At 36.2% G+C, this 116,356-nt stretch overlaps 9 protein-coding genes, 1 long non-coding RNA gene and 3 pseudogenes across 15 annotated transcripts; 6 read left to right on the forward strand and 7 right to left on the reverse strand.

The window, feature by feature from the left end:
* Nucleotides 1-7,295: 7,295 nt before the first annotated feature.
* Nucleotides 7,296-11,606, forward strand: LOC103938307 (tetraspanin-3). The gene is made up of 2 exons (XM_018645223.2): nucleotides 7,296-7,970; nucleotides 11,038-11,606. The coding sequence occupies exons 1-2, from the start codon at nucleotides 7,455-7,457 to the stop codon at nucleotides 11,380-11,382; spliced, it is 861 nt and encodes a 286-aa protein (XP_018500739.2). The 5' UTR covers nucleotides 7,296-7,454; the 3' UTR covers nucleotides 11,383-11,606.
* Nucleotides 11,607-11,752: 146 nt separating this feature from the next.
* On the reverse strand, nucleotides 11,753-13,606 carry LOC103938294 (tRNA-splicing endonuclease subunit Sen2-1-like). Its single transcript, XM_048588777.1, has 2 exons — nucleotides 13,184-13,606; nucleotides 11,753-12,687 (listed from the first exon to the last, which is right to left on the reverse strand). Exon 2 carries the CDS (start codon nucleotides 12,679-12,681, stop codon nucleotides 11,941-11,943), a length of 741 nt encoding a protein of 246 aa, XP_048444734.1. The 5' UTR covers nucleotides 12,682-12,687; nucleotides 13,184-13,606; the 3' UTR covers nucleotides 11,753-11,940.
* Nucleotides 13,607-13,862: 256 nt separating this feature from the next.
* On the reverse strand, nucleotides 13,863-15,540 carry LOC103938291 (F-box protein At1g30790-like). Its single transcript, XM_009348298.2, is given in 2 exon segments — nucleotides 13,863-14,885; nucleotides 14,888-15,540. Coding segments are annotated over 2 exon segments (1,212 nt in total). The 5' UTR covers nucleotides 15,483-15,540; the 3' UTR covers nucleotides 13,863-14,268.
* Nucleotides 15,541-16,999: 1,459 nt separating this feature from the next.
* On the reverse strand, nucleotides 17,000-18,791 carry LOC103938292 (putative F-box protein At5g62660). Of its 2 annotated transcripts, none has more exons than XM_048588943.1 (2): nucleotides 18,576-18,791; nucleotides 17,000-18,422 (listed from the first exon to the last, which is right to left on the reverse strand). In XM_048588943.1, the coding sequence occupies exon 2, from the start codon at nucleotides 18,391-18,393 to the stop codon at nucleotides 17,185-17,187; it is 1,209 nt and encodes a 402-aa protein (XP_048444900.1). In that variant the 5' UTR covers nucleotides 18,394-18,422; nucleotides 18,576-18,791; the 3' UTR covers nucleotides 17,000-17,184. The 2 variants fall into 2 exon arrangements, with proteins under 2 accessions (XP_048444900.1, XP_009346574.1); XM_009348299.3 differs by having other exon boundaries at nucleotides 17,000-18,426.
* A 4,776-nt stretch (nucleotides 18,792-23,567) lies between these two features.
* LOC103938293 lies at nucleotides 23,568-26,366 on the forward strand (annotated as a pseudogene).
* A 195-nt stretch (nucleotides 26,367-26,561) lies between these two features.
* On the reverse strand, nucleotides 26,562-41,868 carry LOC103938305 (annotated as a pseudogene).
* Nucleotides 41,869-43,073: 1,205 nt separating this feature from the next.
* On the reverse strand, nucleotides 43,074-44,422 carry LOC103938303 (annotated as a pseudogene).
* A 2,446-nt stretch (nucleotides 44,423-46,868) lies between these two features.
* LOC103938290 (ABC transporter A family member 2) lies at nucleotides 46,869-52,922 on the reverse strand. Its single transcript, XM_009348296.3, has 16 exons — nucleotides 52,222-52,922; nucleotides 51,140-51,371; nucleotides 50,872-51,041; nucleotides 50,555-50,740; nucleotides 50,344-50,439; nucleotides 50,067-50,267; nucleotides 49,808-49,967; nucleotides 49,497-49,723; nucleotides 49,133-49,250; nucleotides 48,967-49,043; nucleotides 48,702-48,791; nucleotides 48,448-48,591; nucleotides 47,897-48,202; nucleotides 47,737-47,817; nucleotides 47,414-47,590; nucleotides 46,869-47,292 (listed from the first exon to the last, which is right to left on the reverse strand). The coding sequence occupies exons 1-16, from the start codon at nucleotides 52,588-52,590 to the stop codon at nucleotides 47,026-47,028; spliced, it is 2,901 nt and encodes a 966-aa protein (XP_009346571.2). The 5' UTR covers nucleotides 52,591-52,922; the 3' UTR covers nucleotides 46,869-47,025.
* A 29,042-nt stretch (nucleotides 52,923-81,964) lies between these two features.
* LOC108865819 lies at nucleotides 81,965-83,584 on the forward strand. The gene has a single exon (XM_018643339.2). The coding sequence runs from the start codon at nucleotides 81,965-81,967 to the stop codon at nucleotides 83,582-83,584; it is 1,620 nt and encodes a 539-aa protein (XP_018498855.2).
* A 370-nt stretch (nucleotides 83,585-83,954) lies between these two features.
* LOC125479517 (phosphatidylinositol transfer protein 2-like) lies at nucleotides 83,955-88,169 on the reverse strand. Its single transcript, XM_048588964.1, has 10 exons — nucleotides 87,894-88,169; nucleotides 87,357-87,387; nucleotides 87,078-87,226; nucleotides 86,708-86,799; nucleotides 86,589-86,596; nucleotides 86,420-86,491; nucleotides 86,175-86,342; nucleotides 85,920-86,015; nucleotides 85,089-85,202; nucleotides 83,955-84,459 (listed from the first exon to the last, which is right to left on the reverse strand). The coding sequence occupies exons 1-10, from the start codon at nucleotides 87,911-87,913 to the stop codon at nucleotides 84,346-84,348; spliced, it is 864 nt and encodes a 287-aa protein (XP_048444921.1). The 5' UTR covers nucleotides 87,914-88,169; the 3' UTR covers nucleotides 83,955-84,345.
* Nucleotides 88,170-92,234: 4,065 nt separating this feature from the next.
* On the forward strand, nucleotides 92,235-97,078 carry LOC125479523. Its single transcript, XR_007260081.1, has 4 exons — nucleotides 92,235-92,696; nucleotides 96,117-96,245; nucleotides 96,334-96,466; nucleotides 96,570-97,078. It is a non-coding gene; the product is annotated as an uncharacterized LOC125479523 (long non-coding RNA).
* Nucleotides 97,079-98,608: 1,530 nt separating this feature from the next.
* On the forward strand, nucleotides 98,609-104,299 carry LOC103948891 (carbamoyl-phosphate synthase large chain, chloroplastic-like). Of its 5 annotated transcripts, XR_007260007.1 has the most exons (5): nucleotides 98,609-100,235; nucleotides 100,577-101,269; nucleotides 101,891-103,459; nucleotides 103,716-103,813; nucleotides 103,915-104,299. XR_007260007.1 is itself a non-coding variant. In XM_048588687.1 (4 exons), exons 1-3 carry the CDS (start codon nucleotides 98,883-98,885, stop codon nucleotides 103,439-103,441), a joined length of 3,597 nt encoding a protein of 1,198 aa, XP_048444644.1. In that variant the 5' UTR covers nucleotides 98,609-98,882; the 3' UTR covers nucleotides 103,442-103,459; nucleotides 103,908-104,299. The 5 variants fall into 5 exon arrangements, 4 of the variants coding, with proteins under 4 accessions (XP_048444644.1, XP_048444643.1, XP_048444645.1 ...); XM_048588687.1 differs by lacking the exon at nucleotides 103,716-103,813 and having other exon boundaries at nucleotides 103,908-104,299; XM_048588686.1 differs by lacking the exon at nucleotides 103,716-103,813.
* Nucleotides 104,300-113,062: 8,763 nt separating this feature from the next.
* On the forward strand, nucleotides 113,063-114,878 carry LOC125479431 (LOB domain-containing protein 1-like). The gene is made up of 2 exons (XM_048588703.1): nucleotides 113,063-113,434; nucleotides 114,115-114,878. The coding sequence occupies exons 1-2, from the start codon at nucleotides 113,156-113,158 to the stop codon at nucleotides 114,478-114,480; spliced, it is 645 nt and encodes a 214-aa protein (XP_048444660.1). The 5' UTR covers nucleotides 113,063-113,155; the 3' UTR covers nucleotides 114,481-114,878.
* Nucleotides 114,879-116,356: the final 1,478 nt, after the last annotated feature.

Consider the following 116,356-nt stretch of genomic DNA (forward strand, 5'->3'; position numbering starts at 1 on the left):
GTCTTTTGAGTCACCAGACCACCAAGAAAGCGCCAAACAAGCTCTTCAAAATTAAGGTTGTGAGGATGTTGATATCCTAAATGTTAACGGTGATGACTGGGATCGGATGTGATTGCAGGACTGGGTTTTTAGGTTCATAACCTTTTATTAACTATTAAATTATTAAACCTATTTGTAATTTTTTTTAATTTAATTAGACTTGTGTGATCCATTTATGTGTTACTTCAGCACACAACATAATTTTTGACAGAATTATGACGGAAGAACTACAATGATTTTGGACACTTACTTGTGGGACTACATTGATCGATTTTCAATTTCAGGGACTATTTTGATGTCGCATGTCAATTTCAAAGACCATTTTGATGTCACGAGTCAATTTCAATGACTATTTATAAGAAGAAAAAAGAATGACTTTTGAGACCCATTTATGTGCTACATCAGCACTTAACAGAATTTTTAATAGAATTGTGACGGAAATACCACATTGATTTGCGACACCTATTTTCAGAGATTACATTGATTGATTTTAAATTTCATGGACCATCTTGATGGTGATGGTCAATTTCAGGAACCACTTGTGATAAAAACCCTTGAAAATTTATTGATTATCTATTTAAAGAATGTGTTGTTCTTCACAATGTGATGAAGATTTGATTCATTATTCAGGTTGGTTAGGTGTGTGGTTGGTGGCCACCGACTCAATCTCTCAAGGTCTCCATATCTCCAATCTCTATGCCAAGTTCTTACTAGAGTCTAGTCCCAATGTCCCAACAGTATTTTTTTTTTCTCTTTGCATTTATGAAAAGCATTGCAATCCATGCCTTCCTATTCAGAAAATCACGTTTTGGTCCTTGTGGAATCACTATCACCAATATTGGTTTGGGCATTAAGATTGCATTTATCTGAATTTAAAATTACTTGGAACCCTCTAGGATAGTTTTTTTTTTTTTTTAATCTGGAAATGGAAATGGATATCTACAAAAACGAATTTACCATTGTCATACTTTTTCAGATAATATAAAATCATGTACTATATTAATTGACACATCCCGGCCCGAACTCCCATCACATCCTGGGCTTGACCCCATCGTAGCACGATATTGCCCGCTTTGAGCCCCGACCACGCCCTCACGGTTTTGTTTCTGGGAACTCACATGAGAACTTCCCAATGGATCACCCATCTTGGGATTACTCTCGCCCGAACTCCCTTAACTTTGGAGTTCTAATGAACTTCGAAGCCAGTGAGCTTCCAAAATGCCTCGTGTTAGGTAGAAATGAGAATATACATATAAGGCTTACATGATCCACTCTTCTGGGCGATGTGGGATGTTACAATCCACCCTCCCTTAGGGGGCCGACGTCCTCGTCGCCATATATCCAGCCAGGGATCGTCTCTGATACCAAATTGACACATCCAAGACTCGACTCCACCGTAGCACGATATTGTCCGCTTTGGGCCCCGATCACGCCCTCACGGTTTTGTTTATGGGAGCTCACATGAGAACTTCCCAATGGATCACCCATCTTGGGATTACTCTCGCCCGAACTCGCTTAACTTCGGAGTTCCAATGAACTTCGAAAGCCAGTGAGCTCCCAAAAGGCCTCGTGCTAGGTAAAGTTGAGAATATACATATAAGGCTTACATGATCCACTCCCCTAGACGATGTGGGATGTTACATTAATTGTTCCGAACGACATTGACATTAAATATGTTTCATAAATCATTTTCCTGCAAGAGGGGTTTTAGTAAATAACCAAGTATATCTTGTGTGGTCAAAGTTTGTAATCTTTTCAGCTTGTTTTATTAAAATGTAGGCTTGGCTCTTTAAAATTGAGGAGGAGTTCCTCTTTAAAATCTTCACAAAATAGTTTTTAATATGAATAATTTTGATCATACGCACGAAAATTCGTGAATCGATTACATAATAAATTGGGGAAGAACTCCTCTTCATTTGTTAAGGAACCAAGTAAATTCCATTTATTATTTGCGATTCTGATGGTTACCACAATATTGGTAAAGAAACATTTGATACCTAATTTTGTATCAGTTGTTAAAGACTACAATTCAGCATGTTGTTCAATATTTTAGTGGATAAAGTTTTGGATTTCTACATGCGCCTTGTGTCACATCCCAACCTGAGGTGCACCACATCTTAGGCTCGCTCCACCACCGTAGCACGATATTGTCTGCTTTAGGCCCCGACCACGCCCTCCCGGTTTTTGTTTTTGGGAACTCACAGAAGAACTTCCTAGTGGGTCACTCATCATGGGATTTCTGTCGCACGCTACTCACTTAACTTCGGAGTTCCAATAAAACCCGAAACCAGTGAACTCCCAAAAAGCCTCGTGCTAGGTAAAGATGAGAATATACATATAAGGCTTACAGGATCCACACATCTGGGCGATGTGGGATCTTACAATCCACTCCCTTAAGGCCCCGACGTCCTCGTCGGCACACATCCGATCAGGGATTGGCTCCACCGTAGCATGATATTGTCCGTTTTGGGCCCCGACCATGCCCTCACGGTTTTTGTTTCTGGGAACTCATACAAGAACTTCCTAGTGGGTCACCCATCATAGGATTTCTGTCGCGCGCTACTCGCTTAACTTCGGAGTTCCAATAGAACCCGAAACCAGTGAACTCCCAAAAAGCCTCGTGTTAGGTAAAGATCGGAATATACATATAAGGCTTACAGGATCCACACCTCTGGGCGATCTGGGATCTTACAATCCACCCCCTTAAGAGCCCGACGTCCTCGTCGGCACACATCCAGCCAGGGATTGGCTCCACCGTATCACGATATTGTCCGTTTTGGGCCTCGACCACGCCCTCACGATTTTTGTTTCTGGGAACTCACACGAAAACTTCCCAGTGGGTCACCCATCATGGGATTGCTCTCACGCGCTACTCGCTTAACTTCAGAGTTCTAATGGAACCCGAAGCCAATGAGCTTCCAAAATGTCTCGTGCTGGATAGAGATTGAAATATACATATAAGGCTTACAGGATCCACACCCTTGGGCGATGTGGGATCTTATATCCAGGGCTTGAAACACCCCCTCTTCTAAATTAATGTAATAATTTTGAACTCTTCTTCAAACCCTTAATAATGGTCAAACTTTAAAAAAAATCTATATATATATATATATATATATATATTGTAGCATGGTTATTGTCTAATTCAAATTGAATGGGATTCTATTACTGAAATAATAATAATAAATATGATTCCAGTGGGGATTGTTGCCAATTGGTGCTGGTCGTCATGACATTTTTTTCCCTTTTAAATTCGACAATGGTAATTTAGAGAGAATATGTCTTGTATTTGGGTGTATATACTTTTATATTTGTGATTAAATCATCCTAATGTGATAGAAACAATGAGGTAATACCAAAAACATTTTATCATGATATATTTTATTATTTAAAATTAGAAAAGTCGTGAATCAAAATGATACTTGATTTAAGATAAATCATTGATGAATTGATACCTAATTATTTGTGGATAACTGATCGTCTTGCTTTATTTTTTAATTTTTTTTATTATTTACATGTTAGTTAATAAATGATATTTCATGAATTGAAATGATGGGTTAAATATGGATGACTACTCAACCTTTAGAGGTGATTTCAAATTAGTTTGAACCTTTTAAAAAATTTCACTTATAAGTAAAAGGTCTTAGGTTTAATTCTCGCCAAAGGCAAATTTGAATCATATTATTACTAGCCCATTGTGAGGCTAAACCCACCAATCCTTTTTAGTGTAGATAATATTGTTTGTTAAAAAAAAAAAATATTCAACGAAATACCTAACGTTTTAAAAATTAGACGGTTGTTAGGTCACCAGTTTTAAGTAATGACTTTACCAACATTAAATGCTGATGTTTCTAGCATTAAATGATGAGGTGGACAAATACTAAAGTTGGTCTCTACTAATTGTCGTTTTTGGAGCTTTAATTCCCTAAATCGGCTTAGCCAAACCACGTCGATTTGGAGATTCAAAACTTCATAGATGACTTGAAAAAAAACAAAAAACGGTTCTAAAATTGTTCCCATCATGAATTAACGTTGGTGAACTATATGTTCAGTTTTCAAAACGTTTGCTACTTATTAAGAATGTTTTAAAAGATTAGGATTGATTTGGAATCACTCTAAAAAAAATTAGGTGGTCATCTGGAATTAACCCTAAAATGACATTCATTCCTTGCATATCCATTCCTAATTAGAAGGAAAACGAAAATTTTAGACATTTTTTTTTCTCTTTTTCCACACATTTCTTTTTATTTTGGTTTTTTAGCCAAAATGATCTCTGAGATTGGTATAACTCTTCACGTTGATCTATGAGATTTGAAATCGATCGAAATAGTCCTTGAGTTTGTCCATTATTAATTATTTTTATTATCAAATTAAATGAATCAAAACAAAGTGACAAACATATTATATACTCGTTTTACAAAGAACAAAATAGTCTAATTATTATTTGGTTTGATAGGTAAACATGCTATTATTGGTTTGGGTCTAATTGAGAATGGGAATCAGTGGGCTGTAACCAACACGAAAATCACATATTTTTCTTTGTGGGCTTCGGCTTCCATTTCTCTTGTAGGCTTTTCTTTGGGTGGAGTGCTCTCTTACTGCGGCTGCTTATTGGTGTGTCTTTGTAGCGGACCTTTTTATGATAAATTAATATCGAATTTGTTATTTATAAAATTCAATTAAAACCTATTCATGTACAGGTATAAAAAGAAAAAAAGAAGAAAAAAAAGAGCTATTAGTATAGTTTCTAATAGAGCTTGTTAGGGTAAGTCTTCAATTTGAACTACTAGTCCAGCTTTGTATTAGATTGACAAGTAAGTAAAATTAATATTTTTTTGGTACAATTATGATCTTTACTTCCCGTACTAATTGTATAGTCCGAGTTATTAAAAAGAAATAAAGCTTATAGACATCCTTTTGTTACTTGGGCATCTGTGCCTTGTCCTCTTTTACTTGGCTCTTCAATAATGTAGAATTTCCGCCAACTTTCGTAAGAGTTTCCAAATTGTCACATTTATCAAACATCCCTTTGATTGATAAAGAGATAAGTATGGAGCGTTTGACCACAAGGTCACATGAGAACGTTATCATGAATAAGCAACACTGCCGACCTCTTTCTACTTTTCTCGGCAGTTTCTTTTCCCTTGCATATTCCAAAAGTAACGTTTCATCATGGACCCTCCTCCTTTGCATATTCCATCATCAGCCACTCCTACTCTCATGCTACTTGTTCTCTACGTTATCACTCTCGCTCATGCAAAATTTCCAGGATTTTCATCCCAAAATACGGATCAATATTCAGTAGTTATGTCATTTGCTGACGTTTTCTAGTTGTTGATATAGTAATGATCGCTTGACCTAGTGACATTCTTATGCCTCTTTGTCAACAAAAAGAATAAAAAAAAGGAAGGTATGTTTACCTTGCGGATTATTAGTGTATAATGAGAATGTGTACGAGATCTTTTCATTCATGTGTGGAGCAAAATTCTTGCTGAGATTACGTGACACAAGTGTTCAACTTCGATCAAAGGATGGATTTGGTACTCTTGGGTCCCAGTATATTGTTTTTCAGCATCACATAAGAATTTTTTTTGAGCAATAATTTTGTAATATAATCTCATCTTCGCGTAACAACCTATTTTGTTATAGAATTTATGTTTACACTGTCGACATAATATCATTGTCGTAATAGTAACCTATGTTGTTATAGAATTTACGTTTACACTGTCGACGAGATAGCATTGTCACAATGAAAAACTATTTTGTTACAGAATTTGTATTTATACTGTTGATCATAGTTGCAAAGAGTCGGTTTGCAATTCAAAAAATGCATAATAAAAATAGAGTTTTGACCAAAAGTTCACGGTATTGTTCACTTTAACGAAAAAACACATTTTCACACTAAAAAATAAAATCTAGTACTATTTACTTTACCCTTTATTTTATCATCATCGTTAAAATTCAAAGTTTTCAAATTTTTTTCATTAATTTCCCTTAATAAAAATCTAGAGATCAATACTTATGGAATGAACTTTTATCTCCATGAACAGAAACATGCCCAAAATATCTTCCAGGTTTATATGATTAATTACGTAAAATGTCATCCTTGTGTAATATATTGCAAATAAATATCTTCACACACAACTGGATCCAGTTAGGTCAAACAGTAGATCATATACTAAGCAAAACTAAACATAATAACAACCACTTCCACGACTATCACACGTTGGGTTTCCCATTTTGCCCCCAAACACCATCATTTTTGTGTTGTAATGAGTTCCACAGGTGTATACGAGTCCCAATCACGCACCGATATTGTTACACTTTAATCACTTATATTTGATACACTGAGTTGAATTGTGCTTTGTTGATGAAAGAAGAGCAGTAAGTATTGGACATTTGTCCATTTGTGATTTGAGTTCAGTGGCACTTACTGCTCTTCTTTCAACAGCGAAACATTGTTTTATTGAGTTAAAGGAGGTCCAATGAATTTTAGGTGAAGAGTTTTATCTTAAAGGATTTCGGTGCAATTAGTAGTGAAATATATATACTTTTATGACATGTTTAATAAGATGAATATGGAAGAGGATGAGAGGAAATAAGCACAGGATAAAAGGAAAGCCCAATAGTTATTTCATACCTTCATTTTTAGGTTTGCCATACTCAAAATCAATGAGAATCACATACATTTCCATTTCATTAACTGTTAATAAACACATAAATATGAACAATACATGTATTTGCAAATCTATTATCTTTAAGTAAAGATGCTTTTAAAATGTATTTGAAATCGACCATTGACCAAGAGCCAACAAAATCCTCTTTGGATTGTTTTGGTGAGGATCCTAGAGGTCTGTAGATCGTATCCGTTTATCGTATATCGTGTGATCAGTTTTTGTCAGGTTCTATTTGCATTTAATTTTAAATAAAAATATTTAAAATAATTTTTTACCATACGGATGAACGTATATAATTAACGGATCTTTAAAATCCTTACAAAAAGATTTGGTGAGGATCCGGATTCGACCAAGAGAAGAGAAACACATTTTTCTTTATTTACGTACTCTTATTTAACCATGTATGATGCTTTGTCTAAGTTCTTAATTTTATGAACAAAAAACGTGTGAAAACTCGAAAGAGTGAAAATCAGCTGCCATGAACACTTTGGGACAAATTCAAAACACAAGGGTAGTCAGGTCATTGCATCGAGAGAGTACGGATCACACTTCACCCCTTATAAAATAAGGACACCTGCATCTCACACTACTCATCAAAATCCGGACTTTAAGTATCTTCAAAGCAGAGCAGCAGCAGAAACAGAAGAAACCAAATCTCCAAACCTTCCAAAATACAAAACCCAGAAAGAAAAAAAGGCAGACAAAAAGAAAAACCCAGAAAAAAAGAGAGATTCCACAATGGTGAGGACCAGCAACCACTTGATTGGACTACTAAATTTCGTAACTTTCCTCCTCTCGATCCCCATACTGGGCGGAGGAATCTGGCTGAGCAGCCGCGCCAACAACACCGACTGCCTCAAGTTCCTCCAATGGCCGCTCATCGTCATAGGGGCCGCAATCATGGTGGTTTCTCTTGCTGGGTTCGCGGGTGCGTGCTACAGGAACACCTTCCTCATGTGGGTGTACCTGTTCGTCATGTTCTTCGTCATCGCCGCCCTCATCGGCTTCATCATCTTCGCCTACGCCGTCACTGACAAGGGCTCCGGGAGGTCGTTGACGAATAAGGCTTACAAGGACTACTACCTGCAGGACTATTCCGGCTGGCTGAAGGACCGCGTGGCGGATAATGGCTACTGGAGGAAGATTGCGTCTTGTGTGAGGGACTCAAAAACTTGTCAAAAGATTGGGAGGAGTGTGAATGGTGTGCCTGAGACTGCTGACATGTTTTACAGCAGAAGGCTCAACTCTATCCAGGTATGTGAATAATTAAATTCTTATTCACGTTTTCGCATCTGAATTTATTTAAAAAAAAAAAAAATTGTATGGGATTTAGAAACTTTATTTTTTGATAAGGGCCTTTATCACAGTAGTGAAAATATCTTGAGCTCTTGTATAACAACATAAGTTTAAATCTCGTGGGTAACTAATCTAACAAAATTTATTGAAAAAGAAAAAGAAAACTTTATTATTTGGTTTTGTTCATATTCGTTGGAGGTTTATTTATTTATTTACAAAAAAAAAGGATAATCTACATTAAATTTGTTTTTAAGGATAATTTCGGTTCTCATTCTTCATTTTTGTTTTCATTATTAATTTTTTTTTTTCAATTTTTTGTTCAAGATTCTTAGACTTTTGTCCATGTCATTATTTGAATATTAAATTATTTACATATTATAATATGTCAAATTTAAAGATAAATACTTTATTAATTATTTACAAATATTTTTCATATATAATTTATACTCATTTTTAAAATTTGCACCAATATTCTGTCTAGTTTTATTTTGTACCTATAATTTAAAATTTTAATATGTATCCATATTTTTTAATTTAATTTAATTTGTACCCATAATTTTTTTGGTAAATGTATTGACGTTAATTGCATGTATTTACTTTATGTTTTAAAATATATCAAATATTTTTTTTAATATAGGTTGATAATTACGTGGGTGCATTTTTTTGTGTGCTAGAAATAGGTGAAAAACAATTTTACTCGATTATTGATTTTTAAGTAATTATTATATTGTGCAAAAACTACTTGAATTGGTTTAAATTTCATAATTTGTGTGACATTAAATACACAAATACAGAAGTTTAATCCCTTGAAACTTCGATCAAACTATTTAAACAAACAATGTTTTATTTTAACAATGAGATTGATTAGAGATCAGAACTAAAATGATCCTTTATTTAAATTATGGAAAGGAGTTCGATTTGGGTCCAAAAGGGAGCAAATAAGCAACTTGATTAAGCCAAAGTTCGTAATAGTTGAAGTTTTAGTATTGAGCGAAGGATCAATTTCAGGGACACTTAGTCTCGAATTTTGACGGAGGAAAGTAGTTGAAATAAAAATAATTTAGGGTTCCACTTCATGGGACAAGATTATTTCACTTAGTGTTTAATGGTTTTTTATTCAAGTTAAAGTTGACATGATTAATTTGTGGGTTAGTGGTAGTAGATCTGGTTTTGGATTTTAATGGATTGATGAGATCCTTCAAATTTGCTAGGGAAGATACAATCTGACAAACCAGGGGTGGGGTTTGAGGTTAAGTCCACCTTTTAATTGGTTCTTGTATTGTACCAATAAGTTTGCCTTTTGTAAAAAAATCTTGCTCTAAATTTATCAGTTATTTCTTTAAACAAACAAAATTATTTACATTAAGAGCTTAAATTCATCAATTATTCATACGACACATTTTTTTTTTTATAACTTTTTAATTTTGACAAAAAAAAGGAATAACATTGTGTCTCCTAGCCCAAACCATCAATTAAATTTAAGGAAAATTAATGAAAAGGATAAAATGAATAGTACCAGATTTGACTTTTTAATGTAAAAATGTAATTCTTTGTTAAAATGAACAGTATCGCGGACTTTTCGTTAAAATTCTTTTAAATTTATAGGCTCATGTAAAAGTTAAAATAATATAAAATTCTTCATGTAAGTCCAAGTTAAAACATAATACTTTTAGTACTGTTATTTACAGTTTAAAATTTTCTTTGTATTCTTAAAAGTAAATGAACTTATTAGAAACATACTATAAGATTTTTAGACCGTCAATATCAATTCTAAGTTTTTCAACAATGATATAATGGCACAATGGACTGGGCGGGGAGCTTAACCGATAAAATCGCTAATTCCAATAATTGTGTCTGCATTTCATCAGTGGAAGTGATGTTAACAAGATACCACTTAAAGTTAAACCCCCCTGCGCATAAAAACAGAAAAGCCCACTTGTAGCCTTGTTACACTTTCTCTGAAGATACTTAATTAACACTCATTAAAAAATACAAAGTAATTTACCGATAACGGATATTCGAGAAAAATATCATTAAACAAAGAGCTAATTCGTAAAAACCCAACCGATCTAAAACTCGAGCCAACTCTTAGAAGTCAAGAGAGTCCTATAAAATGTTTTAAGAAGGAAGGTTCACATGTCATCTTTATGGTAACAGAATTTCTTTTTAGGTTAAACATCCTTTTCTCATATTTTGTCTGGTACTTGTTTTAGAGGTAGGAAATAATAATGGTACACCTTGGAACAAACTTGGATTTGACATAAAGTTTTCCCATATCTTTTTTGGGCGCACTTTCCGTTTTATTTTATTTTTATTTTTTTGTATATTTTTCTTTGTCCATTAAAAAATTAAGTCCACGCATTATTGGTGTAACCAAGAAAAAGTGTCTTTAACTTCTTGGTGGAAAAATGCAACGTTCCATATATTATGCAACAGGATCCTCACCGGTTCCTTTTGATGAGGATTCTGAAAATTTGTGAATCGTGTTTTTTTATTGTACATCGTGTAGTTATTTTTTATCAAGTGTTGTTTATGTTTAATTTTAAATAAAAATATTTAAAATAATTTCTGATCGTACGATGTACGATAAACGAACAAGATTGACGGATCACTGGAATCCTCGTAAAGAGGTTCCCGGTTCAGATATTATTGAGCATGTTCCATACCTCACATGTTGGAACGTCCAATTTTAAAATCACTAGAGAAGAAAGAAATAATTTCAAAGAACTATAACTTTATTTATGGCATCAACCAAAACTATAAGGACCGAAATCATTCTTTGGCCTATTTATATACCGTAAGTATGGTATATGGCATTACTTAAGGGTGATCTGTTTCACTTGCTCAAGTTAGAATCTGTAGCTATTAGGAAAACATAGCAAAATATGTAGGAAAAGTAATTGAAAATCACAGAAAAAGGAAACGTTTCTTTCGTAAGGACGGTATATGTGTGTGCGTGCGAGCGAGCGTGTATTTGTATTGATATGATGACTGAAGTACCATTTCCCCCTCATTTGTTCTACAGTCTGGCTGCTGCAAGCCCCCTACAGAATGTGGATATAGCTATGTGAACGAGACCGTCTGGACCACCGGAGCAGGTTTTTCCGGGACCAGTAAGGACTGCACACTGTGGAGCAATGACCAACAGCAACTCTGCTATTCCTGCAATTCTTGCAGAGCCGGTCTCTTGGCCAGCATCAGGAAGAGCTGGAGGAAGGTCTCTGTGGTCAACATTGTTGTGTTGATCATCCTAGTTATCTTCTATGTGATCGGTTGTGCAGCATTCCGCAACAACCGCCGGATTGACAACGACGAACCCTATGGCGAGGCTCGGATGACAAAATCACACCCAAGTGCTTTCCAACTCTAATTTTAGTGGTAGAGAATTTAATACGTGAAAAAACTATGTGAAAAATCTATGTTAAGTTTTTCGGGGTTGCACTTATAGGACTTACTTGTCTTAGTCAAGTGAGCATTATGAATTTGGTTTGAATTTCGATAATTTGGCTGTATATGTGAATTATTGGTACTCTATAGCCTTGTAGACTCTATTGACCATCTGCTGGAGAGGAAAAAGGATGCCAATTTGCTTGATTTTTCTTCGGCATCTGTTTACACTAACTGCAATCACGACGTGGAAAGCGGTAGTGTAGGTGCTTGATGTGGTGGCGTTGTGTTGTGTTGGGGTGTGATGTACCTCGACGATGTGCAAAAGTGTCCACACTTTGTACATATACGTCTGAAGGAAAACGTAGTTTGCATTACTCTTTTTATGTAAGTTGCACAGATGACATTGAAATGCAGAAAATCAACTCTAAATTGAATTCCCCAGATGTGAAACACATTCATTTAACTTGCAACATGAACATGGAAATTGTAAAATTAGAAAAACGATTATATTCGACCACTGACCTCGTTCCATTTTCGACTACTCTCTTGCTTGTGATTTCACATCATCTGATGTATCTTCCTCGCGGCTTTGTTCCGGACTCCATCTTGTAACTGTGCGCTCGTCAACCGTGTAGTTTGCCAAACATGACGGAGAATCATCATCGTCACCATTTTTACTAATAGTCAGAACTAGCAATGTCTTTACAACACCTAAACAAAGCCTTAAGGTGCAATGAACATCAGACCACACCTTCAATCGCCCATTTGCTTCAGCATCTCCTTCTGATGACACAAGCACAGCATATTCAGAATGGACCAAACTCGGATGGTGACGGTAAGCAACAAAGTCCGCACCATATTGAAGTCCGGGTCTCACAACCCAATTTTTGGTTCGAAGGTGAGAATACGCCTTGTAAAATACAGGAAATCCAGCTTTTTTGGACTTCATGCACTGCCAAAGCTCTTGATCGTCCTTCAGGCGTTTATCTTCGCCTGCTATCCTGAGGCACTTTAAAGAATAGCACAGGAAAAATGCCTCTTCCATGCCCAACTGAAACCACTGCCTATCCTTATCGGCATTAACAATCGGGTGGCCAAAGTAGGCACGACCAAAGAGAAGGGCTTGTTCTTCTTCTGCAGCAAGAAGTACGCTGCTCCCGCATAAGATTCCTCGGGCATCTGATTGGATAAGAGAAGACTGAAGCTTCAATACTATCTTTGACATTGGATCTGCAAGTGCTTTAGCTTCCGCACCTTTTCCTTTCCATCTAGGCCCCATTCGATCCTACAACAAGATCAAACACAATACAACAAACAAATTATCGCCCTGAAATTCAGCTTACAAGCATTGCTCCATGCACCCAACAATCAACTTATCGCCCCGAAAACCAACTTATTGCTGCTGCCAGCATTGGAAATCTCTGTTCTTAATTTGCTATAATCAAAAAATAAAAAAAATTCAAAACACAAACTGATTCAAAATTAGCGATACTCTACATTAATGATTAATCTACGCTAAACGGAAGGGGAAGGATTTGAATACGCTGAAGAGGAAGGTCCTAACCAACAATCCACCACTTAGCAAAGTTACAAATTTTAATTGATTCAAAGAGTATTAGAAACCCACTATTTAAGTTAGAGGTGTTAGGTTGAATTCTCGTTAAATACGAATTTGAACCAAATGATTGCTAACCCATATTGTAAGGCACTGAGGCTTAACCTACTCTTTCACCCATAATATCTTTTGTTAAAACATAAAAATGAAAATTCGGGAAGCAAACCTTTTCGTAGACGAAGAAGAAGCTCTCTTGTGGATGTGATTGTTCAAATAATCACACACTTGGGAAGTTTGTCCTCGAGCTTCTGCACTACGCTCCTTCAAAGTTTTATGCGGCGCCGTTTTGCTAATCGGCTTTCCTTGTACAGAATTGAGAATCTGCAACACAAGTAGAAGGGAGGACTGTTACCCAATTCGCGCAAACCCTTGGAGATTTCCGATTTGGTCGATTAATCCTATTCGTGAATCGTCTGCGACCCAATTTGCTAAAACCTTGGAGTTGGAGAGATGGTGGATGTTTGGCCGGGGCTGCTCGCGGTGGCGCCAAAATTGCAGCGGCTCGGGGGAGGAGACCTATTTTCTCACGGAGGAAGACCTATTTTTGTTTTAAATTTTCATTTCTGTAATTTCACGAAACGGTGAGTTTTACGTGAGAGTCTCGTTTCTACTTTTTATACACGTTCATTAATTTTTTGTATTTAATATTTTTTATTTTATCTGAATTGATGATTGAAAATTAAAAAAAAAAACAAATAAAAAATAAAAATAAATGCGTTAATAGCATTACTTTTTTTCATTATTTTCGAAGGAGCCAATTTTGGTGAGATTATTGATTCAAAATTTATATTTCTTGTAAGAATTTTTTTTCTACAATTAACATTCTAAAACGAATTTTGGCAGGAAACGGCATACCCAGTGGGTGTTACCCACCACTTTGCCTACCTAGTAACTAGCGAACTTATGAGTAGGCTTGTGATACTAATATATTGAAATCGTGTAAGAATCACGTTAATAATAGGCGGTAAAATTTGAGTATGATACTAATTTATTAAAATTATGAGTGCAATATATTAAAATATGCGTGATAAACATATTGAATACATCCTAGTGTAGTATAAGGTTATAAGTATCAAACTCAACTGTCTGATTCTTATATGTAGATATTACACTCACTCAAACTAATGGAAGACATAACAAAAACCACATGGTTAAGCTTTACAAAACTTAAAAAAAACGTAAAAAAAGAAAAAAATGATAAATTTCTCCAAAAAAAAAAAGAAAAAAAATCGAGTTGGATAATTGAAAGCTTCAAGTTTCGATCCGAACCGTTGAACTAAAACTTGATGAACAAATAGGCCATTTCATAATGCTATCTTCAAAGCGAGCAAGTAAAGTCAATCGAGTATCATACTGGAATCCCCATTCGGAGGGCAAAACAATTTCACTTTCCCTAAAACTTTTACTCTTCATATTGTAGAGATGCAGTCTCACATGATTCGGGTGTTGTCTGCTTAACTTCGAAGATTGGAGGACGAGCTCACCTGTGTGAATGGAACAGAAAGGGACGGGGTAACCTAATTCATTCCAAACAAAGGGAAATCTGAAAGTCTCCTTAATCCACACTTGATTTTCGTAGTCCCTCAAAATCCATAACCCCATCGTATTTTGTTGTGCCAACTGCTCGTCGCCAATTAGCGCCAAACATCCAAACACTTCAACTATATTCCCATGTGCAAAGTTAAATTTATGTATAGCGCAATTATAATCACGAGGAAGTGGGATTGTTCTGAATTTCTCGTCTCCAATGTCGAAAACCACTAGGATATTTTGTGTGTCATGCATCCAATGTATGGCGCCATTGACACTCACATTTCTCCTATGAAACGGGCACTTGAAAGGATCAAAAGGTAGGTCATTAAGGTCCGTATGCACCTCCATAAACTTGTGCCTAATTTGAATATCTTGAACATAAAAGTCATACCCCTTGTCATAGAATCACGAGGCTGAAACCTTTGTACTTGGAGAACTTTATACTCATTTGTAAGAGGACTAAACCCCAAGTGATGTGGAGAATGGGCACTACGGCAGCACCTGGGAAATGCATGTGGAAGAACAATAAACTCCCGTGTTGAGGGATTGAACATGCGAAGAAGATTATCACGATTGGCTTGATTGTGATGGGGGAACATGGCTTGATTGTAGAGACGTTCATTGAAGGACAATGTTGGAAGGTTTAGAAGGTGCGTGGCAGCTGTTGGAATTCCTTCTTGGTTGATTTGCACAGACAGGAAGTGTTGTTGCCTTGTGGATTTGTCCCAAGTAGTGAGGAGGAGGTGATTGAGCTTGTTACGGTGGAAGGTTTGATGGGCGTCGACAAAGGAAGGGCTGCGGACGAGAGAGGACCAAGACTTGCCTACGCATCTGAATCGCATGAGGGACTTGGACGGCAGCCTTGGTAGTATCTGAGAGCATATAATTTCGCTTGGGAGCTCGGAGCCAGCTGATTCCATGTCTTGATCCATACTCTAGATTTCCTTCTTTAAGGGGTAAGTTACCTTACAAGTAATGAGTCACAACTAGTTTTGTAGTGGCCGATGGAGAAATTGGGAAATCTAAAGTTCATATTTTGTATCCGAATAATTGACAAGTTCTAAGTTTGAACGTATTTCTATATGTGTATGCTAACTATGCAGTTTATTTGTCTCACTTTACAAGGTTCAAATCCTTTAACAACTCCGTTGAAATTCGTGTAGAGCATGAAAGAGACCTTTTTTTTTAATTTTTCTGAAATGTATGTCAATTGAGATTTTTATAAACACCTAAACCCAAATAAAATTACAAAGAACATTACATGGCCGACTTTTTAGTCAAAGTAGTCCTTGATTAGCACAACTCCTCAATTGACACAATACAAAGCTAATAAGGATTACCAGCGTAAGTCCTTAAAGAACAAGTTCTGCAGTCCACCAGAATTTGAGAGAAATCCAAAGGTTTTGTTTGATTAATATTGATGAAAGTTGAGTTTACATTGGAAGTCAACGCTTCTAAAGACATAAAATCAGAGCTCAAGAGTCTTTGGATCAAACAATGACAATAATCGGATGTGAAATGAAAAGTCCAATTTTTATTAACATAATTTAAAATGCGGCTGGAAGCCTAAACATCCTCAAATGGCTAAAATCCCCTGTACATATAAAAAAAATTGTGTGTTTGAACCGGCGCGTCGTTCTCTTTCCAGGAATGTATCACGAACTCAAATCGAAGCTCAGACGCTAAACTTGAAAATTCCCGCTGAATCTCTTTGTCTTCTTCACTCCATTTCATCTTCAATCAATTCGGCTCAGTGGCGAAGCCACTTGAGGACAAGGAGAGGCCCATGCCTATCCTAAAGTTTCTTCACCTTGTAGCTTTTGTTTGTGTGCTTTTGGTTGGATACTCTGCATTTTTCGACTTGTGTGCTTTTACTCTTAGCTAGCTTTATTATGTTTTCTAATCGACAAGAAAATGTGTTTTACAATAGTATTGTTGTGAAACCAAAGCCTTATATCAACTAGCATTCTTCAATTAGTTCACTATTTTGCATGATAGATTAATGTCTTAAAGTGAAACCACGCATACTTAGAAAAGAGGAAGACTTTATATTGAGAGACAATTTTCATAGCTAGTTTTGTAGTGGCCGATGAAGTATGGGAATTATTGGGAAATCCAAAGTTCATAGTTTATATCTGAAGAATAGACAAGTTCTAAGTTTGAATGCATTTCTATATGCGCATGCTGACCATGCAGTTTAGCTGCTTTGGTGAACTCGCTTGAAAACTCCAAAAAAATACAAAAATAACTTATTTTAAAATTCAAAAAATGAAAGTAATATTAATTGCAGGTTCATGACCTTCCACTAGGTTACTATTTCTCACACTTTTTCCGATTCAAAGTTTGAACATTTGACTATGCAGTTTATACGTCTCACTTTACAAGGTTCAAATTCGTTAATAATTCTGTCAAAATTCGTGTAGCATGAAAAAGATCTACTTTTTTTTTTCTTCTGAAATATATGTCACTTGAGATTTTTGTAACAACCAACCCAAATAAAATTACAGAGAACATTACATGGCCATATCAAGACCAATCAAAATTACAAGGTTCGATAAGATTAAACAGCAGGCAAAACAGAATACATACCAATGTATGGCATTTGATTCAGACGATCCAATAGGCCATCGCATCTCATTGTAAGGGCACAATGTTATCATCATAACTCACAACTAACTTCAATCGAGCATCGTTAAGAAATGTCCAGGGCAGGCCAATTTCACTTCCCCTAAAGCTTTTACTCTCCATATTGTACACATGCACTCTCACATGGTCCGGCGGTTCATGCACATGTAATTCTGTAGATTGGAGGAGGAGCTCACCATTGTGAATGGTACGCAATGGAACGGGGCATCCTAACGCCCTCCAACGAAGGGGAAACGTGATAGCCTCCCTAATCCACACTTGATTTTCGTAGTCCTTCAAAATCCATAACGCCATCATATTCTGTGATCTCACCAATGTCTTGTCACCAATTAGAGCCAAACATCCGCCCACCTCAACCACATTTCTCATTGATTCTCCCATGGGGTAACCAATACGATGTATAAAACAGACATAATCTTGAGGAAGTGGGATCACTCTGAATTTCTCGTCTCCAATGTCAAAAACCACTACAACCTTTTCTTTCAAATGCATCCAATGCATGGCCCCACTGATGCACACACTTTGCACTTCAAACGGACACTGGAGAGGTTCAAAGGGGAGATCGTTACGGTCTACCTCTAGGCGCCTCCATAAACTAGTACCTAATTTTAAAATCTTGAACATGAAGGTCATATCCGTTGGAATTGAATGGTGAGGCCGGAAAGTTTGCACTTGAAGAACCTTATACTCATTTGTAAGAGGACTATATCCAAAGTGATAGGTAACGTGGGATGTACAGTACGTAGGTGAAGCATGTGGTAGAATAATAGACTCTCGGGTGCAAGGGTTGAATATGAAATTGGGAGGATCAAGATATGCTAGGGTATGATGACGAGATGAGGTGTTTGAAAGGTAAAGGCAGACCAAGCCATTGGTGCTTTGCGCATTGTAGAGACGATGATCACTGGCCATTGGAAGGTTTAGAAGGTGGATGGCGGGTGTTGGAGTTCCGTCTTGGTTGATTTGTGCAGAGAGGAAGTGTTGTTGCCTTGTGGCTTTGTTCCAAGTGGTGAGGAGGAGGTGAGTGAGCTTGTTCCGGTGGAAGCTTTGATGAGCATCGACAAAGGAAGGGTTGCGGACGAGAGAGGACCAAGACTTGCATACGCATTTGAAGCGCATCAGGGATTTGGACGGTACCCTTGGGAGTATCTGACAGCATATAATTTCGTTTGGGAGGTCGGAGCCAGCTGATTCCATGTTTCTCTTCTACTTTCTTGGGCGATATCCTTACTAGTCACAAATAATTTTATACAGGTAGAATGTGAATGGAAGAACTTAAGTTCATAGCATAATTGCCGGATTCAGTCAAATTCAAATTAGACAAAAATTGAAGAAACAACTGAAAAACGCTCTTGGCTAATCTACAGCGAGAGACTTACAAGTACGATCATCTCTTCAAGAACAGAAGTGAATTGCTCGTCCCCTTTGAGAAGAGCTTAACACTGGGGAGGTTCCAATTTTGAGCTGGCCTTGCTTTCGGGACTTTGATTATCTGACATGATTGAGATGAGGGAGAAAGAGGAGGGAAAGTGAGAGTGAAGTTCGTCCTTGTGTTCGTCGGCGAAGGAGAAGAAAGGAGAGGTGGGGGAGAGTCGGAGAGGAGAAGAAAATAATGATTAACAAGGGAAGGGAAAGGTTAATAAGAAAATTCATTATTTTATTAGTAAGAATATTTTAATAAGAGAGCTATTAGATTCACCACATTGTCTTATTTTCCATCCACGTTATAATCCCACCCACCTTAAAAAGTTAAAAAATTAAAATGCTATTTTCCCACCGACTATTAATCTCAAAATAACCATTAATATTGTTGATCCTCAAACTACCAAGCATACGTGGCGCGCAGGTCGAGTAATTAATAATCTAACTACGTCATTCGATTGTGTGCGGGGTGTACCAACTCTTCGGCCGAGCTCGGCCGAGAGTAAAATGTGTTGATGTCGTGTTGGGTGCGCTGCTAACTTCTTGATCTTGCGACTGTGACTGAGGAAGGAACACGTTTTGGCATTCGGGTTCTAGAGCCTAAAGACAAGGCTGCTAGTTTTGCGAAGTTTAATATCAAATTTGGATTTCAATGTGCCGAATGTAGTAACCTGTAACACCTCACTTCGCCGAGAAGGCTAATGAGATGATCTCTGCCAATAAGGATTTGAAAATCCTTCTCGACTGAGACTTGGATAAATAACTAGTCGGCTGAAAAGCAGTGCTGTTTATCTAAACTGAAGGTGTTCCTTGATCAGCTGATTCTACGGCTCCAGTACTGTTTATCCAAACTAAAGATGTCACAGGTTGCCTTCACAGTGCTGTTTATCCAAACTAAAGATGAGCCGACGAAAAAGGAAAATAAAAATCTCAAGGTTGTTGAGAGGTTTCGCGTTGAGCGAGAGTTTGTGCATGGCAATTTGTATATTAAATTAAAGGGCTCTTCTTGTTGCCGCTACCTCTGTATTTATAGGTTTCAATTCTTGCTTGGCACGACCCAGACGATAAGCAGAGCATTTCAATTACACCCAAAGACTTCGTAATGGAATATTCTGAGAAGTAGAATGATGACCACATGCGAATCTAGACGACAAATAGGGACTCTGTATGCTAACCCTATTTTATTCCAACTTTGACTTATTTTTATCCCATCAGAACTTATTTCATCATAGCCTAGCCTACCTAGGCTTCTTTCCTCACCATCATAGCCTAGCCAAAAAGTAATCATTATCCTCCGTCATAATTAAACGCCTCATGCATGCATCCTGATCAAATGAATTTCAAATTCATTTTTAGCTTTCAAGTGTCGTCAGACATTCCAAATCAAATCGAATTGTACTACTTGTTTGGGATATAATTCTCATTCTATTTATCTGGTTTAAGAAGATGTAGATATTAAAAAAATAATTATTATGATAAAACCATAATATTATCTTTTAACAATAATAAAAGTATCTTCTTCCATCTGACGGTTAGGAGCTATGCCTACTTAACGGCCTTGATTGCATGGGCCGATGATGTAATTTTGGATCCAAACAAATATATAGATACATATGGAATTATAAAATTGTCTCTTAAAAAATTTAAACAAATAAAAAGGTTTGCAAATTCAAATGGAAACGACAGAGATATCCAAATTCAAAAGAATTCGACAACCCAAATTCAAAAATACAATGGACAAATTTAAATGACCCACATACAAATTATTCTTCTACCTTTTGAATGGAAACATAATCTTCTACCTCTTTCGTAGAAACGTCATTTTCCACCTCTTCAATGAAAAAGTCATCTTCTAAGTCCATTGATATTTTTTATGAGTAAATATCAGATTACTACCTTCATGTTTTATGGTTTTCAACATTTAGTACATCAAGTTTTTTCGTCCCAGAGTCATACGTAAAGTGTAAATTTTAGGACAATCTTATACATCTGTTAGTCAAATTGTTAAGTCTTTCGTTAACTGATGACGTAGCGCTTACGTGAACAATGCTTGGACGCCACGTGTCAATAAGAATCCCATGTGGATATTAAAAATTACAAAATTACAAAAAACAAAAACAAAAGGTTGTTCTTCCTCAACCTCGATCGTCCCTCCCTTCTCGACTTCCACCCATATGTGCAAATCTAACCCTCTCCCCCCCTCAACCCCCAACCCACTCAATTTAAAAAAAAAAAAAAAAAAAAAAAAGTTCCTCTGCAACTCATACCTTCCCCCAACCCCCTCCCTCCCTTCTTTCCTTTGTAACTCATACGCACCGAGAGAAGCGGGGAGATAAAACAACGAATCATCTCAAAAAATGATCTTCCATCCTTTGATCCTATGAAATTAACCGCCGCCGATGCTTCTGAAATCAGTTTCGGTTGAAAGCAAATACAGGAAAAGTCTGAGAGAAGGAGAAAAGGAGCCAAGTTTATAAACCTAATCCGAATCCCATCTCTCGCAACCATTTTCAATTTCTTTTCCTTTTCTCAGCTGTAATTTTCAAAATCCCTCAATTAATATTTAGAAGAATTTTTGGGGCTGACCTAAAAACCTTTAAGATTTAGGTTTCAAAGAGTCCATGGTTTCTCAGAAGGGCCAAAACAGAGTCTTCATTTTGTTAGAAACAATCAAATGTTAAGTATATATATTATACAACAATTGCACAGTTTATTTCGAATAATAATTTCACAAGGAAACAATATATATATATATATCTATATATCTCACAATATAAACAATTACAAAACTGAATTAATGAATCACAAAACACTGACTTGGTTAGGAAGATAGAGGCTTGCAGTAGCAATCTCCTAAGACAGAAATACGCCCCTACACCAGTGCAGTAGTTCAAATGGACGTCTATCTTGCAGGATACAACTATCTAATCCAAGTTCTTGCACTCGAACTTGGATTCTTGGCGAATTGATTGTGTGGTTCTCAGCGAAATATGGAGGAATGAATCTGGAAAAATTGATTCTTGTTTCTGATTTTATTGCCCTATATATAATGGCATGATGTGAACTTATCCAACCATTCATGCTTATCAGTTTTTTAAAAAGAAAACCGAATGCAACTGTTAAAAACTGAACGTAACTGTTCAGACAGTTTTATCCTTTCGGAAAAAACTGAATCCAAAAAATCAAAAACGTAACTTGTGTCTTTCGTCCATCCGAGCCCAAGAGCCCCAAGGCCCAAGGTCCATCTTTGACATTTAATATATACACCCAAACTCTCCAATTCTAAGGCCCAAGGTCCATGGCTTTGGCCCAAATCAATTCAAACTATAAGTGAGTCCATTTACTTATAAAGGTGATGTTCAAGGAGTGTTTGGGCGATGTGGGACTCCAAGCCCCACATAAAACACAGTTCCAACACATTTTCTGGAGATCGCAACTTGAAGATCTTGGATGCCGAGATTGCACCTTCTGAGGACAACCCACATGAGTTTATGAGGTAATTGACTGTGAAATGGTGTTAGGTTTCTGAGATTTTTGATGTGAAGGGTCTGTAAAGCAACTGATTTCGAAGAGAAAGGGAGGGGGTTGAGAGAGGTAGAAGACGGATGGTTTTTGGGTTGACCCGCACCAGATCGGCGGCGAGTTCGGGGTTCCGACTCAGTAACTCTTTGGCAAAGCAGAGTGGCCCAAAAGCTGTGAAGTGGAGATGGTGTGCCGAGGAGGAGAGAGAGGAGGGTTAAAGAAGGGAGGGAGAACAAGAAGATGTTCGAAGGAGAAGAGCAGTTTTTTTTTTTATTTTTTTTATTTGTTGTCGTTGTAATTTTGTAATTAAAAAAAAAATTTAATATATAATATATAATATTTTTAATATCCACTTGGGACCCTTATTGACATGTGGGCGCCATGTCATTAGTTAACAGAAGACCAACGGATGTGTGAAACTGTCCCAAAATTTACATTTTAGATATGACTCTAGGACGAAAAAAACTTGATGTACTAAATGTTGAAAACCTCGAAACATGAGGGTAGTAAACTGATATTTACCTTTTTTTTTTAATTTTCTTTGAATGTAAGGAGATGAAAATATAAGTTAGGGTTTAACGTAAACAAATCTTCTCCCACGCCCAACTTTTTTTTATTTTTAATCTTTTAAATTAAGCAAAACAAGATAATTAATGTCCTTATCAGTCTTTTTGCATACTGACATTTGTAATTAAAATTTTTATTAAAAAATGGGTAAGAAGATAAGACATTGGAATAAGAATAATATCGTTCTTAATCATAATTTATACCATTTGACTAAACCCAACTACCTAATATTTTAATTAACAAAAAATAAAGTAAAATTTGATTCACTTTATTACTAAACAATTTTAGCACCGAAGATTTAGTGGATGCAAAAAATACAAGATCAATTTTAAGTTATTTGTTTCTTAAAATACTAATATGTCTGAAGGACATTGGAGGTTATTGAATTGTTTGTATGTGGCAAATTTTGATTTTTAAACTTTAAAATTATACCACAGTAAACTGGGGTTTTTTTTTCAAAGAGGATGAGAATTTCAAACTTGCGCAAGAGTATTTTCCTCCAAATAATCCAAAAGTAAACAAAAAGTAGAGCTTACTTTTTGCACTTTTATATTTATGTTCAATTACAACCTCTTTCAATATATAAATATATTGATTCCATATATTTATTTGTCGCCTTATTTTAATATTCATTAAATGATCTGTTAATTCAATTATTAAATGATGACATAATAAATATGAAATTCACATTTTTAATGACGTAGCACACAAACCTAACCGCTTAATTAGAAATCAAAATTTGATTCTATCATTATATTGGTAGTAGAAGCCGCACCCTAATTAAATACAATAACATTCAACAGCTGACGTCATATGATACCTCATTACCCAGCTTCACTTTCCCTATTTATACCCTCACTTTGTGCTTCAAGCAAGCCCCGCCCCACCTCACCTCAGCTCAGGTTAGCTCTCTCTCTCTCTGTCTCTCTCTCTCTCAGCATATACCAAGTCCAAACCAAAGCTTCAAGCTTGAGCTGCAATGGAGTGCAGTACTGAAACAATGAACACAAATTACACAACCACTTCATCAACTATGTCTCAATCTCCTCCTTCATCTTCACCATCGTCTCCGCCAACCCCAACTCCCACTCCAAGTCCACCAGTTGTTATAAGACCTTGTGCTGCATGCAAGATCTTGAGGAGAAGATGTGCAGAGAAGTGCGTTTTGGCCCCTTACTTTCCTCCCTCTGAGCCAGTCAAGTTTACTATAGCTCATCGTGTCTTTGGGGCAAACAATATCATCAAGTTCTTGCAGGTACTTTTCTTCATCATGTTCAAAAACAAGAGCACCGGTCAAAGTAGGTCTAAGACCTTGGGATTTGAAATATTTTCAAAATACGGAAGAGGTCAAACGATCGTTTTACTATTAGACTGTAAATTTAGAGGTAAAATTATGATGAAATTAGGTTCTCGTCCTTCCTTTTACTACTTCATTAATTAAAATTCTATTCATTTTTAATTTTTGATCAAGGTCTTTAGGTATTAATAACATTATTAATTATTTCAATAATAAAATATTTTTTTATTTCTAAATATATTTATTTAATGTTAAAAATATTACAATTAGTCTATTTACATTTATGACTAAATTTTTTATCTTATATTTTTAGTTTTAGTTTGTACCCATTTTTAATTGTAATTCTTTTTTAATTTGTACTCATTTTCTATTCAATTTTAATTTGTACCCATATTTAATTTCTTTTTGTGCCCATATTTTTTAAAGTTTATTTATATTTGTACTCATGTATTTTTTTTATTTGTACTTTTTATTTTTGCTAAATGTACCCATGCTAATTATATGTACCCATTCATGTAAAACTTTTTAATATTAAAATGTACTCATTCTTAAATATACCAATTTGTTATATGTAAAATGTACAATTTTTTTTATATAAAATATATTCAAATTTTTTCTAATCCATTTTTAAACTTATATGGGTACATTCTTTTTTCTTTGATTTTAAAATGTATCAATGTCAAGTTTAATCGAAGAAATTTACTAATGTTATTAAGCCCAATATCTTTTTTTTTTTTTTTTTTTTTTTGTGATTTTGAAGAATGTACCCATGTTTTGATACAATTAATTTCTTGGTTAATTTTGATGAATGTACCCATGTTTACACACACACATACACACACACACACACAATAGTATATTTATATTTTAATATTTTTAATCCCACAAACTATGGTTTTTTTAATTTAAAATCTCATTTATATAAATAACTAAGATTTCTAATTTTTAATTTAAAAAATATAGCAATGTACATAGAAATAAATTATCATATTAATTTTATGGACCTTGATAAAAAATTAAAAACCAACAAGGTTTAAATAAAAAAATATTCATAACTAAAGACCGTATCCAAAGTCTCCCTAAAATTATTCTTATTTAGGTGTGTAATTTATATTTACAATCTGAGAACATAAACATATTCTATGTACATTTTTCATGAAATACTATTATGTTAGTTTGCATCCATATTTGAAAAGTCTTGGGGTTGTTCACACACATACGTAGACACTAGAAATAAATACGCAGACGTACCAAATCTTTAGGCCTAATAGTGCTTTATCAGGGAAATCAACTACTCTGACTAAATTATTCTGATAGCAACCTAACAAGGAAGAAAAAACTGCCAAAAGTGAGAATTTCACAATTAACAACAAATCAATATTCTATATCTCGCTATTCTTTTAACGTTTTGAGGTGTAGGAAATCTTTAGCATATGACAACTAAATCCAAGAGGTTGTGTTTTTAATTATGAGAGCAGTCGGATAGTATACGTGATCCAGCTGCTCTTATACAAGTTTTTCTTTATGAGGTGGATCATGTATTGTCCCACATTATCATGAATCTCACCTCATAAAAGAGAGTTGAGAAAAAAGTTTTTTATTTATTAAATTTGTGGATACCCCATTTTTAATTGTAAACATATGTATAAACTAAAAGGAGCATGCAATTTTTTTAACAGGAACTTCCAGAATCTCAAAGAGCCGATGCAGTGAGCAGCATGCTTTATGAGGCAAGTGCAAGAATTAGAGACCCAGTTTATGGGTGTGCTGGAGCAATCTGCCACCTGCAGAAGCAAGTGAATGAGCTGCAGGCACAACTGGCCAAGGCACAGGCTGAGCTTGTCAACATGCAACGCCAGCAAGCCAACCATGTGGCTCTGATCCCCTCCACAATCACTTGATCACAACTTCTTCGCCACCAATCCCCACGGGGGCAGCCAGACCAACTTAGGCTTCCTTGATGATTCCACCACTCTAGGCTCATTATGGGAACCACTTTGGACATGAATATTTAGAGAAAAAAAAAAAATATTAATAATTATATATCCATAGCAACAAAAAAAAAAAAAAAAAAAAGTGTTTCTATGAATCTAATGAAATTCTCCCAAATTCTTCCAAGGAGAAGTTGAAGGATAGTAATAATTAATTAGTTGGGTAAAAAACTTTATAATATTTTGTTGTTTTTTGAACAAAAAAAAAAAAAAAAAAATTTGTGTGAGGTCATTGTTGTTGTAGCTGCTGATCATGCCCTTCACACACTCGTTTCTTGCAATGTAAATTCTCACTATACCTTTTATCGGGGAAAAAAAACTTCAGTCGAGCATCATAATTAATAATTTTTGTCAAAAGAATTGACAAGCTCTAAGTTTACATTCATCTCTATATGCCAATTATGCAGCTATTTAAGCTGCTTTGGTTAACTTGCTTGAAAAGTCCTAAAAATACCAGAAAAGCCTAAGTTCTCCAGCCAAATTGCAAAACTATGCGTGCACAAATGCATAAGACGTGAATAATCATAAAATTAAAACTTGATGATGAAATAGGCATGTCTCGTGACTCATCTTATCAAGGGTTCAATGCTTTCCTCGTAACTAGTAAGCAACTTGAATCGAGTCCGAGTCAAATAAGCCCATTTGTCGGGGAAAACAATATCACTTCTCCTCAAACTTTCATTCTTCATGTTGTATAGAATCACCTTCATGTAGGCAGGGTTCTGTCTGCTCAACCCTGAAGACTGGAGGAGGAGCTCATCTGTGTGAATGGTACAAAAAGGAACAGCGTACCCTGACTCTGCCCAACGAGGAAAAACGATGTTCTCCTTAACCCAGTTCAGATTTTCGTAGTCCTTTAAAATCCATAACCCCATCGCTTCATTTTTGTTCATACTCCTGTCACCTATTAGACCCAAATATCCACCCACACCAACTATATTTCCCACGGGATAACTAACAAGATGCGTGAAACAAGTATAATCTTCAGGAAGTGGGATCACTCTGAATTTCTCGTCTTCATTGTCGAAAACCACAATGGGGTTGTGTGTCCCATGCATCCAATGTATGGCCCCATTTACGCACACACTTCGCCTGTGAAAGGGGTGTTAGAACCAATCAAAAGTCTAGTGTATAATATATAACAATTGCATAGTTTTTATTTCAAATGGAAAAAACTCAACGACAAATACAATATATCAAAACATAAACACTTAATGAAATTGTATATAAAATCACAAATCACTGACTTGTTTCTTGAAGATAGAGGCTTGCAGAAGCAATCTCCTAAGACAGAAATTCGTCCCTACACCAGTGCAGCAATTCAATGGACGTCTATCTTGCAGGATACAACTATCTAATCCAAGTTCTTGCACTCGAACTTGGATTCTTGGCGAATTGGTTGTGGTGTTTCTCTAAGAAGTATGAAGAATTCGATGGAAATTGTTATCTTTGTTTCTGGTCCGACAGCCATATATATAATGGCGTAAATGAGCAGTTGAAACCGTTCATATTTATCTTTAAGAACGGTTGTAACCGTTTATGTGATCAGTTTTATCCTTTCGGAAAAAACTGAATGCAAAAATCAAAAACGTAAAAATGATACTTGGGTTTTTCGTCCATCCGAGCCCCAAGGCCTAAGGCCCATCTTTGACATTTAATATATGCACCCAAACCCTCCAAGTCTAAGGCCCAAGGTCCATGGCTTTGGCCCAATTCATTTCAAACTATAAGTGAGTGAACTCACTTATAAAGATGTAGTGTTAAAGTTGTTTGGACGATGTGGGACTGGCAGTCCCACATAACACAAGTTCCAACAATACCCCACATTTTCTATTCAAACTCTAGCAATACCTCACATTTGAATAGAAAATAAGATACTAGCTAAATTAGTAACGTCTTTTCAGGGAACTTAAATATGATATGCATCGGGATAGGTGTCTTTTGGCCTTGAACCTTCTCTAGTGAGTACTTATCGGATTTACCTAATGAAGCAGTGAATTTACTATCTTGAACTGATCATTTTTTAGTAGGAAAATCGAAACAATAAGTATCACACATATCACATCTTGACACACTTCAATTCATACGGTTGTGTTCACCTGAACATATCCTGATTTCATGAGACCTTCAGAGAATTGTAGCCATACCAATTCTCAAAGATGTGACCCCACATCAATCTCATATAGGTAATACTAATAAAGAATATCTTGTTCTATTCATCTTAACCATAAGATATTAGCATTATTAAGAATAGTTATTCACCCTCTTCGTCTTACAGGCAACACACTGTTTTCCATCATAAAAATGAGTAAAGATATTGTGTTGTTTACTTTGAGTTTTCCTCAACTAGTTTGCCTATTGAACCTAGACCATAGGATCTGCAATTAGCTAGGTTAGGTTTCCGTCAAGTTATAACTCATTGAGTTGGCTTTAAACCCATTCCACTCGATGTAAATGCCACTTGATCCTTGGATAGGCCTTTTGTCAAAGGATCGGCAATATTCTCCTTAGATGTGGATGTAAATGCCATTTGATCCCTAAACGCGATCTCGATGTATAGATCCGGAGAGGATCTCTTCCCCTTTACAAGGCTCTCCAATTTCGGTTAGTACATCCTCCTTTTCTCTTTCAAGAAATTGATGTCAGTATTAAACTTTACTCAAGTAAAAGCTCTCATGATTTCTTCTTTTCAAAATGCGTAATAGGTAGAAGTCATAAGCTACTCTTCAGTTCTAGTGATTCTACTGTATTTGATGTCTAGGATTGATTCATTTTTTTTAAGTTTGGGGACCAATCCATGTCAGTTATGTTAGTGGTTTTCGATTTAAAGTGTTGTTTGTGGATGAATTACAAAGTAAAGTTGGTTCTATGAGGGCTAAATCTAGAGTGTATTATTTTTGTTCACTTCAAGGGTTATATTGAAAACGTAATCAATTAAGATTTTAAGATCAGATTTAGGGATCAATTTTACTAGGTGTGTGTTGCAAGTCTCATAGTATTCATCAATAATTTTGTTGTCCATGCACACCCGGCTGTGTCGAAATGAAGCAGGTGTGTAGTAGAGACCACCATATTACTTCTCTCTAAGTTTCATCATCAATATTGGGTTGAGGTATTTTTCACTGCATCTAATCGATTAACAGACTAACTATATATATGGCTTAAGACTTTAAAATACAAAATCAATTCTTATTTTTATAGCATGATAATCAACACTAAAACTCTAAAACCACTAACATTAATAGTACATTCGGCTCAAAGCATCTATAAAGTTCTTGCAAATTGAACACATTATGCATGTACATGATTTCACGATTGTGAGTTTGGGTCAAATCTTCCACGGATGCACTTATTAGTTGTTTGAGCCGGATGCACTACTTACTTGATTGGGAAAGCATACACCACTTAGTGAATCCGACATGGATGTACTCTATGGTGGTTGTGGAAAACTTTTTTAAGTAGCACACACTACAAATTGGATCAATGGAAAAACTTAGAAGGGCCACAATTCGCACCATGAATATCAAAGTGTGCGATGAGTAAGACTACAAAATAATAAGAATATTATTAAACAAACGAGAATGTTGAAACGGCTACAAAATCCCAATAGACTACATCGTGACTAACTTGTTTTCATAACAAACTATAAGCTATATTTATAGAGAAAAAAAAAACCTAGAAACCCTAATTCGGATGGGTTAAGCCCATATACTAAACTAACAAGCAAACCCAAATAATCATAAAATACTAATATTTTCCAACACCCCCGTCAAACTCATAGTGGTATATGACATGGGTTTGCAAACAAGCAAACGTGGACTGGCTCTGTTAGGCAGACTGGTAGACATGCAAACGTGACTTGACTTGGCTTAACTGGCAAACTGATTCCGACTGACTGATGTTAAGAGTATGGAAAGAAAACATATTATTGCTCCTTGTCATTAAATGGATGAGATTTCCATATTCCAATTACAACAACAAACGGAGAGAACCAAGAAACTACTATCACTCGAGTGTCCAAGCACTCGAGTGACAAACCAAAAATGCCAATCTTTTCCCAGTCAATTATTTCGCATTGCCCGTGTGGGCCTTATAAAAACCAAACAATTTTTTGTCTTTTTTTATCAACACTTCTGATCAAAGTATTGATCAAAGTAAAGGTCCATCTGATCAAAATAAAGGGCCATCATTATACAATACTCCGGTTCATCAGAATTGAAGACAGGGGCCAACAGACCAGCCTCGAACAACAGCAGTTCCAAAGACCGACAACCTGGATTCGATTTGGTAGCAGCAACGACGGTTAACAAACAAGAAGTGCAAACGTGAGCAGCAAGTGAGTGGCTCTCAGGCAGCGGGTACTGCAGTGCCAAACCATGAATGGGTCGGGTGCGGGTTGATTAGCTAGGTCTGGCAACGGGTGGTGCACAACGTAGTGCTAATTGATGCGGGACGGATCTGGGTGCGACGGCGGTGAGTCATGTAGGCGATGGTGGGGTGGTCATGGATGTTGGTGGTTTCGGCTAAACAAAATATTAAGAAATTATTCCGTCGAAATCGTACCAGTCTGCTAATTTATTCAATTCACTAAAAGCATGAATGTGAAACAAAATTATAAGAAAAACAGGATTAAACTTATGAATCATAACCAACGTTCATCAAAATGAAAATAGAATAAATAAGAAATTCCATTGAAAATCCACAATGTAAAATTGACATTAAAACTTTAAAATAGAATCGAAATAATAAAACTACATACTCGTAATATAGGTTTCCCCCCTTGCTTTAGCTAGGGAGATTAGTTCTCCATAAACTAAATAGAAAAAGAAAAGTTTAAAATTATGAAAGAGCCGGGCCCTTTGGAAACAATCAAATGGAGATTATTTGAGATGTTGCCGCAGCCAATCTCCCTTCATATTCTTCTTGAATAATGGTCATTGATCAACCCATTATTAATATGTTAATGCCAATTCCCATAACCCTTTGAATAATGATCATTGATAAGCCTTAATGCCATATTGAAATGGTAATGGCTGGCCGTTTCTTTTTCTTCTTCTTTGCTTTCTCCTTTCTTCATTTCTTTTCGGTAACCGACATAGAGTTAATCACCAATTTATTGTCCTGTGCCTCACCCTTTAATTGCCTTGCAACATTCTCATAGTCTTGCACATTAACATTAATATAACATCAGTAAAAAATTAAAACAAATTAGATATAAAACCTATTTGACCTGTTATACATGATAAAGCACAAATTTGATAAATTACTAGAAAAAAAACTTGTAACGGGTATAATCAAAGCGCATTAGACATGCACTTTTGAGCAATTATCACACCCCACAACTAGCTTATTGCTAGTCTCTAGCAATTCAAGCAACTGAAAACATACTCTAGCACCAAACCAAAAACAAAAAGTCACATGGAAAAATCAGTTCCCCTACATAACCATCAAAGCATTTTATTCAAGTGTACATAATAATCAAGAGCCTTAATAAGATAAATCAAGCGAATCCACAATATTCTAGTATTAGTAATAATTTCTCAAATATCTTTGGAGTGTAGTGTGTGAAATAGCCATAACAATGTGATCCTAAGTTTCTTTAAATCTCAATATGAAAACAAGTAAGTCTCTCATAGGATTTAGACTCATGCACTCAATATTTCTGCGTTAATGTGTCTCATTCAAGTGATCTCATAAAAACATACCACCATATGCTTGCTTATCCACCTACTCGCTGTCAATATCATGTGACTACTTGAATCAAAGGTCTTTATTAAGGTTGTAATGGGGCTTGTGGTTAAGGTTAAAAAAAAAAGAAAAAGGAATGGGAAAACAAAGAGCCTATGAAAATTAGTAGAGCACATGATGAAAATAATTGACTGCAAAAGTCACTTGAATCCTCGGTGGCTCTATCAATATTTTGAACATATTAACACTTTTCGCTATTAGAGACCACATTTCATTGTGTTGGGTCTCAGACTTCATTTCAGCAAGATTGTGTTTTTTTTTTTTTCTTTTTATTTTATTTTATATAAATATATAAACAAGAGTCAGTTTAGATACCAAACACATATACTCCTTTCCTTTCAAGACTTTTCGGCTCTACAAACTTTCATAGACTGAGGTAGGATATAGTATTTAAGCTTTATGGGTAAGGAGAACATGGGTCATGAAAGAACATGCTTATTTAGGCTTAAATGGTTATCTAAGGGATAATGTATCAGGGACACTAGCTTGTTTGGCCATGGTGGATATCCTAAATGCCTTATTCATTTTTCAATTTATCACATGAATTGAAATATGTTCGATAGGTTTAAAGCAAGTTCTAGAGACACATGTGATTGTGAGATCATACGCACAAGAATAAAAAGCGATTGATGTATGGTGTTTCAATCATATAGGCTCACAAACTCACAAGGCTACACAAGATCACCAGATTCACATATTAATCTTTAAATCATGCATTAGTTTCACATCAAGATGGCTATGTGCATTGCTTTTCCAAGAATAATAAAAAAGGTAGGGAGCTAATAAGAGAATAAAGCATCTCAATTAAAACATGCTCACTATTTCCTTAATTAACATGTATGAAATTCAATTCAATCTGATCATTGGGTTGAGAAACTAACAAAAATCTAATTAAAAACAGTAAGAAAAATGCAAATTTCCTTTTTTTTTTCTTTTTCTTTTTTTAAATTGGACTTTTTCTTTTTTTACTTTTTTTTTTTTCAAATAAAAGGGACGAAAATTACATAAAATAAAAATAAAATGAAAAACAACTCAACATGTCGCCAAAAGCAAGTAAAACATACTTCTACTCCCCCCAACTTAAAACTGACATTGTCCTCAATGTTAATATTCATAAGAATAATAAGCAAGAAAGACACGCAATTTAAATTGAGACAAAGATTCAGGAAAGAATACACCTGAAGGTCTAAGAAGGCTTCGAAATTCTTCCAGCAACTTGTTGGCGACACATTGATAAACTGAAAAAGAAACAAAACAAACAAAAGAGAAAAATAAAAGAAAATATGGGCTAGAGTAAACAAATCAGTCCTGATAAACAGGATCCTCCAAACCAATGGTCTCATCCTGCAAAGCAATACTTTCCAAAAAGGGCTTAAGCTGCTGACCATTAACTTTAAATACATTACCATTCGTTGTATCCTCGACCTCCACAACTCCAAAAGGAAAAACTCTTTTCACCACATAAGGACCTGTCCATCTAGAACGAAGTTTACCAGGAAACAAATGCAATCTCGAATTGTACAAGAGTACTTTCTGCAAAGGCTCAAAAGTTTTTCTCAAAATATTTCTATCATGGAAAACTTTCATTCGTTCCTTGTAAATTTTAGAACTTTCATAGGCCTCATTCCTAATTTCTGCCAATTCATTCAATTGAAGTTTTCCATTCAAACTGGCAGCATCCAAGTTAAAATTGAACATCTTAATAGCCCAGTAGGCTTTGTGTTCCAGTTCCACAGGCAAGCGACAAGCTTTCCCATAAACTAGTCTATAGGAAGACATACCAAGCAGGGTTTTAAAAGTTGTACGATAAGCCCATAATGCATCGGTTAGTCGGATAGACCAATCTTTACGATTTGGGCTAACCGTTTTTTCTAAAATTTGTTTTATCTCCTGATTGGCAAGCTCAACTTGGCCACTAGTTTGGGGATGATAAGGGGTAGCCACTTTGTGAGTAATACCATATTTTTTCATCAAAGCTTCAAATGGTTTATTACAAAAATGTTTACCCCCATCACTGATAATAGCTCTAGGTGTTCCAAATTGGGAAAATATATTTTCTTTTTAAAGCACAAATTTGATAAATTACTAGAGAAAAACATGTAACAGGTATAATCAAAGCACATTAGACATCACTTTTGAGCAATTATCAGGTTACAGACCTTACGTTTCAGATTGGCTCTGGTGTGGCGCGGCTCCGGCGGTCAACACGATGCCAATTTTTCTCTTCCAAATTTTTTTGTTTTTCAAACTACACCAAGACAATCTAAACTGGAAATAAACAATGAATAACATAAACAGACATATTGATTCAAATCAAGAACAAATTAAATCTCAAATGATCAAACCTACTCTGATACCAAGTTGAATATCAAAGTATGCAACGAGCAAGACTACAAAATAATAAAGAATATTATTAAACAAACGAGAATGCCGAAACGACTATAAAATCCTAAGAGACTACATCGTAACTAACTTATCTTTATACTAAACTATAAGCTAGAGCTGCAACTTGGGCAGGTTTGAAGGTCAACCCAATCCTAACCCAACTTTTACAATTCGGGTTCGGGTTTGGGTTGGGTTTCATTCGGGTTCATTTGGACTCGGGTTTAATTGGGTTAGGGTTTACTTGGGTTGTGTTCGGGTTGCCCAACTTTTTCAAGTTTAATCTTGTAACAACTTAGTTTTCAAGAATTCCTAAAAAAATTAAGCCAAGTAGCATCAAAGCTAGCTAACTTTAATTTCATAAATCTACTATAAAGCTTTAGGATTTAGAAACTACAAATATAGGCTGACTAATCAAAGCCTCTTATTCCCTAAAAGCTTAGGTAATTATAAAGGGTAATTTATTAAAAAAATATTAGAAAGCGTGTTGGTTTGGACTTGGTTCACTTGGGTGTAGTTTGAGCATTAATTAATATGGGTTACAATCTGGTTAGATTGAGTTTGGTTAGTCGGGTTGGGTTGGGTTGGGAATGGATGGGCAAATGATCAACCCAACTCAACCTAATCAATGAACAGGTTGAAATTGGGTTGGGTTCGGGTGGGTTATAACTAAATAAAAACCCACTTGTTCAAGTTTAAAGTCAGGTTGGACATGGACGAGTTCGGATTGGCCCAACTCAAGTTGTACCCGTAAAGAGAAAAACCTAGAAACCCTAATTTGGATGAGCTAAGCCCATATACTAAACTAACAAGCAAACCCAAATAATCATAAAATACTAATATTTTCCAACATTAATAATATTCTACTTGGACATTGCTTAAACTAGCTCCAAACAACAACTCAGTGTTTTTTCACAGGAAAATTTGGTTTCCTCCAACATTTTATGTGTTTTTTTTGTTTGTAATTATTTTGGATAAAAATTGAAATCTTTTGTGATCATAAGAATCTCAATAGAGTACGAAACGGAATTCATTCAAACCTACTTCTATAAATCTCAATTTACTGCCCTTAAATTTCGTAGTTTTCAACATTTTGTACATGAATTTTTTTTTGTCCCAGAGTTATACCTAAAGTGTTAATTTTGGGACAGTCTCATACATCCGTTAGTCTGGCTGTTAAGTCTCCCGTTAACTGGTGATGTGGCGTCCAAGTGAACAATGATTAGACGCCACGTATCAATATGAGTCCCACATGGATATTTAAAAAAATAATTTAAATTTTGAAGGAAAAAAAAAAGGTGTATTCTTCCTCAACACCCCTCGGACCCTCCCTCCCTTCTCTCATTTGCACATCTACATCCATCCAACCTCCGCACATCCATCATTCCCTCACCACCCCCCCCCCCCCCCCCCCGACACGACTCCACTTCCAACCCGAGCTCGAACCTAGCCAACATTACCCTTGCTTCGATGGTCGTCGACTGCATCATTTTTAGCATCAATTTCGAGGGGCGGAATCATCATGCCGTCATTTTGGGTGGGCGAGGTGGATGTGCAGAGGTTGGATAGGTGCAGAGGAGAGAAGGGAGAGAGGTTCATGGCTCCCTTTACGCACGCCACGGCTCGAAAACTGAGTGAACCCCAACCTCAACTCAATCTTTATATCGTACAGATGCACCCTCACACGCGCAAGGTCGACCTGGTCCGTACTTAATCTTGGAAATTGGACGCGGAGCTCACCAGTGTGAATGGTATAGAAATGTAAAAGGTATGCCAACTCCCTCCACTGAATGGCAAAAGTGAAAGACTCCTTAACCCACACTTGATTTTCGTAGTCGTTCAAAATCCATAACCGCATTATATTTTGCCCCGTCAACTGCACCCTGTCGCCTAGAGCCAAACGTCCACACACTTCAACCATAAACGGATCAACCCTAAAAAGATTATAATCTTTAGGAAGTTGGATCACTCTGCTAAATTTTTCATCTTCAATGTCGAAACCCACAATCATATTTTGTGCCCCATTGACGCACACGCTTCCTTCATAAAACAGGCATCTATGTGGATCAAAAGGGAGATTATTAAGGTCTACCTCTATGCATTTCCACAAATTTATCCCCAGTGTGATTATATTGAACATAAAATGTATACTCCCAGTATTGAAGTATCTATTATTATTGGTGGTAGGGTTGTCTAGTTGTCATTGTACTCATTGTCATCTTACTTTCTTACTTTCGGCTAGGTTCCCTCATCATGTAAAGCTAGGTATTAGTTTAAGTTAGAGATAGTGCTTCAATTATGCTTGCTGAGCTGCCATCTCAATGCTTGCTGAGCTGCCATCTCAGTCCGCACCTTTCCTCTACTTTCTGTCTAGTATTCCACTTCTATTTATGGTTGATCTTGTAAACCATTTTCATACATGAAATATACATCAGATTTTCCACATGGTATCAGAGCAGTGATTCCACTTGGACCTGCTTCTGTGTTCCTCCGAAAATCCCACCAAACCAGTTGAGTCATTATGGCCATACCAGCAGAAAAAACTTCAAAAAACGAAACCATGGATACCAATCCAATTCAACGTTTGAGCTCAGTGCTTCTAAACGAATTCAACTACCTGCCCTGGTCACGAGCCATTTCTCTCGCTCTTGGAGGACGTGGAAAGCTTCCATTCATTCAAAGGGATGACATCATCCCCGAAACAACTGCACCAGATTATGCAGCATGGGTATCCCAAGATCAACTTATCATGTCTTGGCTGTTAAACTCTATGGAACCAAAGATGGCTGAGATTTTCAGCTACTCAGTATCATCTCACCAACTTTGGAACTCCGTACGAGACATGTATGGAGATCTAAACAATGCTGCGAGAGTCTTTCAGCTGAAGAAAGATCTTACGGAATTACAACAGGGAAATCTCTCTTTTGTTCAACATCTTGGCAACTTGAAGGCAAAATGGAATGAATTGGATCTCTACAGACCTCACACCACGGACACAATCATTCTTTTAAAGCGTGCAGAAGAAGACAAAGTGTTCCAGTTGCTTGCCAGCATTGGACCAGATTATGAAGATCTTAGAAGCCATCTCTTAATGACACCTGAACTTCCCACTTTACAGATGGTCTGCAACGTTATTCAACGTGAAGAAGTAAGAAAGAAGGTCATGAACGCAGACATGGTCGTTGGAGAATCAACTTTTAGGCCATCAGAAGCAAGAGCCTTCACCTTCTCCAGACCATACAAGGGGAAACGACCAGACTTAAAATGTTCTCACTGTGTGAAGATCGGTCGTACAGGTATTGGACACATAAAAGAGAAGTGCTGGATTCTTTATCCAGAACTTAAACCTAAGTTCAATGACGATGGAAGAGCACCAAGAAACCAAATGAAGCCTGCCTACACCCCTAGAGGAAATCTTGTTTGCGAGAATGTCTCCAATAATGTGATAAACTCTTCCTCTAGTCCCATTGCTCTCATAAATGAATTCGCTAACTTCTTGCAACAGAAACAAGGAGCAACAAATCATGAAACTCCTTCAGCCATGCTCGGCAAGTTTGCTGGCTTCCTCGAACAATCAAACTCAGTGTCACAAAATGACATGCCAGGTATTATTGCAACTATCTCCACTGCTTTGGATCTTAGTAGTAGTTGTGATTTTTGGATAGTTGACTCAGGAGCTACAGATCACATGACTAACGATGCATCTTTACTAAATGATTTTCAAAAATTTTCCACCCCTTCTTTTGTCTCCGTAGCTAATGGCACCAAAGTTCATATAGTAGGCAGAGGGAAACTCAAAATCTTCTCAAGTCAAAAAGAGTCCCTTGTCATGCATGTCCCGTCTTTTCCTTTCAAACTATTGTCAGTAGGAAAAATAACACATTCGCTAAATTGTCTTGCAATATTTTCAACTCACTCTGTGATTTTCCAGGACCAAGTTTCGAAGGAAACGATTGGTAAAGGGTTCTTCCTCAATGGACTGTACTATGTCAAATTCTCTTCAAGTTTCCCAAAAAGTTTCTACGTAAACTCAAGCACTGTAAACAAGGAGCAGCTGTGGCACATGAGATTAGCTCACCCTTCTTCACATGTTATGTCTTTTCTTTTTCCTAGTTTCTGTAAAATGATTCCAGATTGTGAAGTTTGTCAAAAATCTAAGTTCACCAGGTTACCCTTTCCTCACTCTCTCTCTAGAGCTACCAAAGCTTTTGAAATAATCCATTCTGACATTTGGGGACCTGCCACCTTAGAGTCCTTTGATGGTTACAGATTTTACATATCGTTCATTGATGATTTCTCTAGAACTACTTTTGTGTATTTACTTAAATTCAAGCATGAAGCTTTCCAGTGTTTCAAAAGTTTTCATAAGTTAATTCAAAATCATTTTAACTCTAAAATTGGCATCTTAAGGTCTGATAATGGGTCTGAGTACACTTCCAAAATCATGACAACTTACTTAAGTGAGCATGGAATTTTGCAACAAACAAGTTGTGTAGGAACGCCACAACAGAATGGCATTTCAGAAAGAAAGAACCGAGATTTGCTTGAAAAAACACGATCACTAATGTTACAAGCAAAAGTTCCAAAGAAGTTCTGGTCTCAAGCTGTACAAACCGCTGCATACATCATCAATCGCCTTCCTAGCAGAATCTTGAAGTTCAAATCTCCCTATCAAATTCTCAAGGGGAGAGAAATTGACATAAGTCATCTCCGTGTGTTTGGATGTGTATGCTATGTGCACATTCAAACCATTCACCGAGATAAACTTGATCCAAGGGCTATCAAATGTGCATTCATAGGTTACTCAACGTCCCAAAAAGGATACAAATGCTACGATCCTAAGACCAGAAAGGTATGTGTATCCAGGGATGTGCGTTTTGATGAAACTCACTCTTTTTTTCAAATGCATGATGATGAATCTCAGGGGGAGTCCTCATATGAAGTGTTTCCTACTCCTCTCTTCCTTGGTGATACAAGGCTGTCAACACCACAAAATGAAGATGTTGAAGTAGAGCCAGCTTCTGAAAATATAGAAGCAGATAATGAAGAAGTCATTCTCGAAAGGAGCGAGCCTCAACTTGAACAACCTCCTCCTCCACGAAGGAATCCTTCTCGAAACAGACAACCTCCAGCCAGGCTTGATGATTTTGAAATCTACACGCCTAGACATCCTATTGGACAAATGGTTTTTCATAGCAAGAGCTCTTCATCTCATGCTGCCTTTGTGACCAGGTTGTCCCAAAATTCTGAGCCTCGATCCTTCGAAGAGGCACACCAATCTCCTGTATGGAGGCAAGCCATGCTTGAAGAACTGAAGGCACTTGATGAAAATCAAACTTGGAGCATTGTTTCTCTGCCAAAAGGTCAACATGTGGTTGGGGCAAGATGGATTTATAAGACCAAATTTCACTCAGATGGAAACATAGAGCGGCACAAGGCAAGGTTAGTTGCAAGGGGCTTCACACAAACCTTCGGAGTAGATTACAAAGAAACCTTTGCACCTGTGGCAAAGATGAACACAGTTAGAGTGCTTCTTTCGGTGGCTATCAATTCAAACTGGTCTCTACATCAAATGGATGTAAAAAATGCCTTCCTACATGGAGAGTTAGAAGAAGAGGTATACATGCGACTACCACCTGGTCATGAACGAGAAAAGGAACAAGGAATAGCCTGCAAGCTTCACAAGGCTATTTATGGTCTCAAGCAATCTCCAAGGGCTTGGTACTCAAAACTCAGTTCTGTTCTTATGTCATCTGGCTTTAAACGAAGCAATGCAGATTCTTCAATGTTCACTAGGATTGGTATGCATGGAAGATTGGTGGTACTTGTTTATGTGGATGATCTTATTGTCACGGGAGATAATCCAGAAGAAATAACTGCCCTCAAAGCCACACTACATTCAACATTCAAAATCAAAGATCTTGGCAGACTTCGATACTTTCTTGGAATCGAAATGGATCAATCTCCAACTGGTTTGTTTCTAAATCAACAAAAGTACGTTCTAGATCTTTTAGAAGAAGCAAATATGTTGCATTGCAAGCCTGCCAAAACACCACTACCAACAAATTTCAAGGATGAAACCTCAGGCATCCAGTTTGAAAATGTATCGGAGTATCAAAGGTTGGTAGGAAAACTTATATATTTGACTATAACCCGACCTGACATTGCTTATGCTGTTAGCTTTGTCAGCCAGTTCATGCATTCTCCCTCATCTCATCATTTGCAACTAGTTAAAAGGATCCTTCGATACTTGAAAAGCTCAATATCTACTGGGATTTTCATGCAAAACAACGGACACTTCACCATTGAAGGATACACAGACTCTGATTGGGCAGGCAATGTTCTTGATCGCAAATCCACAACTGGTTACTGCACTCTTGTTGGTGGTAATCTCGTTACGTGGAAAAGCAAAAAGCAATCTGTTGTAGCTCGGTCAAGCGCAGAAGCTGAGTACCGTGCAATGGCATCGACTGCATGCGAACTTATTTGGCTAAAGAGGTTGCTACGTGATCTTGAAATCATCTCCTCCAAACCAATTCTTCTTCACTGTGACAATCAGGCAGCAATGCATATTGCTGCCAACCCCGTCTTCCATGAACGCACAAAGCACATCGAGGTTGACTGTCATTTCGTTCGCAACCAAGTTCAGTCCAAGCTATTACAAACTGTATTTGTTCGCTCCAGTGATCAACTTGCCGATGTGTTCACCAAGCTTCTGCCTTCTGCACAACTTGATCGTCTTCTCTTCAAGCTTGGATCCAGAAGAACTCTCGATCCAGCTTGAGGGGGAGTATTGAAGTATCTATTATTATTGGTGGTAGGGTTGTCTAGTTGTCATTGTACTCATTGTCATCTTACTTTCTTACTTTCGGCTAGGTTCCCTCATCATGTAAAGCTAGGTATTAGTTTAAGTTAGAGATAGTGCTTCAATTATGCTTGCTGAGCTGCCATCTCAATGCTTGCTGAGCTGCCATCTCAGTCCGCACCTTTCCTCTACTTTCTGTCTAGTATTCCACTTCTATTTATGGTTGATCTTGTAAACCATTTTCATACATGAAATATACATCAGATTTTCCACACCCAGCACGGACAAACTTTTGCACTTGGAGGACCTTGTACTCGTTTGCAAGAGGACTAAACCCAACATGATGCGTAACATAGATTGTGCTAGATGCGGATGAAGTGTGGGGAAGAGCAATAGACTCTCGTGTGCAAGGGTTAAATATGCGAACTGGGTTTCCATGATCAATTTGATTGGGAATTCAAGTATTGTGAACGGACCTTACTTGAAGGTACAGACATACCAAGCCATTGATACTTTATGCAGTATAGGGACATCCATTGGTTCGCAGCGCTGGAAGGGTTAGAACATGTGTGGCGGGTGTAAGACTTCCTTGTTGGTCGATTTCTGAGGAGAAGAAGTGTTGCTGGCTTGTGACTTGGTCCCAAGTGGTGAGGAGGTAAGCGTACTTGTTGCATCCTAAGTGGTGATGGGCCTCAACAAATGAAGGGCTGTGGGTGAGAGAGGACCAAGACTTGCATACGCATTTGAAGCTCTTTTACAAAAAAGTTTACTAAGCATTCTGCTGCTTTATTTCACAGCTGCTTATTTTCACAGCACAATAAAAGCAGCTTTTTTTTTCAAAGCACAGCAATACTAAACTAGCCCTTAGACGGTAGCCTTGGGAGTATCTCGAAGCATGTAATTTGGCTGGGGAGCTCTGGACCAGTTGATCATTCCATGTATATTGATCTATATTCTGTACTACTTTCTTAGGATGCAAGTTATCGGCTGATCGATGCAGCTCCTGGTTCGTATCAGAAGAAGAGTAAGAGGATATAAAGAAATGACAAAATCTAGTTGGGAATACAGGCCATACAGTAAGCTGCTTTGGTCCGTCCGCTTGTATCATTAAAAAAGACAACAAAATGTCACTTCAGCTATGTTTTCATTTTTTGTTGAATTGTTTAAAACCTTTGGAGGGTAAAACAACGACAGATAAAACTACTTCTGATTTAATATTTGATGTCAATTTGTCAAGATATATATATATATTTTTCCTTTTCTTTCTGTTATATAAAGAAAAAGTAAAATGTTCATTAACGTAGTATATGAAGTTAAGTACTCAGGAAGATATGGAGCCTTCATAGTTTATGGGGCTCGATAAAAACTTTGTTGGAAATGCATTTAAAAAAAAGGGATAAAGATACTGTTTAGGATATTCTCGTTATTTCTTGTGACTAGTTAGGGTATAAGAAGCCATTTACTCCCCAGTACTCATTGTGAGTCGAAACAAGAACAAAATTTGAGACCCCAAAAGCAGCCAAATGTACCCACCAAAGAATTTCGTGGACGTTATGAGTGAGAACATAAGAACAAAATTTGTAACCGAAAAGCAGTAAAATGCACTCATTGATTGACATAAAACAAAAAAAAAAATTACCCACCACAACATTGCATCAAACAATCCAAGTGCAAACAGAGAACAAGTTCATCATTCTAATTTTTTGTTGTTGTGATGAACACACATAGACAGAAGGTACCCACCACAAAATTTTGATGAATTCCTCTTACACTACCATCTGTATTACGTTTGACCCAAAATTTAATCAGTTAGCATGGCAAATTAGGGGCATTATTTTTTACAACATTGGAAAAATAAGTTGATGGATACAAATGAAACCAAAACAAGAGCCAAAAGCAGACAGTTATTCATATAGTATCCAAAGTATTTATCCAAGTTTTTCATGTAGAAGAATTTTCAAAATACAGTATAAATGATGACAAATAAAGTCTTAAGAAAAGCGAAATCATTACGTAACTTGAAGCAAAATTCATTCTAGCCAGAACCCTCAGGGCCTCAAACACTATTTTTTCAAACATTTCACTTGTCAGGGACCGATTCCATAATGTTCTTTGATTATACTTTGGACTTGGTTACTCTCAATTTTCGGCTTTTGGTCTAATTGCCAAGTGGACGAATATAATTGGACACCAAAAGCCTCCACTTGGTCGGGAAGTTCTATGATCATATTTCATAGACGATAATTGTTGAATAAATGTTAAAAAAAAAAACATTTAGCAAATGAACCAAATTGCAACATTCAACAAAAAAAACATTGAATTGAAGCTTGAAAATGAAATAAGTCATCTCACCTTAAGGGGACGATGTTGTCATCATAATTAGCAAGAAAATTCAGCCGAATGTCATTCGGAAGTATCGATTCTGGAAAAAAAAAAAAAAAACTTTCACTTCTAAAACTCATAATCTCGAAGATTGGAGGAGGTGGAGCTCGCCGTTGTGAGTAGTATAGAAAGGAATATGGTATCCTAACTCCCTCCAGCTAAAGGGAAGGGTGATAGTTTTCTTAATCCACACCTGATTTTGGTAGTCATTTCAAAATGCATAATTCCATTGTATTCATCTGATTCAATTGCCTGTCACTTATTAGAGGCAAACACCCTTCCGTTTCAAATATATTACCTTGCTTATCGTTAATACCATGAATTCCGTAATCATAATCTTTTGGGAATGGGATGACTCTGAATCTCTTGTCTTCAGGGTCGAAAACCGCGATAATATTTTGTGTTGAGTCATGCATCCAATGTATGGCTCCATGGAGAACACGGTTCTCCTGCCAAATTGGCACTTCAGCGGATCGAATCGGAGATCGTTAATATCTACCTCTATTCGCCTCCATGAACTTGTACCTAGTTTGAAAAACATAAAGCTCATTCCCCCTCTCGATTTTAGAGGCTGGAACCTTTTTATTTGAAGGACCTTACACTCGTTCGTGAGGGGAGTGAACCCAAAGTGGTGCGTAACATGGATGGTGCGGTACGCAGGTGAATCATGAGGAAAAACTATACACTCTTGAGTGCAAGGATTGAATATTCGAACAGGATGGTTGTGATCCGTTTGAATGGTGTACAAGGTGTCAGAAAGGTAAAGGCAGACTAAGCCACTGATGCTCAGCGCTCCGTAGAGACGTTCAACATTCTTGCTTGGCGGTATTGGAAGTTTTAGAAGGTGGGTGACAAGAGTTGGACTTCCTTCTTGGTTGATTTTTATGGAGAAGTGTTGTTGTCTCGTAGGTTCGTCCCAGGTGGTGAGGAGGAGGTGACTCTGCTTGTCGCAGTAGAATTTTCGATGGGCATTTACAAAGGAAGGGTTGCGGGTGAGAAATGACCAAGACTTGCATACACATTTGAAGCGCTTCAGAGACTTCGCGGATATCCTCGAAAGTATCTCTGAAAGCTAATAACTGCGTTTGGGAGCTCCGAACCAGATGCCATGAATATCTACTAGATTCATGGGAGATTATCCTTACTACTCACAACTAGTTTTGCAGAGGTTTCAAATTCTTTGGGGTGGCAGAAACACGCGTGACTTTCTGGCACCCCAAGAATTTCAATCATTTTGTACATTTTTGTATTTTTTTTGTAACTACAATAAACTATTATATTCATATTCTTCAAAATATATTTTTCCTCAAATTATAATTCGTATTTAAACACTTATAATCAAGGGTTTAAAACCTAAATTTAAAGATATTTGAATGGAAGAGTATATTAATAAAACTCTCTTTGTCAACCAAAAGAGGGTGAAAGACTATTTAACAAAACAAAATTTTTCTATTTACATGTGATTTTAACATCTCTAATTTTTACACAAAAATTTAAAAAAATATTTCGAGGAAATAAAAAATTTGCATTTTTTTACAAAGGAACGTGGATAACTCACGGTTTTCTGTCGATTTTGCAAATTCGTACATAAATTACTGTTCAATTTGTTTATTTTCACCTTTGCCTCATTGTGAAGTTTTGAAAACTAAGGTGAGACTTTTTGTTGAGATTCTTGAGCATCGAACCCGATTTGACAATTATATGGGTCTCACTACTATATTTTTCACTTATTTTTTTAGTTTTTGACTCAAATATTTTACTAAATATATATTTTGTTGGTCCATGAACTGTAAAACAACTTCCAAATTCCTTATAAAGTTTAATTTAATGCTCAGGAAAAATATTTTGCAAAAATAAAAAATTTGCATTTTTTGTCAAAAGACATGGGTGCTAGGTGGGCTTGACATGCAAAATTAGGCGAATCATGACATGCAAAACAAGGTGGGCTCTGATCACAAAAAATAGGGCGAGCGTCTGACAAGCAAAAACAAGGCGAGCTTGCGCACAGAAAAAGAGGCATGATACATCGCACAAATTGAGGTCAGCCTTGCGCATGGAAAACGAGGCTGGCTCAGTGCACGCCATAAGGATGAGGGCTCTGTGGACGTAAAAAGATGCGGGTTTCTAGCATGCAAAACAATGTGGACACCTCACATGCAGAACGAGATGAACATGGGCACACATGACGAGGCAGGCTCTGCGCACGCTGAACGATGCGAACTCTTGGGTGCTTAGAAGACGAGTTGGGCCATGCACGGAAAAATATATTTTGAAGAAAATGAATATGATAGTTTGTTGTAGTGGTAAGAGAAATGAAATAAAAATTAATAAAAATGATTCAAATTCTTGGGGGTGCCAGAAAAGTCATGCGATGACTTTCTGCCACCCTCAAGAATTTGAATCATTTTGTGCTTTTTTGTTACTTTTTCTTACCACTACAACAAACTATCATATTCATGCTTTTCAAAATATACTTTTTCATGTAAAATGAGGCTGGCTTCGTGCACACTAAAACGATGCGAGCTCTGTGAACGCAAAATGAGGCGGGTTTCTAGCATGCAAAACAATGCGAACACCTCACGTGTAGAATGAGAAGAACACATGCACACATGATGAGGCGGGCTACGCGCTCGCAGAATGAGGTGAACTCTCGTGTGCTTAGAAAACGAGTCGAGCTTCACACATTGAAAAATATATTTTGAAGAACATGAAAATAATAGTTTATTGTAGTGGTAAGAGAAATTTATAAAAATTAACAAAAATGTACCAAAATGGTTCAAATTCTTGGGGTGCCACAAACTCACGAATTACTTTCTGCACCCCAATAATTTGAATCATTTTGTACAATTTTGTTAATTTTTTTTGCGACTACAACAAACTATCGTATTCATACTCTTCAAAATATACTTTTCCCTAGAAAATCTATTATAATTCATATTTAAACACTTGTAATCAACGATTTAAAACCTAAATTTAAAGATATTTGAACGGAAAAGTATATTAATAGAACCAACCAAAAGAGTGTGAAAGCCTACTTAACAAAACAAATTTTTGCTATTTTTTGTATAAGCCTCACCTACAGGTGATTTTAACATCTTTAATATTTTCCAAAAATAAAAAATAAAAATATACACTACATATACATTTTAACATCTCTATACTATTCTTATTTTTTTTTTTACTTTTCAGCTTAAATATTCTACTAAATATACATTTATTGCTTAATAAATTGTAAATTCTCTTCTAAATACATTATAAAAAAAAAAAATTAATGCTTACGAAAAATATTTTGAAAAAAATAAAACATTTGTATTTTTTACAAAAAAACGTGAATTAATGGGCATTGTTTAGTCAGCAAGCAACCAAAAGGTCAAGGGTCTCTAAACAATCGACAAATTCTAAGTTTGAATTCATCGTCATACGTTAAATAATCTGCTCTGGCTTTTCTTGCAGGCAACATCCTACAAGTTTCTCCTCTGTTTTCTAAGAAAAAGAAAACGATGGCCAACCTTCCACCTAACCGAATCAAAATTAAAGGCTGTTTCTGAACTTCGAATATTTGAAAGACAGTAGTATATAATAAGATTCTCGACAAATTGTAATTTACGTGTAATTTCTCAATCATTTATTTAAAAATAACTGTAAAATGTCTATGTGCTTCCACTGATGGTACTTTGTAAATGTCTAAAAGAAAATGTACCTCTAGTAACTTGTTAACTAACAGTAGGACTAGTGTTACTGATTTGGTCCGGGTGAATCACAATTCCACGAACTTGTCGTGACCGGCTGCTTCTGCGTGAAGTTGGAGCCAAGGAAGACATTGGTTCGACATTAGGTGGTATTGCAGCTTCAGGTGAGTGGCCAGATATGCAGAGGGCACCGGAATCATCTTGCTCCCAGTAAACTTCTACCATAGTCCCTCTTGGATTTTCAGCGGAAGCTGTCCCTGGAATCCCCACAAACCTAGCTCCTACAGGTATCTGCCAAATCATTGAAATAAGTTAGCGTAAAGGAGGAAGACATGAACTTATGCCAGCTTTTATTGTCGTTGCCAGTGTATCTTGCTACGGAGTACTACAAAGGGAGTGAAATTGTGCTTACCTCGACATAGGCTCCGGATGTTAAAGTGAGAGGGACCAACCTCCCCTCGGCTGTGGCAGTTTCTAGCTCTGCCTGCCTCGCAATATTCAAGAAAACTTCTTCAAGAGTTGTAAGACCAAGTTGGATGTCTGATATACCGAATTCACTTTCTCTGTCTTGTAGCTCCGCAAAAAAATTCTGCAGAAGATTATAAAATCCAAAGGAATAAGAACAGTGGCAAAACTGCAGACTCCGTAACTGAGACTCTTCTGTTAAGAACAAGTCATTCATAGTAGTTTCATTTAATCGAGTATATACAAGAAAGTAGAAAGTGAAATGATTACCTTCAAAAGCCCCTCTTTGTCATGAGGAATAACAAAAGTCAGAAAGGCCTTGTTCTCTTCTTTCGGTAAAACATCCAAATGCTGTCGAAACTTTTCCCTTGTTAGAAATTAACCCTTCTGTGTAAAAAAAGTTTTAAATCATTTTCACAAATTAACATACATCTTTAAAGAACTGCTTCACAGCCTCATGGTGAGGTGTAGTAACTGCATCCCTGTTTGGAGAACTTTGTCCATTGGTGCTTCCAGTGAAGCTCACATTAGCAATAAAACCAGTCCCAAACCGGGACTTAAGCCTGATTGAAGTTCCAATACAACGGAGCCTACCCTTTGCCATTATTCCTATACGGTCACTTAAAATGTCAGCTTCTTCCATCGAGTGAGTGGTAAGGACAATTGCACGCCCTTTTTTCGCATCCTCTATGATGTCCCACACATGCCTTCTTGTTATTGGATCCATACCAGTTGTCTGCAGATCATAAACTAAATCATATAAATGTCGAGTGTCTAGATAAACTTTTTCTCGTTGGTATAGGCTGATAGTTGTCATTTAGTATAAGGGTTGATTCTAGGCATGCAGCTTAAATAAAGGTCTGATTATTATATCAGTTAATTCAGGGCTAATCTTCAGAGCAGATTTATGTCCTGATGTCCTATGTAATCTCTGAACTTTATTTTCAAATATAATGGGGAAAAAAATTCTAATTTCCATACCGGTTCATCTAAAATGACTAACTTTGGATCACCAATGAGGGCTATCGCAAAGCTCAGGCGACGTTTCATTCCTCCACTGTAACTCCCAGCTCTCATTTTGGCTGACTCAGTGAGCCTCACCTCTGCCAATGACTTCTTAGCAACCTACATATCAGAAGAGGATTCATCTTTAGTATACCAAGAATTCAAACACTATCGAAGAAGGCATGTGAAATACTGGGAAGAATTACTCCTTTAATTAGCATAGCACATACCGATTTGATTGAAGATGGGGGCAAGCCTTTGATACTAGCAAACAGGTGGAGGTGCTCTTTGCCAGATAATGCATCCCACAGAATATCGAACTACGACCAAAGACAACATAAGGATTCTAAGTCTAAATATTTCACTGATGGATTTTAAGTCTAAATATTTCATTGAGTTGCTGCAACACGACGAAAACTATGTAATTTGCATATTTTTTTAATATTTGTGTGCGCGCGTTTATGTGTGTTTGTGTAAGGAGGGAGAGCAGTTCACCTGCGGACAAACTCCTATCATTTTTCTAATTTTTGCCATGCCGACCGAGCTTCGAGCAGAATATCCATAAATCAATGCTGTTAACAATATAGTTTATAATTTTATCAATGATTTCATCCCAGAATTGCTTTATCAATAAACTAAAAAAACGAAGGAATAGTATTACCATCTCCGCCTGTCACTGGTGTGATTCCAGTTAGACAATTGATTGCCGTGGTTTTTCCAGCTCCATTTGGTCCAAGTAAACAAAATAACTGATCCTTGGAAAAGTTCACCCATAAACCCTGAAGGTTATTCAAAAGATATCCATTGTTACTACATTATTTAATTGAAGAAAACTGATCAGATACGCTGTGTCTACGTTATATTCTTTGTCTCAAGCATTACAATATGAATGATGGCTGATGAAAATCATGAAATATCCATAAGTTTAGCTCAGAAGGCAATTCCTCTACGCAGCTAAGTGATACAAGATGTCCTTTCAGTCTCAACTTTTTTCTAAATACAAAAAGTCAGAAAAGGTTCTTTACCTTGAGGGCATGGTAAGATGAAGTCCTCTTGCAACTACAGCAACCAATTTTGGTGGTTCCTGGATATGTCTTGACAAGGCCACGTATCTGAACAGCAACGTTTGAATCTACTATGCCCTCCCTAGTTTGCTGTTTTACAATGTTCTCCTCTTCAAGGACATCTTCATCATCTGCAGTAAGTTGCTCCTGTGATGGAATTGAACCTATGCAACTGCAAATGCCGCCCTCTATGAAAAAGAGGAAAAACATCGCCATAAATATCATCTAACAACACAAACTCAAGCACAACCTGAATTTCCAGTGTTATTTACCTTTCACTTTGTTTCCACCTTTCCCAAACCAGTACCAAGGATTTAAAAAGTAAAACACCGATTTTCTCACACCAGAAATGTTAGGGATGATATTATCGAAGTAGATAGCCAGTACAAACCAGAGGAAGAACGTGACCACCAGCCATACATATATGTCATTCTATCAAAGTTTAAATGAAAGTATTAATTATTAGAAACAATCAAAAGACTTATAAACTATTGTATGTGTTGGAGTTTGAGGATCAATGTGTTTACATACAATTGTTATAACACATTCATCATCATTTGGTGCACACTTTGTTCTTCTACTCCAGCTAATCCCAATATCTTGAGGAGTGGATGTTGCACCAGCTAGTAACTGTAGAGCTTTGGCAAGAAGATTAGGTGGAAAAAATGACCAGATGATTCGGTAGGTCTTGGAGATACTATTAGAATACGGAAATCCGAACGCTGTAACAAGCTGCAAGGAAAAAATTCGCTATGAATACCATTAAACTAACAACCCGTAATACAAAATGTTGAACTGACAATCTTACCTGGGTCATAAAACCAACAATAAATATAGAGAACCCCACAGTTGTTGATGATGATGATTTGCTTATGAAGGCTGACAACATAAAGGCGAAACCAAGCTGCATGAAATGTTAGAATGGATGGATTAGAGGTTATTATAAGGATTGCTTCTTAAAAACATTTCAGCAAGTACAATAATGAATCAAAACAAGTATTTACAAAAAACAGTCTTACCATATTGAGTTGGAAAAGAAAGAAGACAAGGAACAAGACCAGAAAACTGTTGTTAAGGAAAAAATCAAACTGAAACATCATTCCAAAGAGAACGATGAAAAGTGATGAAAGAAGCGTAATAATTCCCTCCCATGTGAGCCATGAGAACCAGTATGCAGTATCATAGAGACCCATCATTGTCATTGCCTGTTGGCCAAAACAAGATAAAACATTATAACTAATTGATAATGCAAAAGAACAACACTGCAGTAATACTTAAACCCATTTAACTGGACAGAATCACACGCATTAACATAAAGCTGCTTTAGATCCATCACCTGTCTAAGCTTTAGTTCTTTCTCTGTGATCAAAGAAGTCATTTGAAACACAAAACCAAACATGGCAGTTGCAAGAAAAAAGGTCGGTCCTACTGTGTCCAACGCAGAGAAAAGCTCCATTGCAGGGTGTGCAAATTCCGTGAATGCAACGAACCAGCTAAAATTTGGATCTGACAAGTCATTATGTGAGAGCCAAGGTCAAGCTTAAAATCATGTAAGTAAGGCTTTTTGCAAACAATAAAGAACTATGAGAAACAAAACCTATTACCTCCAATCAGAGACCGTGCAATTTCACGCTCAGCAGCAATCTGGAGCGGAATTTGAAATTTGAAAGTGGGATCTTCATATTGCCCTCGTTTTGCAACAGGAGTAGAATTAGTCTGTATGCCATAGCTGATAACAGTGGCGTTTCTTTCCACAAAATGCAAAGCTCCTGGGCAGTGCATAGGATTACTATACAGCCATGCATCCACTTCAGCTGGTGTCCTAAATGATTTGACCTTCACAAATAAACAGCACGACAAGAGTTACTATCCGATATTTTGATATTCAGACTTTCTTATGCTAAATTTGGATTTTCAAGGATCCTGCAACGAAAACAACATACTAACACCATACCAATCATCACTTTGTTTAGACAACAAACGATGCACATGAACAAAACATAACACAAACTCTCTGAACCCACCTACAAAGATAAGCAAAAAGGATTAAGATTCCAATTTTTTTCCCCTCCATTTAGCCTAAATTTATCAACCACCAAACCTAATTTTTTTTTTTTTTTTTTCATATTACAATTTTGAAAAGTTTCTTTGCAGTACATATAACCCAAGGAAAAAAAAAGGTTCCACTGAACTCATACATTTCAGAAATGAATACTTCAGCATCATCATATAATTTCATACAATTTTCACATTCAATGAAAAAAAATATAAAATGCGCACGAATAAGCAAAAACAATAACGCTACTAAAATTTTTATTTGTCAAAAGTTTGATCCTTTTAAGTGTTTCTCACTAACGTTATCAGTTGTCTTGGCGCTACATAGATAACTTTGAATCTCATTTATTTGTAAATCTGGTATGTGCACTCATAAATCAAACAAGCAACTCCATTAAATTAAACAAATTAATATGCCCATAGTCAAAATCTCAAGCAAGACCCAATTAAACTCTCGCACAGCTGACGTGGCCAAGAAATATCAAATTTTTATCATTTCCACAATTAAAATTTAGAAAAATTTAGAAACTAAAAAAAGAAAAGCAAAAATAGCTGCAACATTTTTCTCTCCCATTTTCTCGCTAGCCAAACACGAGACAAGGCAACGAAAATTCAAACTCCTACTCCTTACCTTACCCGAAGGAATCGGCCTACCGGGATTATTATCCCTAATAGCGCCGACGATTCTCTGAATTCTCGCGCTGTCGCTTCCGCTCCAGACGAAGTCAAAACACGGCATCTTAATGTAGTACTTGTCCTCGCACGGCGGGATCGGCGGGGCGGCCAGGGCTGGAGGATTGGCGACGCTCTCGAACGCCGTGGAGGAGGCGTTGCGCGCGTCGATCGCCTTCTGGATGCAGAAGATGAGGAAGATGAAGAAGAAGGAGGAGAAGAGCTGGAGAAATGTGGCCCTCTTGTTCCGCCATGAGAGGAGGAGGTTCTTGCTGAACAGCGCCTTGAATTGCTGGTGCAGCAGCGGAAACCCGCTCCGCAAATTCATGGTTTCCTGAGAGCTTTTGCGGTGGATATTTTGAATTTTGAGAGTTTCGTGAGCTGGGGGGTTTTATAGTGCTTTTCCAGTGGACTCGCGGCCTTTTGTTTGGGAAGGCGCGGTCACGCGTCGAGTACCGGGAGGTGTAGGTAGAAATGGAATACCTGAATTGCCCTTTGGTTTTTGTTTGATTCGACGGATTCGCCACTGGATTTTGAGCTTCTTTTCGGACAAGAACGAGATTTCCTGCCCAATTTTTAATTTTTTATGTGAGATTTATTTGGTGTTTTGTAAAAGAAGCCTGAGATTTTTTATTTTTATTTTTTAATTTTTAGAGGAAAGCCGGAGAAATGTTGGTGATATTTCCTGGTATTTATTCAACTTTGAAAAGTTGACCTTTTTTGTTTTTTTTTGCTTTAATTTTTTAATTAGTAGGGTCGTTATTTACTTGGGTAATCAAATAATTAGGCGTTCACTATCTTATATTGCACCCTGATTTCTCCATTTGCAAGTTACACGCTGTTTGAGTGAGAAAATTTAAGATTACTACAAATTTTTAAAATGATGAGATTTATTTTGTAGAATCTGTGAATTTTCTTGTTTGATTAACTTAAAAGAACAATATAATTTGAATACAGAATTTGCTATTTTTAAACCCTCACCCATAAAAATTTGGAAGTGACAGTTATTTACATGAAATTTAATTAAACTTCATAATTAGGTTCCAAATTTCAAGTTTTTATTTTCCACGGAAATTTTAAATTTCTATATTTATGAATCCGAACAAGTTGATTGGTGCATGATAATGTATAAATTTTGACTTTTGTCAAAATTTCAATTTTATCTTCTTCATCCAAATGTGTTACTGTTTTTAAGTTTGTCTCTCGTAAATGCGAGTGATAGCAAATATTATGGTTGAGCCATTATTGATTTAAACCAAATATTTCAATTTTGTTTTAATTATATTGTTGTATTAACAAAATAATAATACTTGGGAGTAAGAAAAATTATCGTCACAAAAAAAAAAAGAACAAATCATTAAATTATTATTGGGACCTTTTTCATTCATTTTAGACTGTATCACCAACAAATACTCTTCTGTTTTTCGCTCATGGTTCGTTGTTTTTTTGTTACGTAAATAAAGTAATCCTTTCGTTTGAATTTCAATGTCTGATTAAAATACCATAGATGATTTTTCCTTTTTAGAAAATAATGATTAAATTCGTATCAAAATCTCGCCCATGAGATAGCAATAGCATTGGCATAGGATCTCGTTTTGCTAAAGAACAATGTTCTTTTACCATATTGTGTTGCCAAATGAATACTTATTGGGAATTTTTTTTTAAATGTTATATGAACTTGTATGTATTTTTTAATTTGTTATATAAACTAAAATTTTAAGCAATTTGTCATACCAACGTTTTGAAATAATTAATTTGTTATCTTCTTCTAACTCCGTTAAGTTTTCCATCCAATATAAGCCATGTGCATCGCACATGATTTGTGTTTAGGGTTGTTTCGGTGATTTTAATACCTCACTTCCCTTTTATTAAGTTGTATTCGACAAAAAACTGTAGAGTTTCTCAGGCAATGGAACAATATTTTTGATATGATAGGAATGAAATGATCATGCAATGCACTCTCTTCTGGTTATTCCAAATATGTAATGATACACAAGTGGGAGTTTACATTTTAGCATGTCACATGCTTTATAAATGAGAAACTAGTTGACGTTTTTGTGCCATAAATTGAGTTGTAGATGCATATGTGCTAAAGAAAAGTAAAAAGTGTAAGTGTTTGTACTAAAGAAAAGTTAAAAACTTGTGAAAATATGTTAAAATATCCTAAATAACCCCAAGCACAAGTCATATGCTCGCACATGACTTATACTGGATGTAAAATTTAACAGAATTAGGGTGAGAAAACAAATTAATGATTTTGTAAAGTTGGTTTGACAAATTGCTTAAAATTTTAGTTTATATAACAAATTGAAAAATATGAACAAGTTCATATCTGAACAACACTCTCTAACTCGAGTAAACTTGTTAAATGATATTCTCGTTTCATAGTTTAATTGTATAACTAGTTAAAACACATTCTAAGGGAAAATGCTAGGAAGATTAATGTTTTAGACCATTTTTTGTGGATCACATGATATGGCAGTTGATAGTTAAACTTCTTTTTAATTGATATAAAGGAGTCCAAAAATCAAATTTTCTGTGTTCAAAATGGATGTGGTCTTAATCATGAATGATATATTTATGATAATAAAGGTAAGAAAAATTAAGTTTATAAAAACATGTCAATCAATGGTTAGACCACAGAGAGGCCACCTATTTGGCTTCTCTAATGAGATTAAACCTTTTGCACCCCAAATAGTTATAGTTTTTCTGTGACCATTGACTAACATGTGTTTAATAAACTTAACGTTTCTTAATTTTATTATCATTAATTTAATACATTTATATATATATATCAGTCATAATTAAGATAGAGAGACAGTGATCTGATCTCTCTAATGTCAACCTATTTTAAGTGGTGCTAAGATAGTCAAAACCCATTGATAATGTAACAAAAAAGGGGCGACGTGTAGGTTGGTAGTACGTTTCCCAAAACAATATAGAATCGCACTTGGTTATCAATTCACATGATATGGCACTATGGTAGCCACTCATTCGATATAAAAATGTGCAAAAGTGTTACGTCCCATTGATTCCATAATCTGTAGGAAATTTACTTTTCGGTTGCTTGCACTTTAAGTAACAAAGGATATCAGCATATATTATATGCCAAATGGCATCCACTAAGCATACTCAAATTTTATTTCGGAATGATTGTTTAGTCCCTGCCATTCAAAATTATAGTTAAGCCCATTCAACGGTCGTGAAAAATGTCTAACATAGTAGAAATTTTCATGATATCACCATCATTGATTATTCAACTTTTCACTTAACTATATTATCTGCATACAAGATTTGTTCAGATGCATATTGATCAGTGTTAGAAACTTAGAGGTTAAGCTGTTTCGAGTCGATAACGAAAATTAAATGGTTAATAAAAAAACTCATCTCCTCTAAGTTTTGTCGCGATCGTTGGATCTATCTATAATGATTTAGTATATGTTCTTATATTTGAGTCCAAAAATGATAAATGGTTAACGTTTGAGTATATGTGTGTTTTGAAAGAAAAAACATCGGGATCAAACTTAAAATGTTATTATTCTTGTTGGAATACAATATCTTCTTGTTGTTGGAGCGAGCTTCACTTTTACACTCAAATGTTATATTGAAGCCAAAATATTTTTCAACTTGACTCAAAGTATATATGTGTTTTAACTTCTTGATGCATTTAAGCCAATCGTTATGCCAAACACAATCAACACATAATTGTTTTTCTTTAACAATTTATCTTTTTCGCCAAATAATTTAAACAAAATTTCCAAAAAGGACTTACATACATATATGACGTCATTTATGCAAGCATAGCATGAATAATGGTTGTCATTTGTTGCAATTACAAGTAAACAAAATGAACCTCAACATAATTACGTTTAAAACAATCCCAAATTAAGGCCCAAACAAAAGAGGCATGAAAGTGACCACAATCTTGATAAAAGATGAATTGAAATCAACCAAAAGAAAAATGAGAATAAAATAAATATTCAAAAGTAGATGAAATCATATATCTTGTCCCGATGAGGGTTACAAACATACAACACAACACGTACTCAATCCAATTAAGATGGTATATGTCAAGAAGAAAAATACCAGATGCACCTCTTTTAATCTTTGCCTATTCAAGTACCGGATGACATCTTCCAAAATTTGCCTAGCCATGAGTATCTAGGCAGACACAACGAAAGAGCTAGAGAAGAATAACTTAATTCTTCAAACCTATAAAATTTTGTACTCAAATCTCAAATTAAAGTGATTTGTGGAGTCAAAAGTTTGCCAGGTTCGTAAATCTGCCAATTGTGTGGCGCATAAAGTAGCCAAGTTGGCTATAATGTCGAATTTTCCTAATTATTGGTATGAGGAGCACCCGGATTTAATCTGTGACACTCCTTGATGATTGTATGCTTTTCTAAGTCTTTGAATAAATCCGCTACCGTTTCTTCTTCTTAAAAAGAAAAAAAAGAAAAAAAAAAGAAAAAAAGAAGAAGAAGAGAGGATATTAGGGATATGGAACAACAATAAAATCCCTTACATATAAATTAACTATCCTAAACAGAATCAAGAACAAAAACGGAAATGAATAAATGTGTTTCTTGAGTTAAAGAAAGAAAATCTGACCTAGAAATTGATTAAACTTAAAAATTTGACATATACAAAAGTCAAAAGACTTCAACAGAAAATTTAAAACTATTAATGTTTCAGTAAAAAAACATTTATGGATAAGGACCAAATCCTAATTTTTTCTAAAAGGAAATATAATAAGACGTGTGGTTGTATCCACTACTATTCATACATACAAATAAAATCATACTATTTGAACCATATTATTATTAAATACTTTACTATCACATTCTTAATAAATAATTATAACTTGTTATTATTAGTACTCCAAAAAAATCTTATTTGACTCTCCAGACTTTCTATAATTAGAAACAAAAATATACTTATAAAGAATGTAGAATAAAATTTTTGAAATACTAATAACAATTTTATTTAATTATATCTTATATATCTTGCTTCCAACCTCATTTACTTTTAGCAAATAAGACACTTTGATGCTAGCTCGGCCTCTGAATATATCGATATGTGCGATAGGACATTGGAATATTACCTGACCCAAAAAGAACAAAACTGACAAGTTTTGGAGATGGAACAACAAACTTCAAGAACTGCTAAATACAATAGTTCGTACCTGTATTTCTACAAACTCAAGCGGCACCAACTCCGTTTTGAGTATGTTCGATGTTTTGGTTGTGTACGTGCAATACAATTAACCTTAAGTTTATACTACATTTATCCTTCTATTATGTAGAAATTATATTTTCTACAATTAAAATACTTTTTTTTCGTTTAAAAAAAAACTTTTTTATTTACAAGATGTTATTCTTTTTTGTCTATTGATATAAAGATGATGACGAAGGGGATCTGGGCCGAACACTCAATTAATCAATCATAATTAGGTACTGAACTTAATATTTATGAGAGTCAAACTTGTGACCTTACACCTATAAATTACAAGTAGAGGTGAATATTACTAGATTGTAGTTTTATTGGAAGATGAGTCTTTCAGATCAATATCGGTATAATTTGGGACTTAAATGAGAAAAATAATAATTAGAGATAACGCTTCATGACAACAAAACCATACAGTTAAAGCAATCAACTAGCTCTGTGCTTTGACCTGAAAGATTCCCATGTAAAATGGCCCTATATAGCAGCCTTGAGTTTAAACAACCTTTACAATTTCGGATAACACTCCCAAGCATCCATTCATCTACTGGCATCTGGTACTCGATGGAAATTCAGCTCAAAAGGCGCCACCGTACGCGTAATGTGACAAAAGGCTGCTAGGGTACTGGAACATTACCCTCCCAAGTTTCACTATGCTCTGCGGAGATTCAAACTTGACATCCTTTTGACATTGAAAAAGAAAGTACCCGTTTTTTTTTTCCATTTTGCTGGGGCTCAGGCTTGCCATTTCAACCAAAAAATAAAGCAAGTACCAGTAAACGAGAGCTAGTTAGTTGTTTTTCTAGAACCCGGATCTTCTTCGGATCCCAATAATATGAGCTCAAGGATCATTTAATTCAAGTCGTTGAAATTTGATCTAACGGTTACAATTATTATAACTTTTAGAGGAACCCCCTATTTGTAGCCATTAGATCAAATTTTAACAACTCGGATCGTTTGATTCTTAGACTTAGATTATTAGGATCCGGAGAGGATCGGGGTTCGTATTTCTAAACTAAATCTTTAGGTTGCAAAATGCCATTTTTGGTTTCTCCAAAACTGCATAGCACTATGAATGCGATTGATGGGATGTGATATACATGACTCTGCACTACCACAAGATTGCTCCAATTTATATGACCATGTACGACAACTGTATTGCTTCTCAAGCCATCATCATAAACTTCAAAATAAACGCAAATATGGATAGGCCAATTGTTCAGGTACAGTGAGTGTGCCATTTTGCGCACAAGTTTGAATTTTTTATAAGAAAAACTAATAAAAAGGATTTGAAAATTTTGAGTTTTAACGATAAGGATAAAATAAAGGGTAAAGTAAATAGTACCAGAATTGATTTTTTAGTGTTAAAATGTGGATTTTCATTAAAGTGAACAATATCTGGAGCTTTTCGTTAAAATTCTATTTTTCATATTGGAAATTAAAGATATCACATATTGTCAAAATAATAAAGGCTTTTTATATATATCAACACTCCACATATTATTGAATACATTCGACATTTGTTTTTACAATTAAAATTTTATTTTAATACACCCACATATTTTCTCATAATACTCTCACAATCCACACTCTCAACATACACCTTACATTTTTTATACACCCATATTTTCTACATACACCTCACACTCTTCACATCATATGTGCAAATACATAAAGTCATTCAAGGCACCTTCGATGTGAAGCTGAAGGCCGGTGTGATGCCGGAATTTTTCTAATTTCTCTATTGAAGCGATTCCAATACACATTTGGTCTGATGTCAAAGCCCGGTGTGAGTCCAGATCTCTTCTATTTCTCTATCGCTTCATTGTCCTAAACACACTATCGTCATACATCAACTTAATAGTATCTAGACAATGTGATGCCAACAATTGTTTGATCCTATTTGCATGTGTTTCTGCACTCTCTGCATTTATACAGCAAGCAATTGAATAAATAATCCTATTAACAGATGTTCTTTTTTTCTGTAGGGGTTGCCCCATGTTTTGTTATGCAGGGTGCATTTTCGTAAAGAAGTATTACTTCTGCTAGCTCATAGTAATGGCGCTGAGAAAGTAGTAGGTGCTCTAGCTTGCTTATCATCAAAAATAATTTTTTTAATCAACGTGTTTGTAGTTTTATGGTTATGTTTTTGTTCTACAATGAAACGTGAGAGTGGTTTGGAGAGTTGAAAAAGATAAAGAATCTCAGAATATACATATTAAAAGTGACTTGTGTGTATTCAATTTTTTTTTTTTTTTGGAAACCTTATGAGATTTATATAAGTCATTATCATTAAATTTTAAGCTTGGTGTATTCAACATTATGTGAAATGCTAATAAAAAAAAAAACCAATAATAAAAACACCAATGTTAAACACGTAACATTATTTTTCTCACATACACAGTTATTTAATCCTGATCATTGTTTTCATTTAATTTATTTAATCTTATGGTTAATAGCATAAAATAGTGTAAAGAGAAAAATTATGCGTTTTTGGTCAAATGGTGTATGATTATTACTTTTCTAATAAAAAAATTTCTAAATAATAACCAATCATTAAGGGTAGAGTTCCAACATATTAATTATAAAGGAGGAGGATTCTCTTCCCTTCTAATCTATATTTCTTTCTATTTGAACGGTTATGATTTAATATGTTAACATCTTATATTGATTTTTTTATAGAGACAATAAGACAAAAAAATAATATGTGAGAAGAAGGGATAGAAGGAGATAAGAATAGAAGGGGAGAGAATTCTACTTCAATTATAAAAAGAGTAATGTTATTCATATCATGTTTTTATACCACATTTCTATCATCTTAGGTGGCATCTGATGTGGACGGTCACATCATTTGAAAAATTTGCAAAACCCAAAGAAGGAATAAGAAAGACTCCTCGTATACTACAATCATCATTTAATTAACTAGTTTTTCTTAATTATTAGTTTATTAAATAATGAACTAAATTTAAAAATCTGATTAAATTCAAGGGATGACTGGATATAAATCCAATTTTGTGAGCCATTAGTAGGATGAGTCCACTCCATTGAAATAGGTCCAATAATTGAGATTCCACGTATGCTTATTTGTGGTTTATACCATATTTACCCCTTAGACTTATGAATTATAGTAAATACACAAAATTTCTTAATTATGGGATTATTTGTGGTTTAACTAATTCCTTAATTGTAGGATTAGCTATAGGCATATAATCACCTCAACCCCCAGTCCGTTTCATCCCCCCTCCTTCCCTTCTTCCAAACAATTCTCTCTGTTAGATCATGGAATCAATCCTCCTCTTTTTTGTCTCTTTTTTTCATGGGTGATATTTTTGTGTTCTTCTCTCTAAATTCGTTCCTTTAATGGAGATACATCATATCATATTTATATTTCTATGTTCCGTCATGTAGGTTCCCATCATTTTTCTTCCAATACAATAGGTAGTTTATTTTTGTTTTGCAGGTAGATTATATCTGCTTTGTAGGTATAAAGCATTTTTCTTCCTATACAATAGGTAGTTACTAGATTATATCGGTTTTGTTTTCTTCATAAATCGTAGGTAGTTACTAGATAATATTTTAGTTTAAGTATTTAAACATTCAAAATTTTAAAACTGAATAAATGATAAAAAAAAATTTTAAGAAATTAAATATATTTATCTGAAGGGGCAAAATTGATATCAAAATATGTAATTAGATAACTGGACTTAGTCCTAAAAACTACCTATGTTTTTAGACCTAGATACAAAAACCCCTTAATTCAAATGATGTGGCTGTTCACATCAAATGTCACCTAAGGTGATATGAAAATGTTGTACAAAAACATAGTATGAATAAGATTACTCTTGTAAAAAAACAAGACACATTGCATAACCGCTCTGCCACGTCATCAGACACCCCAACAAAATTAAATGAAATCCTAATTAATATCCCAATTCCCCCAAATTCCTACCACAGCAGAAAACGGAATTCTCTCTCTCTCTCCTTCTCCGGTGGATTTTCATTTTCCTCATGAAGAACTGCCATGCGAGAAACAAGTCCCTCCAATTGAATGAACGCGTTCATGACTCCAGCAGCGGGGACGAAAACAATGGCGTACCTTCAGAAGAAAATGATCACTCTCGCCAACCTCTTCTTCCCATCAACAACAACAACAGAAAAAGGTACAAGTTTAAGCACCCTAATAAGTACTGTTCCGTGAACGAAATCATGCAGCGTACTTGTCCACCACCACCACCACAACCTCTTCCTCATCCTCCTTCTTCTTCATTTGAATGGACAAATGATGATGATAATGGTGTTGGTTTAGCCAAAGACACGATGAGACTGAAGCCATCAGGTACAATTAATGCAGAAACTTTCTCGTTCAAGTGGGTAAAGACTGACAAAAGAGGGAGAGAAAGTCGAGTTCGTGATCGTTCACCAGAGATTAGTGAGCCAGTAGTGAGCCAGTCTGCGGTCGGGTACAAATGCGGAATTTCGCTAAAGAAACTTTTATATGAAAGGTATAAAGCGGAAATGGCTTCCATGGAAAAAGAGCGTGAGCGTTCTGATGCGACTATTCCTCCTCAGGTGAACAAGCCTAAGGAGACTAATTAGGTTTCAGGAAGGTGAGTTGCTCCGACTCCAGTTTAATTGGATATTAATCCATATGCTTTTATCTTTAATTAATCTAATTTCAGGAGGCAATGAATTATACAGAAAAAAAAAAAATTGAAATTTTGAAATTTCAGACCTGTTTGGTGAGCTTGTTAAGTTTTTGCGTTAGTTTTCATGTCATTTTTGTTAGAGTAGTTCTAGTGTGGGAACCCTCCGGATCCCCCAGGCAATACACTATGCTATCCACCCAATAAACAGTAACTACCCTTAATGAACAGTAATCGCATTTTGCATCTCCACCGTTGCACTTCAATAGCCCTGATGATAGGCAATAAAATATTAGTATTTTTTTTATTTATAAAATAATTTTATTTGTAATTTCGGATTTTTAATTGTTCTCGTTGCGCCACGTGTCATTATCCGAAAAGTTATAAAATAATACAAAATAATTTTATTTGTAATTTCGGATAAGATTTTTAAAAAAATTTCAAATTTTTTTTCTGATTTTTATTCATTTTTTTAATTTTTAAATTTTTTTTATTCAAACTAATTAATCTCTACCGTTGGATTTAAAAAAAAATTGAATTCCAACACTCCAGATTGTGCCATGTGGCACAACTGTAACATTTTTGAATTTTAAAACTATTTTTTTTATTTATAAAGGAGAATAATATCAACCGTTGATCTTAGATCCAACGGTTGATATTAAATAAGATTTTTTTATTTTTTCTACTGTAGCAAATCTGACGGTCCACATTTTCTTGCCTTGAGATCCAACGGACCATGGGAAGCCGTGGCTTCCCATACAGTAACAATTTGAAATTGCGTCGTGGGCCCCATTCGCTGAAAACATGTTTGGTGACGTGCCCCCACGCGGGTGCAGTGCATGTGCCTGACAGAAAAAAATAAAAAAAGGGGCTAACGTTAGCCTTGCGTCAGATAGCCTTTGGGCTCGCGGGCTGGCAATTCGTGACAGGCCTGGTGCTCGGGCCTGCCCTGGCCCTCGGGCTCCCACACATTGGAGTCAATAGGCCGAGCTATCGGACCCTGTTTGCTGGCCTGTCCCCCGAGCTCCAGCCAATGCTGGAAGTGGTCTTAAAGGAGAGGAAAGAGAAGCGAATGCGAATGTATGGGGAAAGAGTAATACTAGGAAGACTAAATTTATAGACTATATTTGCAAATTAAATAATGTGTCACCAATAGGAAATGAGCACGTTTATTAACATTTAAGTAATAATCTACTCATCAACTTTCATGTTATTTAATTTATAAATTTAGTCTTCCTAACATTACTCATGGGAAAAACTTCGAAAACAAATCGAGTTGCAACTACTTTTACATAGGACTATTCCTAGTTGTCCTAGGAGTGCCCTATAATTTTGATTGTATTGGACTTGGTTGTGCTTGTTCTCTGTTAGTTAATATTAATTTTTTCCTATGAGAAACTGTTTTTATTTTTTCTTCCCATTTTATCCTCATTTCTTTTATTTATCTTCACTTTATATATGTCTACTGTTACAAAATGAAAGCTAAAAATAAAAAACGAAAAGATTATTAACGGGACCGAAATTCGTACCTTCTTGTTAGATTAAGAATGGAACATCTGCTGAAAGACTAGCTGTGTAAACAAACCCTACATTGTTATTATAACAGTGTATCAAGGCTAATTATCATACCTTAGCTTTAATTTTGCTCACTTATTATAAGACTATAAGTCTGTTTGATAATATTCAACATGATTGGCAGTACTTAACTTGTTTTTCATCTTTTTTTCAATAATTCTATGTTTAGGTTGTGATATTTCCAGTTGGTTTTACAATCTGAGTTTCCTTATGTATAGCTTGTGCGTGGGCAAGGAAGAGATGATGGAGTGAGTGGCCAAAAATATACCAACTTTGAGTGATTCTTGAAGTTGTATATTAAATCAAGGACCCCATAATTTGCTAAAACTGTAGTATTAAGCAGTCTCTTTTATCTTTTAACTGCGTTGGCCAAGTGCAATGTTCATATCCTGTGTATATATAGAACATGTAGGCATGGTTTCCTATATATGTATGGATTAATGAGAATAGAAGGGGAATGTGTTCATACATTCATCATCATCACAGTAGATAATACCTACACGTCGTATTTATTAATTTGTAATACACACAATCGATGAAAATAAGTAGACAACAAAAGGTAATACTATATATTATTTAGGGTTATCATATTATTTAATGTGATAATTGGCCATACGAGCAATTCACTTTCCCCACTAGCTACTAAATTGTAAGAGGCTCACACCCTAATAGATTTTCTGTTCACTAGATTGTGATTTTGGAGGTGGAACACCAAAGTGATACTTCGAGAAGTGCTAAATAATGTTTTACACTTGGGTTATGTATTTAGCTTCAAGATGTACCAACTATTCTAATTAATTGTAGGAAAAATTGCACTTTGCACTTTAAAGGTTTGATGTTTGAAATACATTAATTCCTGTAGTTTTAAGAATAGAAAAATAAGACTATTAAGTTACGAATCGTTACACCATTAACTCTTCCGTTAGGTTAACGTAAAGAATTATTTTCTGATGTCCAGGTTTCCACATGTTTAGAATAAATCAGATCTAAACAGACAGGGTATTTTTGATGTTCCAATTTTCCAACAAAAGTGTGCTCCAATTCGTACAGTCCTACTCTCAGTCGAGGAATGGCTGCAGCCTTAAAAGAAGATGTGCAAGTGAGCATATTGTTCATTTATTCATAATAAATAAGCTTTTGGGATCCCTCGAAACAGAAACCAAATTTTTGTGATGAGTTCCTCCAACTGTACCGATTTCACCTTTGATTTCCCTCGCTTTTTCGAAACAACTTTCTCTTGTCTCTTAACCGTAACAAAACACAATTTCTTTGTAAACAGCTCCAAAACTGCCACTTTCGAACTCATCCTTTTAGTGTTGCACTTCAAGCTGAGTGTATGAAAATGACTGTAACTCTTCAGCCAATCCCACTTTGCTATACCCAAACAGCTTATTGTACCTTTTTTTCGGAAGGGAGCTTACTGTAGCTAAAATTAAAATTAAAATTTTTAATTTTGAAATGATTTCTGATCGCACGATGAACGGTTACGATCACGTGATCTCTAAGATCCCTAGGAAAAGGATCATTGGATCCTTTTCCCTTTTTTTCGATGCACATATGCAATAGTGGCCAACAGGATCCTCTCCGGATCGTTTTGGTGAGGATCCTATCCTGGAGATCTGTGAATCGTGTCCGTTCGTCATACATCGTGTAGTCAATTTTTGTTAAGTACTATTTATGTTTATTTTTAAATAATAATATTTAAAATAATTTCTGACCGTACGATATACGATGAATGGACATGATTTACCGATCCTGGGATCCTCACAAAGAGGATCCAGCGAGAATCCGAACTCAAATAGTGGGGTCTCCTAAATTTCCTTGGCAATATTGGAGCACATTATTCTTGAAACAAACAATATCCTTGATGAGTCGATTTCATGTTATATATTTTACCTTATTCTTAGTATATTTTGGTAATTATATTGGTAGAATTTTGATACTTTGTTATGTATTTTCAATGTAGGACATTCGACTTTCTCTGAAGCAAAACGTGATCAAACAGATGAATTTTGGAGTGATTCCAATTGGAGGATGTTCGTGTGCCTTTCAAGATGATTGTTCAAAATTCCAGATTTTCTACTAGGCCGTTTGATCGTGGCAATGAAATTAAGGCCCAGCGCGCAGCTTTCTCAGATTGACATTTCTGGACGTTTTGAGTAGTTTGTAGGTCAAGATAGTATATTTTGATGAAGATTCCTTTTGAGAACTTGTAGGGGACGTCTTCGGCTTTAAAAAGAGACCTTTTGGGACCAAATCGGAGTTGATTTAGTCAGTCAAAAGTGTGATTTTCTAAGAACTCCGAATTCTAGTTCAAATAGGAAACCTTTTATTTTCTGTTTTATCATTTATGTTTCCTAGTTTTATTCTAAGACCTTTTGCTAGGAGGATTTTAATTAGAGTAGTATAAATAAGGCTTGTTAGCCATTAGGGTTCTCAACACAACAAAAGGGGGGGGAGAACGCAATACTTTGGCTTTAGAGAGCCTTGACGATTCAAGTTTATTTTCAGGTGTTTTCTATCCATATTCTTAATAATATCTTGTTTTATGGTTGTTAGTAACTAGTTTCGTTTGCTAGGGCGATGCCTTAAGCCTTAGCATGAATATGTAGTTTTTATTTAATTGCTTATGAATTTATGCATGCAAGTTTTGAATTATTAATCACTGTGCTTTAAACTATCTATTTGTCTTAGTGATTCGTGACCATTAGGATATTTAGAAAAGTAATTTGATGAAATTTTGGCACAGGGCTATCCCTAAAATTGGCGTTGGCTTCTTGTGGTTAATATGTGTAACTACTTAGGATGGACGACACGTCTTAGGAGTTATATGGTTTTTCAAAAGGTTTTCACAAAACTTAATGAGTCTTGCATGTTCACATTCGATCTGGACGCCATGGACGGGTTGCATGTTAGATATAAGTTCTATGTTGGAGGTTCTAAGTAGGGCATACTTTAGGAAAACCTAACCTTCAAAATATGCATGTGTAATTCATAAGGAATTAGAAGAACTACGTAGGATTGTTAGGGTGATGGCTGAAACCTAGGTTTTATAAATTGACTTTCTTTAAATTGTTCTCTAGTTAATTTCTTTAATCATTTTATTTTAAAATTCGTTTTTATTATATTAAATTCTAGAATCAACATTTTCCAAACTTTGTTTTCAATAATTGAATTAAGAGTTGGTTTTAAACATAAATTATTCATTCAATTCTTGTAGAGAACGACCTTGCTTGAGTCGGTATCTACGACAATCTTGTACTCTTGCAAGTATTTTTAAGTGTTTTTATCCCCACTTTTGCAGGTGGTAAAATCCCTATCAACCCTCACTAGTTCTGATTTGTCTTCACTAATATCCCTCAATTTTTTTCACGTCAGCATATAACCAAACAGCCCAACATAATTAAGGGTCGATGCTGCAACAATTTGTAATTTTTTGGGGGTTTCATTTTGCTATTTTTAAACTGCGGAAACCAGTATGTGCTAATTAAACATTGAGGGTACAAAGTGTAAATAGCTAGGCCTTGCTAAAAATAAACTTTGAGATGTAATCAAATTTCATCCTATGATATGAAAATATAATACAAAATTGTGGTCGTTCTAGCATATTCTGTAGATGTACATATTGCGGATGCAATGTACAGTATGAACAGTATTAGGGTCTAATATTATATACTTGTATTCATTAAAGAAAAGGCAAGAAGCTCCCTTCTAATTGAGTTTAATTCTAGCTAAGGTTGCTTTGGCTTTGTTAAATGAGTCTAGCTATATATTGCTCTTCATCCTCTATCTGGTATATATTATTAGATGCTAGCAGTTTTGCTCAATCAGTCTAGCTATGATGTTCTTCATCCTTTAAGCTTCTAATGAACGGGGTACTTTTAGGCCTCATTTGATAGGGAGGACTAACTTGGATGGGACTATTCATTACATTGAAGTCATTTTAAATGAAGAAATGGATGAGAACTTCCGTATTGTCTAGGTTGAAGGTTGCTCATGGAGAAAAGATATCCCTCCTAGTTCCCATAAAAATGGTAGGTTAATTAAAAGGACAACTTTTCTTCATGAGTAATCTTCAACTTGGACAAAATAAGAAACATGTCATCCATTTCTCGCTTCAAAATGCCTTCAATATAATGAATAGTGTTATCCAAGTTAATCATTTCTATCCAACGAGGCCTTAGAGCTCAACACAAAGAAGGGCAATTTTGTTGATTGCATTGCATCACTTGGTTTGCTTATGTATTTGGGCTGCCATGTCCTTCACCTCCAAGTCATGAAATAAGTAGACTTTGATTAGTTCCTTGTTAGTTGTTCATGTTGGCCCTCTCTTTTTTTGATCGAAAAAAAGAAGAGGTAGGGTCACGTTCGACAAATCTTTTTGACGTTGAGGGCGATACTAGTGCACAGTACTATAGTTTGGAGGACAATTGATGCGTTTTCAGGCCAGGAAATACGTTAAATCTGGGGTGTAGCTGCATTTCTGCTAGTAGGTTAGAAAAATATGGTCAAGTTTGTTAAGTGGGAGTTATTTTGTTAATTAATCACAGATTCACAAATTATATGTGTTAGAGAGAATATATTGTTTAGAGTGAGCATCATCACACCCCTCTCCTATTCTTCACCCGCATTATTTTATCTTCTACTAGAAATTTTAAAGGACATTGATTCATATACAGATTCATCTGCATTATTTTCCCTTTGTTCCTTGTTCCCAGTTTAAACCCTAACCCTAGGTTACTACCCTAGCCCCGTAGAAGGATTTCTTTGCCGCCGAGCCCAATACTGGCGAAATGACCAATTGCACTGCAGCCTGTGCGGGTAGTACGGGCACTATCATGTGTATTTCTCGGCAGATTATTATGTTATAATTGTATAAATCTTCTTGGATAATGAGAAGGTTATAATTGGGTATTTATCATTTATAGCCAAAATTTAGCACACAAATTCATTAATGTCAGTTTTTACAAAACAATTCAAATATAGCCAAAAATTCACTTGAATAGATCTAACTACCCTCAAAATTAAAACTTAATTACACCTAAAACCGAAACTTAATTAAGCATCGTTGTTCCCCAGTAACAATGCTACCATATTGGGATCCATAAGCAACAACATCAATTTTCTTAGACATTGGATTTGAATCGTCATATATATGATTCTCCTCACAGAAGAAGCTAATCACCATAAAATCGATCTAAAATATTCTCATCTTCCAGATTTGCTGCAAAGACCTTCCTCCGCCTCCCTCTTTTTGTTTTTTCCTTTTACAGATCCATATTAAAATGGGAGTTTTAACGAAAAGCCCGTGGTACTGTTCACTTTAACGAAAAACCACATTTTTACACTAAAAAATCAATTTTAGTACTATTCATTTTACCCTTTATTTTGTCCTTATCGTTAAAACTCGAAGTTTTCAAGCTTTTTTCATTATTTTTCCTTATTAAAATTGATTCACCGGTTGTTTATATTATGCTCAATTTCCCTTAATTAAATGCCTAATTTGGGTTACCCTCTACTTAAGAGATCATATGCAGAATGCATAAGAACATGCAATCGCAGTTTCATAAAAAATAATTACCTGCCGAATACTATTTAAAAAATATCCAGAAGTTAATAGTTCTAACAAAATTTTCTAAGAAATATCAATTAATTATCACACAAGAATATTCAAAAATTGTAGTTATGTGAAATTTTTATCATGATCTTCGTTGTAGGCTTGTAAATTAAGAAATGAAATTTGATATATTGATTGACTTAATTTCCATTAGAATAAATATCTTTTTATAAATGTTTAATTTCATCAGGCTCCTCTTTCTATCTTTTCGGATTCGAATTGAGATATGAAAATAGTTAAACCCTAAAATGAAAAAGAACACAAAGAGAATCTCTTTGGCATTTGTTTTCCATTTTGAGGGTAATTTGGTATATTGATGTGAGGTTTTGGTTATAAATGATAGTTTTTATAAAAACTGACAATTTTGAATTTAAGACATAAATTTTGACTATAAACGATAATTTCTCGTTATAATTTGGTGCGTGAAATTAAATAATGTCACTCATAGATTATTATGTTTAAATTATTTAGAATAATGCTAGGGAGACCAAAATTTTAAACCAAATTGGCAAACCAAATGATGTGTCACTAATAAGAAACAAGTACATTAATCGACACTTAATTAATAATTCAATCATCTACAACCACATCATTTGGTTTGTAAATTTGATTTAAAAAATTTGGTCTCCTAAACATTACCCAATTATTTAGGTTTGAGATAGGGGATACTAGTTTTTGAGTAGCTAAATTGAGGCTATTAAAATTCAGCCATGCAAATCTAATTGTCCAAATATACGGTGCATCTCATACACCGATAATGATATAGTTTCGATAATTTTAATCACATATTTGCAGTCTAACCTAATAGATTAATTTCTAATTTGTTATGTCATAATTATTATGTTATAAGTATCTTATAAGTAATTCTTTAGATTTTATTTTATTTATTTATTTCACTTACATATTAAGTAATTCTTTAGGCGTGGTATACTCTTTGGAACCAGATCCCCTCTGGACCCAAATAAACTGAGTCTCCTGAGCAAAGAATCTGGACTGTTGAAATTTGATCCAACAGCTACAAAAAGGGCGGCTCTCTAAAAGTTATAATAATTGTAGTCAGTTTATTTGATCCTTAAGTTCAGTTTATTTGAGTCCGGAGGGGATCTGGTTTCATACTCTTTCACTTTTTCTGATGTTATGGTAACCCAATTTCACTATCCTCAAAAGGGATGCCATGTGTACTAAAATAGACCTAGTTAACAGAATTGCCTTTAAGGTTTCGCTTATACTTAACTCTCGTGTGGCGGAGTGAGCATTAAATGATGGCCAACCAAGGCATTGTGCCACTTTCTATCAACAAAGTTGGTGGGCTTAGAAAGCCAAATAAAGCCCAAATAGAGGATTCCGCGAGCCCACAAGGGCTCCCAAACAACAAGATCTTCAAGAGATAATGATCCATATAATAATGGCCCAAACATAGGTCATCCTGCTATTAAAAGTTAGGCTTTTTAGTCAAAATGGTCTCTAAGATTTGCATAACACATCACTTTGGTCCCTGAGATTGAAAATCAATAGAAATGGTCTATGAGATTGTCCACCATCCATTATTTTGGTTATTCTGTTAAATGTCCTGGAGCTCTTACCCGAAGTTCGGGTCATTTTCAAAGCTTCGTAACTCAATCGTTTCTTAACCAAATTCGACCCATAATATATCAAAAGGAAGATAGGAAAGTGTAGAACAATATTATACCTATTTGGAAACCCAATGGTTGCCAGAGATAGCCGAAAAATAGCTTGAAAGGTGACTGGTCAGCGGGAAAATTGGAAAACTTGCCGGAAACTGGGTAAATTTTAAACGTTCATAACTTCTTCAATACTCAACGAAATTGAGTGATTCAAAAATAAAAATCATACTTCACAACGAGAATAAGAGAATGGTACCTTTCTTGATGGCTAATTCACCGTGGTTTGGCCAAAAAATGGCTTGAAATTGGCTAACTCGAGACCAAGATAGCCACTTCGAGCCGTTTTATAGCCAAACCACGGTGATTTAGCCATCAAGAAAGGTACCATTCTCTTTGTCTCATCAAGAAGTATGATTTTTATTTTTGAATCACTTGTTTTCGTTGAGTATTGGAGAAGTTATGAACGTTTAAAGTTTACCCAATTTCCGGCGAGTTTTCCAATTTTCCAGCGGACCAATCACCTTTCAAGCTATTTTTTGGCCAGCTCCAGTAACCATTGGTCTTCTGAATAGGTATAATCTTGTTCTACAATTTCCTATCTTCATTTTGATATATTATGGGTCGAATTTGGTTAAGAAACGATTGAGTTACGAAGTTTTGAAAATTGCTCAAACTTCCGGTCAAGAGCTTCAGGACACTTAACGGAGTTTTTAACGGAATAACCAAAATAATGGATGGTGGACAATCTCAAGGATAATTTCTATTGATTTTTAATCTCAGGGACCAAAGTGATGTGTTATGTAAATCTCAGGGACCATTTTGGCCAAAAAGCCTAAAAGCTATCCCTAAACGAGACTCTTGATTGGTGTCCCTCATCACGTCTCCCATAGTCATACTTTGTGGACCAAATGAGTGGGATAACATAAGGTTCAAACCAACTACTTAGAGAGCACCGCGCATGCCCTAATGAATCATCCTATGTTCATTTTCATGTGAAGGTAATTATATCTTAACTAAGAGCATCTCCAATGGGAGTCCCTATTTAGGGACTCCCACCACCACTTTTGAGTACTCATTTAAGGACTTAAAAATAATCTTTATGTCCCTAAAGCAATATTGCCTACAATGGGAGTTCTTATAGTGGAATCCCGAAATTTGAGGTTTTTATGATTTTATGTGATAATTTGATTAGGAGCACATTTTTTTTGTTTATGTTAACCCTTTTTGAATTAATTTAACATTACGTTCTCATAAAATATTTTTGTGAACTTTTTAACAAAAATTCAAATTCTGACACCAAATTTTTTCTCCAAAAAAAAGAAAAAAAAAAAAAAACCTAGAATTACATCATTATTAAATTATATCCTTACAAATTGATTAGGTACGTAGTTGGGCACATAATAAAAGAAAAAAACTAGGGATCATATATTAATTTACAGGAAAGATGGCATAGCTTACTATTAATTAAACGCAATACATTGATTCAATACCTAATGAACAAAACATTAACTTAATACTTAGTTTAAAATACATTGATTCTCAACGTTAACATACATCAACTCCAAGTTCAAATTCTGGCCACTGAACTCCAATTGCACAGCAGCAATAAAGGTGGTGGGTTCGGATGTATTTGGTGAGTCCCTGTATTGTAGGGACTCACTTTTCAATCCATTTGAGATTCATTTTGTCCCTACATTTGTTTTAGAGAATTGTTATTAGCGTTCCAAAAATGTCATTCTACACTCCAAACTTTCTATATTGGGAAAGAAAAATACACTTGTGAGGAGTGTAAAATAAGATCTTTGGAGTGCTAATAACACTTCCCACTTCCCTTGTTTTATACCCATTTTATACGGAGGTTGTCCCAAATTTAGGAATTCCAATAGAGATGCTCTAAGAAACCTATAGTCGGTAATTCATTTTCCTATAGTCAACTCAAGTTTAACCCAGACATCAAAGTGCCTTTGACTCACACCACAATAGTGTGACAAGGTCTCTCACTTGTCTTTTCTTTCTAGGTTGCAAGAATACCATAGTGAATTGTATGCTTGTGTAAAATTCGTTCCCCACATGTAAAGAAGAAATAATTTTTATAGAGACTTGTTTTTTTCTTTGAAAACGTTTTAGAGACATGGATTGATGAGTAAAAAAAATATGTCCGTACATTGCAACTAATGTATTTCCACCATATAAACTTCTTAATCAGAATCTGACATACCCGGACCTGGAATATCCACTAGGATTCTGAATCGAGTTGTGCTGGCCGACATCCGAAAGGTGACGAAACCATAAATTGTGATAGAGAGTAAATATGTGAATAAATTAAATCTAAAAGTGCTTAAATACACGAATACCCCGTGAGCGGTTATGGACCCCCCTTTTTTTTCCCTTTTTCTAACATATGATACAAGGCGTAAGTAAAAATATAGTAAGCTAATCTAATAATCAAGCCAACATAAAAAGCCACCTATACTAGGGAGTACCACGAATCCTCAACGATACAGAAACTTTGCTACTAGAATCTAGAGGTTTCAAACTAGAAAATGTAAGTGAGCGAAAACAAAGCTTTTCAAAAACCATTTCCATAACAAAGGTAGTAACCAGGTTATTTATACCTTAATACCAAACTCAGCATAACAAAACCACAATATGTCATATCAGATATCTCAGCAAAGAATAAGTAAACCAGGTGATTTATATCAATATGTAATGGTATGCTACCCAGAGTCATCTAAAGTGACCTGTACGGCTGAGCCTAGTTCATCAAATATCCAAGTACTATGTCAGCCGGATCTACTTATTGTGGCATGTACCGCTAAACCAATAACTTATCAACATACTAGTCAGAGTCACCTCATGTGACCTGTACGACTTATCCATAGCTCATCAAACATCCCTACACACGAGTCGGAACCACCTCTCATGGTCTGTACGATAGGACTGGGTGTAAAATAAGTACGCTCAAGTGCTACGATCACGTGAAGACTGTGCGAATAATTGCGGGTCACCTAAGAGTCGGAACCACCTATAGTGGTCTGTATGACAGGCCTATGCACCTACCTTGAATCCAAGGTGAGTGTAAGGTACGGGAGGTGAACATCACGTGAAAGACTGTGTCCTGGCCACGGGTAGGAGCACTAACACCGGGGTGCAAGTTTATGTGTCGGAGTTGCCTAACACATAAATGTAGTCATGCCATAACTCCATTGATTCAACTAATACCATAAACTCACCTTCACACTTTAAAGCATTCACAATCATTATATGCAAGTAATCATACCTATGAATAAGCCAAGAATAATAAGTTCTCAATACATCTCAACACAAGTATACTCATTACCATCACTACCATCAATAAACTCAATCATTTCATAGTATTTCCAAATATATATATATATATATATATATCTTGGCGTAAAAATGCACAATCAAAAACGCCCTACTCCCAAAAGATTTATTTTCAGGAATAATTATCGGTGACAAACCAAAATTAAACACTAGTTTAACTATCTTACCAAAACTGATGATTTCTTACTTCAATCCTCTATTCTTCACACATTGATTTATGACCACACTTAACCACCAAAACATAAAGCTAAAACTCACATTTTACCAATTTCCTTCACATTGTCCAATTTCCCAAACAAGGCTTTTGTCCCAATTATTGTATGGCTGCATTTAACGTCTCGTTAGACTACCTACGTACCCTAAACAGGGATCAAGCCATTCGTAGGTCCAAATTCCAGAATTTAAACCAAATTCGAATATATTCATTTAATCCAACAAATACTACAAACATACTACTATTCAAACCACTGCAATTTAGTCTCAAAAGTATCATTAGCATAATAATATTCGCATAAAAACACAATGATGGCTCTCTAGCCATGCGCCGCCACTAGCCACCGCGGGTGGCGGTCGGCCGCCCCAGCTCACCGAAAAACTCAACTATTTCTAAAAATTCTCAAAAATTACAGAAATGAAGATCTCAAAGAGTAGAGCAAACTTTATACCTACAGCCAAGCCAATTTGGCCGGAAAACCCCTCAAATTGACCACGAACCGCCGGAAACCCTTGTTTTGGGTTTTCTTAATTCATCTCCAAAACAACTCCGATGCCCCAACCAAAGAATGGGCTTTGTTCCAGACCTCAAGGGAAGTCTATTGATGGTGGCAATTGAAAGAAATTGATTCAGAAATGGGAGAATCAACACAAGACCCGCCGCACCCACCGGTGCGATGTTTCCCGAATTCCATGCTAAAATCTATGATTTCTGGGGTATAATTGGAAGAGGGAAGGTTATAGAGGGGTTTCCAAGTGGTTGTTTGATGTAATTCACCGGAAAACAGGGTGAAAACCCGCCGGAAATGTGTGTGGCGCCGATCGGGTCGGGTCACCAAGAATGGGGTCCTGATCCCCCTCTTTTCCCTTCCTCTCCTCTTCCCTCCTTTCTTTCTTTTCTGATTGGTCCTCCTCCCATCTTCCTCCTTTCCCTCCTGCAACTCTCCACTTTCTCCTCTTCTTTTCTGCCATTAGTCAGCCCGTCCCCCTTTTCCTTCCTTCCCTTTGATTTTTTCACCACCTCCTTAAAATAATAACCCCCCAAAAATAAAAGAATAAAAGAATAAATACTAATCCTTACCAACACACTTTTGGAATACAGTAAGGTAATAGTTCATACGCGTCATAAAATAGTGATCAACAAAAATCAATACCCTCACCCCTAGGGTATTCTCGTAAACTCATCTTTTAAAATTTATAAAATCTTAAAATTTGGGATGGGTTGTCACAGAATCATTTCTTTTTTTAGTTCTCAGTTAATGATAATATCTATAAAATATAATCAAATCGGAGATAGTTTAGGCATCCATATTTATCATATTTAATCAAGTCTACGATAGTCACTCACCTTTGGGTCTGATTGTCACATCCCGGCCTGGGTGGGACGACTTCCCGGGCCCGCTCCACCACCGTAGCACGATATTGTCCGCTTTGGGCCCCCACCACGCCCTCATGGTTTTGTTTTTGGGAACTCACACGAGAACTTCCCGATGGGTCACCCATCCTGGGAATGCTCTCGCGCGCTGCTCGCTTATCTTCGGAGTTCCCATGGAACCCGAGGCTAGTGAGCTCCCAAAAGGCCTCGTGCTAGGTAGGGATGGGAATATACATTTAAGGATCACCCCTGGGCGATGTGGGATGTCACAATCCACCCCCCTTAGGGGCCCGACGTCCTCGTCGGCACACACGCGGCCAGGGATAGGCTCTGATACCAAATTGTCACATCCCGGTCCGGGCGGGACCACTTCCCGACCCCGCTCCTCTACCATAGCACGATATTGTCCGCTTTGGGCCCTCAGCATACCCTCACGGTTTTGTTTTTGGGAACTCACACGAGAACTTCCCAGTGGGTCACCCATCATGGGAGTGCTCTCGTGCGCTACTTGCTTAACTTCGGAGTTCCAACGGAATCCAAAGCCAGTGAGCTCCCAAAAGGCCTCATGCTAGGTAGGGATGGGAATATACATTTAAGGATCACCCCTGGGCGATGTGGGATGTCACACTGATATTAAGGGTTGAGATTGAAACACTAAAACCACATTCATTTATTATTCATCCTTGATATCAAATCTAATGACATTCTTCATCATTTGTAAGTGAGAGATTTTAGGTTTGATTTTGCTAAAGGTGAATTTGAACCACATTATTACTAGCTCATTGTGAGACTTAGCCCACTCCCCCACCCCCTTAGTGTAGATAATATCGTTTGTTCAACAAAAATATATCAAATCTAATTGTGAGTGATTATACATTTCTTGGTCATCTAGCAACGTAACATCTTTCTTATGATTAATTGATAATTTTATAACCTCATTCTGTAATGGACTGGCCCATATGCAAGCAGCTCCTTATTGTTTTCAATTACGACCATGTCTTCATCCTTGAAAGTCAATGACGCTTCTATGTCATTGCCATCTCCATCTCTGGCATCCATGAACTTAATTACACTCTTCATTTCCGCGTTGTTGATAAAATCCATGATGGTTTTCCCCATCCGAAATCTGCTGCATAAAAGGGCACTCTGAACGTAGTGTTGTAACCATAACTCTCCATATCATCCTTATTGATGAGGTTCCCAAACTCTGAACATATCAAGTGCCTCGTCCGCACTAACTCCAGTACCATATTTTTCTTTAAATTCCTTAATGTTTTTCCCCAATTCAGCAACCAAGCTTTGAAGATCATTATCATCGGTGGCTACTTGAGGATGACGGTCACTAATATCTGATTTTTTTTCTTTGCCATACACAACCCCACTAGACTTCCCATTAAAATTTTCTCAGCCAAGGGTCATCGCAGTATTTCCTGCATATTCACTGATTGTCACCACATGGATTGCTTTATAAGACCCGAGTTTGATCTCAATGCTTCTATTGTGCATTTCGAAATGAGGCGGGCATAACTTCAACAGACGTAGGTTTTGGCACGCTGGAGCTAGCAGCTTTGGACTTGAGAGCATCAGTCTTTGAGGCACCAAACACAAATCTCTTTGTGTTGCACTTTTCTTTGGTGTTTTTGGTGGTGGGGTGGGGTGTGCTGTTAAGAATGAATCCCCATATTGCCAATTGGTTTTATGGTGGAACCTCAACTTTCTTCAGTTAGGAAATCTAGTGGTGGAAAGAGAGAAGCTGGAGCAGAAAATATTTCTGCAGCAGGAAACTTCACCACCGGGTGATGATCAGCAATATCACTACTGACGACTGATTGACTCGTTTAGCATTGGCGAATTGCAACCCAAGTTTTATTGTCCATTTGAGTCCGGTTTGACGAATGTACTCACTGTAAAGCATCGGCCTATACGGCTATACCCACCAGAGTACATTGAGGAATATCCTCTCGGTATAACAACTAGACAATATCATCCTAACATTCTACATTATCTTGGATTGTTGTTTAACACTAGTATTAGAGGGCTTGTGCTTCAGCTTGTGGTGACGCCATATGATCAGCGTGAAGGAGTTGTTTAATGGGTCCAAGATGATATGGTTTGTCCAAAATCTTTGATTTCCAAAGCAGTTGGGATAATGTTGGTTTGGATGTGATTGTTTTTGTACAAGACTTCTTTCAGCGTAACATGAGTGATTTTTGTTCTTCCCGTACATAGAGTCATCACTGAACAAAAGTTAGCTACAGTTTAACTGTATCAATACTAGCCTAACATTAGACAAAACTCAATGCCTATCCTGTCCGATCCTAACCTGACTACTTTAAAGTACCAAATCTGATCCAAGCTGGACCACCAAACCCTGAGACCATTAAACCTGGCATTCGTGTCGTATTTCCCGTGTTTGTGTCGTTTCCCGTGTTTGTGTCGTTTTCGTGTCATACCCGATATCTTAACGGGTCATGTCGTGTAACACCCATTAAAATAAACGGGTAAAGTGACTCGACCCGAAATCGACCTGATAATATTAACAGGTAATTTGACCTGATCAGTTACTCGTTAAGAAAAATATATTTTAAACCAATAAATAATCAAATGCAAAACATAATACTAAATAAGTATATACATACTATATTATCACATTCAAAACATAAAAACGTATTTGTCCTTCAAGTATTACATATTTACATACCCAAAACAAAAGCATAATAAATAAATAAACATTAGAACATTACAAAAGATTTGCAAAATTAAGGGAGTTATGTTTCAAGGTTTGGAACCTTGCACATTTTCTTACAATCAAACTCTTCAATTTTCATCAATCACTATGGGAAATGGTATTGGAACTTTGGCTTGATATATTGTCTTCAAGAGTTATATTGATGATATTTTCAGTGAGGCTTTCTACATTAGCACTCTCTTCTCATTTATCCTATGGCTATTGTTTAAGTAAAGTCTTTAATATAATTTTTTAATTAATGTAGAAGTGTGAAAAATATAGACTAAAAAATATATAAACGCTCGGAATGACAAGCTTTACAACTTTCGTGAAGGGTTTAACTTTGAAATGTGCCACTATAATCATATAAATCATAGATCAAAATTTAACTGTCGATTGTTGTTTACATTTATGCTTCATTTTTCTCACCAAATTTTATTTTTTCAGATTTTATTTTTTGAAAACATGATCTATTAGAGGATACAGGAAGATGAACAGTTCAGATCGTTGATATTGTGGTCAGAGTTTTACCGTTAGTGAAAATATTGTTTGGTGTTTATAAAGTCTCTACAAACCATATAACATCGACTCATATTAAAGATTTGAACCGTTCATCTTCCTACATCTCCCAGAAGATCATGTTTTCAAAAAAGAAAATTTTTAAAAATGAAATTCAATATAAAGAATAAAGCCTAAACGACAATCGACAGTTAAATACAAATTTAAGGTTTATGGATTATAGTGTCAAATTTTGAAGTTGACCCCTTCACGAAAGTTGTAAAGCTTGTCACTACGAGTGACTGTGTGTGTGTGTATATATATATTTTACATTTCTTACACTTCTACAATAATTATTATTAATTTTATTACTTTTACACTCAAATAAAAAACACTATTCATGACAGTTTGGAGGGTTTTAAAAATCTAAACGATAATGTAAGTGTAACCATTTTCTATTCGTGGAGGAATGATTAATCACGAGTGTTTATATATTTTTTCACATTTTTCATACTTGTAGGGATGTCTTATTGCCTATACTAATACTATACTGGTTGATTTTAATTTTGGACAACAACATGTTAAATAAAATTTATCCAATCAATGATAATAAGAAACTCTCATAATAAAAATAAATAAATGAATAAAAATTAATTTTTTTAACTTATATAGTATAATAATACAAAAATATATATTTAATATAGAATATATCAATATATACAATATGACTATTGTATTTTATAATAAATTTTTTAGTAATTAAACTTTAAAATTATAATTTATTTTTCTTAACGGGTCGAGACGGGTTACCAACGTGTTACCCGTGTGTATGCCCGTTAAGAACCCATTATTAACGGGTCACCTGATAATGACCCGATTAGTTATCGTGTTGATCCGAAACCCGTTATTTTCGTGTCGTGTAAGAAACTGCCGGGTTTAACCATAACATTGAAAGTCAATTAGCTGGGTTTATTGTGGTTAAATTCCAACAGGGTTTATTGTGGTTAAATCCTAATTGGTCCATGTCACTCAATACTACGGTCTGGTGGTATTCCTCTTCACTTGGAAGTGAGAGGTTGTAGGTTCGAATCTCGTGGATGGCGAATTCGATACCAAATTAGGCTGCCCATTGTGTGACTTAGTCGAACTCCCCCTCCCCTTAGTGTAAAAATATTGATGTACTCAAAATAAAAAAAAAGGAACTTTAACGAAAAGCTCCTGGTACTGTTCACTTTAACGAAAAACCATATTTTTACACTAAAAAGTCAATCATGTTACTATTCAATTAACCCTTTATTTTGTCCTTATCGTTAAAACTCAAAGTTTTCAAACCATTTTTATTAGTTTTTCTAAATAAAAAATCCTAATTGGTCCACAGCCAAATTAAATAGCCATTTATTATTGGATTCTCAACAAATATTTCTTTCCTAGACGAAGTATCCCATAAAAAATCCTACATAAAAGAGGTATCCAAAAAATCTATTGTGAGGCTACACTTACCTCTTTTCTAATGTAGATAATATCGTGTGTTTAAAAATAAATAAATAAAAATAAAGAGGTATCCAAAAGAAAAGATGGTAGCTACCAACTTTAAATCTCCTTATTTCTTAAAGAAGGGATTGCATCTCTTTTTCTCACACAATCATGCATTATATACAACATACACATGCATATTTTAGCAAAATTAAGAAATCCTAGCTGGCTTTCCACCTTTTGTTTTCCAGTTTATAATGTTGCATAATGATCGAAGCAATTCATTGTTTAGGTCTATCACTAAATCACATTACACAGAGATCATGAGAATAAACCTCTCAAATTATATTGGGAAATCAGTACGATTTTGATTCATTAAAATTAATAATTTCAAATGGTTAGTTAACATTTTAATGCGAATGACTTCTTCCTATACCAATTCCTTCGTTCCTATACTGATTTCAGATGGTTTGTTTCCAATTGTTGCACAAATCAAACATGGGTCGTATCAAAGAAAACAGACCAAACATATGGGAAAGGAAATACAATGATATTTCTTGATTTACTTTTCCAACTTACCAAATATAAGAAATGAATTCATTTCTCATCCCCTTGAAACATATGGAAATTGATCTCCCACCAATTCATTTCCACAAACCAAAAGGGAATTAATCCACTAGGAGGCACACATAATAACTCAAATTTCTGTCATGATCCAAGCTAACAAGTAAGATATATTCTGCAATCACAACAACATGACATTAAGATCACAGATTCAGTAAACCGAATTATTATAAACAAATTACAATTAACTTATATATCTGGAAAAAAAAAAGGGCGGAGCATTCCTTACTAAAAACCAACTTAGAATTTTCACTAGGACTAATCTTTAACCAATTAAAGATTATTAAACAAAAAGTTGCTCGAGTCCTATTTGAACAATTGAACCCCAGCAGTTATCTTCCCAACCAACAATAATTTTTTTACCCCATTTTACCCCAGCTGATTAATTACAGCAAACTTATCGGGTACTCAAACATACTAATCTAGACACAACTCATAATTGGAGGGGATAATCATCAGAGATTTCAGCCAAACCCCTAAAAGTCACAAATTAATCTCCATATCATATCTTAATTAATTTCCACTAATTAATCGGGGCGATTATTTTACTTCCAAAAAACAAACCAATAAACAAAAGCAGCCAGAATTCAGAGAAAATCAATTAGGGTTTTGAAACTTTTTGATAGGGTCTCAATCATAGAGTTTGTTATACAACCAGCTTCTCTAGTGAGAACCCTAATCCAATACAAAAGGGAAACTCAACCCTTCTATCAGTTTAGCTGAAAAAAAAAAAAAAATTGGATTGATTTTCTAATTCTTCATGAAAGACTTCCAAGACAAAAACAAGCGCCTAAAAGAAGATCATGAAGAAGAAGAAGAAGAAAATCAAGAAATCGTGGATCATGATGATGTGCATTCACAAGAGATTGAAGAACAAGTTCCGGCAAGTGACGATGTTGATCATAAGGGTAAACAAGTAGTGCTAGACAGTGACGTTGTTCATCATCGAAGCGGAGATCGGGTTTGTGAGCAATGTGGGAAGATATTTCAAAATGGAAAAGCTTTAGGAGGTCACAGAAAAGTTCACTTTAATCAATCTCTTCTTCCCAAGAAGAACAAAGCATTGTTTAAGCCGAAGAAGAAACATGTTGCTTCCAATGAAGGCGGCAGCAGCAGTGAAGTCTCGTGCTATGTTTGTAAAAAGGATTTTCCATCAATCAAATCCTTGCACGGACACATGAGACTCCACCGCGAAAGAGATTGGAAAGGTGTGAGACCTCCGGGGGCTGTTCAGCCTCCTTCGGAAGAGAGCAAATCTTCTTCGTACGAAAATGACTCCAGTGATGATGATGGTGATGGTGATAGTAGTTTTTCCGATCACACCATAGAGACAGACAACGATGCAGCAAAATTTTTAGTAAACTGGAAGAAGATCGAACAAAGACGCAGGATTGCTAATCAAAGAGATCCTAATTGTGAAGACAAAGTTGGTGAATTCGGAGGGAAAAAGCTAATAGGAGAGTCACCAGTTGGATACAAAGGTAACCCTTCATCCAAGAACATCAAATTTGATGGTAGAAGTAGTAAGAAAATTACCATGGAGAGAAGTAAAAGTTTTGGAGGTACAAAACTCAAAAAATATATTGGCTTGCTTGATCAAACCCTCAACCAGATTTCAAGCAAGCCTCAAGAGTTTAGATTCAGAAGATCAGATGCAGCGATGAGTGACGTGAATGAAACGGGGTTCAGTAGTAAGTATGCAGTTGACCAAGTTAGTGAATCTGCATCAGAGAAGGCAATAGAAGAGTCACCTCGTGGATACAAAGGCAATACTCCATTGAAGATCAAGCTGAAACTTGATGGTAGAAGTAATAAAACTTTGGAGAAAAGTAGAAGTTCTGGGAGTGTGTCTTTTGTGTCGAATAAGTTAAGTGTTGGAGGTAAAGAAAAGGTTTCTGTGGAAGAAGATGACGATGATGAGAACGCTGATGAGATTAGTTGGAGGGTGAAGTCGAAGAAGGCGATGATGAAGGCAGTTTCAAAAACAGGTAAAAAGCCCATCAAAGACACGGCTTTACTCGACCAAGCCCGCTACCAGATTCCACGAAGAACTCAAGAATTTGGTGCTACTTATGCTGAAAGGGGAAACTACAATGGCTCTAGTGCTACCAGTAACCAAGCACTTGAAAGAGCAGAAGAAGCTGAAGCCGTGGAGCAGGAGACCAAACAGTTTGTATGCAACATCTGCCCCTGCAAGTTCTCAACAGGTCAGGCTCTGGGAGGCCACAAGAGAGGTCACAACTATAGAATGCCAGTGGAAAATGCTCCGGGGACAGCAGAAGTAGCACCGGTGGATGAAAAAGACGGTGATATCAATATAGTTCCTGAAAAACTAGACTTGGATCTCAATCAACTTCCTTACGAATCGAACGATGAGTGAAGGGGGAACTGGTTAACTTGCTTGTTGATACTCGCATTTTATGAATTTCGGGAGAGTTTTAACTCCTCCAAGTAATTTGACTGTGATAGTTTGATTTGTTTCTCATAGAAAAGAAAGAATCAATAAATTATTGTTCGTCATTTGTTTCTCAAAGAGAAGTGATTTTCAGTCCCATTTTCTCGTTCTAGACTCCTTCCCCTTGTTTCTTTTTCTCGTTCTATGCTCCATCCCCTTGTTTCTAGCCTTATAATTGATTAAATCAAAGGAGAATTAACGTACATAAACAAGGGAGAAGCACAGAAGGAGAAACTGAGAGTGCGAAAATCCCTACCCTTCCCCAAATGAAATTGATGAAAATTGCACGAGTTCGTTGCAGCATTTCTCAGTATATAAACTTATCATTTGTAAATGTGGCGTGTATTTTGGAATGCAACCAAATTATGAATGTGGTGCTTCCACCATTCTTGATGCACAATTCTTTCTAAAGGTAACAGAAAATTTCCATGCTGGGTATTCCTGTCTTTGATAATTTATCCGGGCATGCTACATGTAAGTGTGCTATACTTTCTGTCATGTTTATGCCGCAAAATCAGCAGGAAAACTATTCCAACCCGGGCATGTCACATACAATTTCTGCAGCACAACCGGCAGTGTAATACGAAACAGGTGAGGCCTACTGTTATGCGATGGATGCACGTGATTATTGTCGAACGCAGCACACCTATAAAGAATTTGCTCCATATCAACGGAACTCCATGGATTTAAGTTGAAAGTTGAGCTCTCTGCCCGCTATAAATTTCTTCACTTTCAGGTAATAATCTCTGGTCAAAATCTTCTAGACTCTTCACCAAAGTTGGCCTCCCAAGTTCCCGGGTCTGCAGCATGGAATAGTAGTCGTTAAGAACTGATGATGTATCATTGGTTTGGAAGTAAGTCAACATTGACTTGTACTGCAAGGTTCAATTTCAAAATATAACAGAAGTTTGCAATTTGGCCAAGCACAGAAGACTGGGATTGCGCGGAAACTAACCAGACTGTCACAGAAGAACCACACTCAAAAGAAAGCTGATACATTTCACTAAATCCAAACTGAATGACTCATTTTCTGGTAAATTAATATGAATGACTGGAAACAATGAGTAAGAAGAACTAAAATGAAAAGATTAGACGTTGCACCAATCTATTACTTATGATCTTCAATTTGTGTGACCGAAACCAATTCAAAATTACAAGGTTGACATTACTCCAAATTGCTTAGATGCCCCAGAATCCCAAATTGCAACTATTAGTAAATTACAGGGAATAAAAGTAACTTTGGCTTGTGAAAATGTGATTTTCTATCACCAAAACATGGATAAGTTGATCATAATCCATATGCAGGCTTCATTTTTTTTATTTTTCTTTGGATAGGTAATGAAATATAGAAAGAAATGCATTATAAGCAATAACTTCATTGAACATTGGAAACATCTTTTGAATGAGTTGTTGTCTAGAACCTTCGTACCTCTGAGTTTCTATGTCGTTCACTTTCACGTATCTGTTCAACTGTCATTCCGAACCATTCATCGATCCAAGAAAAACAATTCCGATGGCTTTCTAGGAAAAGAGCCCTTTCACCCTATAAAAAGTATCTCGGTTAGTAACAGTTAAAAGTATAATAGAATAAAATGAACTAAAACTTCATATAAACGTGAAACTGAAAACCAATATAAACTTAAAATTTCACTCCGCTTAGAATCTTTCTTAGAAAATGAGAAAGCGAATATTTGTTAATAGAGAAAAGAAGAAGTGCAGACGAGGACAAGGTGACCTCAAACACAGTTTACTAGCTTTTTAGAGGATATGAATCTTCTGATACTTCCACTGGAGTTTTAATGCTTTACTCACATCATATGTATGTTGTTCTAAAGCCAATCAGATAGAGATGAAATTTCATCAAGAAGGTTGATTTGGTATAGTTCCAACCCAAAGAAAAAGACATAATGTAAGTTTCTAGAAATGTCTGTGACTAGGGACATATAGAAAATTGACAAGTGGAAGTTTGGATTACATAACCAATGGTTACTACCGGTCAAGGTATATTCTGGTCTCGTTGTTTCCACCGTATCATTATTTTTTATTTCCAACAAAAGTAAACATTGCCTCATTCTGCTGCAAAAACAAACCTGAACTATAAAAAGAAATTTACTTCTAACTTATTGGTTGTCTTTTTCATACAAAAACAAACCGATGCTGCCATTTGTGTAGCTATTGTGTTATAGAAGACGTTCGTCATAACCAAAAGACGTATAACAAAAATAATAAATGATAACGGTCAAAATCTAAGAGAGCCTACCAATAGCAAAGCTTGTTCAAGTTTATTGCCAAAACCCCAATATGGTGCATCAATGGTGACCAGTTTGTAGGCTGTCATAACTGGATCCGACTTATCCTGAAATTTATAAGTAATAATTAACAGGTTGAAAGCTAGATAGAGAAGTTTCTAAGATAAATATAATCAGAATGCAACATCTTATCCATCTCATAAATAAATATTCAAGCACAAAGTAATACACAATAAGATTAAGCTACTGGTGGGGCATATTCCAACCTGCCATTCCTCTAAAAGTGGACCACGTCCAGTTTTCGCTGATGTAAATTGAGATAAGTCTGTGTTGTTAGTGCCAACTATGTAACTCCAGTAATCTCTTGCTGATGAAGCAATATCAACAATTTCCACATCCCTAGTTGCTAATTGTGCTTTGCTTAGACCGTGAACCTAGGTTGTAAAGAGGATGATGAAGTCATTAAATTACAAATTCGGGCTACAAAAAGAAAACTTTTCTAGAAACCTACATTATCCGAATGGCCCTTGTCAGCTCTGTGAACAGTTTCGACGGTCAGCTGAAACTTGGTGAAGTATGGGCACTGCAAAATCCCAAAACAAGATCATGCTTCTGATTTTAAAAAAGTCCAAGAAGAGATGAAGTATCAATTGTTTTCAGAGATGGACAAGAAAATTTACCTTAATTACTGTGCCATTGGCCATACATTTGCAGTCAACCAAAATCCCCATTAGAATAAGTTCGAAGTGTGTTAAAAAACAAGGTATACAACAATTGACTTAAAGAACGCTTGGAAAACCTGTTTTGCATCTTGGGTATGCGTTCCAGGCTTCCTCTTGCATGATGAGAGCTTCTGCTGGTGCAAAAGTGGTAAGCCAACCAGGAGCTTTGCTGGAATAAGAAAATGAATGAATAAGTAACCTTGGAATGCATAACATACACGTCTAATTGAAACGGTATTAACAGATGATCCACTTCACAGAAAAAAGAGAGTAAACAAACAGTGAGGCCACCATATATGTAGGAACATAGGTGGTACAATGCTGTGGTAAAATCAGGACCAAAATACATTATTTTTCAACTGAAGAAGCAAACTTCAAGTTTTCAACATCATCAAATAAACAATTTAGCGACGGAAACTTAAACTGACAAATTTGAACCGGTTTTACCTTTGCAGACGATAAATTTTAGAACTGTAGTGACCCTTTCCAAATACATCATCTTCAAAGGGTCTACTCTCTACTATTTCCACCCCTTCGGTACTGGTCGTGTTCTGTTTCTGCATCTTCATGACCATGTACGTCTGGGCTACTTGATACTGCAGTTCATTCAAATATGTGGTTAACAATCACACCACAGTTCTTTTACAAATGAAAATTAAACAAAACTAATCGCTTCGTTAAAATTTTAGTAGAACACAGAATCATGAACTCTTGAACTACATTTACCTCTTCCAATGACACGGGCATGACAATACGACTTCACGCAAGTCCCCAGTTGAAAAGACAAGAGTTAAGGAAACCTCAAAACTCAAAAGAAAGGGGACATAGTTTTTGTATTGCAAAAGTCGTACAAATTTACCAGAAAAATTAAAGATAACATCTTTAAGTAGCATTCAGTTCTAATTAGCTAAATACGCAAAGAACAATAAGAATAAGGGCGGCCCCAAGCTAACAAAGCTCCCGCTTTGCGAGGGACATAAACCCCCATGAATAACAGAAAAGATTGGAACTTTGACTTCCTGTTCATTGTTCTTCATTCACAAACTAACCCTTAATTTGTAACAGATTAACACATTTAAACACCCTTAATTTGCTCAGTTTTGTCTTAATCCAATATCTGCCATCACCCCAAGTAAAAATCTACGCTAGAACAACATAAATGAAATTCAAATGGCATTTTCTCAGCAAACAGATAAAATGGTAAATAATTCAAACCCATAATTCAGATAACATAATTAAGCGAAAATATAAAAGTAAGGATACAATTCCTTAATCAGAACCATTTTCCACCGACTTAAATCTTCAAATATTCCACCAAATTTGTGATCCTCAGCTTCAAACGTGGCACAAAACAGACAGAACCCAGAACGCAGAAGCAGAATTTGAACCCAGAAAGCAGAAGCAGAAGCAGAATTTTGAGAGAAGTCAGAGGAGGATTGCTTGAGCAAAGCAGGATTGAGGGAGATATCTTTCTGGTTTTGCAAAGTGCAGGGAAATTAGATTTTGCTTATTTCTTTCCACCGTTGCCTTTGTAATAAAAAGGCACGTCACCAACTCAGCCCCCAGCGCATTTTAGCATGAGTCGACCAAGGAAACGGAGTCAATGAACGTCGGAAGACTAGATGGGATTCCCCTTTTTGACTTTCTGGAGGTTCTAGACACGCGTTTTGCCGTCAAACGGTGTCGATTCCGTTCATAAGAAAATAGAAAGGGTATATTTTTGGCATTTGATTTTTAGAAAAATTAATAAAAATGATTTGAAAACTTTAAATATTAATTAAAATGATAAAAAGATGTTGTCAGTAAATAGTATCAGAAGTAACTTTTTAGAGTAAAAATGTTATTTTCGTTAAAAGTAAACAATACCAAAAAATGTTTCATTAAAATTCTCTTGATTTTTTTTTTGGATTTGAATATTTTATTTTATATTGTTTGCTTGACAATGACACCACATTGCATCGTTCAAGTCGGCAGTATTTCCTCTTTTATATTTTTTGGATTTCTTTTCTGTAAGTAATGTGATTAGAGGGGGAACGGCAACCACAACAAGGAAGCATTTGCTTTAATTTTGTTGTTCATATTATCCCTAATTATCCGGCAGTGTTGTCACATGCTTATTTGTCTCCGGCTATAATATATAGATGGGGGGTTTTATTTGTGCATCATCTCAAAATACGGTTTAATATGTCGATGAATTGAATTTTTGTGTGAATACGTTTGCGATTGCTTTTTAATTTGTCTAGACTGCACTATGGGAATCCATTAGCTCTAATTTTGATTGTTTGTCCCCAACAAATGATCATCCTCCAAGGGAGGGGAAATATTTCTACGGATTTAAGGAGATTATTCATTTGATTATCAATTTTGTTAGGTAACTCATAAGAGGAGGCGTAAAGGTGGGCACGGTCTAATTTGGACCGGTTTGAAATTCAAACTGCATGCAAGTAAATTACTAATAACAAACCGGTTTTGTTCAAATTTCAATAAATTAAGGTGAGAAATCAGTACAAACTCGATTATTGTGGTGCAGTTTTGTTTGTTCGATTTGGACCTTAGTCTGATATTTTTTTTTCTTTAGGCATTTTTTAGTTAGTTAGTCTCACAATTTATAGATATAACTTAGGATACAAGTTCAGAGGAAAAGTTGGGTTTTCATCATCGTGCATGAGCATACAAACAAATTTTTTGTTAACATTTAAGAGACAAATATTTAAAGGTGCTACTTCGGTCACATCAACTAAATTCGTCCTTACTCAATCTGATTTAAACCCACTTAGACAAGTTAGAATTGAGTAATAAGTTTGGTTAGGATGATGCCTTGCTCATATATGTCCAACACGATTTCTGACACAAATTCTCCCTTGAACAAATTATGCATCCCGCTTCAAAATATATAAACATATATAAGTGATGCATATCTTTTGACATGATACTTTAAGATTGTGGCTATTTTTCATTTGGAAAATTAATGATTTTGTCGTTTTAATTTTTCTTTGGATGAAGCTTTGTAGTTTAATTGTATTTTTGCAATGGTCTAACTTGAACTGGTTTGGAAGCTGTTTGGTTCCACTTTTTAGTGTATATTGATTTGTGGAATTGAACTTTAAGTCTTACATGATTTTACGAAATTGAATTTTAACTAATTTTAACGTTATTTGGTTTACCATTGTTTTTAAAAAGAAGTAAATTGTCATTTTACCGTTTGAATATAACTTAAGTTGAACCCCTTCAACAAATGTCATAGTTCAAGAAGTAAAATTGCTAGTTTACTCTTTGACAAATCTTGAAAATAAAAAGTTAAAAGATTTATTGTGGAACCAAAAATAATCAAGAGGCGACACGTAGATTTTTAGGTAAAGAGGACAAAATTACCCTCGAGACACACCGGGTTTCCTACACGTGAGCAGTGGAGAATTATCCATCAACCGAGTCAAGAGTGCCCAAAATAGGTAACAAGTTCAAATTTATCTCATCCATCTTTACTCCATATCCTCTACAAGGAAATCATTCCATAACCTTCAAAACCTTCCATATAAATTAAATTAATTAGTCTAATTATTGGATTAATTCCTAATTAATCCATTAATTACCAAATTAATCATCATTACACCCCAAAAAACATCTAAGGGCCGGCCATGCTCTATAAATAGGACTCCATCTTCTTTGAAAGACTAGTTCCACAATCCTCCAAAACTCTAAAAAACTCTCCAAACACTTTTCTCTCTAAATTCTAACTTTGGCATCGGAGGTTCTTCGGCCAAAGGCCCCCCCATTCATCGTGGACGTGTGAGGCTCTTAACCTTGACCTAAGGTGTTAATTGTTTTGTAGGTACAATTTTGTCCAAGAAGAAGAATACGGAAATTTGTTGGAAATGTGCCATGAAACCAATCATATGATGATACTTTACGGACATTTCAAACTAATGTAGTTTAAATGTAAAGGGCAAAGATTATTGTTTGAGCCGTCTCATATAAATGTTATATGCTTAAACGATAAGTCCAAGGAATATGTGATTGGAAGAATGCGATCTAAAGAAGTTAGATTCATGAGACCATTCTTTCGTTGACACATCCTAAACGTTCCTGATCATAGGATTGTCAATTGGGCATTGACAGTCCGTTAAGATCAGTACGTGCTATGTCTTCTCTCAGGGAGAGTGACTAGTCTCGAGTCATTGGTGTGTGTGACATCAAGACAAGTACGTAGGTGCTCAATAGAGAATGAGTTCACTGAACACGATCAATGAAGAGTTCTCATATTCATGTCACATGAGAACTCATGGTTGGGATAATGCAAATTAGTCTTTTGACCTGAGGCATCACAGTTGTCTTGTGGTTAGGTCCTTAATCTTTGATTATGTCAAAGTCACTCCATCAGGAGGGTGTCCATGGCATCGTTGGGGTTAAGCCACTTAGCCATGGAGGCAAGTGAATGCGCAACAAGGGATCTCTAACCTTCAAACTGTTTGAGGGAGAATACTCTATGATATGATTAAGAATCTTTGGCCAAAGTATGAATGAGATTTAGGAATGTGTTCCAAATCACATTCAAGGTAATCATATAAGCACAAGACTCACATTGGATAGTAGACATGAATAAACTATCAAACCAAACAATGTGGTCAAGAGTATTGTATTAGAGAAAGACCGTATTGCATTTGTAATCCTAAAACTGAATAGGTTCTCCACCTCTTCTGATTAGCTTGGGTAACCATGACATGCTGCTAGGCGTCAACCATGTTTTGTGGAAGCCCTAAAAGTGTATTATCACTAACGGGAGAATTGAAAGTGAGTTTCAATTCACAATCGATTTGAAAGAGTTTGAATCGCCCACTGCCTCGCTAAAAGGAACCTAATGGATCGTACACCGTGTAAGGCAGAGATTGAAGATTCAACGGAGATGAGTAAGAATAATTAAATGGTTTAATTATTTATGGCAAGGATTAATTAATATGATTATTAATCAAACGAATAAGTTCGTTGAAGACCTCGGGATAGTTTTGGACCTTAAGGCCCAATGGGCTTCGAACGTCAAGTCCATTGACTTAAGTTGTATGACAACTTAATGAATAATGATTCACAAAGGCCCAAATAGCCCAATAAATCCCATATGGCCGGCCATTTAGAGGAGGGTAGTGAACTTGGCTTAATTGCAAGTTTGCCACTCCATTGTGAGGTGGTATAAAGACATCTTTATAGCCATTTCATCCTTAGGGTTACAAAGGGTTGTTTTTGGGGAAAGGATGAGAACACAAGCTCTCCTTTCTCTCTAAAAATTTCGGCCACCTTGGAGGGATCATCTAGCAATCAAACTCCTCCAAGGTCACTCATTTCTTCTTCATTATGCCTTGGTGATGAATCATTAGAGGTTCTCAATTTTGGGAACTTGGAGAAACCTTTTCATCCATCCAAATCCATGGATCTAAGATGCAAGAAATGAAGGCCCTCTCTTTGGGTGATTAGCCTTTGCTTATGCAAAGAGGAATCTACAAAGGTATTGATTTCTCAACTCACTTAAGTTTGAGTTGAGTCTTGGTTCACCTATCTACTAGGCTTTGAATTTCATGGGTAAATGTTTTGTTTTTAAGTGCATACAAGCATGATTCCGCCTTTAATTGTTAATTGCATGCTATTGATGTTGCTTAAATGAACATATTTTTCACAAATCTTCCTTCAAAATTTGCATCCACATTTACCTTGATAAAAAAACTGAGAAACACCCGAACTCGAGTGAATTGAACTCAATTTAAACTCGAGCCCGAGAAAACCTAAACCCATTGTGAAGGTTGGTTTAGAGACTGGGTTGGCTTTCCAACCTAAGTTGCACCCCTAAAAATAGTAAAATACCATGTTGTCCATGGCAAAACTGAAACCCCAAAACTAAATCACGAAAGTCAAACAAACAACAAAAACTTCTGGGGTCAAATTTGTAATGATCAGTTGCATTATTTTGGGGTGGAAACGAGAACCCGTCAGACCCCTAACGCACGCACAGCTCAAGGCCATTTGTTCCTTGCACTCTTGAGGCAGCCGCCGCCACCACCTCCACTGTGACGGTTGCCAAAGGTGAACTCTTACTCTTCTGGTACATTCTAAATCTTCATGAATCCTATCGGCAATCTCTTTTCCATTTTATATATATACTTGTTTGGGTGTGTGTGTATGTATCAGCTTCAAAAGTATATGCTCTAAAATGGCAACTTTGCATTTTTTGAATAATACTTCCATAACTGTCGTTATAGCTTCAAAAGTTTGATTTTATAGTTGTTATGATATGAATGATTTCCTTCCTATTTGGTAGCATGGTGATCGTTGACTATCAACGATTTATTCTTTCCCTTTGTAAAAATATTTACTTAGCTAATTTGTAGGAATTACAGGATGTGATTGTATCTTTATAGTTTGTAGAAGAACTCTAGCCTAGCTTGTATATTTCAGTGATCAATACAGAAGATTTTTCATACTGCCATTCTATTCTTAAGATGGTACCAGAGAGTCCAAGATCGTAGGACTTTTTTTTGTTTCCTTGGTTTCTCTTCGTTTTTTTTCTTCGGTTTTTCTTGGGAGACTCCAAGTCGGTTGAGGTGTCGAACGATCCCTCAAGCCCTTTCTATATTCATCACTCTGATAATCCAAGGATGCATCTTGTTTCCACTCTACTTACTGGAAACAATTATAGCACATGGTCTCGTTCAATGCGTATTGCCCTTAGCGCAAAGAACAAATTTGGTTTTGTTGATGGTTTTGTAAGTGAATAGTATAAAAAAAATGACCTTTTAGAGTAAAAATATCATTTTCGTTAAAAGTAAACAGTACCAGAAGTGTTTTGTTAAAATCCTCTTGATTGTTTTTTTGGATTTGAATATTTTATTTTATATTGTTTGCTTGACAATTACACCACGTTGCATCGTTCAAGTCGGCAGTATTTCCTCTTTTATATTTTTTGGATTTTCTTTTCTTTAAGTAATGTGATTAGAGGGGGAACAGCAACCACAACTAGGAAGCATTTGCTTTAATTTTGTTGTTTATATTATCACTAATTATCCGGCAGTGTTGTCGCATGCTTATTTGTCTCCGGCTATTTTATATAAATCGGGGTTCTATTTGTGCATCATCTCAAAATACGGTTTAATATGTCGATGAATCGAATTTTTGTGTGAATACGTTTGCGATTGCTTTTTAATTTGTCTAGACTGCACTATGGGAATCAATTAGCTCTAATTTTGATTGTTTGTCCTCAACAAATGATCATCCTCCAAGGGAGGGGAAATATTTCCATGGATTTAAGGAGATTATTCCTTTGATTATCAGTTTTGTTGGGTAACTCATAAGAGGAGGTTATGTCATTTCCAACCGAAAGAGGGTCAGAGAGCTCTCTTTGACCCCATAGCCCTTCATGAAATTATATTTTAATGAACAGTGTCAGATCATATTTCATACCATCTTCAACCGAAGAGGCCAAAGGATCATAGGCCAAACATAGTCTTGTGAAAAAAAAAAACATCTTCAACCGAGGGGCCATAGGACCATAGACCAAACATAATTTATTATTTTAATTGAATTAATATAGTTAATTAAATTAAACTATCATATTAAAATAAGATTTTTGGACATAGGAAGATTATTAGAAATGAGGTAAGATAATATGGAATGGTGAAAAATATATAAGAAATGGTGTAGGAAAAAAATAAAAACTTTTTTAAAAAAAAAAATAGTCCAAAAAAAAAAAAAAGGGGCTGGTCAAAAAAAATTATCCAAAAAAAAAAGTGGGCTGGCTGGAGATGGCCATCCCTCACAAACCCTTTGGCCTAACTCTCAGTTGGAGAAGGTTTTCGTGTCATTTCAGGTTATTTTCGACTTTATGACCCTCTGGTCAGATCGGTTGGAGATTACCTTAGAGGTGGGCATGGTCTAATTTGAATTGGTTTGAAATTCAAACAGCAGGCAAGTAAATTACTAATAACATACTGGTTTTGTTCAAATTTTAATAAATTAAGGTGAGAAATTAGTACAAACCCGATTATATATTGTAGTGCGGTTTTATTTCTTAGATCTGGACCTTAGTCTAATTTTATTTTTCTTTAGGCATTTTTTTATAGTTAGTTAGCAACCCACCTATTGCGACTCGGTGATATTCACATCTTTTTTTACTTCTCACACACCCTTCTAATTTTCAGCCATCGAATTGAATGAATTAAAGAAGATCAACGGATAAGAATTAACAAAAAATGTGTGAGAAGTAAAAACGACCAAAAAAAAAAAAAAAAGATTTTTGTCACCCTGCATGAGCATACAAACAAATTTTTTGTTAACATTTAAGAGACGAATATTTAAAAGTGCAACTTTGATCACATCAACTCAAATCCGTCCTTACTCAACTTGTTTGGAAACCCAATTAATGATTTTGTCGTTTTAAGTTTTCTTTGATTGAAGCTTTGTAGTTTAATTGTATTTTTGGAATGGTTTAACAATTGGTTTCGACACTTTTTGGTTTCACTTCTTTGTGGATATTGATTTGTGGAATTGAACTTTAAATGTTACATGATTTTACGAAATTGAATTTTAACTAGTATTAACGTTATTTGGTTTTACCTTTTAAAAAAGAGTAAATTGTCATTTTACCACTTGAATATAACTTAAGTGAACTCCTACAGATATTATAGTTCAAGAGGTAAGACACTAGTTTACTTTTTCAAAAATCTTAAAAATAAGAAGTTACAAGATTTAGCTTGATAATAAAGCTGAGAAACACTCAAACTCGGACGAATTGAACCCAATTTAAACTCGAATCCAAATAAATCTAAACCCATTACGAAGGTTAATTAGTTTAGAAGCCATGTTGACATTCTAACCTAAGTTGCACCCCTACAAATAGTAAAATACCATGTTGTCCACGGCAGAAATGAAACCCCAAAACCAAAACTAAGTACGAAAGTCAAACAAACACCAAAGACTTCTCGGGTCAAATTTGTAATGATTAGTTGCATTATTTTGGGGGTGGAAACAAGAACCCGTCAGACCCCAAACGCCCGCACAGCTCAAGGCCATTTGTTCCTTGCACTCTTTTTCCATTATAATATACATATATATATATATATATATATATATATGTGTGTGTGTGGGGCAATGTCTCTTGGCATTTTTTGAATGATACTTCCACAACTATCGTTATAGCTTCAAAAGTTTGATTTTATGGTGGGTCGTATTGCCCCATAAATTGTAGCCATTTGGGTCTCTGCAACTTGTATGGAGTTTATAGTCTGCAAGATACTAAACTCTAATCAAGTGACAAACATTTATGCTTGAACAGGTGGAGATTATTGTATTTATGATGGAACGTTGCTATGCATTTCGACTTTCGGATATGTAATTTTGCTAGATTGTTTTTTTTTTTTTTTAAAAACAATTTAGCTTTAGAATTTGACGGTTTAGATTCTTGAACACAATGTTTACACATACAATCATAATTTTTGATATCTTTCTCAGCAACCAATTTAGCTTTGTGGGAATTTGGATTTTGTTTTGCTGTTGTGGTCGTTTCGTCGACCAAGATGCAGAACGAAGAGGGCGTTATCAGTGAGCTTTACATTCCTAGGAAATGGCATTCAATCCGGTGTAATGAATACTCTGATTGATATCATTGTTTGTCTTTGGGATTTTGATATGAAGTATTCTCCTAAAATTATGTGATCTGTGGATACAGCTCGGCGACCAACAGGTTGATTACATCAAAGGACCACGCCTCCGTTCAGATTAACGTTGGTCATCTGGACGAACATGACATCTACACTCGCCAGTTCTCCACTTTCGCTCTATGTGGTTACGTCCGCGCTCAGGTTCTCCTTCTTTCCCTCGTTTCAACACTTTTCATGACATGCCTGTTTTACGCAGTTGTCTAATTCTACTCTGCATTTACACTCTGGTTTGGTTATATGCCAGTTAATTCAGACAGTTGCAATTACGAAGATTGTTAGTTCCGCTTCTGAGTTTTTGTCTCGCTTTTTATTCTTCGGGGAGATGCTGACGGCGGTTTAGACCGACTGTGGCAGAAGAAGAAAATTGAAGCCAAACAAAACTAGAAAGAGATTAACCGTGTTTCTTCTATGGATTTGGGTTCTTGAGAATGGAAGTGTTGAATTTAGTGAACTGATCCATTCTGTTGGGTATTCTTTGCCTTTAGTTGGCAACTGTTTTGAACTATTCCCATTGCTAATATTAATGCATGATGATTTAAAAATTTGTGTTTTAAATGATGCATGAACGTCGGACCAAAAAAGGTCTGTGGATGTAGAGGGACTCCCGTGTAACATGTTGTACATATCACTCTCAATTTCTCTCGTCGCATGATCATTGTCTGACTATTCATGCAGTTAAAGAGATATAAAGAGAGACGAGTTTACTATCTAGGACATTAGATAGGTTAAGTTTTTGTCCCGTGAATGACCACAACTCTTCGGTGTAGTATTTCAATGTATGGCAAAGATTTAATACGTGGCTTACATACTAGGGTTTATGATTAATAAATTTACTGTATCTCTTGAATTGCGTTGCAATTTAGGGTTTATTGTTTGAAATTTGAATGATGAAATGGTTTATATTTTGCCATCTCTCTGTCACACGACATGTCACTATAGAGGAGAGAATCTAAATATGTCTTGTAATGATTGTATCTCTTGTTCTATCTCCTAATCTTAACACATTTATCACGTGATTATGATGTACTTTACTTTTTGTGACTAATTCTTATCACGTGATTTCGATGTACTTGTCTTTCCTTATGAATAATAGCCGTTATGTAAAGATTTTACTTTCTGTTTTGAGTTTGAGCTTCGATACCAAATTCCAAACTGTCCATACACAACTCTTGTACATATAGGGTGCATTTGTTGTATCAGACTATCTCGGACTGGACTAACTAAGCTAGATTGGTTTAGACTGAACTAAGCTGGATTGACTTAGTGATGCGTTTGGTGCAGTATCGAACTAAAAAACAAGATAATTAATAACTATATTATTATATTATATAATACACATCTAATAATATTTTATTATTAATTCAATAATATTGTATTACAAATCAAGCTTTTTCTTTTTTATTTCTAAAGCAGAATTTCACATCTCGCTCTAGAGAGTTCTTCCCTTTTCTTCCTCTTTAGTTTTGTCCCCCATCACTTCTTTTCTTCATCTTTTTTCCTGCAACACAACATCCTTCAAATCATTTTTCTTGCAAATTGTCCCCATGCTACTCTCCCCTCCCTCTTTGCCTCTCCATTTCTCTTTGTCCCAAAGCTACTCTTTCCCTTTCTCTATCCATTCTTTTTGAAATTTTCTGGGGAAAAGGAAAAAATTTTAGAAATTTTCTGGGAATTTTCGAGAATAAGGAAGAATTTTGCTATTGGGATTGTTGTTGTTATTGTTTTGCATATATGTTTTTGAATTTTGGTGTTGAGATTTAGGCAGTGGGTGGTGCTAGGTTTCAGATCTGGACATGGGTTGGCAAACGGAGTCGCCCAAAAGCATTCTTGCAGATTTACAATTCACAAGACTTGCTGCATGGGATTGTCCTACGCAAGTTTGGAGACGGGATTAGCAATCCCATGGTATTTGGGGGGCTTAGCTAAGACTGGTTAGGCCCTATTTTAGTCGGGGCAAGTGAGAGCTAGTCTTATTAACTCTTAAGACCTATGTGGAACAAACACGGGATTGGATTAACCCTTAGTCCAGTGAACTTTAGTGAAGAAAAACAAACACCCCCATACAGTTTTTAGATTATTTAATTATTAAAATTATTGTTTAAGTATATGATGACATGTCAACTCTCTCATCCATATCTATATTGTAACACGTGAATTACTTAACGACTTGATCACACTTTCTCAAATGGGTAATTGTTGGGTGTCTAGCGTCTGATTATGGGCCCATTCTTGGACAAAGCCCAAATCCAATTAAAGTTTAAAAGCAAAACAAAAAGCATTTGATATCATTTTGACAAAACAAAAACCCTAAAATCTCAGGCGTCGCCACACTGTCCTGTTGCATTGTCCTTCCTCACCAGCGAACGAACAAATACTCCGAAACTCCAGTCACTGTGTCACACTTCCAATAGCACAACAAAACTGGATATCCCAAAACCCTAATTCCCCAATCTCCCTCTCTCTCCCCTCTCTCTCTCTCTCTCTCTCTCTCTCTCTCTCTCTCTCTCTAACCTCTGAGCCTCCACCGTGACAGCTTCTATTTCCGGCAACAGAAGAAATGGACCGTTGCCTCAGCCACAGCGAGGCTCTCTCCCCGAAGCTTTCAATCTTCGGCAACTCCAAGCCTTATTCGTCGAAACCAAACAGCTTCCGCTTCGTCGTCTACTCCAAGAAGCTCGAAGCGCGAAACGCTGCCGTTCCTTCTCTGCGCCTCCGATCATTTCCGTCGCAGCTCGCCACTTTCAGTAACCGTACGAGTTGTCGCCGAGTCAACTCGGTCCGGTGCGATTCGGTTAATGATGGGGCTGCTGCCGCGAAAGATGGGGCGCCGCCGAAGCTCGGGAAGAGGACGGACATTAAGAAGATTCTGATTCTCGGAGCCGGGCCGATTGTGATAGGGCAAGCTTGCGAGTTCGATTACTCTGGGACTCAGGCGTGCAAGGCGCTGAAGGAGGATGGATACGAGGTCGTTTTGATCAATTCCAACCCGGCCACGATCATGACTGACCCTGACTTAGCCGACAGGACTTACATTACGCCGATGACGCCCGAGCTGGTCGAGCAGGTTCTCGAGAAGGAGCGGCCCGACGCTCTATTGCCAACTATGGGCGGCCAGACGGCGCTGAATTTGGCTGTGGCGCTGGCCGAGAGTGGGGCTCTGGCTAAATACGGAGTGGAATTGATTGGGGCAAAGCTGGAGGCCATCAAAAAAGCAGAGGACCGGGACTTGTTCAAGCAGGCCATGAAGAACATTGGTGTGAAAACCCCGCCATCAGGGATTGCCACGACACTGGATGAATGTATCGAAATTGCAAATAAAATTGGAGAGTTTCCGTTGATTATTAGGCCGGCGTTTACTTTGGGAGGGACTGGAGGTGGCATTGCTTATAACAGAGAAGAATTTGAGGACATTTGTAAGGCAGGGATTGCTGCGAGTGTGACGTCTCAGGTTTTGGTGGAGAAGTCGTTGTTGGGATGGAAGGAGTATGAGCTTGAGGTGATGAGGGACTTGGCTGACAATGTGGTGATTATATGCTCCATTGAGAACATCGACCCAATGGGGGTTCATACCGGGGACTCTATCACTGTGGCGCCGGCTCAAACTTTGACGGATAAGGAGTATCAGCGGCTGAGGGACTATTCCATTGCTATCATAAGGGAGATTGGAGTGGAATGTGGCGGTTCCAATGTGCAGTTTGCCGTTAATCCCATTGATGGTGAGGTTATGGTGATTGAAATGAACCCGAGGGTATCTCGTTCCTCGGCTTTGGCATCCAAAGCTACCGGCTTTCCCATTGCGAAAATGGCTGCCAAGTTGTCCGTAGGCTATTCATTGGATCAGATACCAAATGACATTACAAAGAAGACCCCGGCTAGCTTTGAGCCTTCCATAGATTATGTAGTAACCAAGGCAAGTGCTTCTTCATTACCCTTTACACAGTACTCTAATTAGACACTGATTAAACACGTTGTGCTTTATACTTGTTTAGTCACATGTTAGCGATGATGCAATGGTTAGACCTTAGGCGGGATCATGGGGCTTAAGCTTTTTTTATTCAAATGTTAGATAATCATTGTTCATCAGCTTCCTGGATTATATGCTAAATCACCATTACTTATGCATGGAGGAACGTCATCAATCATTGTCGTTGTTCATTACATTGATAGAAATACATTTCTGTTTATCCATGCATTTTTAGACCTGGTTTGTATGCCATTTCTTACTTGTTCACGTTGTATTGAATCGTACAGATTCCCAGGTTTGCATTTGAAAAATTTCCAGGTTCACAACCAATTTTGACTACACAAATGAAATCTGTTGGTGAGTCAATGGCGCTGGGTCGCACGTTTCAAGAGTCTTTTCAGAAAGCAGTTCGATCTTTGGAATGTGGTTTCTCTGGATGGGGCTGTGCTAAAATTAAGGAGCTTGACTGGGATTGGGAACAATTGAAGTATAGCCTCCGAGTCCCTAACCCAGAGCGTATCCATGCCATATATGCTGCAATGAAGAGGGGTATGAAGGTCGATGATATTCATGAGTTGAGTTTCATTGACAAATGGTTCCTCACACAGCTTAAGGAGCTGGTAGATGTGGAGCAATACCTTCTGGCAAGAAACTTGTCTGATTTAACAAAGGATGAGTTCTACGAAGTGAAAAAGAGAGGTTTCAGTGACAAACAGATAGCTTTTGCCACTAAATCCTCTGAAAAAGACGTCAGGATGAAGAGACTATCACTAGGTGTTGCTCCATCATATAAGCGGGTGGATACTTGTGCTGCAGAATTTGAGGCCAATACTCCTTACATGTACTCTTCCTATGACTATGAGTGTGAATCAGCTCCCACCCAAAGTAAGAAGGTTTTGATTTTAGGTGGAGGACCAAATCGAATCGGTCAAGGGATCGAGTTTGACTACTGTTGTTGCCATACGTCCTTTGCACTTCAGGTTTGTCTCTGATATGTTTATTGCCCACTTGCCTATGTTCCTAAGCAACACGTAGATATTTTAACTTTTAATTACTGGGCTGCATTAGCTGAATGCAATTGGTTTTAGATGTATTAGTCATGATAGTGATAGATCCTACTCACGAATCATGCACTATTTTTGGGCAAGTAGGATCGCAGAATTAGGCAGTTACAAATTGAGCAGTCAGACCTTTTTGTCTTCAAAACTGCAATTGGATTGCTGTAGCAAGATGCCAATGGGATTTAGACTTGGGGGCGGTGGGTGTGATACACTTCATTGTCAGTGGCAGTTGATAAGAAATCTGGAGTTGCAATATCATGTATCTGTTATCTAATATAGTTCTATTAAATTTGGTGCATATGTTTCATCAATGAACTTAATGGAACAAGGAATTCCTCCTGTGTGATTAATGCACATACATGCAAACAGGGTTATACATTGGCTGCTGTTACGTATATTTCTCCTGTGCAATCATAGGTTCCAATCTAAAAGTTTACCTGCTGTTTATATATTTGATGAATAGATGGTGCCTATGCATTTAAGACATGTAAATTGCTTAAATCCTCTATTGATATGCTGCTTCTCCCTTCTCTTCTACAGAAAGCAGGATATGAGACAATTATGATGAATTCAAATCCTGAAACGGTATCCACAGATTATGACACAAGTGACCGTCTATATTTTGAGCCACTGACTGTCGAAGACGTGCTGAATATAATTGATCTGGAAAGACCTGATGGTATCATTGTGCAGTTTGGAGGTCAAACACCGCTGAAGCTGTCTCTTCCTATTCAGCAGTATCTAGATGAGAACAAGCCTGAATGTGCTAGTGGGAATGGACATGTACGCATTTGGGGTACTTCGCCGGCTTCCATAGATGATGCTGAGGACAGGGAAAAGTTCAATACAATCCTTAATGAGTTAAAGATTGAACAACCAAAAGGAGGTATTGCCAGGAGTGAAGCTGATGCTGTTGCCATCGCTAAGGACATCGGGTACCCAGTTGTTGTCCGGCCTTCGTATGTATTGGGTGGCCGAGCCATGGAGATTGTATATAGCGACAAAAAACTTGCGACCTACCTCGAAAATGCTGTTGAAGTGGACCCAGAGCGCCCTGTGTTGATTGACAAGTATCTATCTGATGCCATTGAGATTGATGTCGATGCACTTGCTGACTCTCAGGGGAACGTTGTCATTGGTGGGATAATGGAGCACATTGAACAGGCTGGAGTCCATTCTGGTGACTCTGCTTGCTCGATTCCAACAAAAACCATCCCTGCTTCTTGCTTGGACACAATTAGGACATGGACTACAAAATTGGCTAGGAGGCTGAATGTATGTGGGCTGATGAACTGTCAGTATGCAATTACCTTGTCTGGAGACGTTTTCTTACTTGAGGCAAACCCTCGTGCTTCCCGTACTGTCCCTTTTGTGTCCAAGGCGATTGGGCATCCATTGGCTAAATATGCTTCTCTTGTCATGTCTGGGAAGTCTCTTCATGATCTAAATTTCACAAAAGAGGTCATTCCTGCACATGTATCAGTAAAGGAAGCTGTTCTTCCATTTGAGAAGTTCCCAGGATGTGATGTGTTGCTGGGGCCTGAGATGCGTAGTACTGGGGAGGTGATGGGTATTGATTACGAGTTTCCCATTGCATTCGCCAAGGCTCAGATTTCTGCAGGGCAGAAGCTGCCACTTACTGGCACTGTGTTCCTCAGCTTAAATGATATGACCAAACCTCATCTTGAAAAGATTGCCAAAGCCTTTTTGGGACTTGGATTTAAGATTGTTTCAACTTCTGGGACAGCACATATTCTTGAATTAGCAAAACTTCCAGTGGAACGAGTGCTCAAACTTCATGAAGGACGGCCTCATGCCGCTGATATGGTTGCTAATGGCCAAATCCAGTTAATGGTGATCACAAGTTCGGGTGATGCACTTGATCAGATTGATGGACGGCAACTGAGGAGGTCGGGCCTTGCTTACAAGATTCCAGTAATAACAACTATTGCCGGAGCTTTGTCAACTGCAGAAGCAATAAAGAGCTTAAAGTCTAGCACTATTAAGATGATTGCACTGCAGGACTTCTTTGAGGATGAGAACAAAGCTGGGAGTGATAAAACATTGCAGTCAGTCACTTCCTCCCTCTGAGCTGACCCAGATTGTCCGGTAAACAGTTGGGCTTCCTCTTCGTCTCTTTTTATTTTCTCTCTAGTATATGTATCCTCTAATGTTGTTATGAACAGGTTGTCGTTGAGTTAATATTTTTACCAAAATTTTCCCAAATCCAATTTTTTTCCCCTCCCCTTATGTGGAAGCTTTAATTACAAATTTTGGATAGCTATAATGTGGGATTTTAAGGCATTGGTGTGTGTATCATAGATTAGTTCGATGGTGGTACAATAATGGTCTGTTTGTAGGATAGCTATTCTGTGCTGTATGTTATCTTGCTCGGACATATACTTTTTCAAACTGCTCTATAGCGTAGCAAAATCATCAGAAAGCTTCTGCATTAATGAGAAAGTGAATATTATCTACATCGTGCTTCAGATATATTCAAACTTCTACTTGTTTCTGTAGCTTCATTATATCTTGAAACGGTAGTTAACAGCCACAGTTTTCAGGAATCCAGTTTTGGACATATCATATTGGTGTTTCTGCCTAGGCTCAGACCCGAGACAGGTTCTTAGGAGAGGATAGATTTACCATTACCCTGCCCCCCTATCGGCCACCACATCGCTTCTGATCAAACATTTTACGCTCTTGGCGTGGCACATTAACGTTTCTTTGGTCACGGGTGTGTTAACTGACCTTGGTCATTTTTGGAATTCTCTTGAGCTAGTAACACTTGGTATATGTGTAGCAGCAGAATTTGTTTTTCTTTTATATCTGATTGAGCATTTCAGTCATGAACCTAGTTGATAAACAAGACATGGGTGTTTAAAAGACATCTAGACAGAACCTTTACCTAAAACTTTTCCAAATGTAATGATTGTGGTTGTTTTTTTCTTCGTTTTTGCCAAAAAAATCTCTCTGTATCTGTTATTGGTCCGCTTATGTTATAACACATTTATCGCTGCCATGTCCTCAGTCATGTGTTTCCATCATAACCATTAGTCTTTCCCAACCCAAAGTGACCAGAACTAGATGACCTAATCGGCCATTTTCTCGGCACTGTCAATCGATATTGAATTTAGCTGATCCGGGAAAGGAGTCTAGTGCCATAGGCTGTTGGTTATGTTTGCACTTAGAAATGCTTGGAATTCTTCACTCCTTTATCCATTTCCGGTGTGTGAGCTCATGGCCTTAATTTTCTTGGTTGTATAATTGCTGAAGTGATTGTTTGATATAATATTTAACGGTTCAGAGACTTTAGCTGCATTGGAATACTTTGTATTTGTATCCTTGTGTACACTGCGGTCAAGCCCAACCGAACCTACTTCAACCGAGTTATTGTCAATTAGGACATTCTCCAAAGACTTTGAGGACACCAGACATGGTTTTTGAAAAGGCATTTCACTTACTACTACGTAATTTTCAATCATTTCTTAACTCCATTTCTTAGTGATGGGCACTGTCTTGATTGGACCGGTTTTGCCCCGAAAAAGCGCGGCAAATCAAATTATAATATATAACGGTTTTGGTTATGTTCGGTTTTTCAAAAGTAAAACCCAACTTTTCTTTCACGGTAAGAATAATGGGCGCGGTTTTTTTTTTTTAGCAAACAGTATTATCTATACTAAAAAAGAGGAGGTGGAGCAAAGCTTCATAATTAGTTAGCAATAATGTGGTTCAAATTTGTATTTGGGAATTAACGAATCTAAGATTTCTATCTTACAAGTAAAGAGAAATACTATTAGGCCGTAAGTACTGAATTAAGGATGGAATATAGCTTTGCTTATGCCATATTCGCCAAAGGGCTGAAATGACAGGCTAACCACGGCTTCAAATCTTCTGTAATGCTAGCCTCTAATATTTTGACACGTAGAAATTTATTTTCATGCCTACTTGACTTGGAATATTTCAAAATATATCGAAAGAAGTTCTCGTAAATTATCGAGCCATAGAAATATAGAATGCCAATACTAAAAACTGAAAGTAACAAAGAAAATATATATCTATAGGTTTGTTAGGTATAGTACTGCCTGTATATTCTATATATGGCCATATCATAAGTTTTTAATGGCTTATTTAGAGATGTTTACATACCGGAGGTCGTGATTGCTTGCATTCAAAGGTAAGATATGAACTAGTGTTGGTAAGTGAACGAATTTGTGAATTTTTCACAGCAAGCGTTCTCGAGGTCTTTAGTCCAATTCAAGCAAAGGAAGGATAGGCTGGACTGTTCCCTCGTGTTTCTCCCTTTGGGGGTGAAAACCTTCTTGATTGAAGTTCACTCTACTTCTCCTGGCGGGAAGTACTTGTTCCCTTCACCAACCAATCTTCAGATTCAAAAATCGTATGTATATAAGCATAGAAAGCACACCATTTTGATATGGTAGTTGAAAGGAAGGAGAAAATTTTCAGTGTGCCGAAACACGGGACAATACATAAAATGTTATTATACAATTGGAGAAAAGTTTTTCTTTTTTTCAAGATAATAATGTGTGGCGTACCACTTTGTGTTTCATGCACACTAAAATGGGTGCCACGTTATCCATCTATTCTTCTATGTGAAATGGTAGGCAATGCAATATAAATAATTTTATTTTGAGTAAATTGTAACAAGGGTCCCTTAATTTTAATCAAATTAGAGCAATGGTCCCTCAACTAAAAATACATTACCATTGGTCCCTCAACTTATCAAAATGTGTAGTTATGGTCCTCTTTGTCAACTTCATTAGAAATTTGTCAAAATAAGTTATGTTGGAATGTCCATTGCTCCAATTGGGGTCCCTCAACTTATCGAAATGTGTAGCTATAGTCAATTTCGTCAACTTCGTCAGAAGTTTGTTAAAATGAGTTATGTTAGAATGATCATTGCTACAATTGAGTTAAAGTTAAGGGACCATTGATTCAATTGGATTAAAGTTAATGGACTATTTCTTCAGTTTGATTAAAGTTGAGGGACCAATGAGAGAGATCATTGTTCCAATTGAGTTCAAATTACGAGACTATTACTATAATTTATTCTTTTATTTTGTAAGAGTTTGACTGATTTTAGTTCGGAATTTAAAATTAGTGGGTCTCCCAGTGACAGCCTGTGCATATTAATGAGGTTTACAAGCTTCGATTGTCTCTCAACTGAAATTTTAAGATTGTTTTTGGTCAAGTCTCAAGAGAATTTTTGGTCATGGTCTAAATTTGTATTGTTCACATGGCGTAAATGCAATGAGCAATTTTTGGGTGCCCTACCTTCAAGAGCACGGCAACCTAACCATGCAAACCCTACCCATGGAATGTCCATGGATGAAACTAATCTGGGTCGTCGGATGTTGTCAAAGAACCCCCAAAATGATTAAAGTGTTCATGTTGAAATTGCATTTAAGAAGTATTCAACCTAATTAAAATAATTCAATGTACGAAGAGCAAGGAAAATGAGGTTTAATTGAATGCCCAAATTACCAATGCCGTATAGCACAAGTGCACTACGGAGATTCTTCTTACGACCGCCATGACTAATCTAATGGAGTACATTTTCCCCTTGGCAATAATACACTGTGTTTCTAACTCAAATTAAGGGTGTGGATTTAAGGCCAGGTAGCAGTACCGAGTACTACAGGTATTTTAGTTGACGTAGTAATACTAACTGTTATAAGTGTTTTAGCTATTTGATTTTATTTTCTTATTCATTAAATCTTTTATTTTTAATCTCACTCATTCATTTTCTGTCTAATTCATCACCTACGTGCTATTGAAGAAAAACTATTAATTAAGTAGGACATTTTGTTTTTGAAAGAGAACGATAGTTTTATTAAAATAGAATTATGCGAAGTCTAGACTTTTAGGTTTGGTTTTCCTTGTCAATATTGTAATTGTACCACATGCTCAATTTATAACTCGTTTTTAAAGATTTTATCGAAAATTAGCATCAATACCATAACACATTAATTTGTAAGAAAAAAACACAGATGGCTTTCTATAAATAACTCTCCTTTTATAACATGAATGCATCTTTCTAACAAAGATGAAACTCACATGTATTTCCCACCACCAAATTGGGGTAGAGGTGACGGTGGGCTCCGATCGGGTCGGCCACCAGCGGATAGATTGAAGAGGATTGTCTTTAATTCCTCATCCACTTTACTGGAATTGGATCGATTAGATTTGAACTTGGAGAGGAAGATTGAAGGAAAATGGAAACAAAATCATGGGAACAGGCTGGTCGTCGGTGATTTCAATGGGTTTTACTGTGGTCAGTGGCGGTGGTGGAAGTCTGATGGCGAAGCTGGTGGTGCTCTATTACGTCTGTGACCCATCTGCAAAAGAGGGATCGAGAGAAGCAAAGAGAGAGAGACATGAGAGAGAGAGAGAGGAAACAGAAGTAGAGATGAGAGAGAAAGTGGCCCCAATTTTACTTGCAATTGAGTTAGCCGGTTTCCCCTATTCCCAAGTTCTTAACTTTTGCCAACCGTTCGATTGGACAAGAATCAATCCAAGCCGTTGGATTGTCGTAGCATGCATTTATCTATATCACTCAATGTTAAAAAAAAAAAAAAAAAAAAAATTAGTATTGTGACCAGCCTAGGCGTTTTCTTCGATGGGCCTATCAAGAAAAGGAATTGGATCCTCTTTGAGGTAAATCTTCGGGATCCTCTCGACTCAATAACATGGACCGTTAGATTTTGATCTAACGGTTATAATTATTATAATTTTAAAAGAATTTCTCTGTTTGTAGCCGTTATATTAAAATTCAACGACCCGTGTTAATGAATTAGGAGGATCCCGAGGATTTGCCTGGGAAAGGATCCAATTCCTCAAGAAAATTGCTAATTTTATGTTTCTTAGTTTCTATTTGTTTATTATGACTATACGATGTGAATTAGAGAAATACTAGCCAAATATTTGATTGCTTGGCATGCTTACTTGATTGTTTTACAAAGTATATATATATATATGTGTATATATATATAACATTATAATAATTTTAAGTTCCATGAAACTATCGCCTCACGTTTCAAGATTATCCATGAAGTGCTTTGCTTTGCCTTTGCTTTTTGATACATTGTCGCTAAAGATTTTCGTGGTGAGGTATATTTTTGTACCATGTCACTTAATGGAAATCAAAACAATCTTTATGAAATTGAGATTTGATAGAGAGTTATGGATGGCGGGGAGGATTGCTTTCCGCTCTGTCATTGAGCCACCGGAACAAAAAGCACTGAGTTTTCATATTGCTTCTTACATATCACATTTTGGCTGTATCTTTTTGTTTGATTTTGTGCATAACCAAATCTACTACCAATATTTTACATAATTACCATTTTGAGGGATAAATACTTACTCTTGTTATTCAGTTATGTATCTTATATATTGCGTAGCATGCATGCTGATGTGGTGTATCAAATTTACACAAATTATATTTCTTGTGAAATATGATATAATATATCAGCTCATCGCGCATTGTACCAGATACATACGCAATACTTTTTTCATTCTTAAGATTATGGCAATCAAAATGATATCCTTAAACTCCTCTCATACATATGACAAAATTATGTAGTAGCTAGCTAGCATGCGTCCATTATCTTAGCAGAAGAAAACGATTTGTCAATGATCAACGCTGAATATTCAATGTTTCACAAATTTATGGGAGTAAAAATCCGCTTACGTTTACGGTCTGCATGGGCTTAATGCCAGCTTAATATGAACTCAATTGTTTCCATCCGGACTTTGTCTGAACTCATTGTTTTCATCCGGACTTTGTGTGGCAGTTCAAATGGCTAGCAAACTATATAAAAGTACATGTTGGAATATGTTAAGGTCCACACGCATAAGACTCTTGAAGAGAAAAAAATAAATATAGTTGTTAGTGGGGTGAGGTGGAGGAGATGGAGATGGATGAAAGCAAACACAAGTCCAACTGCTTCCACTGCAAAGTAGAAGATTAAGAACTGGCAGACTGACGAGTCACTTAAATATTAATTATTTAAGAGCCTTAAAAAGAATCTAATTATTTGGTTAAGAAACGAATTATGTTAATTTAAAATGACTATTTATATCTCGTAGATGAAGAGATCACAATCGTCAATGGCAGCTTAAGACTTTAGATTACCAGAGTTTTTCTCACTTCATGCGTGCAACGAGCTGACCGGCTCCCTACCAACCATACCCAACCCTATCTCTATTCCTTTCTTCAAACTTAAATAATGCCCTTTCCTAAAGAGACATTTTATCAACCAACTTACTCCTTTTTATTGGATTTATACTTTCGCGCATATTCGTTCGAAATAATTTTTTTTTTTTTTAAAAAAAGAAGAGTTATTGAGATAGGGTGTTGAGTTTCCACTCATGCGTAGTTCGAAATTTCACTCTATTCTAAATTATTGTAATAGTTTTGAATCATTCATTCCCTGTAATAATAATAAAAAGAGTTATTGAGATAAGTTGATTACAATGTGGGTTCACTGCTTCAGATACTGATTATATTAGTGATTGCTTCTCTTACACTTACAAAATTTAAGCAAGACTCAAACGTTACTCGTGTTTACGTGAAAAAATCAAGAAAAACACACATTACTTAAAGATTTTTGAGGTTTATGAGCACTTAATTAGCTACATCGTGATACTTGGGTCGTTCTCAACGAGATGAGTAGGTCATTAGGCGGTGGTTAGAGAAGTAGAAAGCTAGCACTGTCTCAGTGTATTCATAAGGCACAATCACTCACCAAATAAACTCTACTTTTTTAACTCGTTTATCTTCATCTCTACCACATGTCACCCTGAAAAAAGCTAAATGATAATTAGTTCAAGTGTGGACCATCTCGATATAGGTTTTGGTTAACCACAATTTGTAATTTTATATGCTAGACAAGAAAGGAAAAACTGTAGGTTTTTTTAATAAGCTTGTTCCCTCTTTCTCATATATAGTTTTTAGTGAAAGTCAAGAGCAACTTATATGTAACATGTTTACCGTTATGTGGCATCCTAATTCAATAATACATTGTCATTGTCATGTTGAGAAAAACTTTTACATAGTAATGTATTATTGGATAGAGGATATTGTTTGGTGGTGAACTCATTTCATGTAAGTCCTCTTTGTGAAAGTCATATTGTATGATAGAATAATGTGAATCGTGAAAAAAAAAAAGAAAAGAAAAAAAAACTGTTAGTGATGGATGGTAGCCTAGCCAGTGTTTATCATGTCAAATCAAAAACTATATATCACTACCATTCAAACCTATTTACTATTACAGCAAATATGACTTATTTGTGTATTGTATATTTTTCTTTGAAATGACAGTACCATATAGTATATACGACTGACGTCCAAGAAAATGGGAGGAGCAGAAAGGGAGGGATCGAGTTTTCCCATTAGAAAAGTTGAACTTGAAAAGGTAGGCAATAATCAAAGAATTTGTTGAGATAGAACAAAAATTCAAAAATTCCTGTGAGACTATTTTGGCTAAGGAGAAAATTCTTCCATCGGAGAGAAGAGCTTGATTTAGACCTTGATTTAGACCTTGAATATATATAGTTCCTCTACAAATTACGCGTCTTTAAGTAAATTCCAATATTTCTGCATCTGTGAAGATTTAATCTTTGACATCCGAGTTTCAAATTCATCTTACATCTCTTACTTGTTCCTTAATCGCCGGCCATCTACTTATGCAAGGAAAAAACATGAAAAAAAAATCAAAGCCATTGAAGATCAGACATCCACAAACTTTAAATATGTACATTCATCCACAAACTACACTTCTTAATAAATTTCCTAAAATTTTGTATCCGTGAGAATTTTATTTATGACGTTTGAGTTTAAAGCACGTTCCCCCGCCTCTTACGTGTTCTTTAAATTTGATTGCTCGACCGGGTAAGGAAAAGTAGATATTAAAGCCAAAATTCTAGAAACACTAGCTAGTTTGGAAGAAAAGTTGCATGTGAAAACAACGGCCGTCGGCAAGAAGAGAGGACAATCCTAGTCCAGGAGAGGGCTTTAGAAATAAAAAACCTCTTTTTTATTGTTAGTACAAAGAAATATTTACACAGGGGAGGGGAGAAGTTGAGTTAAGCCACACAATATGTAACCTAATTTGGTATTAAATTCGCCATCTACGAGATTCGAACCTAGGACTTCTCACTTACAAATGAAGAGAAATACCACCAGACCGTAGTACTAAGTGACAAAAATAAAAAGCCTCTTTGCTTCTTTTTTTTTTTTTCCTATTTTTGTTGACTTGATTTTCATTCTGTATTAGTTCTTAATCTTAATTTGTTCTGTAACCATTTGACTAAACCCAACCGCCCAATATTTTAATTAACAAAAAAAATAAAGTAAAATTTGATTCACTTTATTACTAAACAATTTTAACACTAAAGAAGGCTTTTGGTGCTTAGCACTGAAGATTTAGTGTGTAAATGCAAAAAATACAAAATCAATTTTAAGTTATTTATTTCTTAAAATACTAATATGTCTGAAGGACTTTGGAGGTTATTGAATTGTTTGTATGCGGCAAATTTTGATTTTTAAACTCCACAGTAAACTGGGGTTTTTTTTAGAGTAACTCTACCCTTAAAAAATGAGCTGGCCCAAAATTCATTTAATTCATCCAAATGAATAGTAATTGATTCAAATGAATAATAATTAGCCAAGTGCTTCTCCACCCTTAAAAAATGAGCTAGGCAAGAGTCTAGTCAATTCGTATTAAAATATTATTTTTTTTATTATAAAATACTAAAAAATAATTTTATTTTTAATTTCGGATATAATTTTTAACCAATCTTGTCATTCCACGTGTCATTTTTGGAAAGTACAATTTTTGTGAAAAATGATTAGGTATATATATATATATACACACATACACACACATATATATATATAATCTTTTTTTTTTTATGTTTTTTAAATAGTTTTTTATTAAGTTGATTAATCTGGACTGTTGGATTGAAATCCAACAGCCCAAAAGTGGACACGTGGTCCACGGTAAGATTCTGACAATTTTTTTTTGTTAATGCTGGAACGCGCGCGTGTATCCCACGCGCCAGTGGCAAAAATAAGAAATTCGTATGACTGACGTCAGTCTGGCGTTATGTAGGTCGATCTCTTGCTCAGTTCATTATATGCTGGGCTCAAAACTGGTCTCCATTTTGGGCCAGCCTATTGGGTGGGATGGGGTGGGTTTATTTTATTTTGGGTGGGGTTTTTTTTTTGGGGAGGGGGGGGGGGGGTGGGGATGGTGTGGAAGTGCTCCTATAGAGGATGAGATTTTCAAACGTGCACACGAGTATTTTCCTCCAAATAATCCAAAAGCAAACAAAAAGTGGGGTTTACTTTTTGCACTATTAGATTTATGTTTAATTACAATCTCATACAATATATAAATATGTTGATTTCATATATTTACTTGTCACTTTATTTCAATGTTCATTAAATAATCTATTAAATCAATTGTTAAATGATGACATAACAAATATGGAATTCACATTTTTAATGACGTAGCACACAAACCTAACTGCTTAATTAGAAAGAAAAATTTGATTCTATCATTATATTGGCGGCAGAAGCCGCAGCCTAATTAAATACAATAATATTGAACAGCTGACGTCATATGATACCTCACCCAGCTTTACTTTCCCTATTTATACCCTCACTTTGTGCTTCAAGCAAACCCCACCTCACCTCAGCTCACCACTCTCTCTCTCTCTCTCTCTCTCTCTCTCTCAGCATATACCAAGTCCAAACCAAAGCTTCAAGCTTGAGCTGCAATGGAGTGCAGTACTGAAACAATGAACACAAATTACACAACCACTTCATCAACTATGTCTCAATCTCCTCCTCCTTCTTCTTCACCATCGTCTCCTCCAACCCCAACTCCCACTCCATCTCCACCAGTTGTTATAAGTCCTTGTGCTGCATGCAAAATCTTGAGGAGAAGATGTGCAGACAAGTGCGTTTTGGCCCCTTACTTTCCTCCCTCTGAGCCAGTCAAGTTTACTATAGCTCATCGTGTCTTTGGGGCAAGCAATATCATCAAGTTCTTGCAGGTACTTTTCTTCATCATGTCCAAAAACAAGAGTAGTGGTCAAAGTAGGTCTAAGACCTTGGAAATATTTTCAAAATACGGAAGGGTTCAAACTCACGTTTTACAGTTAGACCGGAAATTTAGAGAGAAAATTATTCTTATTTAAATATGTAATTTATATTTATAATCTGACAACATAAACATATTATATGTAGTTCATTTTTCATGAAATACTATTATGTTAGTTTGCATCCATATTTGAAAAGTCTAGGGGTTGTTCACACACATACGTAGACAGACGTACCAAATGGAAATCAACTACTCTGACTAAATTATTCTGATAGCAACCTAACAAGGAAGAAAAAACTGCTAAAAGAAAGAATTTCACAATTAACAACAAATCAATATTCTATATGTCACTATTCCTTTAACGTTTTGAGGTGTAGGAAATCTTTAGCATATGGCAACTAAATCCAAGGGGTTGTGTTTTTATGAGAGCAGTCGGATAGTATACGTGATCCGGCTGCTCTTATACAAGTTTTTCTTTATGAGGTGGATCATGTATTGTCCCACATTATCATGAATTTCACCTCATACAAGAGAGTTGAGAAAAAAGTTTTTTATTTATTAAATTTGTGGATACCCCATTTTTAATTGTAAACATATGTATAAACTAAAAGGAGCATGCAATTTTTTTAACAGGAACTTCCAGAATCTCAACGAGCCGATGCAGTGAGCAGCATGGTTTATGAGGCAAGTGCAAGAATTAGAGACCCAGTTTATGGGTGTGCTGGAGCAATCTGCCACTTGCAAAAGCAAGTGAATGAGCTGCAGGCACAACTGGCCAAGGCACAGGCTGAGCTTGTCAACATGCAATGCCAGCAAACCAACCTTGTGGCTCTGATTTGCATGGAAATGTCGCACCCTAATTCCGAGCAAGGATCTCCTCCACAATCACTTGATCACAACTTCGTCGCCACCAATCCTCACGGCGGCAACCAGACCAACTTAGGCTTCCTTGATGATTCCACCACTCTAGGCTCATTGTGGGAACCACTTTGGACATGAATATCTAGAGAAAAAAAATTAATATTAATAATTATATATCCATAGCAAAAAAAAAAAAAAAAAAAAAAAAAAAAAAAAAAAAGTTTCTATGAATCTAATGAAATTCTCCCAAGGAGAAGTTGAAGGATAATAATAATTAATTAATTGGGTAGCTCTAGTAGGAATTAAGTAGTGGAGAGATCCACAGTGTTTGAACAAAAGGGAGGGAAATCCCAAGTTGGGATTCATCTAGTCACTTTTGTTTAAGCTTGTTGGAGGCAAAGTAGCTAGGTGGGTCTTTTGCTTTTAGTCCATATGTAATCTTTTCCGTATTGGAGAGAAAAAAGAAAATTATGTTTTAAGTCCATTTGTATGCTGATCTTATTAGTGAATTCAAGTTTTAACAAACTTTTCGGTCACCTACTATAATCACTTAAAAATTGATGCTTTTGAGGTTTGACCATCTTTCTCTATAGCAACTTTTAAGCCCATAAACCTTGTTTTGCAACTATAAACGCGAATTTTCAGCGACATATGAAATAAGAACACATGTACAAAGTGATAATTTGTATTAATAAAAGTTAGGCATTATAATCTCTGATACAAAGTTTTGATTGTCTGATTCAATCTCCAAGGTTGTAGAATGTATGTGTAGAGTTGTTGATCCGAAGGTCGAAGTGACTTGATCTCGAATTCGTCATGGCGTAAGGATTTGGCTTGTGGTGATGGAGGAACCGACATGTGTTTTGGTGGTTGATGGTTCTTCGTGAGTATGGCAAAGAATGTAGAGAGTTTTCTGAGTCTTCTAAGTGTGTAGAGTGTTTGGGAGTTTGAGTGTGAGAATGTGTTTCTGAGATAGGGCCTTTATTTGTCTTGGAGCCTCATATTTATAGGATCTCCAAGTCTTGATTGAGGCTTGATTTGGTCTTGATTAATTGACGAAAGAACCAAAATTGATTTGGACTTAATTTGGGCTTGATTCGTGATTTGATTTCATCAAATAATCTTCGATTTAGATCAAATAAATCAATCACATTTCATCATTGATTTGGCTAATCTCCCCCGATTCGACATTTCATTTGTGTTAAATTTAAGGGTTAAACTCTGTTTACTACCCTCATGTTTTATGGTTTTTAACATTTGGTACATCAAGTTTTTTTCGTCCTAGAGTCATACCTAAAGTGTAAATTTTAGAACAATCTCATACATCCGTTAGTCAAATTGTTAATTCTCCCGTTAAGTGATGATGTGGCGTCCATGTGGATAATGACTGGGTGCCACGTGTCATTAAGGGATCCATGTGGAATTTTTCTTCTTCTTCTTCTTCTTCTTCTTTCTTTTCTTCAGAGGGGTTCACATGGATTTTTTTTGGGCATCCTGCCCCACCTTTCCCGACCCCTTCCCACCTCCTCCCTCCCTTCTTTTCCCTGCACCCACCTCCTTGCACACCCACCCATCTACCCCGCTCCCTCTCTTCTGCACCCATCTACCCTTCCTTTTAAAAAAAAATTAAAAATTAAAAACAAATATGTGTTCTTCTGAAACAAATTAGCTAGAAAAAAATAGTTAGGGTTTTGTCTGCAAGTCGCTCCCCTGTTCCCGAGCTCCCACCACCACGACTCCTACTTCGACCACAGTTGCCAAATCCCAAGCACAACCAGCTTCACCAACTTGTGGTGGCCTGGATTGCACACCTTCGCCATCATATACAGCCCGTACAAGCTGAGGATGTTGATGGTCAGAAACGTCATCGAGGTGCTGAAGATGATGGACATCAGACCCTTTGTCACCCAAAAAACAAACCTAGTTCCGTTGGCGGTCGGAGATCTCGGAAAAGTGTAGACTCGCGGGACAAACCACATCACTGCTTAATTTAGATTTGGATTTGGCGGGCAGA

The sequence above is a fragment of a genome, unplaced genomic scaffold (assembly GCF_019419815.1).
Source record: "Pyrus x bretschneideri cultivar Hongxiangsu unplaced genomic scaffold, Pyrus_bretschneideri_v1 Contig29, whole genome shotgun sequence".
Taxonomy (NCBI): domain Eukaryota; kingdom Viridiplantae; phylum Streptophyta; class Magnoliopsida; order Rosales; family Rosaceae; genus Pyrus; species Pyrus x bretschneideri.

Excerpts from the sequence above, each read along its gene's own strand:
- LOC103938307 (XM_018645223.2), top strand. The coding sequence starts at position 7,455 with ATGGTGAGGACCAGCAACCACTTGATTGGACTACTAAATTTCGTAACT. Across the intron at positions 7,971-11,037 it reads GAAGGCTCAACTCTATCCAG|TCTGGCTGCTGCAAGCCCCC; the intron begins GTATGTGAATAA and ends TTTGTTCTACAG.
- LOC103938294 (XM_048588777.1), bottom strand. The coding sequence starts at position 12,681 with ATGGGGCCTAGATGGAAAGGAAAAGGTGCGGAAGCTAAAGCACTTGCA.
- LOC103938292 (XM_048588943.1), bottom strand. The coding sequence starts at position 18,393 with ATGGAATCAGCTGGCTCCGACCTCCCAAACGAAATTATATGCTGTCAG.
- LOC103938290 (XM_009348296.3), bottom strand. The coding sequence starts at position 52,590 with ATGAATTTGCGGAGCGGGTTTCCGCTGCTGCACCAGCAATTCAAGGCG. Across the intron at positions 50,440-50,554 it reads TTCTTTTCCAACTCAATATG|CTTGGTTTCGCCTTTATGTT; the intron begins GTAAGACTGTTT and ends CATTTCATGCAG. Across the intron at positions 47,818-47,896 it reads TGAAGCAGTTCTTTAAAGAT|CATTTGGATGTTTTACCGAA; the intron begins GTATGTTAATTT and ends AAGTTTCGACAG.
- LOC108865819 (XM_018643339.2), top strand. The coding sequence starts at position 81,965 with ATGAAAGACTTCCAAGACAAAAACAAGCGCCTAAAAGAAGATCATGAA.
- LOC125479517 (XM_048588964.1), bottom strand. The coding sequence starts at position 87,913 with ATGGTTCTGATTAAGGAATT. Across the intron at positions 87,388-87,893 it reads ATGGTTCTGATTAAGGAATT|TCGTATTGTCATGCCCGTGT; the intron begins GTATCCTTACTT and ends ACTTGCGTGAAG. Across the intron at positions 87,227-87,356 it reads TGCCCGTGTCATTGGAAGAG|TATCAAGTAGCCCAGACGTA; the intron begins GTAAATGTAGTT and ends AATGAACTGCAG.
- LOC103948891 (XM_048588687.1), top strand. The coding sequence starts at position 98,883 with ATGGACCGTTGCCTCAGCCACAGCGAGGCTCTCTCCCCGAAGCTTTCA. Across the intron at positions 100,236-100,576 it reads TAGATTATGTAGTAACCAAG|ATTCCCAGGTTTGCATTTGA; the intron begins GCAAGTGCTTCT and ends TGAATCGTACAG. Across the intron at positions 101,270-101,890 it reads ATACGTCCTTTGCACTTCAG|AAAGCAGGATATGAGACAAT; the intron begins GTTTGTCTCTGA and ends TCTCTTCTACAG.
- LOC125479431 (XM_048588703.1), top strand. The coding sequence starts at position 113,156 with ATGGAGTGCAGTACTGAAACAATGAACACAAATTACACAACCACTTCA. Across the intron at positions 113,435-114,114 it reads ATATCATCAAGTTCTTGCAG|GAACTTCCAGAATCTCAACG; the intron begins GTACTTTTCTTC and ends TTTTTTTAACAG.